The 138,807-nt window shown below is 37.9% G+C and overlaps 3 protein-coding genes and 2 long non-coding RNA genes across 8 annotated transcripts; 2 read left to right on the top strand and 3 right to left on the bottom strand.

The window, feature by feature from the left end:
* Positions 1-7,722: 7,722 nt before the first annotated feature.
* LOC103028569 (fucosyltransferase 7 (alpha (1,3) fucosyltransferase)) lies at positions 7,723-14,010 on the bottom strand. The gene is made up of 2 exons (XM_007230832.4): positions 13,851-14,010; positions 7,723-9,768 (listed from the first exon to the last, which is right to left on the bottom strand). The coding sequence occupies exon 2, from the start codon at positions 9,764-9,766 to the stop codon at positions 8,711-8,713; it is 1,056 nt and encodes a 351-aa protein (XP_007230894.3). The 5' UTR covers positions 9,767-9,768; positions 13,851-14,010; the 3' UTR covers positions 7,723-8,710.
* Positions 14,011-26,325: 12,315 nt separating this feature from the next.
* On the top strand, positions 26,326-36,835 carry clic3 (chloride intracellular channel 3). Of its 2 annotated transcripts, none has more exons than XM_007230833.4 (6): positions 26,326-26,685; positions 27,602-27,711; positions 29,081-29,206; positions 31,664-31,770; positions 31,865-32,040; positions 34,009-36,835. In XM_007230833.4, exons 1-6 carry the CDS (start codon positions 26,650-26,652, stop codon positions 34,171-34,173), a joined length of 720 nt encoding a protein of 239 aa, XP_007230895.2. In that variant the 5' UTR covers positions 26,326-26,649; the 3' UTR covers positions 34,174-36,835. The 2 variants fall into 2 exon arrangements, with proteins under 2 accessions (XP_007230895.2, XP_049322506.1); XM_049466549.1 differs by lacking the exon at positions 26,326-26,685 and adding an exon at positions 27,048-27,153.
* A 2,736-nt stretch (positions 36,836-39,571) lies between these two features.
* On the top strand, positions 39,572-107,349 carry pnpla7a (patatin-like phospholipase domain containing 7a). 3 transcript variants are annotated; one of them, XM_049466403.1, is made up of 36 exons: positions 39,572-39,690; positions 44,139-44,182; positions 45,329-45,400; positions 46,698-46,785; positions 50,278-50,357; positions 51,649-51,737; positions 53,184-53,324; positions 53,535-53,694; positions 55,619-55,699; positions 55,821-55,949; positions 57,434-57,514; positions 59,078-59,216; positions 59,303-59,389; positions 60,278-60,354; positions 60,455-60,607; positions 61,435-61,512; positions 63,398-63,603; positions 64,681-64,812; positions 66,598-66,721; positions 73,238-73,351; positions 73,478-73,544; positions 74,719-74,868; positions 76,150-76,213; positions 78,329-78,497; positions 83,949-84,131; positions 85,949-86,067; positions 89,862-90,018; positions 91,274-91,390; positions 91,480-91,549; positions 93,864-93,980; positions 97,618-97,766; positions 97,856-98,008; positions 99,632-99,748; positions 99,862-99,946; positions 100,284-100,399; positions 102,691-107,349. In XM_049466403.1, exons 2-36 carry the CDS (start codon positions 44,141-44,143, stop codon positions 102,811-102,813), a joined length of 4,029 nt encoding a protein of 1,342 aa, XP_049322360.1. In that variant the 5' UTR covers positions 39,572-39,690; positions 44,139-44,140; the 3' UTR covers positions 102,814-107,349. The 3 variants fall into 3 exon arrangements, with proteins under 3 accessions (XP_049322360.1, XP_022532207.2, XP_022532205.2); XM_022676486.2 differs by having other exon boundaries at positions 50,275-50,357; XM_022676484.2 differs by lacking the exon at positions 39,572-39,690 and adding an exon at positions 41,862-41,983 and having other exon boundaries at positions 50,275-50,357.
* Positions 107,350-108,307: 958 nt separating this feature from the next.
* LOC125782509 (uncharacterized) lies at positions 108,308-112,361 on the bottom strand. Its single transcript, XR_007425217.1, has 4 exons — positions 112,332-112,361; positions 111,936-112,004; positions 111,572-111,646; positions 108,308-108,548 (listed from the first exon to the last, which is right to left on the bottom strand). It is a non-coding gene; the product is annotated as an uncharacterized LOC125782509 (long non-coding RNA).
* Positions 112,362-113,677: 1,316 nt separating this feature from the next.
* LOC125782510 (uncharacterized) lies at positions 113,678-115,836 on the bottom strand. Its single transcript, XR_007425218.1, has 6 exons — positions 115,097-115,836; positions 114,951-114,995; positions 114,324-114,442; positions 114,142-114,218; positions 113,964-114,042; positions 113,678-113,742 (listed from the first exon to the last, which is right to left on the bottom strand). It is a non-coding gene; the product is annotated as an uncharacterized LOC125782510 (long non-coding RNA).
* Between the last annotated feature and the right edge of the window lie 22,971 nt (positions 115,837-138,807).

Raw genomic sequence — 138,807 nt, 5'->3', positions numbered from 1 at the left:
TGTTAATTGTTGTCTGCAATTTGTCCTTTAATTACACCAATCCCCGCATAAAAAATCTGAAGAAAAAAAGACAATCTTAGTTTTACCAGGATTGTTATTACAGTGGCATTTTAACGACAAGGATATGAGTACTAAAATATAGCAGTGCTTTATTTAGAGAAATACAGAAATAAACAGAAGTTATATACAAACCTACATAAATATATGTACAGATAAAATATAAAAAAGAAAAAAAATTGATTACAATAGAGGAATAATAATGAAAATAATCCAAAGAAGAACACACATACTTTATTTATAATTTCAGGTCCTATATTAATTATTTTTACTTAATTTAGTTAATAATATATTGTTTTTTTTAATACTAATTTCTTTTTTATTCTGCTTTTATTAATTACTATATTTTTTATTTTTGGTCATTCTGGTTCTCCATATATTAGGTCTAGCATACAGCCGTCCTTTTCTGCAATTGCAAAGGATTTCCTGCTGGTATTAAAAATCTAAAAATGTAATCCATTTGACTGAGGTTTTTTCGACCGAGGCAGAAACAAATATAACCCTTAAATGCTCGCTCTGTTTTAACCTTTAGCAGAAGAGGAAACAGGTGGCAGCGGTTATTATAAGAGTGGTGGAAGAAGAGGCGTGAATGATGTAAAAAAAAAAAAAAAAAAAAAAAAAAAAAAGCTTCCTTTTAAACGTTCTTTGTAAAACTTTTTTTTTTTTTTTTTTATTATATGTTTTTATGGGACATTATATTAAGTCACAGTGCAAATAATAACAAAAACAATGATAACATCCGTTTTCTTCTACACAACATTTTCACATTTTCACACACACCTCCCCCCCCCCTCCCCCTATGTTGGTCTAAGACAATACAAAAAAAAAAAAAAAAAAAGATAAGCAGCGTTTTTAGACTAAACAATGAAATACAATATAAAACATACAAATGTGAATAAAAACTATATAATATTTAAAATAACAATTATATTAATGAAAGAAAAAGTAACAATGAATATAGTAGGCACACAATGTGATCGAATAGATTTATATAAAAAGTAATAATAATAATAATAGTAAAATAGATAGAGACTCTCAAGAATCAGTCAGTTTATAGACAGATGTGGTAATTGGTCAAAATAATGAAGAAGAGGTCGCCAAGTTCGGTAAAATTTGTGAGTTGAACCTTTTAGGGTAAATTTGATTTTTTCCAATTTCAGAAAGGACATTAAATCAGATAACCACATGAGGTCTGAAGGTGGCAATGGAGACTTCCAGTGTAACAGTAAACGTCTCCGAGCTATTAAAGATGAAAAAGACAAAACATTTAATTTATAGTTAGATAAGTCTAAGTAATTTAGTGGGACGCCAAATAGGGCTATTGAAGGGCAGGGGTCTATGCAAACGTCCAAAGATTCAGACATCACTTTAAAAAAACTGGACCAATAATTTTGAAGTTTTGAGCAAGACCAGAACATGTGAGTAAGGTCAGCTAATGCCACTGAACATCTGTCACACTTAGGATCCATTCCTGGGGTATACTTAGATAATCTTGTTTTACATAAATGCATTCTGTGCAAAACTTTGAACTGTATAAAATTAAGATAAGCACAAGACGAAAGATAATTAACTTCGTATACAGCTTTTTCCCACCAAGCATCCTGAAACGTTTTTCCCAGCTCCCTTTCCCATGCAGATCTAACTCTGGTTGTGGGACAATCCCCCTGCAGTAGTAAATGTTTGTATAACCTGGAGATAATACCTGTAAAATTATACGAATTTTTTAAGACATCATCCAATAAATCTTGAGGAGGCAAATAAGGGAATGTTGGGCAATATTTTTTGACAAAGCTACGAACCTGAAAGTATCGAAACAAATGATTACGGGGCAAACCAAATTTGACAGATAATTGTTCAAAGCTGGCAAACTCCCCCCCAAAAAACATATCTTTAAACTGAGAGATGCCTAATCTATTCCAAAGGTTAAAGACAGAGTCAATTCTAGAAGGGATAAACAGATGATTATTAAGTAAAGGACCATATAAAGACATATTACTGAGTTTAAAATGTTGTCGGAATTGTGTCCAAATTTTGACTGTGGAGACAACCACTGGGTTTGATGAATATTGTGTAACTGCTATCGGAAGATGTGAGCATATAAGAGCTGAAAGGGATGTGCTTTGACTGCAATATGCTTCCATTTCGCACCAATCTTGTTCCGGTTTATGAATCCAAAATAAAACCTTTTGTATATTTGCCACCCAGTAATAATATTTTAAGTTAAAAAGGCCCAATCCTCCATTAAGTCGAGGTGCCTTAAGTACACTTGTTTTAACCTTAGGAGTTTTGCCTGCCCAGATAAAGGACAGTATTATCTTGTCCACCATGGTAAAAAAGGCCTTTGTTAAAAAAATAGGGAGGCACTGAAAAAGAAATAGAAATCTGGGTAATACATTCATATTAACAGACTGAATTCGACCCGCAACAGAGAGTGGGAGCTGAGACCATCTTTGTAAATCTGCCTTAATTTGATCTACTAGCTTATCAAAATTATTCTTACGAAGTGCTAACAGAGAGTGACTGATATTTATTCCTAGATACCTAAAGCTTCCAGGAGATAGGTGGAAGGGTAGCGCTCCCTGTTGGATGTTTTTAGCGGCAGAGTTGAGTGGAAAGCACTCACTTTTGTTGAGGTTAAGTCTGTAACCTGAAAAAGAACCAAATTTGTTTAAAATCTCTAATAAATGATCAGAAGAGCCCACAGGATCTGTGATATATAATAGAAGATCATCAGCGTACAAGGAGACTCTGTGCTCAGCCCCCGCCCGAACTACTCCTCGCAAATTCCTTGACGATTTTAAAGCTATAGAGAGAGGTTCAATAACCAATGCAAATAAAAGGGGTGAAAGAGGGCAACCTTGGCGCGTTCCTCGTGAAAGAGGAAAATATTCTGAATAGCAGCTATTAGTATGTACTCTAGCCTGAGGGGCCTTATACAAAAGACGAATCCAGGAAACAAAATTTCCACCAAAACCAAATTTCTCTAAAGTTGCGAATAAATAATTCCACTCAACTCTGTCGAAAGCTTTCTCAGCATCCAATGAAATCACCACTTCTGGAAGTAAAGAGGAAGACTGGGAAAGTACAATATTAAGCAGACGGCGTATATTAGAGAATAACTGACGTCCCCTAATAAAACCGGTTTGATCCTCAGCTATTATAGATGGCATGACCGATTCAAGACGCTTACTAAGTATTTTAGCTAAAATTTTAACGTCGACATTCAAAAGGGAAATTGGACGGTAACTCCCACACTCCGACGGGTCTTTGTCTTTCTTTAAAATAAGAGAAATCGATGCTTGCGTTAGTGTAGGAGGGAGAGTTCCGGTTAAAAAAGACGCGTTAAACATTTCAAGAAGAAGGGGGGCTAATTGTTTCACAAATTTTTGGTAAAATTCAATACTGAAACCATCTGGCCCAGGTGCTTTGCCTTTAGACATTGAATTAATACTTTCTACTATTTCTTCAATTGTTAATGGCAACTCAAGATTTGCTAACACATCCTGTTCAATTTTTGGAATTTCTAATGTTCCCAGGAACTTCTCCATTTCAATCAATTCTGGGGTTGTTCGGAAGTATAAAGTTTGCGATAATAAGCTACGAACGCATCATTTATTTCTAAAGGACAAGTTGTAAGCTGACCTGACTGTATGAGAATTTGTGGAATCAGCCTTGAGGCTGCCTGACGTTTAAGTTGATTAGCAAGAAGACGGCCTGCTTTATCTCCGTGTTCATAAAAAGTAGTTTTTGAGCGTAGTATATTATGCTCAGCTTTGTTAGTTGTAAGTAGATCAAACTGAGATTGAACTTTAATCCTTTCCTTACGAAGTTCTGGGGTATCTTGAACTGCCCGTTTCTTGTCAATATCTTGCATTTCATTAACTAATTCTTGCTGCGAGTTTATACGCTGTTTATTATGAAAAGTACTGTAAGAAATTATATTTCCTCTAAGAACTGCTTTAAGTGTTTCCCAGAGCAAAGATGGGGTAACTGAGTTAGATTGGTTTGTTTGCAGAAAGTCGTTAATGGATGTAGTAATAGATTCACAAAATTTTTTATCTGAAAGAAGTAATGTATTAAATTTCCATGTCCGATTATTTAGCCGTTTTACAGGGAAAGAGAGATCGAGAGATAGGGGTGAATGGTCTGAGATAACTATGGCGGAATACTCTGAGGCCTTTACGCTAGATAGCAATACTTTATCTAAGAAAAAATAATCAATTCTTGAAAACACTTGATGGACATGAGAGAAATAAGAGTAAATTTTAGAGCTTGGGTTAAAGAAACGCCATGGATCCACACAACCACAGTCGCTCATAAACGATTTGACTATTTTGGCCATTTTAGAGAGATTAATAGAAATGGGGTTAGACCGATCGAGATATGGACTCATAGTACAATTTAAATCACCTCCAAAAATAAGGTGATGGGTATCCAAATTAGGAATGGAAGACAGAAGTTTAGTCATAAACTGAGCATCATCCCAGTTTGGGGCATATACATTAACCAATATAACAGGTATTTGAGAAAGTTTTCCCAGGACAATTATGTAACGTCCCCCTTTGTCTGATATTGTTTTTTCCAATAAAAAATTTATTTTTTTAGAAATTAAAATCGCAGTACCCCTAGATTTTGAGTCGAAAGACGAGTGGAACACCTGTCCTATCCATGGTTTACGAAGTCTAATATGATCTTTTAAACACAGATGCGTTTCTTGAAGGAATGCTATGTCTGTCCTTAACATCTTCAGATGTTGGAAAACTCTAGATCGTTTCACTGGGCCATTTAAGCCTCGAACATTCCATGTGACTAATCTAACAGAGAGCTCTGTAGTTCCAGTATTACTGTAGTTTCCTGACATGTACCATCATATGATCAATGGAACTTTAAATAGTACACCACCGTTTTCTTGTACGTTTGTTATGTGCCTTTTGTAATTACAAAAATAAATAAATTCCACGCAGACCAACTTACATAAACATCCCCAAAATAACACACGATGAAAACGGCAGAACAATATACAAAGCAGCATTAGAAGCTGCACCAAAAGAAGAAAAAACAAACAAACAAACAAACAAACAAAAACAAAAACCTATGCTCGTCCTTCCGAAGAAGCGTGCCGCAGGTCCCAACGAAATGTGCTTCCGATACAACTAAACTACCTTAACTAACTAACTGGGACGAGCTCCTATAAAAGGTTACGAAACTGCTATTGTCCGAGTCTGAAAAAAAGTCACAACTTCAGTCATCAGATTCAGAACTACTTATACTTTGTTCCTGTTTTGTTTACACCAGGAGCTCCAAAGCATCATGTCGATTTAAACACTGATCAGTCATGTCTGCTTAGCCTGCTGTAGATAGAAAGCTTCAGCCTCAGCTGGCGTTTCAAAGAAGCTGTGCTTACCACCAAGGGTGATCCGAAGGCGAGCGGGGTAGAGTAATGCAAAAGCTACACCATCCTTGTACATTTTAGCCTTGATCCCCTTGAAAGCTGCACGCCTCCGAGCCAGACTGGAGCTCATATCAGGAAAAAACAAAATCTTCTTGCCCTGATACATGGTGCTTGGATGCTCTCTCGCCCAGCGGAGAGCGCGCTCCTTCTCTTGGAATCGGTGAAAACGGACAATCACAGCCCGAGGTCGCTCTCCTTGCGCCGGCTTAGCGACCAATGCTCGGTGCGCTCTGTCCAGCTCCGGTGGTTGTGGGAAGATCTCCTCTCCCATAATCTCAACAAGTAGCTGAGAGATGAAAGTAGATGGTGACTGACCTTCGGATCCTTCAGGCAAGCCGATAATTCTCAGGTTCTGACGTCTGGAGCGGTTCTCGAGGTCGTCTACCTTGGAAGTCAGTGTGACATTCTCTTTCAGTAGCTCCGTTAGCTTCGACTCCATACTTGCTAGCTCGTCACTGTGTTCAGAAAGTGTGCTCTCTATGACAGAGAATTTCTGACTGTGAGATTCCACTGCAGCCCTAATAGAGTCCAATGACACTTGAATAGTGCTTAGAGAGTTTTCCAACGACCTCTCCATTGAAGCGGTGAGGTCCACAGTCAGGCTACTGCGGTGTTTCTCCAGCTCAGCGACCAGGGTTGCAATAGTAATAGGAGCGTTAGCGTCCGCCATGCTAGTCGAGGTTGTTTTAGCTGTCGCTGCTGCTGTGGACGTCGGAGGGTTGAAAGTTTCTCCCTTTCCCTGCCTGGTTTGCCGTGACATTTGTACCAAATTATGGTCTGAGTTCAGGAGAACCGCTGACGGTCAAATAAAAATTGATCAGACTCGGTAAAACAGCGTTTTAAAATAAATCAAACGGAGCAGATCCTCAAACGAACTTCCCCCTACATTGCCTAAACCGGAAGTCCGTTCTTTGTAAAACTTAACCCAGAATAAGAACGATCACAGCCAGCGCTGCATATTGTGAGCTAATGCTAATATTAATGCTTGTGTTCTGTGTTGAGACAGATGTTTTTGTGTGGTTGAGTTTAGAACAGTGATCTGTGTAGAAGTGTAAATGCTGAATTCTCCGGGGAGTTCTCGGAGGTGTGCAGGAACAGAAGAGAAACCGCGGCTCGCGCTCTGTGGTTTCAGTTGCCGCAGAAATTTCGCTTGAGTTTTTTTCCCGGTCCTGTTCTGGCCAAGCTGTGACATGCTGAACAGAGTGTCCGAACCTGCTCCTGATTCACTGCCTCCTTTATTACATTGCGTGGATGAGGCGTGGGCGATTAGGCCTAGGTATAAATTACAGGGCGTGTAAATATACCCAGGGCTTGCACCAGTTGTGCCTACGTTCCTTTTTAAGTTTGTGTGTAAAGTCTCTACTAATACATCAGTCACATCTGTTTCAAACTTCTTATTTAAACTTATATAAAGTGTAAGGTTTTTTTTCTTATTTTATGAGTAATGATGTTAATTAGTCTCATTTAGAATTTTACCTTGTTTTAAGTTAAGGTGTAGTAACTTAAATGTGTTTAACAATACAAAATACTCTGTGAATAATTTGATAGCTCTTATCTGGGGTGCTGTTAACTTTCCGGATTGACTGGCCTTTATTTCTTGAAGTATTTTGTTTCTTTACTTATTTAAGTAGTTCTTGCCATAATGTGGATTAGAACATTACTCAAACAGAGCTACTCACTGTATACCAACTCTACCTCTTCACATCACAACTCAGGCATCCTAGTCTAAAGCTCAGCTACTGACGCAGAAAGCAAGTGTCTAATCTATTTTGTCTTAAATATTTGATTGATTGATTGATTGATTCTTTCATTGCCACACAACAGTGTTGGTAGTAATTGTGTTTGGTGCAACAAGATGTTCATCAACTCTGTTGTAAACACTACACAGACATACATTATACTACATACAGCTCTGAACAAAAATAAGAGACCACTTAATGATGATGTTTTTCCTTGATTTTACCAAATTGAAAACCTCTGGAATATAATCAAGAGGAAGATGGATGGTCACTAGCCATCAAACCAAACTGAACTGCTTGAATCTTTGCACCAGGAGTGGCATAAAGTTATTTAAAAGCAGTGTGTAAGACTGGTGGAGGAGAACATGCCAAGATGCATGAAAACTGTGAATAAAAAATAGGGTTATTTCAACTAGTATTGATTTCTTAAAACTTTATGAATATGAACTTGTTTTCTTTTCATTATTTTCTTTTTTGTTATTTCAGTCATTTCTCATTTTCTTCAAATAAATGCTCTAAATGACAATATTTGCATTTGAAATAAAAAAAAGATCTATAGTTTATAGAATAAAACAACAATGTTCATTTTAATCAAACATATTCCTATAATTAGCGAAAACAGATAAACTGATTCAGAAACTGAAGTGGTCTCGTAATTTTTTCCAGAGCTGTTTACGGTCAACATTATTCAATACAGTACATTTATTTACAAAACATTTAGTACAAGAAATTCTTAAAAGGAGGATTTCATCTGAGCATAGTTGAAGGGTTATATGGACAACAGTGATATACATCACTCAGAAGAATTTAGTAATCTTAGAGGGGGAAAACTCTTCTTGAAGTGAGTAGTATGTGTTTACAATAATCCAAAGATTAATTCCTTCAGCTTCCCTAATAAAGTAAGCTAAAAAAGATGATGCGCTGGATGTTAGGATCTTTAATTATTCTATTTGCTTGCTTAAGGATGTGCTGAATTTAAGTAGATTCAAATGAAGAAAGAGGTGGTCCAATTATCTTTGTAGCCTTGTTGAAAATATCCTGTAATTTATTAGTGTCTGGGTATCTGTATTTTTTTACAATACTGTGATTGATGATTAGATAACACTCTCAATAGTGAACAAATTGAATTTAACCAGTATTTTCTTACTGTGTAAACTTATTTAACTTGTTCCTCTTGGTTCACATTTGCTTTTGAACACTCTGGTTGGTAATACTGCCTTTTCTGACATACTCCTGGAACACATGTGAATCATACTGTAGATCGAGGAATGTGAATTCCTTCCTACAACTTTGGAAATGGAAAATCCCAGGAATCTGACACCAAGTCGATAATTCATGTCATCTTTCCACAAGATAACCCATACCATCCTCTGAGGCAACACTTCATTATACGTTTACCTACTGATATCCCATGACTGTTGGCACCTCAGAATTACACATAGTAAAAACCTTGCAGGTCAGGTCAGCCACGTGCCCATGCAGTCAGGTTATGGTATATCTTGTATGGAAGTGTGTTATAGACTGGGCAGATGTTGCAGAGCCTTTCTCTCCAGTCAGAAAACAGTTTAACAGTGCTGTTGCGATGCCAGGCGAAGTAGGACTGATATCGCTTTTCATCTTTAGCTAAGTCTGTAAGGAATCTGCCGAGTGCTTCTGGGGACTCAAAGTCATCCACGTGGATGAAGGAATGGTGTGGTGCCACCATCTCATAGTGTGTACGCGGAGGCCCCATAACCACTGGCACTGCGCCAGCCTGGAAGGAATTTCTCCACAGTTTTTCAGTGACATAGTGCGGAGACTCTGTGTTCTCAAAGGCCAGATAGAAATAGCAGCGGGAAATTGTGGGTAGCAGAGCATTCTTGTCCAGTGGCCTTTTCACTGCATTGCCGTAAACCTGCACAGGGATGGTGTTTTTCAGACGCTGGTACACTGCGGTCCTTTTGTGCCGTTTCTTGAAGTTACTGACCACCCAGCAGGCCAGGTGGGTCTTATTCCTTGGCACGGTGAAGATGCCAGGCTCTGCCTCACTTCGCATCAGCTTCCCGTACGGCACTGTGATGTCTGCGTCTGGCCGATATGACATGGTCAAGTTGAAGATGCCTGCGTATGGATCCAAGTTACCATTGTTTGTTGGGGCCTCCAGAGACAGCCAGAGCCACCGCTGAGCGCCTGAGCGAGGGAGATGAAGCGGCAGCTTCTGCCGTTTGGCCTTCAAATCATGGTGATGGAAGACCACAATATCAGCGGTGGAATAGAGCGAGCGATTATCCGCTAGGTGGCAGCCTGGGATACCATACATTTCCCAACATGGGTCCCCCGCTAAGCTGTATGGAGTGCGGAAAGGCCAGTACCACAGCAGAATAGTGATGTTTGCTGGCCTGTTTCTGCCACCAGGAGGAATCCTGGACAAGCTCACGAAGAGGCAGGTGACGACAAGTAGAACCAAAAGCAGGGGACTTAATTTTTTGATCCATCGTAACTTTAGCTTTGGGATGAACCTCCCAGGACCAGATCTCATCTCTGTGGAGAAAAAGTTAAATTAGAAATGGGTGTTAGCTTGGTTTTCCTCAAACAACTTTGCCAAGTCATTTTGTTTACAGTAGTGCCCTCCCCCCAGCAGCAGTTTTGTGGTTTCATCAGTGTCATTGTGACATTCACATCCTATGATAATGTGCTGGGTGTGACTACCAGAGCTGAGTTCATCAGAAGAGTTAGTATAACACACTTTAATCATTGCATAAGTTCCTTTATTTATCTCTGTTCTAGGAAAATATACTGTGTCTATTTTCTGTGTCTAGAATGTGAGAAAAACTATGCTGGCTTCAGGCTGGATACAGAGACAGGAGAGCAGCAAGTCATGTCTGAATGGAAGCTGAGTTTTCATTTAACATTCTTTTTTATTGGGCAAGAATGCTAACAGCTAATCTAGCAGTGAGCTGTCCATATCTCTGCAATGTCAGGATGCCACAGAGACCCTCATCACTACAGAACAGCCTTCTAAGAGAGATAGTGTGGGAAGCATGGCATCAAGTCAGTATTTCTTGAATATTAGACACAGGGCCCTATTTTAGCAATCTAAAGGTGTACCGTGAAGAGCACAGCTTGATTTAGGGCTTAGTGGTGTGTCTTTGGTATCATGAGGATGCAACAAATTATCCATGTGTGGCTGCAAATGCACAAAGGGCTAAGATAGAAAAACACACCCATAGGCATAGATATATTCCTAAACACAGATGCTATTTAAACAGTGCAGGTGCAAGCCGTAAAAATACAATGTTGGTGGGGTGTAAGATTGCAATGAGCATCGCAACGCATCTTGCACAGGGTGTAAAATAGAGCCCACAGCCTTATAGGGGTGATTCTCTGAATCAGTTGCCCGGTTTAATTTTCAATGAAAGAAAACCACAAAATTCATTACTCATCATTTAAAAGCACTAAGGCCCCTATCTTACATCTTGCACAAGATGCATTGTGATATTTTACCCTGCCAATAGTCTATTTTCACACCTTCTGCCTGTATTGCAAGGCCACACAAAGTGTACTTTTCCCGTTTTTACGATAGCAAAGACACACTCCCTAAATTAAGCTGCACAGTGCACATTTGACACCTTCACTATAGATCCCTAAAATAGGACTATAAATTATTTTTATTATGACAATCAGAAAAATATATTAGCCTAATAATAATGTTAATACATAATTTTGGATAAAATATGAGGAATTAATTTTACATGTAAATAGATCCATACTGTATTGAAATGTGTTGTTGGTATTTTCGACCTGTCATGTTGACGGTGTTATTTGATTGTTGATGATAAGAGGAAATATGAGGTAAATATGTATGAATAATTTACAGGACAATCCAAAAGATATATATAAAAGTTTTTATGTTAATGCATATCTCATCTACAGAAAAAGTTCCCATCATCTGCTTGACAGTCACATTGTAAATATTTCCAAATAAAAAATTCTACAAGGAATAAGTGATGATAAACAATCTCATTATACAGATTCTACAAGAAGTTACATGAATCTTTTTACATCATAATCATACAGTGGCCAAACTTTAAATATTTGTTTAATAAATAATATATTTCAATTATTTTAAATAAATAATATTAAGAAAATATGATCCAAAAGGCCCCCATTCTCAGAGAATCCCCCTCATAACCTCAGTGGTCTCACTGTTGTGTGTACTGTGTCCATCAATGCTGTCCTTAGAAACATTAGCAATGTTTTAAAAACGTTCCAGGAAGGTTAGCCTTAAAGTTACAGAAATAATGTTTCAGAAATGTCCAAAAAATGTGTGACATAATAATGGTTTGCATCACAACATTATTAGAACTCTTCTTACATAATGTTTCCAGCTACACAAATGTCAAATTTCTAAAACTAAAAATTAAAAAATTGACAAAATTGACATTTCACAAAACTTTAACCAATAATGTGAAATAAAATCTAAGTTTTCATTCAGAAAACATAACAGAATAAACATAACAACAACCTTTACTGTAATGTTTTACTAACCAAAAATGTGTTAGCAATGATGGCTAATCAGAGTATTTTTGTCTGTGTTATGAAGTTAAAGTAAATGTGCTAAGGTGAGGGAGGATTTTCTTATCTGTCTCTGGGTGAGGATGTAGCTGCAGGAGTGAGGGCAGGAATTTGAGTATCTATAACTGACATAACAGCAGGTTATGAACCGGTCAAAACTAAATAGGAGAACATACAGAACCCTAAGAAAGTGGGATTTAACTGCTGGATTTTAAATATGTTTAAATATGTTTTTTCGCTATTTATGACGGAAGAGGGTGATGGAGATGTTGTGATACAGGAAATGATAACACACTTCCTGGCAAGAATGAGAAATGAGTCCCTCACTCTGTAAACTGAACATTTTCTGACAGTCTGGAACATTGTGCTATTGTACTGTGTGCTATTAGCCGCTGGAACTGATCCAGTAGCAGCCTGTTACTGTTGAGCTTTGCCCCTCTTACACTCTTAAATATAAAGGGTCTTCACATGCTGCCAAAGAGAGCTATGTGAGTAATAGAGTTGTGTTATTGTGATTATCCCTCAAGGTGTAAATGTTCTAAAGGTTCAGCTAAAAGTTCTTCAGATTTAGATCTCCTTTACAAAAAAATAATGTTTTTTTATGGTACGAATACTGGTTATTCTATGGCATCACTCAAATAAATCAATGTGAAGCAGATGCCATTATGAATGGAAGTATATTTAAAAGCAATAAAAATGCTAAAATATATTTTCCATTAAAAAGTGATTTAGAGATCATTAAACTTAAAATTCTATTTAAAGTGTACATAAGTGTAGTTTGCCTGCAGTAGCACTGCATTAGAAGACTACACAATCTGTGCATCAATACACAAAGTAGTACATTTATAACATAATTCATACTCATAAGAAAAATACCTTATTTAATTTTGCAGAATTAGCACGAAAAGCACTTAAAAACCGTAATGTATTTAAGTGCACTTTTGTTTAAAGAGGGTGTACATTGATTACAGGGAATAACAGCAGATAAAGATCACAGAGATTAAGAAAATGACAAATTTAACAAAAACACAACTTTTGTACTATATACTTTATACACATGTATACAGTAAATGACTGGCATGAGTGATATCTATGAATACTGCTCTCAGGTAATGCTACACCTACTCTACTCTTTAGCTTTAATTACATGTACACTTTAAATCCACAATTTATGTGAAAAGTTAATCTCCGTACATTATTCAACTACACTGATGTAGGTAAAGATTGTGGCCTCATATACATCCAAATGGGATCTTTGAGTTAAATCAACTTATAATAACTGAGTTTAATCTGTTGCCATTGGCAGGTTCTTTTTTTTGGGCTTTTGGCAGAATCTACGAGAATAAAGGGCGTGTCTTCCGTTTTCTGGCCCTCATTGTCAGTGTGTAGTTATTTCCCCTCAGGCTACCGTAGGTAACCTTGTAGATGTTATATTATGATTAGCTGCCTGGTCTCTGTGTTGTAGGCTGTAAGAGCAAGCCTCATGTTCTGAGCTGCTGACTGTGTGTTGGCTGTGTGCTCTATACGGTTCACTCTATAGCATTTTCTTTGTCCAATTTTCTCATTTAAATCCATATTTTATTTAAATTAAACAAAACAAAAACACTAAATACAAAATCTATTTTTGTATTTACCTGAATTCAAAGAATTAGAATTATTGTGCAAAGTAGTTTTTTATGTAAATTCAATTAACTTTAAAATTTAATTTAACTTACAATTTAGGCATTATGTAATTCTAATTAACTCAGGTTTTCAGTAAACATTACCTTAAAGAACTGAGGCAACCTATTTATCCAGGCTTATTTAACCAGTGTAATGATGATAGTGTCAATCAACAATTACTATTTTACAGTGATTTGCTTGTAGTGCAAAACTCTGTAGTTACATGTAAAACACAAACTGGCACTGTTGGCACAAGCTGGCATTTACAGAGAGCAGAGCTCCAGCTGAAGCGGTGAGGGATCTGAGCGAGCTGAGATTATAATAAAGCTTCCTGTGCAGATACAGCTTAAAGCTTAGAGGTTGAAGCAGACAGTGAGAGGACTTACCTTTGAGAAAGAGAGAGAGAGCAGGGTCTGTGTGATGATGGGTGTGTGTGTGTGTGAGAGAGACACCGTGTGTGTGAGGGTGTGTGTGTGGATGCCATATGAAGGGCAGTATCTTGCCAGGAACAAGGTGGAGGGGTTGAGCTGTATGTATTGAGACAGACAAATGAGGAGTTTCCTGTTGTCACTCCATCTCTCTCTCTCTCTCTCTCTCTCTCTCTCTCTTGTTGTCTTTCCTTCTGTCTCTCGCTCTCTTGCACTCTCTCCCCCCTCTCTTCTTCACTCATTTCTCTTTTTGTCATTCTCACTCACATGTCCACACTCAGCCTGAAATGTTCCCTTTAAAGGCAGCCAAACCCATCATATATGAGATCACAGAGTGAAGTCCTCCTAAGGCAAAAGTGTTATATTTTTACTGTCAAAACTATTTATTTTGATGATGAAATGTATGATGAATGTCTGATAAAATGTTAAACAAGTCCTCAAATTCTATGCTGAGATGAAACAAATCTAGTAGTTAGTTGTGGTCACTCTGTGGAGAATGCTGTGCTCAAAGCAGTGGATTGTGGCTAAGTCGCATGGTTTAAAACGAAACAGCTTGGTTTCTATGTGTGTGTGTGTGTGTGTGTGTGTTTAGTGTCAGCAGAGCCTGGTTTGCAACACCTCCTTCCGTGCTGCAGTTCAGAGCAGTGTGTGAGGTTTGTGGTGAGTAAGATGAGCATGGTGTGTGTGCACAAATAGGGTTGTGTGTGCAGAGTAGCCTAGATGTATAGATCTCCATAGACATGCTGGTAGAATAATATTGGGAATGTATGATACATTTACTAGTGTGTGATTTAAACAAGTGCAAATATTCCTCTATCCCATAAACACACTGAGCACTCAATACTGGGTGTGGCTTCCTTTTCTTCTTTCCTCAAGATATTGGAAACATTTACTGGAGAGCCACATAAGGAGACAGACAGACAGATAGATCTAAAAGCTTGCTTCTTCTCAACATTCACTCCCTTAAAACAACCTGCATGACCTCAGACTTGAGCTAAAAATCTAACAAATCTAATAAATAAATATAATTTGTGTACTGTGAGATTGTTTCAGTGCACTAAAAAATCTACATGAGGTGTGAATGACCCCACCCATCCCTCACACAGACTCACTGCTCTCGCCTGGCAGAAGATACCAGAGCCTCCATCACTGGCAAAGAAACTAATATGAAAAACAGATCTGCAAAATCTGCATAAGTCTAATATATGGAAGGAGTTAGTAAAGAGTTCATGTTAACTTCGATGTAATCAGCTGGCCTTTAGAATCCATGTTTCTTGTTACATGGGTAATTCTTATCTTTATTATATATTGTGTGGAGATACCTGTTCAGTGTCTGAAGTTTCTGGTTAGTTTGCTCCAGCTAACAGCACAACGAATAGCAACAATGACAATATACTGCATTAAAAATGGCTTTTGTATAACATCTAGATACACAATTCTTACATACCAGGAGGGTTTGGGTTAGCTTATGTTTATATTAACTGTTTGTCAGGAAGCTCTCTGAAACGTAAATTACCAAAACTGCTCCTACACCCCTGGCCTCCACTACCAGACTCTGCAACAGATTCCTCCCCCACACCATCAGACTCTTCAACACACAGAGACTGACGTAACCTCCCCTTACCACACACACACACACACACTTAACAAACAGTGACTGAAATGATCTCTATCTGCATCAGAAATATTAACTGCTATTGTATTCTTCTAAATACCCTATATTCTCTACCTCAGTAACTGCTTTGTTGTAATGGCGTATTCCTATATATGCTACCATGTTATGTATTTCTGCAGATTATCTTCAGCACACACATTCAGACTGTAGAGTGTCTATACTCACTGTCCCACCTGCTTAACTGTCTAATCTGTCCTGCATTTATTGTATTTATTGTAGTGTTCTAATTTTGTGTTGCACGATTTGTTGCACGTTTGCCTTTTATACTATGCTGTCTATACGATACTTTTTGTTCCATGTTGCACCGTGTTGTTTTGGAGGAACGTAGTTTCACTCTATTGTGTACTCGTATTCTGATAGAATGACAATAAAAGCCTCTTGACGACTTAATAAATCTGGATCAACATTTTTAAACACCACTACAAAAGGGTAGAACCCCAAAATCATATATAGTGAATAGGGCACAGTTTTAAATACAGCATCAGTTTTGTGCTCACAACAGGAAACTGGGGTTATATTTAGCTGTAAACCTTTAGCCTTAAATCTTTTTTTTTTTCATTTAAAGATGTGAAAGTTTTATATTAGCTCCAGCTCAGTACATGACGTTACTTTACAACACCTGTGGTAAATGTGTCTACAGTTATGCCCTGGCACTAGTTTTGTTTTGAGTGTATCTGTGGGTGCAGCTCTTCCAATGCCCAACGGCTCTACTGAAGGGTGTTCTCTTCTCTTCCTGATGTTTCAGTTTGGTCCAAACTAAAATAGCAGTAGGGACCAAAGGACCAAAAATTGATACAGACAAAAGAGATGGTCTTTGTCCAGATCCACTGAATCATGATCCGGTTCAGTTCTTCTGCACTGCAAAAACACTTTTCTATCTTTCTATCTTATGAAGCAAACAGAAACTGCAATCCTTTTTCTACAACAAGTCCTCCTTTTCATTTCAGGGGCTCAAAAGTAATTGAACAAATGAACTGTTCCATGAATAAAATGTTCATTATTAATACTTTGTTGAGAATCTTTTGCAGGCATTGACTGCGTGAAGTCTGAACCCATGGACAGCAACAAACACTGTGTTTCCTCCATTATAATTCTTTACCAGCCCTTTACTGCAGCTGGCTTCAGTTGTTGCTGGTTTGTTGGTCTTTCTACCTTTAGTGAGTAAAACGCTGCTCGATTAGGGTTTAGATCTGGTGATTGACTTGATCTTAGTTTCACCCTAGGTTCATCTAGTGGTGAATCCTCTATATATGCTCTAATGAAGTATTCTCTGTATTGTAGACTGAGATACTGATTCACCTCTTCCCTGCAGAGTGTTCTTCACTTGGGTGGATGTTGTGAAGGATTTTAATTCACTGTGGAATTAATTAATGCAATCATCTTCCACTGTTTTGTTCTGTGGATGTCCAGGGCTCCAGTTCCCGAGTTCATCACTGCACTCTTATTTTACCAGAATGTACCAAACTTATGATTTGGCCACTCCTAACATTTCTGTCCTTTCCATCTTTCTGATGGATTTCTTCTTTTTTCAGGCTAATGATGCTCAGTGTCTCTTCCATTGAGATCTACTTTCTTCCCTGCATGTTATGGGTTCACAGCAAAAGCTTCCAAATGCAAATACCACACCAGGAATAAATTCTAGACCTTTTACCTGCTTAACTGGTGATGGATTAATGAGGGAAAGGCCCATGGAGCCCATGAAATGTTACTGTCCAAATATTTATGGACCTAACTGTAAACAGAAATGTGTAAAACTCAAGTAATTCACATCTATTACAGGCTCAATATAACAAATGTGCCATGTTTTTTTTTTTATATATACACTACCGTTCAAAAGTTTGGGGTCACATTGAAACGTCCTTATTTTTGAAGGAAAAGCACTGTACTTTTCAATGAAGATAACTTTAAACTAGTCCTAACTGTAAACAAATACACTCTGTACATTGCTAATGTGGTAAATGACTATTCTTGCTGCAAATGTCTGGTTTTGGTGCAATATCTACATAGGTGTATAGAGGCCCATTTCCAGCAACTATCACTCCAGTGTTCTAATGGTACAATGTGTTAGCTCATTGGCTCAGAAGGCTAATTGATGATTAGAAAACCCTTGTGCAATCATGTTCACACAACTGAAAACAGTCTAGCTCATTACAGAAGCTACAAAACTGACCTTCCTTTGAGCAGATTGAGTTTCTGGAGCATCACATTTGTGGGGTCAATGGACTCCTTGCACTCACGGCTCTGACGCATTTCCGTTTTCAAATAATGCGGCTCGGACGTTTCCGGTTGTATTGTTTACATTGGCCTGTATAGGCAAAACGTACATTTTTTACTAGCGAGAGGTCAAAATGAGTATCCAGCGTGAAGTTTTCAAGCCGTTTTCAGCACTGTTGTGTTCCTTTTTGCACGGCGTCTGCTAAGTTTTAAGGAAGCTTTAAGCTAATAAATCTAATAAACAGTGGCTAATGAACATTAGTCGGCACCACTTCGGTACCATTTCGCCATATTAAAGGTCTGTAGCAAACATTTCATACCAGACTACCTGGTTAAACCAGAAACGTCAGAAGCTTGGAGACGACTGGCAAAGCATGCAGTGCCACTGCTTTTTAAATGGAATAATTAACGTTACAGCACCCAGGCTCCATGTATTTGGGAGAGGAGATCAGCGTACTTGCCTGAATGATCCACCAGCTAGCATTTTTATTATTATTATTATTATAGCGAGATATTATTATTATTGTTGTTGTTATTATTATAATAGCTAATTATTATTATTATTATTATTAATATTATTAAAATATTATAGCTAGCATTTGTATTCTTATTTTTTACTAATATAGCTAGCGTTTTTATTATTAGTATAGCTTGATATTATTATTATTATTATTATTATAGCTAGAATTATTATTATTATTATTATTATAGCTATATATTATTATAAATTGTACTATTTTTATTATTATTATTATTATTATTATTATTATTATTATTATTATAGCCAGCATTTGTCTAATTATTTTTATAAGGATTATTATAGTTTGCGTTATTATTATTACTAGCATTTTATTAGACTTCCATTTGATAACAGGAGAAACTATCAATAATGCACCTAGCAAGCTAGTTAGCTATACTAGCTAATGCTGAGCTATGTGGGCTAACGTAAAATATAAGAAAAAAAACTTTGTAGTGTGTAGGTATGATATAGTTTATAGGCATATAGTTTAAAGCCTTTCTCTAGTTTTCTAGTGGTAGACTTTACTGGTCTCCTTGACGTTGAGGTTAATTTTTAGAAGCTCTTGTAAACACCAGCTGAAAATACTGCCATAACGAGTGTATTGGAAAAGCCAAACAGGAAACGCTGGAGCAGCACTGATGAGAATGCGGAAGTAATTGTGCAAAGAGCGCATTAAACGCTCAAAATGGCCAGAAAAAGAGAACTTTCATCTGAAACTCGACAGTCTATTCTTGTTTCCTACAACGGTGTGTACTACTCCCTTCAGAGGACAGCACAAACAGGCTCTAACCAGAGTAGAAAAAGAAGTGGGAGGCGCGTTGCACAACTAAGCAAGAAGATAAGTACATTAGAGTCTCTAGTTTGAGAAACAGACGCCTCACAGGTCCCCAACTGGCATCTTCATTAAATAGTACCCGCAAAACACCAGTGTCAACATCTACAGTGAAGAGGCGACTGCGGGATTTTGGGCTTCAGTGCAGAGTGGCAAAGAAAAAGCCATATCTGAGACTGGCTAATAAAAGAAAAAGATTAAGATGGGCAAAAGAACACAGACATTGGACAGAGGAAGACTGGAAAAAAGTGTTGTGGACGGATGAATCCAAGTTTGAGGTGTTTGGATCACAAAGAAGAACATTTGTGAGACGCAGAACAAATGAAAAGATGCTGGAAGAATGCCTGACGCCATCTGTTAAGCATGGTGGAGGTAATGTGATGGTCTGGGGTTGCTTTGGTGCTGGTAAGGTGGGAGATTTGTACAGGGTAAAAGGGATTCTGAATAAGGAAGGCTATCACTCCATTTTGCAACGCCATGCCATACCCAGTGGACAGCGCCTGATCGGAGCCAATTTCGTCCTACAACAGGACAATGACCCTAAACACACCTCCAAACTGTGCAAGAACTATTTACAGCAGAAGCAGGCAGCTGGTATTCTATTGGTAATGGAGTGGCCAGCGCAGTCACCAGATCTGAACCCCATTGAGCTGTTGTGGGAGCAGCTTGACCGTATGGTACGCCAGAAGTGCCCATCCTACCAAACCAACTTGTGGGAGCTGCTTCTAGAAGCGTGGGGTGCAATTTCTCCAGCTTACCTCAACAAATTAACAGCTAGAATGCCAAAGGTGTGCAATGCTATAATTGCTGCAAATGGAGGATTCTTTGATGAAAGCAAAGTTTGATGTAAAAACAATGTTATTTCAAATACAAATCATTATTTCTAACCTTGTCAATGTCTTGACTCTATTTTCTATTCATTTCACAACGTATGGTGGTGAATAAGTGTGACTTTCATGGAAAACACAAAATTGTTTGAGTGACCCCAAACTTTTGAACGGTAGTGTATATAATTTTATTTCTAATTTTTTCCCATTTTCTCCCCAATTTACACAGCCAATTACCCAACCCACTCACTAGGACTCCCCCCTATCACTAGTAATGCCCCAACACACCAGGAGGGTGAAGACTAACACATGCTTCCTCTGATACATGTGAAGTCAGCCACCGCTTCTTTTCGAGCTGCTGCTGATGCAGCATTGCCAAGCAGCCCGCGCTTGGAGGAAAGAGCAGTAGCTGAGTTACGGCACATCAGCTCACAGACGCCCTGCGCTGTGGACATCACCCTTTAGTGATGTGGGGAGAGAGCGCCATCTACCCACCCGGAGGAGACAGGGCCAAATTTGCTCCCTCTGAGCACTGGCAGTTTAATGGCAAAGCTGCATGAGCGGGAGTTCAAACCTGCAACCTCCCGCTCATAGTGGCAGCGCTTTAGACCGCTGGACCACTCGGCGCCCCATATGTGCCATTTTAAGGTGGAAGGGAAAATGTGGTCAATTCTTAGCTCAGATTAGTTGTTCCACAATAAACTCATATATTTATGCAGTGAACAAAATGTATAACCCTGAAGTTATTTTTTTTATTTTTTTTTATGCTAATTTAATTTTAAAACTCATGACCAATCTAGATTTTTCGGTGGCCCTATGCCTTTAATATAGTTGGAATCAGGCCTAAATTTTTCATGTTTGTTTGTGTTTTTGTGGGAATAAGTAGTGCCATATTAGCTGGTGTAATGGATTTATTGTTAATGTACTGTAGACTTTACAGTCAGCAAGAAAGACACTGTGAGGATTGTAAGACTTCCGTTCACTGAAGCACATACCTGCAAAAAATGATTAGCGTACACAATAAATAACTCAATTACATTATACTCTAATTTACAACTAGACAATATGACTGAATCAATTATTAACACGTTACAGGTTTTCAATTCAATATTGTATAAGTTTAACAACTGACAATATTTCCACCACATTTCAGTGTTGAATGCTGATCACGTGTCAGCTGGGTTATTATTGTGAGATTAAAGTTTTAGTACAGCAATGTATGGACTGATCTACCTCATTTGTATGAAGCAATTATAAGATTACTGTGTCACTCTGTCACACCTGACACTGAAAGCGCTCCTATCTTTCCCACACCCAGCTCTGCTTGCGATCTCTAGTCTCTGGACTACATTGCCCAGAATGCTCTACACACTGGCATCACTGCTCTACACTCCGATCACATGACACTGCCCACGGCACCTCCAGGAAGTAAATCATCTGAATTCTAATCGACTGTGTTAGGATCTATTAAAGGAGCTCAGTTCTACCTGTGCTTTACTGAGTATTGATGGTTTATCTATGTACAACATGTTTTCCCATTGCCTGGTATGTTTTCTCCTTGTTGCTGCTGTTTACTGGTATTGATTTTGCTTTGTCTGACCACCCTTTTGTTTGATACTTTATTTAATAAAGTATACTTTGATTTGCATTTGTGCATGTCTAAGACCTGCTCAATCATAACATATACTCCTGATATATAGTTCTCCAGATAGCAGCAATTCTAACTCTGAGGCTTATTGATTTACACCAGGGGTGTCCAAATGGCCCGCTGGCCATTTGTGGCCCGTTTTCTTTTTTGGAGCGGCCCGCGAGGTATTTTAGAAATAGAATGAAAGTTGGCCCGCTGTTCAGCAGGTTTTTATAATGTGAGATTCAAAGTTTGAACGCTAGGTGTCAGAAACGAGCCAAAGAGTCTAAAAGCGGCAAGAATTAAGTTTTAGCGCATAAAAACGGGCCAAAGAGTCTAAAAGCGGAGAGAGTGTGCAATTTTAGCGCAGAAAATGAAATGAGGGGGAAATGAGTCTAAAAGTTGCCGTAATTAAGGAGTTTAATATTAAGAGACATCATAAAATTAAACAATAATTTGAAAAATCTTAGTTTACACAACACTGTCAAATATAGATAAAGATAGTAAGTCAAGTAAAATGGTGTGTAAATGAAAGTCATCAGGAAAATGTATTATTTAAAATGGTATATTTAATTATTTGATTTATTACAGAGTCGCTGGCCCGTGAATTTAAATATATTTCTCCTTCTGGCCCCCAACAAAAAAAGTTTGGACACCCCTGATTGACACCTTCCTGCCCTGTACATGTTTATCTCTTCTGTATTCTTTCTTGGGATTTCTTGTGCATCAGCTTCAGAAGAGGCTCCCTTCTAGGATGATGACCATGTAGACCAAGTTAATGCAGTGTGTGTCATATGGTCCCACTTCTTCTACCTCTGCAGCAATGCTGGCAGCACTTGTGCATTTTTTTTTAAAGCCAACCTCTGGATGTTATGCTGATACATGGACTCAACTTTTGGGGCAACCCTTGGGTCAAGGCCTATTCGGAATAGCCACTGTGCTGTAACTCAGTATCAGGGTGTTTTTAAATCTACTTATAGCCTAGGCCATCTTTATGCCTGCGCAACAAATTATTCCTCACATCCTCAGAGAGTTCTTTGCCATGAAGTGCCATGTTGAATATCCAGTGGCCAGTATGAGAGGATTATACCCAAAACACCAAATTTAACGCCACTTGAGACACATGACACCAGGGAGAGACAATAACAGAACTGGGCACAGTTTGGACGTGTTCATTGTGAGGTGTACTCACTTATGTTGCAGCTATTTAGATATTAATAGCTGTGTTGAGTTATTTTCTAAAGACAGTAAATGTCTTCATACCCTATTCATGTTCATCTCTCTTTCTTTGATTAGTGTACAGATCTGATCCTGAGAATCTCACACTGCTGCACCTTGAAGGTCATCTTTTCACGTTTCAGCATCAAAGGCAGTCTAGTGCCTTAAGCAATGGCCAATTATGTCATTTGTTTTCTCTGTTCTGTTCTTTATTATTAGAAAACTTGTAATCCCACCAATTGTCTCATTAACATGAGAACATGAACTAAATCACCCCATGCCCTGAACTGTTTTAAAAAAACTACTGATAAAGCTAGAGTCTTATTATAGACCTTATCCTGAAATAAATCATTCAAGATTTGGATGTCAATATTAGGGAAATAGGTAGGAGTAAAAAATAATATAAATATCATGCTGATACAGTAATATGAATTTGAATTTTCTTTATAAGTCATTGGTTTAAATAAATCTTTAAATAGAATTAGACAGGTGCATAAACTTGGGCACCCCAATAGAAAAAATACTTCAATATTTAGAAGATCCTCCTTTTGTAGAAAAAACAGCCTCTAAACTCTTCCTAAAGCTTCCAATGAGAATCTGGCTTCTGGTTGAAGGTATTTTTGACCATTCTTCTTTACCAAACTCCAGTTCAGTAATATCCAGTATCCCGTATCCAGCCCCGACGCAACTTTCTCACTGATTCCTGAACATTGTTCTCAAGAATCTGCTGATATTGACTGGAATCCATGCGACCCTCAACTTTAACAAGATTCTCAGTACCTGCACTGAACACACAGCCCCACAGCATAATGAACCACTACCACATTTTACTGTGGGGAGCAGTAAAGTGTTTATCTTGGAATGCTGTGTTCTTTTTCTGCCATGCATATCACCCTCCAAATAACTCAATTATACTTTCATCAGTCCACAGCAACTTATTCCAAAATGAAGCTGGCTGGTTGAGATGTGCTTTAGCATACCTGAAGCGACTCTGTTTGTGGCACAGAAAAGGCTTCTTCTGCATTACTCTCTCATACAGCCTCTCCTTGTGTAAAGTGCGCTGAATAGCTGAACAATGCACAGTGACGCCATCTGCAGCAAGATGATGTTGTAGGTCTTTGGAGGTGCTCTGTGGGTTGACTATGACTGTTCTCACCATTCTTCTCCTCTGCCACTTCAGGGGCCTCATGTACTAAGACTTGCATGGACTTCCTACTTAAAATGTTCCGTACGCTCAGACCTGAAAAGTTCCGTACGCACAAAAAAATCCGGACTCCTCCCTCAATTACGCAGAGTATAATGTTATAATAATAATAATAATAATAATAATAATAATAATAATAATAATAATGAATAATTATTATTTTTATTATTATTATTAATATTATATACGCGTAGCGTAAAAACTTATAATTACCCATGTTTTAAATTGTATTATTCTAAGATGGACAATAAATGCTTTCATTTAAATGCTTTAAATGAGTTGCTTACCAAGAAGCAACATGTCACGCACGTTTTCTTATCCTCCTATGCTCTTGGAAATCTAAAACGGTTATTAAGCCAGTCATCATCATGGGCCAAAAAAATATAATGGTCACGGAAAATGAGCTCTCAATGAATGCGGCCATTAGCAATATTTTCCAATAATGCCAACACTGCCACCTCCAACAACTCCAGAGCAAACTTTTATGCATGTTTATATGATCTAGGCTAAGTGTAAACACGTTGAATGATTATTTCTGTAAGCCAATTAAATTGTCTGATTAATTTACTTTATTTTACTCAAGAATACTTACTACAATGTGTGCATAAAGGATAACTTAATAGTTGTAATTTCAATGTATTGCCTCTAAGTGTCGCCAAATGACAAAACACATTACATACGTACAAAAAACATATGTATGCCCGAAATGAAAGTGCCGTGGGGAAACGCACTTTCTCACGTTCAAGTCAAATTTAGCACATCTGACCATGAGCGTGAAATATGGCGTACGCTATGTTTTTGTGCGTACGCACCTTTAGTACATGAGGCCCCAGGTCTTTACTAGAACTGTGGCTGTGGTTCTTCCATTTCCTCACTATGTTCCTCATAGTGGAAACTGACAGCTGAAATCTCTGAGATAGCTTTTTGCAATAACCCAAAACAAAGAATAATGGTGGTTAGAGAATGCTGGGAGCAAAGTATCATCAGTAAGTGGAGCTTTGAAAAAGAATTTACTGTGGCAAGTGAATTTAAATACAATATTTTTATATTGTGATTTTAACACTGTGAATTTTTGTACACAGTGCAAATTTTCACCAGGGCTGCGAGTGTAAAGTATCACTTTACACCTGTCTTGTTTTTCTTTTCTTCCTCTTTTATTCTTTTTCTTTTTTTATTTCTGGCTTTCTGATGTATAAGCTTGGGTTGCATGGATTCCAGTCAGTATCAGCAGATTCTTGAGAACAATGTTTAAGAATCAGTGAACAAGTTGCGCCAGGGCTGGATACTTCAACAAGACAAAGACCTTAAACTCTACTGAGGCAAATGAGGCCTGAAGTTCTTTAAATGTTGTTCTGGATTCTTTTGTGACCTCTTGGATGGGTTGCCATTACCTTTTGGAATAATTGGCCGGTCACTACAGGGAAGGTTCACCAGTGGTCCGCTACAGTATTAAAACTTTAGAAATGAGCTTGTAACCTTTTCTAGACTGATAGATGTCAGTAACTTTGTTGTCTCATCTTTTTTTCAGATTCTGGGACAATATGTTGCTTTTTAAGATCTTTTATCTGCTTCATGTTGCAAGTCAGGTTCTATTTAAGTGATTTCTTGATCCTACAGGTCTGGCAGAAATCAGGCCTGGTTGTGGTTAGTAGTGAAGTCGAACTCAGCTTTCCAAAAAGTGTGATTAATCACCATTTATGGGGGGGCAAACAGTTTTTCACAAAGGGTTAGATTGATTTGAATATATTTTTTTCCCTTAAAAAATACATTTATTATTTCAAACGTGCTTTTTATTTTACTCTGGTTACATTTATCTGATATTAAAGCTTGTTAAATAATCTGAACCACCAAAATAATAATATACTAAACAAAATAAAATGAACACTATCTATAGTTGAAAACATAATAAATTATCTTTTGAGAGTTGTTCCACCCGTGGAGTAAAATGAGTTAAATCTGATGAGAGTTATTTTATTATTTGTACAATGTAGCGAGTGGAACCATATGCTACCCAAAAAGTGTTCAATTAAATTATTTAAAAGTTAATTTAACAGTGTAAATTTGACTGTGTATAGATTAAAATGTATGATGTAGGAAATGCGGTATGCTGGAAGGATTAAGAGGAGCAGTGCTGGTGTGGTGTAAGGAGACACAATAGGCCATGTGTCATGTGGTGTTGGTGTGTGGATTCTGGAGACAGCTGGGAGTGAAACAGCAGGAGTGCTGATAAGTCTTAAAGCATGTCAGTGACTTCAGCGAGAGAAATGGCGGGACAGGTAGGACAGGTCTGTCCAGTGGGCAGGTATTCTGAGAGCTCAAGGCTGCTTGGGGTGTGGTGAGAGGCAGGGAGCTGAGGAACACGGACAGAAACAGCCGAGAAAGAGAAAAGGAGTGGAAGAAGAGTTGAACTGGGTGTTAACTTAACAAAATCGTATTTACTCTTTGGAATAAGACGAGCTGCTTTAGGATTTGGGATACCCTGTTTGATTCGAACCACAGTAATTGGACAGACCTGGAAATCTACACCTGTTAGACTTGTTAGACGTGTTAGAAGTGATGTAAACACTGCATCTGGGTCAGCAAGTAAAGGAGCTCGAGTTCTGACGGGTAAAAAATACCAGATAACAGAGGAACTGTGAGATGGCCGAGGCACCGAAGGTTGAGCTCTTTATCAAGGTAAGAGCCGGCTAACAGAAAACTGTATGAGAATGTTTAGAATCGTCTTGAAAATGTTCCAATAAGTTTATCCTGTAACATTACAGAAAACATTCTGTGACACAATAATGGTTTGTACCCCAATGTTAGTAGAATGTCTCTCACACAACATTCCAGCTATAAACATGTCTTAAATACTAAATAAAAGAATAAAAGCACTCTAGGAACATCTAGTAAACTTTCTTTTACTAGATGATTGAACATTCTAAGAATGGTATTTGTAACATTCAGAAATGTGTATGTGTTGTGAGTCTAAACACTTTATTAATTCCTTTAAAAATGCTATTTATTTGCATATATGATGCAGGTGAGTGCCTGAAAGAAAGGTTAAAGGCTGGCCTGGTTTGGAGACTCTGGTAAACATGCATGCAGTTCCTGGCGTACCTGAGTGATAGAATCAAGCTGATAATCTGTGCAGCACTATAGATTGTGAGTCATGTTACTAAAAAAACGAACAAAAAAAAAACTACAGACTGAAAAAGCAGTCTGACACTGGTCACACCCATTTACTGAGAAAACTGACTCGATTGCAATGGAATTAAAGGGAATGATCACTGGAAAATTCAGTGACATCAACAATCCCAAATAGTGGTCAACTGGTGGAGGAATGCTTGGCATTCAGCCAAAACATGCTTTGGCTGATTGCCTGTGGTACTGTGAGGGACAATGTGTGCCTGAGAGTTAAGGGTGGGACAAAATATTAATATTGTGATATATTGTATCATTTTGATTAGCAATACATTATCAATGTGTGGCATCAAATATGAATATTTATATTGACACATATGCGCTCCCTAAAACGTATTAAAGTTACTGCTTCATTAATACACATGGTGGTTATCTTGGATAATTGAGTGTGTGTTGTTTTCCCCCACAGGCAAGTGATGATGGTGAAGGAGTTGGAAACTGTCCATTCTGTCAGCGGCTCTTCATGATTCTCTGGCTGAAGGGGGTTAATTTCACCCTCACTACTGTTGACATGAAGAGGTAATGGAGAGGGGATAGAGACAGGAATTACTGATTAACATTAGGGCTTTGTAATATTGGAAGAAACTGACATGTAGCAAATGTAGCAAACTAGCGCTAAAAAAATCATTCATTTTGGCTGTTTAAGCTCTTCAGATACAGTAAATAACCTAAAATGGTACAAAATCTAGTGACTCTGAGTGGTACAAAAGTTAACTGAGTAAACTGCCAGAGCTTTAAATAAAGAAAAATAAACAATACACACACCATAAAGCGGGATAGAACACAACAGGGTCAAACAAAAAGCATGACAGAGAACAAGGGAACACATGGGGTATTTCTACACAGGCACAGACAAGTGACACGTGGAGAAGTAACTAGGTGGGAACATGACAAAAACACACGGCCATGTGCAGTGGAGCGGATGTGGAGGAAAACAAAAAACAGGCTGTAGAAACAGAAACTAAGGACAGGGACAAGAAGGACACAGAAATTAAGAAAAAAAAGACACACAAGGCTAAGGTGTGACACTTAAAAGGGGTGGGCGATATGGCCATAAAATAATATCACGATATTTAATGGTATTTTCGCAATAGCGATACTCTTGGTGATATGACAAAACACTTTTTAAAATACAATTTCAAAAACACACTATACACTGCAAGAAAAAAATATATATATTTTTTTATTATTACATACAATATAATACTGCACACCCCTAAGTGAGATATTAAAAAATACAATAATTTTATCAGATTTCTAACAGAAGTCAATGATCCAGAATGTCATGATACTAATAATAATGCACTCCAAATATCTCCATATATCCAGAATTAAAGTAAAATAAATTAAACTGGACAGATATAATCTGTCTCTAGTAGATATATAATGGGAAATGGGATGGGTGATACGGCACGATATTTTAGGGTATAAGATCGTTCACAATATTTAAAACTTTTGACGATATTATCGTGTCCAATACGATATCGCACACCCATAACACTTAACAATGGACTAGTTTTCATTTTCAGCATTGAGGAGGAGAATTAGAAGTGTGACAGGTGAATTGCAGTAATAAAGTCATTGCTTGTTTGGGTCTTTTAACACTGCTACTGGACTACTTAACAATAGCAGTGTTCTAAAACATCTGACGGTAGTGTATATTGTCTTTTTACTTTGTAATATTTCAAAATACAGAATATTTGTACGAGATTGAACATGAGCACAGTGTGATCAGTATGCTGAAACAGTATTTTGTTTGTGCAGCCCAAATTACCAGAGAACAACTAATTAACTGCGGGTTAAAAAATGGTCCTAAAATGTAGCATTAGCATATACAGTTCTATCATGGCCTTACTCTTGGTGGATGTGGTTGTATTTGTGTCTGTAGAGCTCCAGAGGTTCTGAAGGACCTGGCTCCAGGTTCTCAACCGCCTTTTCTCATCTATAATGGAGAGGTACGCACTGACACCAACAAGATCGAGGAGTTTCTGGAGGAGACACTGGCGCCCCCACAGTGAGTGCCAGTCTGAACTACTTAAGGAATGTGTTGTAGTGTATGTTAAGGGTATAAGCATCTTTGCAATGCCAAAAGGCAGTTTTATCCACTTATACAAGACCAGCCTTCCATCTATTTGAAGGGTGAGAGACCATCTCAACAACATGTTTTATTTCACTGATAAAATCTGACATAATTAGTTTGTAGCGTTTGGCTCCATAATGCACAAAAACATGATGTTTTAGCTTAGAATGGCTACTGCACTTGCGCAGATCTCCACATCAAGGTGGGGCTTTACTATTAGCATGCTATCTCTCCTTTACTCTCAACCAATCAGCAGCTAGACGATTGGGTCATTTTGTTGACAGGTGGGACTTTATCCTTGAACGGAAGCTGGGTTCAGCATTATGATAATTTCCAGACATAATTCCACCAGTGGTTGTTCTCCTCATTAATCATAATGTCTCTTGTATCACACAACTGTGTTTATGTTTCTTGTAAAAAAAAAAAATACTGACACTGATTATACACTGCACAAAATCAACCAATGAGTGAACTTTTTTACACTCAGAGTACATTGAGAGTGACTGAGCTACATCAGAAAATAAAAAAGAGGAATGTATATTATATAAAATAAGTAGAGGTGGAAAAAGTACAGAAAAATTGTAATTAAGTAAAAATTTGACTTTACTAAAATTCCACTCAAGTAAAAGTAGAAGTACCCATCTAAAAATCTACTCGAGTAAAAGTAAAACAATGTACTAAATTTAAAATTTACTTTGAGTAAAAGTTACATAGTTTTAATTATTTGATATAAATAAGTACAACAAATCATAAATTAAATTGTTTTTAATGAACTATTATTACACATAATAATTTGGAACTTTCAGGCAGTATTTGTTCAGACCAGCCCATAAAACATTTTTAAGAACAAGTGGCATAGGTTTCTATGATCCATTTTTTTTCTTTACTGTTAAAAAGTTATGGTCATATATGTGACCATAAACCGTATTTTTATAGTTTCGCAGGTCATTGCTATGCCTTAACTGCTATTTATATGTTTTTTTTTTTAATTCAAGCAGATTGTTTAATGATAAAAATACTTACCACCACATGCTTTTTCAGGTTTGATGTGGAAGTTTTGAAAGCTGACAGCTCTGTCCGGCGGGGCACATTTTGCATTGCATGCGAGCAAAGAAAAATCTGACATTACATGTTTTGTAGGAGGCATGCACTGGCCCTTCACCTCCTAGTGTTGGGAGCATCACAAGTGATGAGGGGAGTCCTCGTGAGTGGGAGGGTTAAATTGCTGAGCTAAATTGGATCAGAAATTTACAAAAATCTAAGTAATGACAAAAGCAAACAGTAAACAGTAAAAAATATATAATAATAAAAAAATGGCTAAAAATAATAAATAAATAAATAGTAAAACAACTAAAACATGAAATCACCTAGAGAAATGATTAAAATATTGAGACTGTTGTAGGAATATTATAAAGTTATGGTCATTCATTGTAGAATTTTTTATTTTTATATTGTAAAATAGTAGCTCATCTAGAAGCATTCATAATTTTCTGTGAATAATAAATAACAGTTTATTTAGATCAGGAGTTCTCAAATGTTTGCAACATTAAAACATTCCACAGCTCACACGAACATTTATTCAAACATTTAAAATTTACATGAATCAGTGTATTTTAGCATTTTTGGTGTATTGGCTCTATCATATGTGTTATCTTACTGTAGTTTATTGATTAAAGATATCCAGGCTGAGTGTGTTTCCTGGTGAAATTATCGTGATATACATTCTGTTAATATATTTTTTCAGTGATAACTGTTAATGTTATTTTTCAAGTTTAATTATTTATAATGAGAATTATGAGAAATAACTAGTCTAAAGTTGTATTCTCTTAAAAACCTTAAAAAAATAATCAAGTACTCAGTACTGAGTACACCTCACAATGAATATGTCCAATTGTTACTTTCCCTCTCTGGTGTCATGTGACTTGTTAGAGTTACAAGGTCTCAGGAGTGAATGGCGTCAAGGGTGTTACATTTGGTGTTTTGGGTACAATTTTCTCATACTGGCCTCTGGATATTCAAGAACTCTCTGTGAGAAAGAGAATCTTTGCTCTACATAAAGATGGCCAGGGTTTTAGGGGATTATCAACAGAGGGTTAAGGCAGTGCTAGATAATAATGGTAGTCACACAAAATGTTAACACTGTGGGCACAATTTGAACGTGTCCATTGTAAGGTGTACCCACATCTATGTTATTTAGATATTAATGTGTGTGTTGAGTTCTTTTCAGAGGAAAGTAAATCTATGCTGCTATATAAGCTCTACACTGACCTACTCTAGTTTTGGTCCAGATTCCAGATTTTATTTTTTATATAATATTTGCATGAATGTGAGAAGTGTACTCACTTTTGTTGTTGTAAAAGAGTTTTACATGGAACACATTTGCCATTACAGATATCCTAAACTGTGCTGCCGCTACAAGGAGTCTAACCGAGCTGGAGACGACATTTTCCACAAGTTCTCTGCTTACATCAAGAACCCCAACCCTGGACTCAATGACAGTGAGAACCAAGTGCACTGTTTACCACATGATTTCACAAATATGTCCCATGCCTCTCTGTGCCAACATGCCAATATATACTGTACATATTTCAGTGCTGGAAAAGAAATTCCTGAGGAGCCTGATGAAGCTGGATCAGTATCTGCTCACCCCTCTGCCCTGCGAGCTGGACAAGAACCCTGACGCCAGCCAGTCCAGCCGGCAGTACCTGGACGGAGACTCCCTCACACTGGCTGACTGTAACCTTCTACCCAAACTGCACATCGTCAAGGTTTCTAGAACTTTCTGTCTGTCTATTTCCCTTACTCCTCCCTCTATTCAATAGCACATGGTGCAACATCACTTTAGCATTAGTACATTACTTTAAAGTACTAATACTTTATATTCTTTTACTCTCTCTTTTTTTAAATACCGTATTTCTTTGGACCAGATTAAAAGGCGCACAGGATTATGAAGAGCATTATCAAAGAATATTTTCTGGTCTATTTTTATACATTATATATTTATAGATTATAAGGCTAAATTTCCTTCAGGATCAATAAAGTATCTATCTATCTTAAGGGTGCCTACATTAAAGTGAGGAAGGGTGTCGCTATGTTTCCTTCTAATGCTGGGGGAAGCGCCTAACGAAACAAAATTGCAATTCTTAAAAAAAATTAAAAAATAAAGCAAGAGCTGGTGAGTTTTCAGTGAATTTTCTCCAGCATTAAGGCTGGGTGTAGCAGCATTAACGTCAGCCGCTAATCGCAGCACTAGTGGGATGTAAATGCCGCCTGATCTGGTGCCGAGTGTTCTGGTAACCCAGGACGCTATCACATAGTGGTTTGTCCCTCGTAGCTTGATTAAACATGGCTAATACGCAGACAGGCTACAGTCCAATATACTTGCCTCTGAACCGTGAAACAGCTAGTGCTGTGGTTAGCGACTAATGCTAATGCTGCTGCACCCAGCCTTAATGATGCAGAAACCTCAGAGAAAACTCCCCCATTATAATGCTGTACTTTAGCGGAGTGGCTCCTTAAAACCTGACTAGTGGAATTCATATATAAGGCGCACCGGATTACAAAGCACACTGTCGAGAAAATTTAAGGATTTCAGGTGTGCCATGTAGTCTGAAAAAAGGGTACTTTTCACTTAATTGTGTACACAATATCTATATGGAGTCATGAATAGTGCCTTGCTAAATGATTTAACTGTGCTGAAAAAACAGTAATTTTAGTCTGGATTACTAATTCACCTAAAATATTCATATGTATACATGATATTGCAGAAAAGAATTTGCTCACTCATCCAATTCATTGAACTCAGGTGTTCCAATCACTTTTGTGGCAACCGGCATATAAAACCAAGCACTTCGGCATGGAGACTGCCTCTACAAACATTAGTAAAAGAATGGGTTTTTCTCAAGAGCTCAGTGAACTCCAGCGTGGTACTGTGATGCAGAACCTGTGCAACAAGTCCAGCCATGAATTTCCTCACTACTAAATAATCCACAGCCAACTGTCAGTGATATAACACAGTGGAAGAGACTGGGAACGACAGCAATTCTGAGTATAAAATAACAGAGGAGGGTCAGCAGATGCTGAGGAGCATAGTGCATAGTTCACCAACTTTCTGCAGAGTCACTACAGAATCACTACATTCCTCCAAACTTCACGTAGCTCCAGATTAGCTCAAAAATAGCGTTTACATCGCCTAAGGCAATGCAGGCGAGCAGATACTTTTGGCAATATAGTGTATATAGCCTGCAACCTTCTTCCCAAACTGCAAATCATCCCTGGACCCTTATCTAACTATAAAATCCGAATGACCAAGTATAACCACCACTGTACAGCAAACACTTTCCTAATCTAATACTGATTAATTTAGATTCAAATGATACAAAAATAAAGCTTCTAAGAAGAAACGTTTGATTAATCATAATTAACTGAAATTAAAATTTTAATCAGTTGACTCCATTAAATGTAATACAACATATGCTTATTGGATAACAAAATTAACAGTTCTTACAACAGTAAAAGAATTGTTGAATGGTTAAGTTGTCTAGTCATTTGTCATTTATTAAGAGATTATTAAGCATTATAATTATCACAACATTTTGATACTCAAGAATAGGACTGTTCATTAAAAGTTAATAAACAAAACAGTAAAACAATAAATAAAATGTAAAATATATTCACTTGTTTTGTCTGGGATGAGTAGGTTAAAAGATCTAATGCACCGTTTACTCTCTCCTCAGGTTGTTTGTCGGAAATATCGTGATTTTGTGATTCCTGAAGCGCTCGTGGGTCTGACGAGGTACCTGGAGAAAGCCTACCAGCAGGACGAGTTCCGCTACACCTGTCCCAACGACGCCGAGATCCTGCTGGCCTACCACTCTGTGGCAAAATACCTCAACAAGTAGAACGAGCTCAGGAACAGGAGGGGATGGGTGGGGTTTGGGAATGGATTGGTTCTTAGAAAGCCCAAAGGCAACAGTAATGTATACATAATAATCTACTACATTAGGGTGAGCTGTTCTTCTGGATTGTGAAGGTGGTGGCTGTTCTGTTGTTTCTACAGATGGGACACTCTGTACATTGTCTGCTTGTTGCTGCTTGTTATGGTTTGTATTATTACTCACTCACACTGCCATTTGTTTTGTAACTTGTAATGATGTATGATATTCTATTAGTATCTTTCTCTCTTCATTTTTACTTCCTTGCATGTACATTGCCTGTGGAATCAGAAATAGTGCCATTTATGTATAAACAGTTCTGTCCAAAAGTATTGGACCAAATTCTTTATTTTTGCTGTAGACTGAAGACATTTCTTTTTAATATTAAAAGACAAATTTGGAATTTAGGTTTTGCCTGTGCAGACTGTGCATTTATAGTTAAATGAGTAACAACATGAAAAACAAAGAATGTTTTATAAGTGAAAAAACAACCAATCATGAAGCTGAGAGAAGAAGAGAAATCTATCAGAGCCATTGCACAAATACTGCCCATGGCCAGTAGAACTGTTCGGAATATCTTAAAGAAGAAAGTCATTACTGGTGTACTAAGTAACAGATGTCAAACAGGTAGACCAAAGGAAACCACAGCAGTTAATGACAGAATCATTATGAGTGTGGTAAAGATAGACCCTAGAGTGAAGGTATCACATTATTAGTAAGAAGAAAAGGAAGGCCAGGCTGGAATTTGTCAAGAAAGACAAAGACATGCATACAGACTGATTATAGACTGATAAGATAAAAATGAATCTTGTGATACCAATGTAGTGGAAAAGCTAGAGAAATGGAAAGCTTGGAGAAAAAAAGGATCTGATCATGATCTCAAACATGATCAGATCTCAGATCTCAAACACAACACATCCACATGAAACACAGTGTAGGTAATGTCATGGCTTGGGCTTGCATGGCTTTTTTTGGGAACACATTATGTAATTAGAAGTCTACAGGAACATTTTTCTACAAGGAACCCTTCCAACTACTCAGGAGTTCATTAGCAGCAAGACGTGGAAGGTTTAGACTTGCCTAACCAATCTCCAGAATTAAACCCTATAGAGGATGCGTTTTACCTGATAAAGAGGAGACTGAAGGGAGTAACCCCCTAAAAAAACTGAAAGAAGCTGTAGTGAATGGCTGGAAAAGCATTTGCAATTAAATATTAAGTCTTATTCATTTTAATCTATTTTAGGTTTGTCTGTTTTAATACTTTTGTGTGGGGTGGGTTCAGACAAAAGGTGATATTTTCAGAAATGTGTATCAAATCCAGATGTGAATGCAAACCTGATATGCTGATCTTTTGATGTATTTTTTTTATGTCCAAACAAAAAAAAAAGAAAGAAAAGTTTTCAGTCCACAGCAAAAAAATAACAGGATTATCCTTACTGTTCCAATACTTATAATATATTTTCATGACTATTTACATTGTAGATTCTCACTGAAGGCATCAAAGCTATGAATGAACACATGTGGAGTTATGTACAAAGTAAAGGCAAAGGGGCCAACAAGTGTTAAACACCTCTGGGAACTCCTTTATTATTGTTGGAAAACCATTTCAGGTGGCCACATCTTGAAGCTCATTGAGAGAATAATGCCAAGAGTGTGCAAAGCAGTAATCAGAGCAAAGGGCGGCTATTTTAAAGAAACTAGAATATAAAACATGTTTTAGTTATTTCCCCTTTTTTTGTTAAGTACATAACTCCACATGTGTTCATTCATAGTTTTGATGCCTTCAGTGAGAATCTACAATGTAAATAGTCATGAAAATAAAGACACTTGTGTCCAAACATTTGGCCTGTACTATATATTGTTGTATGTGTGTATATATATATGTTGGTGTGCAGTAAACTAAAAAAGCACTCAGTAAAACTAATCTGTGAGAGAGTAACTTGTAATCTACCCCAGTGGTTTTAAACTGTGGATCATGGGCAGTGGGTTTCATCAGGGGGGCAGGTGGGCTTTAAGGAAGCCGCATCGCTGTACATTTTGTTTTTTTCCACTAAAGCAAACCTCAGAAAGTGTTTAAGATCAGAAAGGGGAACCCCTCAGTAAGGCAGAGTTAAAAAGTGCTCAGGCAAGCACTGTCACATGAGTCACAAGTTCATCTAGTGTGACTTCGTGACTGTTGTGACTGATGTGTGTGTCTTTCTACACCAGTAAAACTTTTACTGATAATAATGGTAATCAGATACAGCAGATACAAAAAGAACATTGTGAAATATTATTGTCTGATTGTTGTGTTTATTGGGTTCATTCTTTTAGAAGTGAATAGAGAACAAATACATTTTGTAATTTTAAAATATAAAACAATTTTAAAATAATTTAGTGTTGGCTGTATACAGTGTACTGAGTTGAAGTTGACAAACATTATATATATTATATATTATATTTACAGGTGTACCATGCAATGGGAGGATGTTGGAAGCCCTGATTTAGACAGAGTGAATTTGAGGGTTGGATATTTTAATATGGCACTGTGTGTAAAATTTACAATGTTACAACAAAATGTAAAGTGAAAATGTATGAAGTAAACAAGATAACCAATTTGAACTATTAAAAACTACTATTTGACAATGAAGTGGGGTTGTTTTAATTATTTTAATTTAATTTATAAAAGTAATGCACCAATGCACCAAGAGGGAGTTGTTGGAATAGAGTGAATCTTTATGTGGGTGAATGTAATAATGTGTATGTATGTCATGATGGGGTACAGAATACAGACACTCACGGAACCATTTTATTAAAAACCCACAGGGTACAAAACAAAACAGTAGCAGCAGGTAGTGAACACTGTTAAACAGAAACCAGGAGGGAGAGACCATTACCGGATAGAGAGGCAGTCCAATGGTCGTACACGAGGCAGGCAGTATCAGAGAAGATCCAAAATCAGAAACAATACACAGTCCAGAGTTCATACACGAAGCAGGCAGTATCAGAGAAGATCCAAAAACGTAAACGATAAGCAGTCCAGGTAATACACAATAATCCACAGAGTTGGCAAGGCAAAAATCAGAGTCGAGAAAACTAAAGCAAGGTCATACACAAGAAAACTATAACAGAGATAAACGCTTTGTAATGTGGGCGAAACCAGGCAATACGTGGCGTGTGTGTGTGAGCAGACCTTAAATAGTACAGGTAATCAGTATTCAGGACTTCCTGGGCAGGTGAGGTGTCACGTGATCAGCAGAGTGTGTGATGTCAGTGTGTGGTGCATTCTGGGTGTTGTAGTTGATAGACTGAGAACCTCCGTTGGAGCTAAGTGTGGAAGGACAGGGAGCGCCTACAACACCAGACGTGACAATGTAATTTGAATATTGGAGTGAAAGGGTAAGTTTATTGGGGGAAACTGTAACAACTGCTATTATGACTTAAATTCAAGATTGCAGTGCCTGGAGATCTACCTGAAGGTACTGTGTGTATAAACAGTGTTTTTAATTATAAATAATCACCTGTGCACTTCTGTGCAAGTTCTCAGTGACATTATGTTAAAAAAAAATTAAGCACGGCCATGACTTATTAAGGTGTGGAAACGAGATCCTAATGCGTGGCCACAACTTATTAAGGTGTGGGAACGAGATATTTAAGGCATGTGAATGACATATTTAAGTTGTGGACATGGCAACGAGATAATTAAGTCATAGCCAGAGCATAATAAAGCTTGCTTTTCTGTAAATGAATGCCCATGAAGAATCTGAATATTACAACAAAGCTCCAATCCAAAGAAAATTTAATAGAAAATTTAATTGAAATGGTTTCTTTCTTTTTTTTTTTTTGTCTTGGAATGAATTATGGTGATATTTTGGAGTGTCTTGCAGTGAGACATGGCATACTTAAAAAGGGTTCATACCACACGATTTTAGCACAGTTTTTCAGTTGCTGACACTTTTTCATTGATCACCGACAAAAACTCTGCTTAAAGGCAAACCGGGGATCACTTGGAGCCCGCAAAGTCGAGTAGTTTGAACTACTAAAAAACGCTCCCCGAGCTGTCACCTACAGCTCGCTGACCAGTCACAGATGCCTGGCAAATATTTGGCATGTTAAATATCTGATCCAGTCAGCAACTGGGAGTCAGGAGCATCGGCTACTTATGCCAATGGAATTACGTAGAAAGAGAGAACCATGGTGGAGCTAAAAGCTAAAACTTTAAATTAAAAATAATATTTAACTACTAGTTCTGAGTATTTCTTTACTTTTAGAAATGAGTTTAAAATTAATTTATTTTACAAAAAAAAGCACAGAAAGCGTTTGTCTACAGAAAACTGTTTTTACACTGTAAAGTACTGTTACTGTGAGCTGATTGGTTGGCAAGCTGATCCAGCTAGAGATACAGCTAGAGCATGTTTAAAAGGCTTATAACTGGAGTTTAAAAAGATAAAAAACTAAATCTGTGGTGCTGAAACATTTGATATGATTCTGTGCTGAGGTCATACATACATATTTCATTATAAGATGATCAGAAGTGTATAAACTGTTTTTAGTTAGTTGCTTCAAATGAATCTATTCATGTTGGACTCTTTGCCAGTGCATAGTCTCCTCTACAGAGATTCTCTGCATGACATTGCTATTTCTCGTGTGTTTAATTCTGGCATGTTCTAGTGATAAATTTGTTTTTGGAGAGCAGCCAGGTAATTTGGCATTTTTCCACAGTGAAAATATCTTGTAATTGCCGATCAGTTGTCTGTGATTACAGCACAACCAGTCATGTAGTCTGAACAGCACAAGCCTGATTACTCAACAAGTCATGTAGTGAGACGCTGGCATTAGGCAGTCATATTGTGCACAACCCCTGAGAGCTGCTTGCTTTGTTAGCTGTGAAATAAGAGGACCATATGGCCACGCCTTAATGACTATGATTTAATTAACTCGTTCCCATGCCTTATTAAGTCGTGGCCACGCCTTAATTATCTCATTCCCAAACATTAGGATCTCATTCCCATCCTTTAAAAAGTTGTGGCCACGCCCTAGAATCGTATTCCCACGCCTTAATAAGTCATGGCCACGCATTATTTTTTTTAAACATGAAGTCACTTTAGAGCTCCTTATGATTCACTACAATCCAAGTCCATTTCACACCGAAATTCTCCTTAAAATAACTTAATTTTCTGCTGGCTTTGCTTTTGTCTGATCTGTAAATCACAACCTCTGTAAGGTAGAACAGGCAGATCTGCAGGCTGGTGGATCCGCATGAGTGCTAGATCAGCTAGATCTGCTGAGCGGAAAGCCAGTGAATATGACATTTCCGTCAACAGTAGTAGAACCAGTAGAACGTAAGCAGTTTAAAAACAACGGTCCTGATTGGCTCGTCGTAGATGAACCAGCCAATCGGGTTTGAGCACAGTGCGAGCTCGGCGCTGGGAGGAGGAGTTGGGGAGAGAAGTTTGTGATGGAGTTAGCTGTGAGTTCTGCGGTATAAACTCAGGAGCGCGGCAGGTGAGCGGCTGTTCTGGGTTTATGGGGTTTAGTTTGGTTGTTTTGTATTTGAATAAATATGGAGGCGCTCTTTAGCGTCACTGTTTCACTCTGAGCTGCTGCCTGTGTTCTGTAGCTACACTCTGTTTAGCGAGCGAGCTAAAGCTGCCACTGGCTGGTTAACGTTAGATTAACACATTTAAACACATATAAACCTTAACCCTTCGATACTTCGCTAAAGTAAGTGGGTTAAAATGAGCCGGCGAGGTTATTTTCCTACAATATCTTCATAATTAAAAGTTATTTTGATGTCACAGTACAAGTATTTAAGAAACATGTTATTTATATGATGCCTCAAATTTTAACTGACAATTTATTATAATCAACTGTGACTCTCAGGATTTTAAAACCTTATTAACGTTATATGTTTTTGGAACACATAGACTATATCATAAGTATCACCCCTAAAGTAGACTGTTGTACTCAGATCATATGTGTAAGAATGATCTTTTTCCACAATTTAATTCATAACTACTCTGTGAAAGAGTAGCTATATCTAATAATCATGTATCAACAAATGAACAAAATTTGGACACACCTTCTTATTTAATGTTTTATGTTTTTTCTCTACATTGTAAATCAATACTTAAGTCATCCAGGCAATGAAGGAACACATAAGAAATCTTGTAGTAACCAGAGGTGGAAAGTAATGAATTACATTTACTGTAATTGAGTAGATTTTATGAGTAATTTGTCATTTTTAAAGTAGTTTTTAAAACAGGTAATTTTACTTTTACTCAAGTACATTTTGACACAAGTAATTTACTTTGCTACATCGGAAAACTCCCAATTATTGAGTAAAAAATTAAATGCTGGGAAAAAAACAATTGTGTCACCTACATGACCATAACTTTTTAATAGTAAAGAAAAAAATGGATCATAGAAACCTATGTCATTTGTTCTTGAAAATGTTTTATGGGGTGGTCCAAATTTTTATTGAAAATACTGCCTGAAAGGTCCAAATTATTATGTGGAATAACAGTTAATTAAAAACAATTTAATTTATGATTTGTTTTTACTTTTTTTACATCAAATAATTAAAAGTAACTATGTAACTTTTACTCAAAGTACATTTTAAATTGAGTACTTTTTACTTTTACTCGAGTAGATTTTTATATGGGTACCTTGTACTTTTACTTGAGTAGTATTTTAGCAAAGTAAAGGTACTTTTACTTAGTTACAATTTTTCAGTACTTTTTCCACCACTGGTAGTAACTTAAAAAGTGTTAAACAAACCAAAATACTCTGTAAAACATTTAGCTGCTCTTATTTGGGGCGCGGTTAATATGGGGTTTCTGAGGCTGGTAACTCTGATTAACTTTTAGTCTTTCATTTTTTATGCTCTTTGAGACTGCATTTAAGGATACTTTCTGAGTTCTCGTAATGTTTTGCACTGATTTTCATTTCTTTTTTCTTTTTTTTCTTCACTTCAGTTGAGTAGTTTTAACCATAATGTGGATTAGAACATTACTAAAATAGGGTTATTCACTGTATACCAACTCTGCCTCTTCACTACTTTACAACTGATGCTCTCAAACACATTAAGAGACAAGAAATTCATGTAATTAATTAAAAAATATGTACAGCTGTTAACTGAAAACCATTCCATGTGACTCCACCTCATAAAGCTGACTGAGAAAATGACAAGTGACCCCTGATACTTTTCATGATATTCCTTTATAAACATTGGTTGTTCAGATCAGTTCAATTAAATATATCATATAGCAGACGAACACAGTGCTATTTTAGAAGTGAAATTAAGTTACATCATTATTTAGTAGATCCTTCTTTTGCAGAAATATATATATATATATATATATATATATATATATATATATATATATATATATATATATATATATATATATATATATATATATATAGCTTCCAATGAGAGTCTGGCTTCTGGTTGAAGGTATTTTGGACCATTCTCCTCTCTCTACAGGGCAATGTTGAAGCTTTGTCAGAGTGATCCTTGGGCATTTGGTCACCTCCTTGACTATAAGTCCCTTCTACCCCAATCGCTCAGATTGGCCGTGTGGCAAGCTCTAGGAAGAATCCTTGTGCTTCCAGACTTCCTATGTTTACGAATGATTTGAGGTTTCTGAATGGGAGCTTTAACCCTGAAGAATCTGTTTTGTACCATTTTCCAGATCTGTGCCTTGTTACAATCCAGTCTCAGAGGCCTACAGTTTCTTCAAACCAGTTCTTGGCTGGGTTTGTGCTCTGACATGTATTGTCAACTGTAGGACAGGTGTGTGTCTTTTCAAATAATGCCCAATCAACTGGATTTGCAAAACAACTGAAGGAGCTACATTTTGAGTGTCATGGCAAAGCTGTCTATGTATTTACATTTTTAAAAATTTTATTAAATGTTTTTCACTTTGTCATTATAGAGGATTTTATTTTAGAATAAGGCTGTTACATAACAATGGGGAAAAAGTGAAGTGCTATGAAAATGTTCTGAATGCACTTCCATGCCGTTGCATGAATGTTATTAAAATAATATATTGCCAATATATTATCTCCAGTCAGGAACACTTTTAATTAAAAATAACAAAATCTTAAGGACTGCAAATTATAAGCTTAACTAATAAGCTTACTGATTCTTTTTGCCAATTTCCAGTTTAAGACTGTGTAGAAGCTTAGAGAAAATCACTTAGCAGTTACTATATTGATGGGCTGTTTGCCCAGTAATAAGATAACTGCTCGTTTGACTTCGAAAGAAAATGTTTTTTTTTCCAGATTTTTTTCTCCCAATTTGGCTATACAATTATCCCTACCCTTTGTGCATCCCTATCGACAGTGGCGCCTGCAACAAGCACGCGCCTCTTTTGACCCGTGTGAAGTCAGTCCCCCCTTTTTTCAAGCTGCTGCTGATGCATCATTGTCTGAGCGGCTAGCGCGCTCGGAGGAAAGCACAGCGACTTAGTTCCGATACATCCGCTCACAGACGCCTCGTGCTGCCCGGCACCATCTTTAATGATGGGGAAGGAGCGCCATCTACCCACCCGGAGGGAGCAAGGCAGAGCTACATGTACAGGATTCAAACCTGCCACCTCCCGTTCATAGTGGCAGCGCATTAGACCGCTAGACCACTCAGGATTACAGTTTTGTTTGTTTAGCTTACCTTTACAGGTCTCGTCACCCAGCGGGCATTAGGAACAGTTTAATGTTGTTTACCATAGAATGCCTCACAGCTGTATTAGCTAGGCTAGTTAGCTAGCTTGGCTAGATTATAAAGATGGGTGATATGGAAAAAATATTATATCAATCTTATTGAAAGATATTTCCACGATACACAGTGTTTTATTGCATTTTGTTAACATACAGACAAAATGCATCAGCAATGTCAGATTCTTAAAAACTCCTATTTAAACACTTTCATGCAAGATTTCAGTGATTTGTATGCTTGAGCTGCACATCAACCTTTTTAAAGAGATTATTTACACTCTCTGTAATAAAATGTGCAGTTGGCTCAGTGTGGTTTTAACACGGATAATTTTTGACATGGCTAAAAAAGTAAAATTTCATACCATACCATCAATACCATAAAAAATCAATCACACAAATAGGAGGCATGTGCTGATCTTCAGCCTCCTGGTGTTGGGGCATTACTAGTAATGGTGGAGCCCTAATATGTGGGTTGGTTAATTGGCCTTGCAAATTGTGGAGAAAATGGGATAAAAAGTAGAAAAAAAAGATTAAATCACAATAGGATAAAATATTGTCATATTGCCCATCTTTAAAATATAACTAGTTACAGAGTAGGGTTTTAATGGTACCACAGGGTTACATTATAGATACTGTATTTCATCATTTTTGTTGTTTAATACAGCCTGAAACTTTATTAAGCAAATTTTCACAGTATGTTACAATTTTCATTCCCTGATATGCCTCGCAACAGTATACCAATGCAACCCTAAAGTTATACAAATAACATTTTGGGACATCTCAATTGTAAAAACCTGTTCTTTTAATTTAAAAACCAGTGCTTAATTTTTACAACCCATTTGTTTAATTTAATTATTCATCTGCTAACTATCTGTTCCCTTATATAAAAAATTATTCCCATCAAAGTAAAAATTTTTTTTAATTAAGCACATTAAGATTAAAATATTAAAATTAAGAAGAATAAAATATATAAATGTAATATATAAAATATATATAATGTAAATTTAAATTATTTATTTAATTGCAGGAACATTAAAATCTGTAAAATAATGCAGTAATATCACAGAAATAGAATGAAAGTATGTAATGGAAATTATATGTTGTTCCTATGTTGTTTCCTAAAAGCCTTTTATTTTTCTGTTTAACTGCCATGGATGTTTGCATTGTATTGTTCTTGTATTTGTAACCATAATTTTAAGATATAAGGATTAACACTCCACCCCTTCTGTGTCTAGAAATGGGTGAACCAGATCCAGAAGAGGAACAATGTACATATCCGGTAAGTGCCTTACTTTTTAATAAGCAGATTTCTCATGTGTGTATATGCTGAAAAGTGAAGCATTTACAATATCAGATTTGAGAATTTTTCATCTTTTAGTGAGATTGGTTTGACTTAAGACAACACAGTCCAATTCATATTTTAGTCTACATTACCCATAATGCATAGCGTTCTTTTATTGTGCAGACATAGTAGGGCTGGATTATATGGCAAAAATATATTTCAAGATGTATTTCTTAATTCTGGACGATATTATACAGTTCCAATATCAAGATGAACACTATAAAAGGCACCACCTTGGTGAATATAATCCCACCTTGATAGAACTAGGTGATTTGGTTAAAATATTATATTGTCCACATTTGAAGACATTTTCATGATACACAGTATTTATCCTATTTTGACACAAAGACAAAATGCATCAGTAGTGGCAGATTCTGCTATTCAAATATTTATAGCACATTTTGCTGCATTATCCAATTCAACAGAATTTTAACACTCTCTGTAATGAAATGTACGGTTGTGTCTGTGTTCTTTAAGTACTGATGATATCCTTAATATTCTTATTGTTGATATGATAAGAAAATGTATCACTATGCAATATTTATATATATTCCAGCTCTAATCTACAGTGTATATTACTGCTTTTAACAAATGTAAGAAAGTGGCCTTGTGAGAGCATTGCTGTGTCTCTCCTGCAGACAGGAAGGAACAGGCTGAGTAAGCAGTGGCTCTTTCAAACATAGCTGGTTATTTTTATTTGCCTTCAAAGAGATTTTGAAACTTGTTTTTTTTTTTCAGTTTTTGAGATCTAAAGGCTTTATGTTATGTAATCCAAATTCCCATGTTTTATATAAAAATAGATATTTTTTAACTATGGAAACATTGTTACAAAATGTTACTTCAATAGAAACAGTCTGCATATGAAAACAAATGGAAGGCAATTTGGAAAAATAGAGAAGTTATTGCATTGCAGCCGTCACAGAGTCTCGGAAGGGAGCGGTTTGATTTCAGATTTCAGAGTTCTCAGCCTGGACTCAGAAATGGAACCCAGAACAGGGCATCCAATCAGCACAGACTTCATTTACATAGATCAGCCTCAAATGCACAATTATAAACTGTGTCTATTGATGTGTTTTGCCCCAGATTTCCCTGTCGGGGAGTCTCATCGGTGCCGGCCTGCAGCAGTTTGTGGAAGAACGGATGCAAAGCACCATGGTACTGAATTTCACTGACCACAGCCGTTCTGCTTTTTACTCAGATCTGTTTTTGGGTTTAGTTTTTGGGCTCAGTTAATCCTAAAATAATCAATCAGTGGCTCAAAAGATCCAGAAGAACATTCACATCCACTGCACACACCTCATGCATTTTGAAAAATTAAATGTTGTTTTATCAGATTTAGATTTAGATAATGTGATAATATGGTGTACCTAATGCTGCAATGATATAAATACAATAATAACATTGATCTACCCACATGGGGTACCACAGCAACCTCTTGGCAACATTCTAGCAACCAACCGCAGCAACTTAAACATTAAACAAAAACACTGCAGCCACCTACCAAGACCGCTCCACCTGCATTGCAACCAAGTAGCAACACCATAGCAACCACCAATCATATACAGTCATATGAAAAAGTTTGGGAACCCCTATTAATCTTAATCATTTTTAGTTCTAAATATTTGGGTGTTTGCAACAGCCATTTCAGTTTGATATATCTAATAACTGATGGACACAGTAATATTTCAGGATTGAAATGAGGTTTATTGTATGAACGGAAAATGTGCAATATGCATTAAACCACAATTTGACCAGTGCAAAAGTATGGCCACTCTTATCATTTTATTGATTTGAATACTCCTAACTACTTTTTACGGACTTACTGAAGCACAAAATTGGTTTGGTAACCTCATTGAGCTTTGAACTTCATAGCCAGGTGTATCCAATCATGAGCCCATGATGCCACTCTTCAGAGGAGATTCAAATAGAAGAACAACTTGCAATTGGTCACCTTAAATACCTTTTCTCATGATTGGATACACCTGGCTATGAAGTTCAAAGCTCAATGAAAGTAAAAAAAAAGTAAAAAAAAAAAAAAAAGTTAGTAGTATTCAAATCAATAAAATGATAAGGGTGCCCATACTTTTGCACCGGTCAAATTTTGGTTTAATGCATATTGCACATTTTCTGTTAGTACAATAAACCTCATTTCAATCCTGAAATATTACTGTGTCCATCAGTTATTAGATATATCAAACTGAAATGGCTGTTGCAAACACAAAAATATTTAGAACAAAAAATTATTAAGATAAATAGGCATGCCCAAACTTTTTCATATGACTGTACTGTTGTATAGCATGTCCTTTAATCTTGGTTAAATATAGAACGCTTTTGCTAATGCATGTTTATCAATCCCAGAAAAATGTAATACACAATAATTATTATCTTATTGTTGTGTAGTGGAATCTAGATGTAGATATTAATATTTCTGATTCCTGCTTTTGTGTTGCAGTTGACTGGAATGTTAATTGGGGCTGTGGTGGCAGTCTGCCTAATAGGCATCGCTGTGCTCTTCCTCTACCGCAGATACAAACTAGCAAGTAAGTTCCTGCTCCAGATTAATGCCTTTTTTACTCTTTGTCTGTGGGTCTGCTAGTCGTTATTACAGCAAGTATTTGTACCCCTTTGAACTTTGCCCCCTTACAATCACAAACTCAAATTTATTTTATTGAGATTTTAAGTGATAGACTAACACAAAGTAGCACATCATTGTGAAGGAGAGCAATAATGATACATGGTTTAAAAATTTTAATCAAATAAAAATCTAAAAAGTGTAATGTGCAACAGGATTTACCCCCCTTTACTCTGAAATACACTACATAAAATCCAGTGCAATCAACTGCCTTTAAAAGTCACTTAATTAGTTTTTGCAGCTGTGTGTAATTTAGTCTCAGTATAAATACAACTGTTCTGTGAAGGCCTCAATGGATTGTCAGAGAACACAAGTCAACAGACAGCATCATAAAGGCCAAGGAACTCACCAGACACGTCAGAGATAAAGTTGTGGAGAACTTTAAGCATCCCAAGGAGCACTGTTAATGAAATGAAAGAAGTATTCTACTGCAAACTGCAAACCTATCAAGACATGGCTGTCCATCCAAACGGACAGATCATCAAAGGAGAGCACTGATCAGAATAGCAGAGAAGGAACCCAAAATCACCCAGGAGTAGCTGCAGAAATCCACAGCTCAGGTGGGAGAATCTGTCCACAGGACAACTGTAAATCGTGCACTCCATCAATCTGGCCTGTATGGACAAGTGGCAAGACGAAAACCATTGTTAAAAAAAAAGACATAAGAAGTGTCGTTTGTAGTTGGCCACAAGCCACGTAGAGGCCGGAGCAAACATGTTGAAGAAGAAAACCTGTTGAAGGCTGCAAAAGACTTGAGATTGATAAGGAGATTCACCTTCCAGCAAGACAATGACCCCAAACATACAGCCAGAGCTACAGTGGAATGGTTATATCAAAGAATATGCATGTGTTAGAATGGACCAGTAAAAGTCCTGACCTAAATCCTATTGAGCTTCTGTGGCAAGACATGAAATATTGCTGTTCATAGATGCTCTTCATCCAACCTGACTGAGTTTGAGCTATTTTGCTAAGAAGAATGGGCAACATTCTCAAAACAAAAGTCTCTAGAAGCACAAAGCTGGTAGAGACATAGCAAAAAATGACTTCACTAAGTATTGATATAGAGGGGGCTGAATACTTTTGCATGTCACACTTTTTTAAGATTTTTATTTGATTAAAGATTTGAAAACCATGTATCATTTTTTCTATTTCAAAATTATGGTATTATTTTAATATATTATTCCCTTTCATTTATATTTTCTGTTAAATGTTTGACGCATAAATCATCTTGTAGTTTTCAAGATATCTTTACAGTTATTCCAGATAATGTTTGGTTTGGTTGTTTGATTTGTTGGCTTGTATACAGCTGTTTAATCAGGTGGCTGCAGATATTTTTTCAGTAACACACTGCCACGCACATGAGGTACCAGAGCAACCACTTGGCAACATTCTAGCAACACCAGCTGTCCAGCAACCATTAACCAACAATAGTGCAACCACCTAGAAACTCTGTACCACCTGTCGTCCAATCATGTAGTAACACCATAGCAACCACCAGTCATACACTATAATAAAGTATGTAATATCATACCATACCATGTATTCAACCCCAGTTCCAGTGAAGTTGGGATGTTGTGTAAAACATAAATAAAATCAGAATATGATAATTTGCAAATTATTTTCTACCTATATTCAATTGAATACACTACAAAGACAAGATATGAAAGGTTCAAACTGATAAACTTTATAGTTTTTTGCAAACATTCTCTTATTGTATATTTGATGCAGCACACGTTCCAAAGAAGTTGGGACAGGGGCATGTTTACCACTGTGTTACATCACCTTTCCTTTTAACAACACTCAATTGGGAAGCGAGGGCACAAATATGAAGTTTCCCAACTTCACTGAAATTGGGTTTATAGTTTAGTTTAGTTTAGTTTAGTTTAGAGCAGTGTTTCTCAACCAGGGTGCCGCGGCACCCTGGGGTGCCGTCTGGCTTCATCGGGGGTGCCGTCAAAATATTGCGCCTCACGTGCATATTTCCTTTCCAGAGTCAGCTCGAGTCGGGGTGTGTCCCAATTCACAGGCAGCATACTCTGAAGGATGCGACCCACAGAGGCGGTGTATTACTGCGCAGCTGTGACGCAATCTGTCTTCGAATACAGCCTCTGAAGGATGCAGCCCCTAAATTGGGACACACTGTAAAGTTTTTGTCCCCCCACGCGATGCACGCGCTATTTTATTTCATATTCCGCCAGCAACACCCCTCGTTCTCACCTGAAGTACTGCGCCAGCACCCCCCCAGCCCCCCCACCTCCCCCCCCCCCCCGGCCGTAAACTGGGGTGCCTTGACATCTCGCATATATTTAAAGGGTGCCGTGATAGAAAAAAGGTTGAGAAACGCTGGTTTAGAGTACAGTACAGGCCAAAAGTTTGGACAAACCTTCTCTTTTTCAATGCGTTTTCTTTATTTTCATGACTATTTACATTGTACATTCTCACTGAAGGCATCAAAACTATGAATGAACACATGTTGAGTTTTGTATTTAACAAAAAAAGGTGAAATAACTAAAAAAAAACATGTTTTATATTCTAGTTTCTTCAAAATAGCCACCCTTTGCTCTGATTACTGCTTTGCACACTCTTGGCATCATTCTCTCAATGGGCTTCAAGAGGTGGTCACCTAAAATGGTTTTTCAACAGCCTTGAAGGAAGGAGTTCCCAGAGGTGTTTAATAAGGGTGTGAATCTCTTAGTTTGCAACATAGTGACAGTGCCACAATAATGAATAATTTCTAGCATGTTTACCTAATCCTAAAATCATTTCTAAAAGGAAGACATTATTAAAACAGGAAAACACTCATCAATGTAACACAGCCACAAGGTCAAGAGTTAAACGTTAGATAGGCTATAATTATAATTAACTTATTTTATAATTATAAAATAAATATAAATATAAAGCTCCGCGCGACAGTAGCTTCACCCAAAAAAAACAAAAAAACAAATTGAAAATGAGAATCGGGATTCGAGCTTGAATCGATTTTTTTTCTGCACCACTAGTGTTTAGCACTTGTTGCTCCTTTGCCTTCACTCTGTGCTCCAGCTCACCCCAAACCATCTGGATTGGGTTCAGGTCCGGTGACTGTGGAGGTCAGCTCATTTTTTATTAAGAACATAAAACTCCACATGTGTTCATTCATAGTTTTGATGCCTTCAGTGAGAATCTACAATGTAAAGAGTCATGAAAATAAAGAGAACGCATTGAATGAGAAGGTGTGTCCAAACTTTTGGCCTGTACTTTACATGTCCTTTTAGGCTTTGTTAAATGTAGACCTGTTTTACTGCTACATAATGGTTGAATATCAAATATATCAAATATAAATAAATTCAGTAAGTAATACTGAGAAATGAAGCTATCATTTTACACTATATTTATTTGATCATATATTTGTACTCAGCAGGTCAGCAGGCAGGAACTCCTCGGTATCGCTTCAGGAAGAGGGACAAGGTTCTGTTCTATGGCAGAAAGATCATGAGGAAGGTAAATCCCCTTTTAGTTTAGTTTAGTTTAGTCATGTTTATTTCGGTTGAAAACACATATACATACACATAAACAGAAATGTTTTCTGTTAATAAGCATATCAACAACACAAATATGAACCGAAAAGGTATAGGCTGAAGCTTTGGCTTATTTTTGCCTATCCTTTTTACATTATCTCACATTCTATATTCCATTATTTTGCAAATCAAAAACACAAAATGAGTCAAAAAAAAAAAAAAAAAAAAAAGCCACACATTCCATATTTAATCACTGTTCATGTTTATAGGAGTTTACTACTTTTCTCTTGTAAGTTTTTTTAAATTTGCTGAGTGAACTACACATTTTCAATTCATTGTTAAAACCATTCCACAAAGTGACCCCCCTGACTGATACACATCTATTTTTTATATTTGTTCTTGCTCTTATTTTTTTAAACATACTTGTTGCTCTCAGCTCATACTTATTCTCTCTCAATTCAAATAGCTTCTGAATACAGTCAGGAAGCGAATTGTTTTGCACTCTATACATTATCTGTGCAATGTAATACATTATCTGTGCAATGTCATATTAGTCATATTGTGATTTCACAATTTACACTTTCACAATTATTTTACTCAGCTGTTTTTATCTGTATTTACTCTACTGAAAAAAGAAAACACTAGAACATTTTTGTTCAGTTTCACTGTGTTTGTTTTTTTTTTTGGCCACAAGATGGCAGCATTTATTGCCTCTTGTGATTGTTTTCCGTCTGTGTGCTGTAATTTAGTCTCTCTCATAGAGATGTAACAATAACTGTTTGTCATTTTAAGACTATTGATTATAAATAAAAAAATAATAATACTTACACCATTCATAAAAAAACATTTACCCTTATTCAGATATATTCGAAATAAGCAAAATTTAGCTCTCTCCCTCTATATATACATTTATTATAGTGTTATGCATATTAATACTAAAATCACTTTCAAGTTACTACATGAGGACTGTAATGTTCATTTACAATGTAGGGGAAAATAAATACATAGAATATAAAGGTGTTTCCAAACTTTTGACTGGTACTGTGTATAAGAATTGTTAACAAACCCAATTGGTAATATAACTCCAGTACATTGTTTTTTTTTTTACAAAATCAGCATATTGGGCCATTCAAATAAATAGAAAAATCTACCATAAACAAAATTGTCAACGCTGATCATTGAATCAGGTCCAAATATTCTACAATAAGTCAAAAAACGTAATTTCTGTTACAGTTTGAACTCAACAGTTTAACCTTCTTAAATATCTCTTTCAGGTCCAGACCCTGTCCTCCACCCCATCCTCCACTTCAGTGTCCAAACAGCGCCCTCGGAAGAGACCTAAAGTTCTGAGCATAGCGCGCAGGTTTCTGTTCACACACCCAAACTGTACTGTATTTACTTCTAATACAACCTAAAATCAGAAAATGCTGGGACAATTTGGAATAGGCAAATTTAGAAAAACTAAGAAATGTAAATAGTTATGTAATTTTAAAGTGGTACAAAAGCATTATCCGAAAAAGTTGTAAAGGAGTGAAGATAGACAGAGACTAATCAGTATTCCAGACCTTTTTTCTTTGAAGAAATGTAAGCTGTGTGCTCTGGGCCACAGACAAACAGACCATTCAGACTGTTATATGATTAACAAGTCCAAAACCAATGCTATTAACTAATGAAGAAATGTGCATTGAGATCTTACAGCAACATGTGCTGCTTTCATGTCATTTTTCCAGAGATTTTGACAGTTTTTTCAACAAGACACAAATTACAAAGACATGATGTGGAATAAGAGAGTACAGATACTGTACAGCCTGCCTGAAGCCCTGACCTTTCCCAGTAGAGGATGTGTGGAGAATTTTGAAACGAAAATGTCAGGACAACCCTGTTGTTGAAATAAAATGGAACAAAATAGCACATAAAAACTTAATTGCTTGGTGTCATTTGTGTCAAACCTTTTTTACGCAACAACTGTGATGACGCTAAATGCCTCTTTATTTAGATAACTTTCATAAGACAGAGGTGAAATGTACTGTCACCACTGTAAAGTGAAAGAAAAAACTGAAATGTGATGAGGAGCCACTAAATATATTCTTAAAAGTGTTGCCAATTAATAATTAAATAATTAAATGTGTGCACCACATTTGGCACCAGGGCTGGACTTGAAATAACTTTGCGTCATACTGTTTGGAATCAGATAAAAAAAAGCATTTTCTGATTTGAGGTTGTATATTTTTACTGGAGTCTCACATGCTGAGAGTGGGACAAAATATTGATATATATATATATATATATATATATATATATATATATATATATATATATATATATATATATATTGTTTTTGTTTGTGATACTTTATCACGCTTGTGGCATCAAATATGGTAAATTTTATTGAAACATGCACTCTAAACTTCAATTAGACTCCACAATTTACTCCACATGGTGGCGCTATAATCAAATGAATAGGGTTAACCTGCATTAAAGAATATTGGTTGTGAAATTCTGTGAAACTATGTGAATCCAATAAATCTATAATTCCTGGAATTTTCCTATTTAGGAGTATTTTATCCTCTTCAGTAACACAGATGCTGTGAAATATCATAGAGAAGTGTCCTGCGATATATTGAGTATGACAGGTTCACAGTATTGTGATCATTTTTATCTTGGGGAACGTAACCCTATTCTGCTATTAGTGACTGCTTTACTAAAAGCTGTATCTCTCCTCTGTGTGCAGTAAATGGAGTGTTGTTCTGGCTGGAATTGTGTCTCTAAACATGAGACGTAAGAGGTTCTATTTGGTGTGTTTTTGCAGGATCTTGCGGATCAGGAAGGAGCCGCCAACCCTGCAGCCCAAAGAGCCGCCCCCGTCTCTCCTGGAGGCAGATCTCACTGAGTTTGATGTGCAGAACTCTCACTTACCCTCTGAAGTGCTTTACATGCTGAAGAACGTAAGGTTAGTACTTCTGATGAAAGCGTGTGCAGCAGGTGTGTAAATGTGTTTTATCATGATGATCTTGGGTGTGGAACACTTTTAAAAGGAAATGATCACAATTAAACCCGCAGATTTCCTGTAAACCTCATGATTGCCGCCCAGTAAATGGTGCTATGAAGTGCTGTTATAACTGTGTGTGTGTGTGTGTGTGTGTGTGTGTGATCGTGTCAGGGTGCTAGGACACTTTGAGAAGCCGCTGTTCTTGGAGCTTTGTCGCCACATGGTGTTTATTGAGCTGCAGGAGGGCGAGGGGCTGTTCAGGCCGGGAGATGATGATGACAGCATTTACGTGGTCCAGGACGGGAGACTGGAGCTGTGTATTCATGAAAATGTGAGAACCAGCAGCGGGGAGCACTTTATGCACCTCCACAAAACAAGCCAATCTATTTTACACTACATGCCCAAATTCAGCAACTTTATGTAGCACAAATTGCTGACGTAGATGCAAATGTGCACATGCAGCTTGTGTAGTCCCTGTAGAAAAGTATGGATTTGTGCTGGAACAAAGCATTGCTGAACAGTAGAAACAAAACCAGGATAAACTCCCTTAAATTGTATAGTACCTTTGATTATTTAAGAAAAACTAAATGAGTAATACTTTTTTTGTACTTAAATGTTAAATTTTTCTAACATTTGAGAAGTGACTCAAATTCTTCTCCCACTCTTACTCTACAAAGCCACAGTTTTTTTTTCTCCTGTGCGCCCCCTACAGGCGGGGTTTATATATTTATTATAAGGTGCACTATCAATGATCGTCTACTTTTTGGTCTATTTTCATACATAAGTCACACTGGATTATAAGCACATTTTAAGAGACACTATAAGGAAGTTCTAATTCAGCAGGTCTCACCACTGGGGGGTGGTGGTGGTGGGATACAAAACTGTAATAAAAAAAGGACTTTAAAGTAAAACGAGTGCTGGATATAAATATGCACAGATTTATCTCCTTAAACTGTTCATTTGTGTGAGTAAAGTGCTTCCATTTATTTACAGTAAGCTTAGATTCACGAATTTGGAGGATTAGCATTAGCGGCTAACCACTATCGACAGCTCTACGCATTGGAACCCTGAGTGTTCCTGTAAGCCAAGGAGATATTAGCTAGCGGTTCATCCCACGTACCTTGTTTTAACCCCTAGCCGTGTTTAGCAGCAGGCTACAGGCTGATAATACTCACCTCTGAGCAAAGAAAGAGCTAGCGTGGTTAGCGGGTAATGCTAGTGCTGCTCCAGCAGTCCTAGACGGGTTTAGCAGCAGGATACAGGCTGATAATACTCACTTCTGAGCAAAAAGAAAGTTAGTGTGGTTAGCGGGTAAAGCTAATTTTGCTTCAGCAGTGCTAACTAGCGTTAGCAGCAGGCTACAGGGTGATAATACTCACCTCTGGTTAGCGGGTAATTCTACTGTTGCCCCAGCAGTGCTAGCCGGGGTCAGCAGCAGGATACAGGCTGATAATACTCACCTCTAAACAAAGAAAAAGCTATTGCGGTTAGCATGTAATGCTAATGCAGCTTCAGCAGTGCTAGCTAGGGTTAGGAGCAGGCTACAGGCTGATGATACTCACTTCTGAATGGGAAATGGTGGTCAGCGGCTAATGCTAATGCTGTTCCAGTCTCGGTACTGGAGAACTAAACTGAAACTCCTGTATAACTCTGTACTTCAGTGGAATGGCTTTACTGCTCCTTAATACCTGACTGATAGAATTTATACAAAAGTTTAAAAGGCATACTGGTGATTTTTTGGAAAATTATAGGATTTTAAATGTGCCTTATAGTGTGAAAAATACTGTAACTTAGGGGTTAGAGCCGGAAGGCAACATAGACACGGAGGCACCCACAAACACTGATCATCTCAGTTTACCAAAATTCCCTATGTTCATGAACCCCTGGATCTGCAGCCTTATCTAAAGAGAAAATTATTAATTACCAAAAGATAAACTAAACAAGTAAGTTTTCAGCCTAAATGAGTCCCAAACATTTTCTGGAAGGTTATTTCAGAGGTGGGGGGCTTTATAAGAGAAGGCTGTTTCTGTTTGAATTTTGGAACCAATAGGAAGCCAGCATCCTGTGATCTAATTAATTGTGACGGTTTATATTATATTGCATGCTTGCTATATAATGTTGGTTTAAAACCTCAGTAATTTGTGTGCATTTGAACATTCAACCAAAACAATTGTAGCTTGCTTGTACACACACATTAATATATCCATGGACAGTTTGTGTTTGAATGATGTGTGTGTCTGTGTGTGTCCTCTCAGGACGGTACAGAGCCTGTGGTGAAGGATGTGCTACCCGGAGACAGTGTTCACAGCCTGCTCAGCATTCTAGACACTATAACCGTGAGTTTCACTATCTCAATCCCTCACTCCTCCATCTAGTTCCAATGCACACAGCTTAATCTTAATCCTTTTTTTCTCTTCTTTTTTTAAAATTCTTCTCCTTCACTTCCTTCCTCCCCAGGGTTATCCGGCCCCCTATAAGACAGTGTCTGCTCGCGCAGCAATGCGCTCCACTATCCTGCGCCTGCCTGCCTCAGCCTTCCAGTCGGTGTTTGAAAAATACCCAGAGACGTTAGTGAGGGTTATACAGGTACAGGAATGAGCCTCGCTCACACAGAGGCATGCTGAAGTGCATTACTGTCAAATCATTTTTGCTATGAAAAACCTTGTATCTTCAAAGTGGCAGCTTTACAGCAGAAAGAACAAATACCTTTTTTAAAGAAAATCGATGTAAAATGTAAAAACCCTGCTAAAAAAAATCCAGTTTAGGAATAGCATTTGCAGCTAATAGATTTCCAGTCTGTTTCAGTCTAGATCTACTGAACCATGACCTGGTTCATGGGCAGTAAAAAAACACTTTTCTTTCTTTTTTTTTTTCTTTTTTTTTTTCTTTATTTATAATTTTATTGAAACATTTTCCCATTTTCTCCCCAATTTATATAGCCAATTACCCATCCCACTCATAAGGACTCCCCTGATCACTAGTGATGCCCCAACACACCAGAAGGGTGAAGACTAACACATGCTACCTCCGATACATGTGAATTCAGCCACCATTTCTTTTCGAGCTGCTGCTGATGCAGCATCGCCGAGCAGCATCACAGCGTGCTTGGATGAAAGCGCAGCGACTCGGTTCTGATACATCAGCTCATAGACGCCCTGTGCTGCAGACATCACCCTAGGTGTGATGTGGGGAGAGAGTGGCAGTGGCAGTGCTTTAGACCACTGGACCACTCGGCGCCCTCCACTTTTCTAGACGAAAAAAAAAAAAACAGATATGATGAAATCCAACTCCCCTTAGTGTGCAGGTGACTAACACAACGGTATGGATGCAAACACTTCAACTGATGATTCCTGTATCTACTGTAACTGTAGATTAACCCTTATTCTTAAACAGCCATAAAAGCAGTCTGAGGGGAATAAGTTAAACTCATTCTTCTGAGTGACATGCATGCCTGTGAAAAGGAATAGGTTTCTGGCAGAATGGTAGAATTTGACCTAAAAACGCTGTTCACTAAACTGACAACTTTGTACAAACAAGCTAATGACGACAGGATGTAGTAAAGTTTTTTAGTCCGCTCACTAAACTGCAGTGTGAAACTAAAACTAACCGTACTAAACATACACAGTACAATGTAACAATGTAACACCCAGTTACATTGGTGCAAATTTCAGTTGAGAAAACACTGTTGCATTTGATTTTGGTCGTGCTGGTCAATTATCATGTTCAAATTAGTTTGTAGTGCCATCAAATCTAAACAAAAAACAAGCCCTCTACTGGCCAAGAACTAAGCTGGTTAACCAGATTTACCAGCTTCACCAATTTCATCTGGCCAGACTGTTTTTTTTAGCAGTGAAGGTTTTATTCCAAATCATTTCTATTGTTCTATTCATCAGAAATTTCCTAACACAATGTTAAAAAACTGTCATATTTATATTATATGAAGAGTAAAGGTAAAAATGGCAAACATGAAAAGGTTTTAGCATGACAGCAGTGAAATAGTTATTTAAATAATAGCAACTGATGCTTGTGTATATGGTGTCTAAATGCTGCGTGTTTGTGTGTGTGTTTAGATAATAATGGTGCGGTTGCAGAGAGTGACCTTCCTTGCTTTGCACAACTACCTGGGACTGACCACTGAACTCTTCAATTCTGTAAGAGCACAAACATACACACATACATACATACCATCATTTTATTTCTTTGGACTTGATAAAACACAGTGGATCAACACCAACAGATGACATGTCTCTCCAAACCATCACTGATCATCAGTAAATTTTACATTTCATTCGTAAATCAAGGGAGCAGAGTCTGGAGGAAGAGTGGAGAGACTCACTCGAGGTCTAGTGGGAAGTTTCCACCAATCAGTGATGGTTTGGAGAGACATGTCATCTGCTGGTGTTGATCCACTGTGTTTTATTATCAAGTCTAAAGTCAGTGCAGTTTTGTTTTCCCACAAAATCTTACAGCACTTCATGCTTCCCTCTGCTGACAGCTTTTATGAAGATGCAGATTTCATTTTCCAGCAGGACTTGGCACACTGCCCACACTGCCAAAAATACCAACTAGTTTTATATAATATTAAAATTTTGCGATACTGACTTTTGGGTTTTCATTGGTTGTAAGCCGTAATCATCAACAATATAAAAGATACAAAAGCTTAAAATTGATCCCTCTGTGTGTAATACATCTATATAATATGAGTTTCACATTTTGAACTGAATTCCTGAATAAAGTAACTTTTAAGTGAAATTGCAATTCTTAAAGATGCACCTATAGGCCAAATAGTTTTATTTTATTTAATCCCACTTTTATCTTAACATTTATCAGTACTTATCACACTCACACACAGTACATTCACATTGGTAATAGAAAGCACATGCACACTCACTGACATACTTACATTCTCCTTCAATCACAATATAATTTTATTTTATTTAAAGCACATACACACACACAAACACAGGACAGTCACACTGGTAAAAGAAAACACATGCACACAGCCACAGTTCTAGTCAAACACACTCGCACACACAGAGACTTGCATTCCCTTCCTTCCAATCACACTCATACACGTACGCACCCCTTCAAAGTTATTTCACGCTACGTTAACCCCAGCATCATAATCACTCCTGACTGTAAGGGCCATAAAGTGCAGTGAAAACGAACAAAACTGATCATGAGGCCTCGGTGCTCATTTAAAGGACACTGGCTTTACTGCCCTCTGGGCTGAGATGGCCTATCAGTCTTAGCCGTTCCTTTCTCCACCTTAGCTGTGACTCACATCATAGCCATCACTCTCCCCCTTATTCCAGGAAACCATTAAGAGCCTGCGGCAGTGGGGGAGCGTTCTGCTCGGAGGTGTGTTGTCCTCTGACGCCTGTTTGACTCCTGGCTGGTTTTGCTGTCCGTTCACCGGTGAACACTCTTTAGCCCCGTCAGCACGCCGAGGCAGGGTCATTTATTGTGAGTTAGCTCTGTTCCCGCTGTTGACAGCAGAGTATAAACCAAGATGAATTCTTACATATAGCACACTGCACTCGTGTGTATTGGTGAGGTCATTGTGGGCGTCCCTTACGGTAAACAGGGCTTGTGGTACACGGCGATAAAAGTTTATAGAAGTCCCAGTGACCCTCGACATGAGTAACTCCTTATTAAAGGAAATGAAGGGAGTGAAAGACCCGTCACTGCACGCGTGCTGTGTGTGTTTACAGGAGAGGCAGGCAGTACCTCTGACCGCGGTGAACAGCGTGATTGCTGAGGGGAGCCTCAGCCGTCTGCCTCGCAGGCCCCACTTTCACACACCAGACTTTGATGAGCAGAGCCAGGGGCCCACAGACTCTACAGACTCAGGTACACACAAGTTAAAAAGTCACACTAGACTATATATATGAAAAATACATATGAAAAAGATTTTAATATTTTTTATTTTTGGTCAGATGGAGGGAAAACCAGTTCTTCAGAGAATCTGTCCACAGCGTTCATCAGGAAACCTCGCTCAGTCTCCATGCCTGTGGACAGCACAGGTAACGCCCCCGAGTGTTGAAGAAAGCCTGATGATTTTTTAAAAATAAATTGTTGTGTTTAAATTTATTAATTTATTAATTAATTTATTAATTTACTTTGAGTAACACATTAAAAACACAAGGCTCAGTATTTATTCATTTAACTGAGAATTCCAATGTTAAGCGTTGCCATGTGGGTCAGCCAAACATCTTCCTGTCCCAGTTTTCTCCAGTTTTCAAGAGTCTATTAAAAGTGTGGGAAACTGTACTTACTTCTCTCTGGCTTCATCTATGATTTCTCTATAGAAAAGACTTATACTTTGAATAGTTACAGAGTTCTCAGTGTTTCTGTGTATTTGTCTAGTTATTTTAATTAAGAGTTTGAATGTGCTATTTGTAAGTGTGTAAATGCTCCACTACAGACAAATGCTTTGTAAATTACATTGTTTATAAGCCATTTCCAAAGTTTATTTCCATTGCTACTTACCAGCTGTAAGCTGTTAACTAATAAACTGTTTGCTAAACATATTTTATTAAACAATGCATGCTTTTTTTATAGGTTCAGTCACAATATGCTTTTAATATGTACTAATATTCTTTACTTGTTTGTAGTTTTATTTTGTAGAATGGATTTTGTACCGTTTCTGTTTTTTGACTGGACCTGAGGAGCTTAAACAACAAAAATAAAGGGGGAAAAATGGAGTGTTCTGAAATTTTTGTTCACTAGTGAATATAAGTATTTAGTATTATTCAGATTCTTGGATTTGATGTTAATTAAAGATATGTAGTCTCTTCTTTACTGTAGTTGTATTTTAAACCTAGTTCTTGAGTAACAGAATATAGCTGTTTGCTTTGGTCAGGCTTATTCTCTGTGTTTGTGAATTTTATTCTGAGTATTTGACTGAGCAGGAAATGACCTGAGCATGGCGTACGAGCGAGCCAGAGTGAACATGGAGGATCCACCATCCAGCCCAGTTCAGTACAAGGTACTGCTGCTGCCACATCCCTCTCGTATTCACACAGATAAAACAGAAGCTGTTTTTGCAGTGTTCTCTACTTTCTCCTGTCTTTTCTTTTTTTATTCAGTCTATTTTGAAGAAAACTGTGACCATGCAGCATACGCCATCTGCGGTATTCCACTACACAGACAGCAAGGGGCCTACAGATGTTCACCCCAGTAAAGTGGGTGCTATCTTCCAGGCAGCTAAGAAAGACCTTCTGGGGATCATCCAGCTGCAGGTATTTGATTGGCTGGGGAGTGAAGGGGTGAAAATGAGGGGTTGCTGGACACACAGTGTCATTGATTCAAAGCACCAAATACTATTGGTTTGCTAATTAGGCCCCCCTGTGGAAAGACTAAGGGCTTGTTTACATGTACCAACGAATGTAGAAAAGATTCTAAGCTTGTTTGGTCTGTGTGCATGCGTCTGTGTGTCCCTGTTTGTCCCTCTGTGTCCCTGTGTGCGTGCGTCTGTGTGTCCCTCTGTGTGTCCCTCTGTGCGCGTGCGTCTGTGTGTCCGTCTGTGTGTCCCTCTGTGTGCTTGCGTCTGTGTGTCCCTCTGTGTGCGTGCGTCTGTGTGTCCCTCTGTGTGTCCCTCTGTGTGTCCGTGCATCTGTGTGTCCCTCTGTGTCCGTGCATCTGTGTGTCCCTCTGTGTGTCCCTCTGTGTGTGCGTGTTCTTGTGTGTGCCTCTCCTTGTGTGTGTCTTTGTGTCCCTCTGTGTGTCCCTCTGTGTGTGCATGTTCTTGTGTGTGCGTCTCCTTGTGTGTGTCTTTGTGTGTGTGTCCCTCTGTGTGTGCGTGTTCTTGTGTGTGTCTCTGTGTGTCTCTGTGTGTCTCTGTGTGTCTCTGTGTGTCTCTGTCTGTGTGTGTCTGTGTTTTTCTGTGTCTGTGTTTTTCTGTGTCTCCTTGTCTGTGTCTCCTTGTCTGTGTCTCCTTCTGTGTCTTCTTATGTGTCTCACTGTGTCTCTCTGTGTCTGTGTGTGTGTGTCTCACTGTGTCTCACTGTGTCTTACTGCGTGTCTGTGTGTGTGTGTGTGTGTGTGTGTGTGTATGTGTTTGTTTTAGGACCCCAGTCTTCTAGAGGGCAGAGTGACTCTGCATCAGGTGAAGGCAGGCTCTGTTGTGGCGCGTCAAGGAGACCAGGTACAAGAGCTGTGCATCCTAATTACACAGTCTGATCTCTAAGGCTAGAGATTATTTTAGTTGTTATTTAAGTTATTTGTTAAATTTATGAATATAGCATAGTTAAACATAATTTGACCTGTTAAATATAAGTTAGTATTAATAAAAAATAAGTCTGTTCTGTGATTATTCACAATCAATTACACTTTTTCCTCTACTTCAAACTGAAGATTTTAATAACGGATATATACAGTGGGTGAACTAAGTATTGAACACGACTCTAATTTAAAAACAAATATTAATTCATTTCTAAAGCTGCTATTGACATTAAATTCTTACCAGATGTCGGTAACAACTCATCCAATCCACACATGCAAAGGAATTAAACCACAGGTATCCATAAATTACATTATGTGTAATGATGAAAAATGACACATTGGAAAAAGTGTTGAACACATGAAGAAAGAGAGGTGCAAAAAAGACATTTAAAATCAAGACACCAGCTGCAATATATCAGTAATTGTAAAGCAACCATGCAACTTAGTGCAAATTAATATCAGCTGGTATAACTGATGGCCTATAAAAAAACTTAAGCTCTCTTAAGATCTTCGCAACCTTATTAACATTATTTCACCATAAACCGGTCACGACCAGGTGCTCCCCACAAGTTTTCAGACAGAGGAGTGACAAGAATTATCAGAAAAGTTATCCACGAGCCCAGAAAAACTTGTGGATCACATGTAAAGTTTGCTTAACAATATTTAGACAAGCCTGTGAAATACTGGGACAGTATAGTCTGGTCAGATGAGACCAAAATTTTACTCTTTAGATGCCAAACACACAGCCAAGGAAACACTCAATTGGTTTCAGAGGAAAAATAAAGCTGCTACAACGGCCCAGCCAATCACCTGCCCTGAATCCAATTAAAAATCGTTGGAAGAAACTAAAGCTCAGAGTTTATAGAACCGAGCCGATAGATTTGTGTGGGAAAAAGGGCCAAATTCACAGCTGAACAATGCATGCGAAGTTTATCCATACAGGAGGTGTCTTGAATCTGTCATCATAAAGGCTTTTGTATGAGTATTAAATACATTTTTAGTAAGTGTGTTCAATATTTTTCCCTGTGTCGTTTCTCATTATTACACCTAACCTAATTTATGGACATCTATGGTTTGATCTTTTTTATTGCATGGGTGGATTGGATGGGTTGTTAACGACATCTGGTGAAGAATTTCATGTCAATAAAAATATATTTACGTAGAAAATTAGTGACATACTTATTTTACCCGCTGTATGTATGTGTATATATATATATATATATATTGTGGCGAGAGTAGGCGGGGGGAGCCGTGCGTCCGCCCCACGCAGCAACGCACAGTCCTACCTGTCTATAGGTATATAAAATCTGCAGAAACGGACCACTGAAAGACTATAAGTAATCTCTACAGACTCTAGATCCCCATTGGGCCGATTTATGTTCATTTAAGTTCTTTTGGATGTGGTCGAGGGTGTTTAAAGCTAAATAAAGGTACGTTTTGAGTTAATTTACTCCCAGTGTCTGTGTTCTCTGTGTACTTCATACTACCGGGTCACAGTATATATAGGCGTGTCCATTGTTATGTCCTTAGTATCTATTAGTCAGTTTTACTTAAAACATAAATTAAATTTCCAAATAATAGATAAGAGACAGATAATGGACATATGAGTCAGAAGCAGCGAGAGGCGGAGACTAAAGCAGTTTAGATTATTTACACAAAAATACAATTAACAGATACATTTTCCAGATTAATGTGCATTAACTCATTAACATTGATATCACTGCATTAAAATATGAAACTCACAATTTGTATATAAATTAGTATATGAATGTGATTTCATCAGTGTTTGTGTCTGTGCGGTTCTGCAGGAAGTGAGTGTGCAGTTTGTGATTTCGGGATTGCTGCATGTGTATCAGCGGATGATTGACCGTGAGGACGAGACGTGTTTATTTGTGACTCACCCAGGAGAGCTGGTGGGTCAGCTGGCCGTTCTCACGGGAGAGCCTCTTATTTTCAGTGTGCGTGCTCACCGTGACTGCACTTTCCTCTCCATCTCTAAAACACACTTCTACGAGTATGTACCACACACACACACACACACACACACACTTTATACTACTTTATTTGTTCCATTATACAATATACACTGCCTGGCCAAAAAAAGGTGGATGTCTCACTTCAGCCCCCTCTCCTCTTACCCTGATGATCCATCACTCTTTAACAGGGTAAAGCTGGACTCGCTAATAAGTGTTTTTCTTAAGGCTACACAGCTCTTTCACTATTAAAAGTTCTAGTATTGATTTTCTACCATTTGATTTCACCAAACGTTTAATTGATCACCAGTCAACGTCATTCAAGATTTTTTCAAGACCACATTCCTTCCTACTTTTTAATAATACGTTGAGGAGTTCCTAACCCGATTTTAGTAGTTTCAGTTTCAGTGGGAGGCTTTTACCGATTTGCTAAGTTAAATTCTGGTGGTGTCCTTTTGTGGGAAGGCAGTGTATGCATCTCAACAGGAAACAAAGTATTGCAAAAGACCATCCAACATGACATACAGTTCATTACTCAATAGGATTTTATAACATTTCTTCCTTTCCATATTTAAGGATAAAGAAAATAGTCCCTGTAAAATACATTACAACTCACCTGAAGACTGACAATAGATCAAATTTTACCTGCCACACGTTCACTGGAATTTTGTGATGCTGTATGCTTTTGATTCAAAGTGATCTGCTCAGCACTTCTAGTACTGCAAAAAAATATATATATATGACTTACTAAAGTTACTAAAGTGAGCACTATAAACAAATAAATACGGTAAACCTGCTTGGTTGTGCAACCTAGGTTGTGTATCCAGGTAATTCCTGGTAATTACAGTATCGTGATATCATCACTATCATGGATAATGTATTGTGGAAATATTATATTGTGAGGTGATCTGGAACATATAAATGCTATCAGGACTTAACCTGCTACACTAAATAGCTGAATATATTATGATTTTTTTTGTATATCTGTGTCAGCAGTGTGGTCAACATAATGTAGTTTTTTTTTTTTACATTTATAATTATGTGCTGTACAGACGACACTTTTGGTGTTTGTTCTGATTGATGTGTTTTGTGTGTGTGTGTGTGTGTGTGTGTGTCAGGATCATGCGTGCAGAGCCCACGGTGGTTCTGAACATTGCTCACTCTGTGGTGCGCAGGATGTCCCCGTTCGTCAGGCAGATCGACTTTGCTCTAGACTGGATGGCTGTGGAAGCTGGCCGAGCTGTATATAGGTACAACCAGATGTGACGCTAATGGATTTTATGGATTTTATGGAGTCAAGTCGCAAGTCATCAAAGTTTAACTCGAGTCAGACTCAAGTCCAAGTCATTTGACTCTAATCTGACTTGAGTTAAACTTTGATTATTTGCAACTTGACTTGAAAAAAATCCATAAAATCCATTGGCGACTTGACTTTGATTTTACCTTCACTGACTTGAAATTGGAAATTGGAATCAGACTTTAAGACCAAAAAGACTCGACAACCCTGTTTTTAATGTGATTAATGTGATTCCAAGTGTTAAATAACATTGAAGCACATAACCAGGTCACCTTGTATTGATTAGCTGGTGCTGCATCACTGTAAATGCAGCCGCGCTCTGTGCTGCTCCATTCCTAGAGAGCTCTATCTGAAGCTGTTGTATTTAGGCTGTTTAAACTCCAGAACAGAACAGACCATTGAAAAGATGTGGGTTTGTGTACTTTTCTAGAACAAATTGATGAAGTACAGGTTATGAATTTGTTTTGACATATGTTACATGATGATTTTAAAGTTAAAATATTTACAAAAGTTATGTGACTTCTTCATCACTATAATAGAAATATGAATGAGCCTTTTCATGTATTTCACCCCATTCAATTATTTGGCTCATTATTTAAAACAGGGTCTGCACCCTTTTTAGGATAAGCTGTGAGCTTTAATTTGCACAGAGGAAAATGTGACCGTGTAATATCGTTTTGGTTAAAATTTATTGTAATGATTAAAAATCCTGCCTGGCACACAGACCACAGAACTAATCTAACCTCATATATAGTAAGTTCATTTTGATTTGCTAAATCCAATCTTTACAAAGGTAAATTAATGTAAGTTTTAAATATTCATCATCAACTTTCGGGTCACGGAGGAGCAAGAGCCAATCCCGGCAGGCATTGGCTCATAGTCTTAAGCAAGGTCTTAAACAAGTCAATAAATGTAACATCATTTCAATTTTAACACTAATAAACTAGTTGATCTGCGATGAATTGGCGGAGGCTAGATGCACCCAGGACAAGCTGCCAATCCATCGCAGATCAACTAGTTTATTAGTGTTAAACAAGTCAATAAATGTAACATCATTTAAATTTTTAAGACTTTGCTAAAGACTTGAGTGTCAAGACTTGAGACTTATTTGTTGCCTGTAACTTGGTGACTTGTGTTTATCTCTTCTTATCTCCCCAGTCTTCATCTGCTCTCTTCCTTTCTCTATTGCTGTCTTTTTGTTCCTCTCAGCTATGCATGGGATATATAGCCCTAAAATAATATCACAATATTTCAGGGTATTTTTTTGATAACTTTATTCTTGGCGATATGACAAAACATTGATTTTAAATAATAAATAAATAATAGTTTCAATAAAACAATACTGCAACAAATATATTATTAAAGTTTATTTGGCAATATTATTGCATATGATATGATATAGCTCACCCCTAACTGAGATTTTCAGTTGTTTGTAACAGAACCAATCAAATATACATACTGAACAGATATAATCTGTTTCTAGTAGATATTTAATGGGAAATGAGAACAGTGTGAATTTACCTTTTGCTACAAACAGCAACAAAAAGCTAAATATCATAATTTATTTTTCATATTATGTAATAATATAATGTTTCTGGATATGTTTGCGATAATGCTATAAAAAAACCAATCAATCAAAACCAATGACCCAAAATATTACTCAGATCAAATAAAGCCTGTTAGGAAAAATATAATTTAAGCTGATTTCAAAAGTGTATGTATATATTTCTTCTTTCAGGCAGGGTGATAAGTCTGACTGTACGTTCATAGTTCTCAGCGGACGCTTGCGTTCAGTGATTCTGAAGGAGGACGGGAAGAAAGAACTGACTGGAGAGTACGGGAGAGGAGACCTCATTGGAGTGGTAAGCATTATTTATATTACTCAGGGGGTTAAAGAAGATTTTTTTTGTTGATTATTGTCACCTAAGAATATTTCATACAGATCTGGTAGTGCAATATTTAATATTTAGCTATTAACTTTATTACTAAGTTTAGAAAAAGCAGATCCCTTCAACTAATTAAATCAAAAAACAGTTCCTGAAACATATGTTTTCCAGGTATTTTCAGTACTTCCTTAATACACTATACTTACAAGTTCGCCGAGTGGTCCAGCGGTCTAATGCGCTGCCACTATGAGCGGGAGGTCTCAGGTTCGAACATGCAGCTTTGCCATCAGCTGCCGGTGCTTAGAGGGAGCAAAATTGGCTCTGCTCCCTCTGGGGTGGGTAGATGGCGCTCTCTCCCCATCACACTTAAGGTGGCACTGGGCGGCACGAGGCGTCTGTGAGCGGATGAATCGGAACCTGGCCACTGTGCTTTCCTCCGAGCGCGCTGTGCTTTCCTCCGAGCGCGCTAGCTGCTCAGGCAATGATTCATCAGCAGCAGCTCGAAAAAAGGGGTGATTGACTTCACACGTGTCGGAGGAGGTGTGTGCTCGTCCGCATCCTCCGAAGGTCACGGGCGTCACCGGTGATGGGGACGCAGAAAGGGATGGGACAATTGGATATCCAAATTGGGAGAAAAATGGGGAAAAATCAGAAATAAAATTATTAAAACAACAACAAAAAAATACCCTATACTTACAAAATTATTAGCTCACCTGTCTTTGCACACATATGAACTTAGGTCATATCCCAATCTTAATTCATAGGGTTTAATAGAATGCTGGCCTACTCATTGATGAGGTCTTGCAAATACTGTTAGCCTGTGCAGGGCATGATACATTAACAGGAGAATTTTCTAGTCTACAGTGGTGCTTAAAAGTTGAACCTTTTATGATTTTCTATATTTCTGCATAAATATGACCTAAAACATCATCGTAAAAGTAGATAAAGAGAAACCGGTCGAACAATTGAGACAGAAATATTGTACTTGGTCATTTATTTATTAAAATTATGTAAAACTCTAGGATTAGCAGTTAAGTTAAAGGTGAAATTAGAGTCAAGTGTTGTCAATCAATGGGGTTACAATCAAGTGTGAATAGACAGAGCTTGTTTTATTTAAAGAACAGGGATCTATAAAAGTCTGTTAATGGCACAGAAAAAAATATATTCAATTCATAATGTTAGAAAGGAGAAAACACCATTTCAGCATAAGAACCTTTCCCCTTCTGTGAAACATGATGGTGGAAGTATCATAGTTTGGGCCTGTTTTGCTGCATCTGAGCCAGGACGGATCGCCTTTATTAATGGTAGCATGAATCCTGAATTATATAAAAAATTTCATGACATTTCGGGACATCTGTCCATGAACTGAATTTGGGTCATGCAGCAAGACAATGACCCTATGCACAGAAGCTGCTCTACCAAAGAATGGCTGAAGAAGTTATTGTTTTAGAATGGCCAATCAAAGTCCTTAACCAGCCAAATGTTGCAGAAGGACCTGAAGTGAACAGTTTATTTGAGGAAACCCACCAACATCCTAGAGTTAAAACTCTACCAAGGAATAGGCTGAAATTCTTCCAGGCCAGTGTGCAGGACTGATTTACAGTTACCAGAACCGGTCAGTTGCAGTCATTACTGCAAAGGGGATCATAACATGTACTGATAGCAAAGGTTCACATGCTTTTGACATTAAAAAATATGTAATATTAGATCATTTTCTCAGCAAACAAATGTAGACTATTTTTTGTCTCATTTGTTTAACTGGTTTCTCTTTATCTACTTTTAGGATGGTATTTTAGGTCATATTTATGCAAAAATATATACAATTCTAAAAGACTCACAGACTTTCAAGCATCAATATGTGCAGAATTGACTGGAAGCCAGTGCAGTACTAATAGACCTGGGCTGATATGGTCAGAGTCTATCTAGTTTAATAAGGATCCTGGCTGCAGCATTTTAAACTAGTTAAAGTTTCTGCTGGATCTTCCTGACAGAAGCAGATTACAGCAGTATATTCATGGCATAATGTAGACATGTACTGCATTTTAAGCAACACTAGTAAGGAAGTTAATCTACACCGAATTCTCTTGTGAAAACTGTTTATTTGGGTCAGTAAAGTGCTTCCGTTTATTTACAGTTAGCTAAGATTTTACAATATTTTCAACAGCGTGCCCATTTTTTCTAACAGCAGAGCTAGCCACGGTTAGCAGTGCTTAGCGCTAGTAAATGCTGGCTGACAGTGCTACAATGAGAAGTGTTCCGGTAAGCCAGGGCACTATCAGGTAGTGGTTTGTCCCATGTAGCTTGTTTTAACATGGTAAACACTAGGAATGCAACTGTAAAGTGTTGCCACAGTTCAGTTTGTATCGCGATTCTTGGGCCACTGTATCGGTTCGGTTTTGATATATAAATATTAGAGCTTAGATTCTCTGCCCGAACCCGACCTGTCCCGAGATTTCCCACCACATTCCTCTGGCCGGGTCGGGCTCCAGAAAATCGTCTGTGACATAAGCATCTGTTTAATGCGTGGTCCGTTGCGTACATTCTTGTTTTTAGCGCTTGCGCTAGCCGCAAAATAACGACAGAAAACACTAAGGAAGCTGCAGAATGGGATTAGAATATGAGCATGTGGGAGATAAAAGCACATATTCTGTAGTGAAACAGGAGATACACTACACACCTATAAGTCCAGCTGTGAGAACCTTGACCTGTGAGTAGCTCATACACCAGAACACCCCATGAGGGAGAATGAACTGATAAATCTCTCTCTCTCTCTCTCTCTCTCTCTCTCTCTCTCTCTCACTTATAGTTGATAATTTTGGTGAAAATTAGTGAAACCTGTAAAGTTTATTGAGTTTTTGAGTTTGTTTATGTGTTTCTCAGATTGATCTCATCTGATGTGTAAGAAACTAATAAAAACTAGCAAATCCACTCTAAAAACGATTAAAATTATTATAATTAACAGTAACCGAATTAGAGGAGAAAATTAAATTAAATTATAAAGAAACATTCAGAACTATTATAACCTTAAATAACAAATTAAACTGTTTAAAAAAATTCACCAATTAGAATGTTATAATCACGCAGCTCTGGGCGCACATGTGAGCTTCTCCACTTGTCCGCGGTTGAGTTGCAGCGCTGTGTTTAGCTGTTCTTACACATTTTTATTAAATAATAGGTGAAGAAAGAAAGAAAGATTTGTTCGTTCTGTTTCGTTGCGCGCACCGAATACCGCGGTCTATCTGGGTGTATCGAACCGAACAGGCTGAACCGAACAGTTCGATAAAATACGAGAACCGTTGCATCCCTAGTAAACCCACAGACTACAGTCCGATATACTCACCTCGGAGCTGCAAAAGAGCTAGCGTTGCGGTTAGCGGCGAATGCTAATACTGCTCCAGTCTCGTGCTGGAGAACTAAACTGAAAATCCTGTATAACTCTGTACTTCAGCTGAGTGTCTTTACTGCTCATTAATACCTGACTGATAAAATTCATACATGAGATTACACTGGATTTAAATGCTTTAAAAAAGGATTTTTAGTGCGTTTTACAACAGTCCGAAAAATCTGGCACACATTTTTCTTTGTCATGCAAGGAAAATATCAAGACAAGAAAGTAGTGAACATTGTTCAGTGAATCTGAATAAACACACTGAAAGCTAAAGTTTCTTATGGCTCTTCCTTTCCTCGACTGCGGCCTCAGACTGAGTGAATCATGTGTGTGGGCGAGGGGCAGGTGTACCGTGCAGGGGTTAGCATTAGCCTAGCTGTATTTATCAGGTGATTGTGGGTCTGTGGCCTCAGGAGAAGAGCTGGAGGTGTTAGGTAACTCTCTCCTGGGTGATTCCCCCGGATAGCTATTAATACCAACCGCACTGTGATTGGCTCGTATCTTGTGCGTCTCTGTGGTGATGCCCATGCTTCTAAGAATACCTGTCCATGCCGATGCCATGGTTACGCGTGGTGAAGGCTGGCGTAAATGCTTTGTCTGGGGGAACAGTGTCATAGCCTCCTAATGTGCAGCTCCAAATTTAGTTACTCTTCTCTCGACGTCACGGCCATCTCTCTAAAGGTCAGGGTCCTAACTGTGCCGGATTCAGCTTTAATGAGAGCTATTTGGAGAATCCTGGGATTATTTTCAGTGGCAGTGGTTCTGTACACATGTCCTACTTTCCTAAAGAAAAATAACTTTTATTTTTAGAGCAAAGCAGAAAAATAGGTGATGGAGAGTGAACAGAACTATGAGTAAAACATTAAAATAAACTTAAGTCAACAGTTTACTGCCATCAGGAAATTATTATAGTATACAGTCCTTCTATTTCTTTGTTAATGAAAGATGGTTAGTCAGTCATCCATAAAAATAATTGTCCACTAATGCAATCTTATGGAACACTATAGTACCTTTTCAATCTCTCAACTGATTTTGAAAATGTGAAAGACCCGACAAGTAATAATGTGATTCATCACAATACAGCACATTTTATATTTAATACATATAGCACATAGCAAAATGACTCACAACATACACTGCAAGTGGGATGGCTGATCAATAACATGTATAATAACCTAAATTCTTTTTTTTTTCTCCTTCTTTAATAATGTAAAAGTTATGTACACATACAGTACCAGTGAACGTTTGGTCACCCATTTCTCATTCAACATGTTTTTTTTTTTTTTTTTTTTTTTTTTTTTTTTTTTTTTTTTTACATTTTACATTTTTACATTTAATACTGAAGCAATATTAATAAAACTAAGCACAAGAATAATGCATATAGCAATTTTTTACATGTAACAAATAAAACACGTACAAGGAAAAGAAGGTGAGGAGTAACGTACAATAAAATCAGATATTCAATAAAACTATATTAACAGCAATAAGCTTCTCTTAAGAGATGAGTTTAAAGTAAAGATTTATGAAGATTTATTGTGCAGATGGAGAAACACTTGATCTGTCGATAGATACAGTAATATTACCAACAGACTCAATAGTAGATAGCGGTTTAAGGAGATCAGAGTGGATAGACTATCCGAATTAGTGCAAATATAAATCTGGGAGCTATACCAGAATATGTTTTACACTTAAGATTCTTCTAAGTAGCATATTTATCTTTGAGGACTGATCTATTTTTTCTGTGTCTTTATGAGGGAGAGTCTTCTGGAATAGTTTTCTCAGCATCTTGAAGGAGTTCCTGGAGGTGCTGAACAATAAGTGCTGCTTTTCACACCTTCACGCTGTGAAGCTCCAGCTCATCCCAAATCTCAGTTCATCAGGTTTAGATCAGGGGAATAATGCGGAGGATGAACACTTTTTTTAATGTTTTCTACATAATTCCATGTGTGTCCTTTAGTTGTTTTCATGTCTTTTAATATTAATTTACAATGTAAAAAATAAATTAAATAAAGAAAAACACTGAATGAGGTGGTGTGTCCAAACATTGGACTGGGACAGTACATTAAGAAAAAAGGAACGTCACAAGGAGATTTTTAGCGTTGGCTGTGTTAATGGTGACCATCTTTTAAAAATGGGGAGGTTTGTGGCTTCAGCAGGAAATCATGATCAATTATACACTATATTTGAAAGAGTATCGGCTCGACTGTGATGTGTTTGGTGATATGAGCCCAGCCATGGAAAGCCATTCCATGAATCTCTCTCCACTCTACTGTTCTTGAGCTAATCTAAAGCTACATGAAGTTTGAAGATCTGTAATTCGTGCCTCATGCTCCTCAGCATCCGGTGACCCCGCTCTGTTATTTTACACTGACAGAGCACAGAGTAGCTGTCATTCCCAGTCTCTTCCACTGTGTTATAATATCACTGACAGTTGGCTGTGGAATATTTAATAGTGAGTAAATTTCACGACTGGACTTGTTGCACAGGTGCTGCATCCTATCACGAGGCCACGCTAGAGTTCACTGAGCTCCTGTGAGGGACCCATTCTTTCACTAATGTGTAGACATTGTAGTCTGCATGACTAGCTACTGCTTTTATACACCTGTGGCCGTGGAAGTGATTGAAATCGCATTAATCTCAGTAAATAATAAATAAATAAATCACATTAAACTTATAATAATACATATTCAAATGTTAGGTGTATGTGTGTGTGTGAGAGAGAGAGAGATAGCGTGATGGAGAGGGGGGTGCAAAGAATATATATTTTAATATAAATTAAAAGTTATCTACCTTCTGAACTAAATACGACAGGACAAATAGGTAAAATAATTTCAACTAAATATGTTAACATTGACAACACTAGTACTAGCACTAGTATATATATATATATATATATATAATTGTGTATATAAAAAGTGTGTATAAAATTGTAAACGTCTATAAACGTGTGAAATGTACTTATTGATTTTGTAATGATTTTCGTTATAAAGGTATTTTAGTTTTATTTTAAATGATTATTTTCAGGATTTACTTTTTTCCCTTTATTACAGCTGAGAGAAAGTAACAGCAGCAGCTGAAGATGCTCTTTGTGTCTGTTTGAACAGGTGGAGGCGCTAACCCATCAGAACAGAGCCACTACCGTACATGCCGTACGAGACTCAGAACTCGCCAAGCTGCCGGAGGGAGCACTCAGCTCCATCAAGAGGAAATTCCCTCAGGTCACTGATTCACTACAGACTTCTGCTGGGACCTGATCTCATTTAACACTCCTCATTCTTCACTTTCACACTTCATGTTCATCCATGCTCTTTCCTTGTGTTTTTCTCTTACTGTGATGTGTGTAGGTGGTCACACGGCTCATTCATCTGCTTGGGCAGAAGATCCTTCAACAAGTTAATGGGCCTCTGACAGGTGTGTAAGTGCAAGGGCGAATGCGAGTGCTAGGTCCTTAGGGATGCACATTATATTGCTTTAGCATCATCACAATTGGTACACGTGCAATAATCATATCACAAGAGGATACACATAATGTTTGATAACTTAGCTTGATTACTAAAGACAGTTTGGACTATTTTTATTTTCTATGACATATCCACTACATTTATTTCATTCCAATTTTCAGTACAATGTTAATCATTATTAATATAATGACATGTTGAATCATTGATGTATGGTGAAATCTGTAAAAAAAAATCAAGAAAAAGCTATTACAAAACTACCATTTAAAAATATTTATTAAACACTTACCAACACAGCACAATATGACTTAACCATTAAGAACGTCATTATATATAAATTTATATACACTGATAATCAGTAAATGTTGCATTTCATTTGTAAATGAAGGGATCAGAGCATGAAGGAAGAGTGGAGAGACTCACAGTCCAAACAGCTTGAGGTCTAGTGTGAAGTTTCCACAATCAGTGATGGTTTAAAGAGTCATGTCATCTGCTGGTGTTGATCCGCTGTGTTTTATCAAGTCCAAAAATGAACACTCCATTGAAAAACTAAAGATCACATTTGGGCTGCATGATGTTAAAACAGCGATTTTTTTTTTTTTTTTAACCATTTTTTTTCCAGAAGTCAGTGACTCAGTATGTCACACAAATATATTATTAATATGTTCCACATATTCACTAATAGAGTAAAATAAACAATATCAGGCAGATAAGAACAGTGTGTCCTGCGATGTGATTGTTGCACTTGTGCACATTAAGATGATGCTGCTAAAGCCATATATTGTGTAGGTCTGGATCAAAGGTTTTTAAATATGTTGGAAAAAATAAATGTAATCAATCCTAATGCAGCATTTACTTTGAATTAACTGATGCAGATTGGGGGAAAACGCTGCTTAATCTTGGAGAAATTGCTTTAATGAAAAAACTATTTCATGCTCAATTGTTTTTAAGCTGTTTCTGAGTTTGTGTGTCTGTTAATTTGTATTTTATTTATTTATTTACTTGTTTGTTTATTTATTTAGATTTTGATTATGCTTTCTCTGAGCCAGAACTAATTCCTTGAGTGTGGAAAACTTATTTGGTTAATGAGTGATGCTAATTGTGATTCTGCTGTGTTTTTTTTCCAGCTCGCAGTCTGGCTCTGCACACTCCCGGCAGTAAGTGGGATGCTGGGAATCCAGCCTCTAACCTGTCCACCGTGGCTGTGCTGCCTGTGTCTGAGGAGGTCCCTCTGACTGCGTTCACGCTGGAGCTGCAGCACGCTCTCATAGCGATCGGTAACTGCAGGCCTCTTCATTTACACTCACACAGACAGGGTTAAGTGTCGGAGAATCTGATCAGGGTTTAGTGTTGGGTGTCACGTTGCATTTGGGCCCCAGGCCTGGGCTTGCATCAGTTTTGACTATGTTCCTTCCTAACCTGCCTTGTTTGGCCCACAGTTTGGGTCTGAACCAAACTAAGAGGCATATAAAAAGGGGGGTGAACCATGGTCCAGACCAAAGCACCAGAGTTTGGTCCCACCTAAAGAGATATTCGCAGTCCCAGTCTACTGAACCATTTTTTCAGTTCATCTGCAGAGTAAAAAACACTTTTCTAGATGGTTCAGACCAATGGATAGACTTTCAGACCAATTGCCGGAACCTGAAACAGTCTTTAAACAAACCAGCGGATAAATATTATTATTAATCTCTTTGGATTAGGTCTGTCACGATAACAAACTTTTCAGGACGATATATTATCCCTGAAATTTTTGCGATAAACAATAATTTTGTCATTTTTAAAGGGCACAATAGAAAATGCCTTTTTCCAGCTTCTGGGCTCCCAAAGGAACTGTGCCACAGTAATAAAATACTAGCATAATAATAATATTATACCATTTTACAGTTAAACTAACTTTATATTAATTAGAGCAGATATTGGGCTTCCAATATAAAAAATATTTTAGTATGCTAAATAAAAAAGTACAACCACCCTGGGACTCTGTGGGTTCTGAGAAAACTGCACTAAATATTAAACAGACCTTAATAAAAAAAATAATAAAGTAAAAACAAATAGATTAAAGTAACATTTACATTAATTCAACTTTTTTCAACTCTGGACACAAAGGCAATTGCAGGTTAATTTTTCTGATTATATATGTTTATGCTGTATAGCTCAAAAACACAAGTGACCATATAATCAAAGACAGTTTTGCACAGTTATTTCCAGTTACAGATAAATTTGCTCTTATTTACCTTTTAAAAAACAATAAAATGTCTGATTAAAGATTTGATTACTGTTGTTCTGCTGTTTTCCTTGGGTTTTGAGGCTGTAATTTTACTTCTTTAAAAATATCAAAAATCAAGGAAATCCTACCTATTGGGGCTTTAAAGGAACTCAGAAGTGGGGAGTTGCTCATCTGAGAATGTGAGCAGGGGGATTCTAGAATCTGAGTTTTACTATTATGTATACAGAAGTGTTCATTTCTTCTTTCATTTCAAATGTGGCAGTGCAAAGAGAAAATCATACTATTTACATGAGACTTGCATCTGTAATAATGTTCTTTATTCATCCTTCAGGTCCCACACTCCTCCTGAACAGTGACATCATCAAACAGCGCTTGGGCTCTGCAGCACTGGACAGGTGTGTTTGTGGCGTGATGCAGCATAGTGTTGATGTTGATGCAGAATGTTTAATGCATGCATATTGATTTCTGCAATGCAAATGAGTAAAAACTATGAGCCAAGACTCAAAACAGGAAGTTCCCAGACCTGCCTTTACACATAAAAGAGGTGGTTTGGTGAAGAAGATGAAAGAGCTTGTGTTGAGTGATATGTAAATACATCATGAACCACTTCCGCAGTCATTCCTCTGAGATTCAGTGCACTCTAAATGATCTCTCTCTTTTCTTTTCTCTTTAGTTGTTATATTATTACTATTGAAGCTGGTTTATTTAAATGTCTCTTGAGGGTTTTTTCACTTTTTGTTTTTGCTGTATTATCAACAGTGATCTTCAGTGTCATCAGGGCACGACATTTACAATCTAAGTGTGGTACTTTCAAAATCAAAGACCTCCATCAGGATTTAACATGCATTCTCTGACTGAGCTTCTTTATTCGCTTTTTCTTTTTATTTTCTTTTTCACTTTTCAACAGTTTGAAATATATTTTCAAAATACACAAACGTTATGATGTTTGTTGCTCTGCGATTTTAATATTTATTTATATAATATTTTATATAATATTAATTATATTTAGCAGTAGGGGTAAGTAATATGGCCCTAAAATTATATCACAATATTTTAGGTTACGTTTGCAAAATAAATGTTAATATTTTATTCAATATGACTGTTTTAAACATTCAGTAGAATGTTTCAGTAGAAACAAAAAAATCTGTAAATATTTAGTGCTGCATATAAACTAAAAATATAAACATATATACAAAAGAAATGACATAAGTATTTTTTAAATAAAGATTTAAAAATACTTATGTTATTTCTTTTGTATATATGTTACTGGCTTGAAGTATTGAGTAGAGCAGATATAACCTTTCTCTGGTAGATAGAGGTGCGTGAAAATGTATTTGCCCCCCTATAGATTTCTTTGGTTTTTCTTTAGTATCAGACAAAGATAACCTTAGTAAATATAAAAAGTAATTTTTAATGATAATCGAAATATTCAAGGAAAAAATATCCAAACCAATCTAGCCCTGAGTGAAAATGTATTTGTACGCCAGGTGTAACAGGAGACACCTTTTTGTTCGGTCAGTCCAAAATATAGTTACCATCAGGATGTGTTTTGGAAAGTATGAGATGGGCTGTTGTGTTATTTTTGATCAGCAGTGTGTTTTGCCTTGGAATTCTCCCATGGAGACCATTTCCCCCCAGTCTCTTTCTTATTATTGAATCATCAACACTGACCCTTACTGAAGTAAGTGAGATCTGCAGTTCATTAAATGTTGTTCTGGGTTCTTTTGTGACCTCCTGGATGAGTTGTTCATGCCCTTTTGGAGAAACTTCGGTCAGCTGGCTCCTCCTGGGAAGGTTCACAAGTGTCCCATGTTTCCCCTATTTGTGAATAATAGTGAATCACTGTGGTCTGCTGGTATCTTAAAGCTTTAGAAATTACTTTAATATTTTTCAGACTGACGGTTGTCAATGACTTTGCTGTGTTTAAATTTTGGTATAATGTGTTGCTTTTTGAGATCTTTTAGCTGCTTCATGTTGTCAGACAGGTTCTATTTAAGTGTTTTCTTGATTCTACAGGTGTGGCAATAATCCGGCCTGGTTGTGGTTAGTAGTAAAATTGAACTCAGATTTCCAAAAAGTGTGATTAATTAAAGTGGGCCCACACTTTTACATAAAGACTAGATTGGTTTGGATAGTTTTTTCCCTTGTTAAATGAAATCTTCATTTAAAAAGTGCTTTTTATGTTTACGCAGGTTATCTTTGTCTGATATTTAAAAAAATTCGATTATCTGAAAAATGTAAATATGAAAAAAATGCAAAAACAAAATCATGTAAGGGGACAAATACTTTTTGAAACCACTGTATATAGTGAAGAATGAGAACAGGGTGAATTTTTTATTTATTTTCTTTCATTGTGTATAAATCATGTTGTATCATGATGTGTCTGATTTAATTTGCCTCACGTGATTGTTATTGTGCAGGAGTGCAGAGAAGAAGTGATTGATGATAATGTGAAGCCCTAGTGTGAGTGTTTATAAGGTGTTAATTTAATCTGTTCTTTATTCCTCCAGTGTGCACGAGTACAGGCTGTCGAGTTGGCTCGGCCAGCAGGAGGATATTCACCGTATTGTTTTATACCAGACCGACGGCACCCTCACCCCCTGGACGCAGCGCTGTATTCGCCAGGCTGACTGCATCATCATTGTTGGACTTGGGGAGCAGGACCCAGCGGTGGGCGAGGTAATCCAGTAATCATCCTGTAATCATACACAGGGCAGTATGGTGCTGGCTAGATGTGGGAATCACAGCACGTCCCTTGATACAATATTATCTTGAAATGTTTCCCATAATTACAATGATATCATGATACCGTGATCTTGTAATATTTGATATATCACTAGATGATTTTCCACGATACGTCACTGCATCTCTGTTACTGAAGAGGATAAAATACTCCTCAAAACCAACCAATATTCTTCACCACAGATTAATGCTGGGCGATTATGGCCTAAAAAAAATAATCTTTTCTTTTTTTTTTTCCCCCACAAAAAAAAAAAATCTGATTTTTGATTACAATCAATGTCCCCCACCCCCACCCCCACCCCCCCCCCCTCAAAAAATACAGAAGACAAAGAAATGGTTCAAAACTAGGTTTACCTGTAAAAAAAACAATTATATTATACAATATATATATAATAATATAATTATATATAATTATATATTTTATAACATCCACTGAGTTACTCACACACTGATGGACACTGGATTAAACTTCAGAACGTGGGTCTGTGACTGAAAATTGAGAAATAACCCACTAAACGAGTCACAAAAGAAACTTTGAAGAAGAGATTATTATTGTTTTCCACAATGTATCACGGATCCTCACTGGAGAGCAATGATGCTGCAGTTTTTAGAAACGGTAAAATTTATTTCTATCTAAATATATGCTTTATCCCACCGAGAGTGCTGGAACAGTGCTGGAGCTTTTTTTCCGGTACGAGCTCAGGCTTCATCTGCACGCGCTGGTCTGTGGGAGGCGCTGTTAACCAAGTTTAGATGGATAAACACTTCAGACATGAGAAGCGTTTTCAGATATTTTAGATTAAAAAGATAAAATCTCTGTATGTAAAGATGTAAAATCATGATTACTCCATTTTGAAATTGCATTAAAACTGTAATTCGAATTAACTGATTTAATCGTGAAAATCTCCCAGAACTACTGCAGATTTACCCTGTGCATTTGATTAATGCACCACGTGGAGTAATGAAGCAGTAAATTTAGTATGTCTTATTAGGGGGTGCTATTCTTAAGGCGTTTAGAGTGTATGTTTAAAAAAAAAAAATCATATTTGAGGCCACATATTTATAGTATGCGATACAGTCGAAACGATACAATCACAATATCGATATATTGTCCCACCCATAGTGGGGGCCCATTTAGGGATTATATTAAAGTTAGTAATAGTGTTTGGGTTTAATTCAGATTTAGTATTACTGGAAAGACATTATAATATTAAGCTGAATTGTGCTAGTAATAAGCTTTTGTATTTCATGCAGCTACGTTTCTTAAGAATGAATTCATCTACTATAAGTTTCCTCTATTGCTGACACATTTGCTTTGCAAATGAACGCACATAGTTTGTCTGTTGCTTGTAGAATAGTGCTACTAGTAGAACAGGAGTTTCTGGAGCAGAAAACCAAACTTGAACCTATTACCCCATGCCTGATGCTACAAGTGGGTTAGAGGGTTATAAAGCCCCTCTTTGCAGTGATGGTGCCCCATTTAATATGTTTGAGATGTGTTGAGTATCAGAAGAAACAATGTATATGCAGGTGTCTCTGTTATTTTGTCCATATGTTGTGTGGTTAAAAGTGATAGATAATACTTCCTGGCCAAAAAAAGGAAACAGTTGCATTTTTTTTTTTACCAAGATCTTGTAATGATGATGGAGATTTGTAACACTGCGCAAAGTTTTCTCCAGTACATCCCAAACATTCTCAATGAGGTTAAGGTCTGGACTCTGTGATGGCCAATCCATGTGTGAAAATGATGATCTCATGCTCCCTAAACCCTATACACTCTTTCACTATTTGGGCCCCATGAATCCTGACATTGTAATCTTGGAATAATTAGGGACGAAAAAACGCAGTAGTCAGCTGACTTGGAGCATATACTGTTGCTGAACCTAGACCTGACCAACTGCAGTAACCTTATGTCCTCAGAGCACTGCCCACCACAGGCATCACTTCAGCCGACTTTCTTCTTACGCTAATGCTCCATCACTCTGGAACAGGGTAAATCTGGACCAGAGACTGTAAAAAAAGATAGATGCCTTTCCCAGAGTGTCTCCGTTCCCATTCATTCAATGAAAATGAAGCCAAAATCTTCCGCCTTGTTGGCGATCCTGAAACCCGAGTCTGTGCAGTAGAGACCAGAAGAGGGAGAAAGACTGTGGAGAGACAGCCTACTCATTTGAATAACTCAGCACCTGAGGGCTGCCTCGCGGTCACAGGCTGCAGAGCGGAGCGGAGCTGACGGTCTGTTATTGGTTCCGCCCATAACCAGCACTTTTACAATAACCACATCTTTTGTGAATAGAGCTGAATAACGTTTTTAAAAACAAATTCTGTGGGCATATAAAAATTTGACAATATAAGCAGAGGTTACACTAGCTGTTGTATTTAAATAATGGAGGTAGAATTGCAGTATATTAGAAAAAACGTGATTGAAAGTTGTCTGTTTTGCCATTAAAACCTATGAGGATGGGTGGGGTTACACAGCTTTCTGCAACCAAACAGCAGGGGTTGCCCGACCTGTGGTGGCTTCACTTTTAAGAGACGATGTGAGTGTGGAAATGCTCTTACTTTCACTATTAAAACATATCCCTGAGATCTAGTGTTGATTTTCTACTATTTGTTTTGACCAAACGTTAGGAGATCGCTGGTCACAATCATTTAAGATTTTTTTCTGACCACATTTTTCCTCAAAGATAATGTTTCCCCATTGTTCTTCCACTTTTTAATAATGTATTGGGCAGTTCTAAACCTGATTTTAGTACTTTCAGCAGAAATTTCCTTAGATGTTTTCTCAGCTTGAAGCATGCCAGTAATTTGACCTTTCTGAAACGGTTTACATCTTTTCCACAACCACAGGATGCGTCTTTTCACATGATTGTTTAACAAATGAGAAACTACACATCAGTAAGAGTTAAATAACTTGTTGCCAGTTATGCCAACATAATCATCCATGCAGTAATTATCCAATTTGAGGCTCTTTCCTATTTGCTTAGTTAAATCCAGGTGGGGATCTTTTTTGGCCAGGTAGTGTATGACACATAACATAATATAATTCTTGTGCTCCAAGCTGAATTGGGGTTGTCAGTGTGTTGTAAAAGACAGATTTTCATCAATCCAAATCATCAAATATTTGTTTTTATTTGGTACACTGTAACAAATAAACAAATCACATGACTAAAACACACATTACTCTCCAGAGCACACAGATCCAGCGCCTCTGTCATGGCAGTGTTCTGCAGCAGGGTTTATTCCAGGTACCCAGGTTTTGGCAGCCCGTGTCTGTTTGAAGTGGGATTAGAGGTGTGTGTGGAACAGCAGCTCCACAGATGATGTGTTTGCTTGTTGGGTTTAACTGACTGGAGGGGTAAAGCCGAGCTGTGTGTCTGTGTAAGAGCTGAAGTTGAAACACGGTGAAATGGGCCTGTCGTGGTGGAGGTAATTTTGTCTCTGGAAGAACGATTTGGAGAGGTGGATCCAGTGTTCTCAGAACAGAGGTACAGGCAGACGTGTGGAGCAAGTCAGTATCTGTTTACCAATATAGAGTACGCAGACTTTAGACTAGCGTACTTGCCAGGAGTGTCCTTCTGCATATTTAATACAGCTAGCTTTAAACTTTACTTGACCCTCAGCGCTGGAACAATCTCCATATTTACACACAGATGAACCTGTTATACACAAAATGAGTTGATACATTACAGACAGCAGGAAATTGAAAATGTATGGCTCAAGATAGGACTGTTCTCATGGAACTGTAACATGAGATCTGATGACCCAATCACCCAGATTAGCTAGAGAGGCATTCTAGCTGGCTGTTGTAAGTCTAAACACCTACATTCTCATCTCAAAATAGTAAAAAGTACAAATATTTAAAGATGTTTAACTTGTGTGTGAGCTTTCTCCTCCACTGTTGCGTGATACTGGTACAAAACTCCTGATCCATACTTGATAATACAAAAGGAGTAAGAACACAATGAGTCATTTGCAAGAACACAAGTACAGACAAGAAAGCAGATTAAGAAATAGCTAATTCTAGATTTGGACATTTATCTGGTTCAAATCAGTTGATGAGTTTGTTTACATGGAGCGTGTCTTCCTTTATTTGGTCTAGTTTCACACAGGCATGAACCTAAATGCACCAAAATGCACACCAATAAACCACATGAGCAGGCTGTGTCTTCTGATAGGTCAGAGCTAAAAGTAAATATAGAGAGAAGATTCTGTGTTCCAGTACACATAGTAAACCGCATCACGCGGCTGTGAGCAGTGAAGCAGTTTGTTCATAGTTGTGGTAATTAGAGTTATCTGGCTAGTATATCAGTTTAAACTGTGCCTTATCAGCAGTTTAGCTCAAATAAATGGACTATATTTAATAGCTGGCTCGGATTGAGACTGGATCACGTTCTCACCACAATCGAGCTGCACTAAAGTTACAAACGGACCAGGGTTTGTTTTAACCGGACCAAATAGTGCTGGTATGAAAACACCCTTAATGACCTTTGGAAATGAGCCAACTTTTGCTTTGTGTATGCTGTTGCGTAGGCCACAATCCTCTATGTAGTTTAAAATTATAAACACTCATCTTCAGTAAAATAGTTGCACCCAGGAGGAATCAACCAACAGGAATCAAATTTAGTGGATAGTTGTGTTAGACTGTCGTGTTGTATCAAAGGATCATCTTCAGTGACGAGTCCTGCTTTTGTCATTTTGTGGGGTGCAATTTCGTACAGTGCTTCAGTGCACTCTTCCAACAGGACAGTGCTCATCCACATGCTGCTGCCATACTCAAGAGCTTTCAATGGAGACATAGAATCTACTACCATGATCAGCTGCATAACCAGACCTATCTCTGATTGAAAAAGTGTGGGATGCTATTGGATGCTCTATAAACACTCTACCCCTACTACACAATCTACAGGAACTGTGCGAGAATATTGGGGCTGTTTGGGGTAAATTATCACAGGACTCCATTAGGAACCTCTCTATGCTGAGACGTCTCGCATGCTGCAGCGTTACACATGCTGGACACAATACTTTTTAAATTCCCCATATAAGTCTAATTTTGGTAACATTTATCTTATTTCTTAATATCATTGCAATCCCAAACATCCCACACTTTATTCTGGGTACAACTATTTGTGTAGCCACAAATATTGTGTATTTTAAAATCAGTTGCTCGAAGTTAGGTTTGGCCTGGCTCATTTGCTCAAACTCACACAATTAACTCCAATTAAACTCAATCGAACCCAATTAGCAGGTTTAGTAGATGTGTGAACCAGTGTGCAGTGGAGGTTTTCCACCCCTGCCCTCAGCCCTGAAGGCAGCCCTGCTGATCAGTGTTAAAAGCTGTCATTTAAAAGCCGTCAGAATAACACCTGATATTTTCTCTCTGATAAGCTGGAGCGGATGCTGGAGGGTAGTGCAGTGAGGGCTCAGAAGCAGCTGGTGTTGCTACACCGTGAGGATGGTCCTCCACCCACAGGAACGGCCGAGTGGCTCAACATGCGCAGCTGGCTCTCCAGACACCTGCACCTGTCCTGCCCCCGCAGGGTCTTCTCCAAGAGGAGCCTTCCCAAACTGGTAACATTCACACATATCAGCTTATTTATTTTACATTGACTTCCATTGGATGTTTAGGTGTAGAGATACTCTATGTCCGTATGTTTGTGGATTCTCCATTTAGTACAACACAAACATCCTGTCTAGTCCATGTAGTGAAATATTTCTAATTTTGGCTCCATGCCTAATTCCAGGCATGGGCTATAGAGGGTTATAAAGCCCCCAGTAAGCATTATGCTGTGGAACTGTGTTCTCTGGAATTATGGAGTTCCATCCAATACTTTTGGGATTAATTGGGGAGTTGAGGATGAATGAGGTGGCATTACACACAATAAATGTCGAAACATAAGTAAAGATGAATATTATGTTATAAATATACATACAGACAATGCCACAGAAGACAATATATTAATGCAGATACAGATGTATTGTGGAGCAGTCCATCAGCATGTCATCTTACTGAACAATAACACACTTTCTAAATTATTTAACTTCCTCTTCCTGTGTCATGGCATCAGAACCTTTATGCTAGCTGCATATATCCAACACCTGGTGGAAAACTAATACAACAGGTTTTCAACAGGTACTACAACAGGATAAACCCTTTTTTTAATACTTGTGATTTCAGAATAAATGATAAATGAGCAGGTGTCCCAACAATTCTGATCAAATAGTGTGCATGGTTTTGTTCTGATAGCAGTGATATGTTCAATATAATACTTTTTTTCCAACCCTAACCCCAAATATAACACTAGACTTAACCTCTATAAGGCTTTTTAGAAACTAGGAGCACATCTTTGGTGGTTCTCTTATTTTCATTCTCATTCCACAATCATATATATTTGTTTCTCACAAAAGTGAGTACACATCTCACATTTTTGTAAATATTTTATTATATCTTTTAATGGGTCAACACTGAAGATTTGACACTTGACTATGATACAATGTAATGTAGTCAGTGTACAGCTTGTATAACAGTGTACATTTACTGTGCCCTTAAAACAACTCAACACACAGCCACTAATGTCTAAACTGCTGGCAACTAAAGTGAGTACACCTCAAATTGAAAATGGTCAAATTGTGCCCAATTATCCATTTAACATCTAAATCATTACTGTTACAATGTATCAGGTATGAATGTGGTGGAGCAAGGCTGTTGAATTTGGTGTTTTGGGTACAGTTCTCTCACACATGGCAAGAAAACTCTCTGAGGATGTAAGAAACAGAATTGTTGCTCTCCACAAAGATGGCCCAGGCCGTGGGTTCCTAACCATTTGCAACTCATTACCCTCTTATTCCACCAAATACAGAAAAATAGTCAACTTCGTCATTTCCTTTTCCTGTACTGTGAGGAACTGAATTTCAACATGTACTGTGACATTCTGATGTAGAGCATGATCCCTGACTTTCAGGGACTTGGTCGCATAATAATGACCCCAAACACACCTGCAAAGTGACAGAAGAAGCTGAATTTAAGTGTCATATCTTCATTGTTTTCTCATGGTTATAGGCTGTTAACACATGCAGCACATACAGATCGTTACTGTGGAATTGTGTGGTTTAAAGAGACGGGCTTCAACTCCTCCCAGACTTTCTCAGCTCTGTCAGTGGTTAGAAATAGATGAGGAGAGTTTGGTTATTTAGGCATTTCTAGTCTATGCCAGGATTCAGTTTCCCGGAGTCTTTTCAGCAGTAGGCGTGTTGGGAACATCACTTATAAAAAGATTCATACAGCATCCCAAAACTCCAGCCAGCTCTCAAATTCACTGTTGAATTATTAACAGCATGCAGAAGATTATTACCCATCAGTCACTGTGCTCTGTGCTCCTTCTTTACAGAGAGAGATGTACCAGCGGGTGTTCCAGAAGCCTGCAGACCGCCACTCAGACTTTTCCCGGCTGGCACGAGTCTTGACTGGAAACGCCATTGCTCTGGTGCTGGGAGGAGGAGGGGCCAGGTACCCACCCCTTTCAAAAATACTAATTTGAACAACTTAAGCCGATGTGACCGTATCAGACGTGTCTGTGTCAGTACTTAGGATCAGTGATATTGTTGATTTAATAGGGGGATTAATCTGCAGTGCAGTTCAGTATAAATCTCCATAGAAAAACATTATGAACAGTCTGGAGCCAGATGTGCGTGAAGAGGCCTAAGTGCACCAGAGAAGTCAAATTGAGGTCTGGAAACTATAAATTCTCTTCAGGATTTTGTTTGAGGGTCAAATAGGGGGAACTGGTGTGGGTCTACTAATGCCCGGATCAGACTACACGATTTTAGTCAGATTTTGAGCGAATGTGCATGTAATGTCCATTTGGGTCACCCAAAAAATGAGCCCACAGTCGCTTTTCCACTTTTTTTTTTGTTTTTTGAGCACAAAAACGCTTCCATCACGTAAAGTGCTCCTGTAGCCATGATTGTCAGATTCTATGCTTCTCCCCTGCGATGACCTATGAACTGATTGGTCGGTGACTTACGTGTAGTGTTGCCAGTCCTCCGAGAACGACGCAAAATGAAAATAACTGCTTAATCTGACATTGAACAGTGAACATTGTGAGGGACAAAAAAAGTCATGTAGTCTGAGCTTGGCATAAATAAGTTGCCTCTGGTTTTTCCTGTGCATATTCTGGTTGCAAATTTGACAAAATGGAAAATAATTTGTGTTGGTTTAATTTTTTTTTTTAGAACTGAAGAGGATGAAACCATACCTTCCTTGTTTTATACAGTCATTGTTTAAAATATCTCAAAAGTAATTACTCACCTTACATATAAATATAACTTTAAAAATATAAAATATCTTTTCGATGGACATGAATATGGAAAGGGAACATTGGATATAACTTTGGAGTGATGGTTGCCTCCCAAAAAAAAAGCTTGGTTGACTAGTGTGATAGTGTGATGGCACACTGAACTGTGCCATGGCCTGCATGAGGAGGTTGGCTAGAGCACTGTTCACTTGGACTCGAGCACGGTACGTATGCCCAACCATAGATCATGACAAAAGCATACAGCAACAGCTAGAAACAACACATTAAACAGCTGATGTATTCTGTCAAATTATTGAATAGCATCTAGCTAGTGGATACCAAAGATCTATTGAACAATGTCGTGACAAGCTGAAGAAACTGCGCCTGCAGTATCTAAAGGTGTGGGATGTGCTCTGTAAATCTCATCAGCTCATCAGATGAAAAGTATAAATCCCCGTGGTATGATGCCATCGATAAAATAATCAGGCTTAAACCAAGTAGCCAACCTAATGTTTTGGAATCTGGAAGACTGTCTGTCCCATCAGACAGCTTTATGTACGGATGCTCGGGCACGGATTGTTTAAACGTAGTGTGAGTGCAGGCCAGCAGGGGAGTGGGGAGGGGGCAGAACCGTATTCTAGCACGATTATGAATTATGAAGTCCAAATTGTTCCCAATTGTCATGTGACTTGTTAGTGTTGCAATGAAAAACATATTCCGGTTTGTTTAACACTTTTTTATTTTAATTCCACATGTGTTCCTTTATAGCTTTAGTGTCATTGAAATCCAATCAGAACAGTGGCATAGTGTGAAAGTGCTATGTAACAATCAGTGAACACAAAATGAACACAAAATATCATTTACCGTTGTTGCTAAAAATGAGTGTAGCATTAGTGTCCTCAAAGGACTCTTATATAAAAGTAGCATTAAATAAAAAAAAACTCCTCTACACTATACTATGGTCTTTATTCATTGTTACAATGTTTTCAGGCAAAAATATTACAGTAGAATTGATATTTACTCCTGTTGGTAATTTCCCTGCCTCTGTTAATGTAAAAATGGCTTTAATGTACTTTTCTCTTTTTTAAGTTGCACTACTGTCTTCTCGTTCCATGTTTTGTCAATTATTCTAATTTTTCAGTTCAGTTGAAGTTCTGTATCTAACTCTTTCTCTAGCTGTTTTTCTTCCCCTTCTTTTTCTGTCTTACTCTTTTCCTCCATCTAGTTTTTCCCTTTCCCTCTTTAACCTGCAGCTCTGATGATCTCTTTGTTTGTCTATCCTGTCTCTCTTTGCGTTGTGCAGAAGGTGTTTAAAGGTTGGTTTGCTATTCTTTTCCTCCTCTCCCTTGAGAGCATGTTAGTTATAGATTTATGCAGTGTAAATATTATTCCTCCCCTGCTCTGAGGCTTTAACAAAGAATTCCAAAGATAGATCAATACACTGTGTCTGAACCTTCGTACTAGGGTCAAGGAGATGCACAGATGATCAGAAAGCAGTTTCGACAATTTATAACTCTCTTTTCAACAGTGTGTCATGATATATTTCTTAATTTTGGATGATTTGACGAAATCCTGATATCAATATAAACAGTATAAAGTCATCGTCTGTGCTGTACATCATCACTCACTGGCACTACCAGGATACTGAAATCTACAGTGTTCTGCTCTTTGTGTTCAGCTTGAATGCACTAAACTGACAGGAGCGCTATTTAATAAACATCAGTCAGTAACAGAAACTGTAAATACTGAATACCTCTTAACGAGCGCAGCACAATTCTTTGTAGTTTTATGTAGCTTTATGTGCCTAGTAACAACAGCTACAATTTATTTTAGACCGTCACGTGGCAGAGGATATTTTTAGGAGATTATAGGCTGCTCAAATATATCTTAACCCCTTTACAGGCCATGGAAGGTGTACAGGCTACAAGTGTAGGTGATACAAATCCTTTTTCTCTGCGGTAAAATAGGTTATTTACATTCTGAAAACTTTGAGGGCTTTAAAATCTCCTACAGGTTACTTGGAGAAGCTGCCTGTTTTCTCTCTACTCTATTTAATAATTCCAGATCAGTACCAGGAATAAACCCACATTCTTCAGTTTTGAAAATAGACATACAAACTAGACAACCTTAATAAAACGAAGGTTTAGTGGACATTAACTGTCCACTGGAAAGTGGCAATTTTATGATTGTTATTCATTATATTTTTAAAGTTGCAGATTTACTTACATTTTTTTTTCCATTACAATAAAAAATTGGAGTAATGTTTATTATCAAACATGAAACCTTTTAATGTAATGCCTAAATAGAAATCTTCAAGATTTAAGTGTGTAATATCAGGCAGAATATTGACAAAAATGCTGGCCTGTTAAGAAGTTAAAGGTTAACCACACTCTTAAGAGTTTTTATCATTATTGCGATCTGGCTTAAGGACTTTTATTATGAATACCTCAATAGTGGATTAGCTGCTATGGCTAATTAGTGATGTTCACTGTCTTTCCGAGTTGTATTACTTGCTGTTTTTAATAACAGATGGATGTATTTGCGTTGGTCAGATTAGATTTTTTTTTTTTTTATATTGTATGTGAATAATGGCTGTAGTTTGCTTAAGTCCTTAAATACTAACCTTTCAATACCGGCATGAATGTGACAGAATGATGTTTCTGTACTGAGTAGATAGAGTAAGTTCTGCTGTTTGGTATGATGTGTATTATATCACATTATATATGTGTGTTACTTTAGTCTTTAGGTATTAATGTCAGAACACTGGCATGTAGTTAATGGGTTAATGTGGCCCTCTCACAGATTCTAAATGATTTTGATATATCAAAAATGTGTCCAGATATCGAATTATCGTCCAGCTCTAATTTCCACTCAGTCCTGTGCTTTCTATTCAGACTTGCTTGTTGATAATGGATAGTCTTTGATGGCCGAGGTTTCTGACATGCTAAGACTCTGCATCTTCATTGACTCCATGCTGCACTTCTCATCTTCATCTCCTCTATCTCAGGGGCTGCTCTCAGGTGGGAATCCTCCGAGCGCTCACCGAGTCTGGGATCCCTGTGGATCTGGTGGGCGGAACCTCCATCGGCTCCATGATGGCGGCTCTGTACGCTGAGGACCGCAGCTACAGCCGGATGAGGATTAGAGCCAGGGAGTGGGCCATGGTCAGTCACTGCTTTATTTCACATTTTCACTAGTTGTCTTAAATTAATTAAAAATGACTGATCATTTGAAAGTTTGGTGTAATTAAGATTCCACTCTTTATTTTATATTAAATGTATTAATGTTATTGCTTTAATAGACCTCCATACCAAGCAGTTTAGGCAAATAAATAACTTGACAAGGTTTAAGGATATAAATGGGTTACTTTAAAATTATAAATTTAACAACACACCTTCTTATTTAATGTTTTATTTTTTTCTACATTGTAAATGAATACTAAAGTCACCCAGGATATAGAGGAACACATAAGGAATCATGTAGTGACTTAAAAGTGTTAAACAAACCAAAATACTCTGTAAAGCATTTAGATGCTCTTATCTGGAGAGCTGTTAACTTGTGGTTTCTGAGGCTGGTAAATCTGATGAACTTATACTGTCCAACAGAGGGAACTCTTTCTGTTCCTTTCCAGGAGCGGTCCTGATGAGAGCCAGTTTCATCATAATGTTTGATGGTCTTTGCAACTGCACATAAGGATACTTTCAAAGTTCCTGATTTTTTTCAGCTTGATTGTGTCCTTCATTTCTCAAAGTCATTTTTTATTTACTTAGTTGAGTAGTAGTTATCGTGTTATGGGATATTACGTTACTCAGATAGAGCTTCACAACTGATGCTCTCAAACACATTAAGAGGGCAAGAAGTGCAAGTAATTAACTTTTTCAGCACAGCTGTTAACTGAAAGCCTGAATTCCTGGTGACTCTACCTCATAAAGCTGACTGAGAAAATCCAGCCAAGACGTGCAAAACTGTCATCTAAACAAGATGTGCTACTTTGAAGAATCTAAAATATAAAACCTATTCTGTTTTTTTTTTATTAAATAATTCCAAATTTTTTTCTTCATAGTTTGGATGACTTTAGTATTGATCTACAATGCAAAAAGGTTTTAAATAATGAAAAAAACTAAATTTAAGGTGTAAACTTTTGACTGGTAATACATATCATATGTAGGTTGCTCCTGTTTTAGAGTGTAAGAAAGAGTCACTTCTCTAAAAATTGACCTCATCACCAAGAGACCTGAGGTTTGATCCTCAGTGATGGCACAGTCTTCAGTTGTTTGCTGATTTGTTTTTTCTGCTAATTAAGTATTTAAGTCTCTCCAGACTTCCTGTTAAATATAAATTGTGTATGACTGTGGTACTCCAGTAACAGGACTGACCCAGTACCCAGGCAGCTCAAACCCTTTCTTTTTTACTCTTCAGGAAATGACGTCAGTGTTTAAAAAGATTCTGGATCTGACCTACCCCATCACGTCCATGTTCTCTGGAGCAGCATTCAATTCTGGCATCAATGGCGTCTTCCAGAACAAGCAAATTGAGGTAGGAGACGAGTTTACCACTCACAGGTAAAGGGTAGAGATACATGATTAATAGTGATTTACCAATTTGCCTTGTTTCTTTCTCTGTAGGATCTCTGGATCCCTTACTTTAACATCACCACTGACATCACTGCTTCCACCATGAGGGTGCACACGGACGGTTAGCTGACTTTCTTGGCTTATTTGTTGCTTTTATAAAGACAGAGCGTGCCGCCTCATTGGGGGGAAAATTTCTGCTAAATTTGAATAGTGGGAAATTGTAACTTGCTTTTTCTTTAAACAGCTTTAACATAAAATGTCAGCACTAGTTTGTCTTACTGCTTTTCTGTCCGACAAAAGAAAAACATATAAACTAAAACTAGATACAGTCATATAATAAAAAAGGTTGGGCACCCCTATGAATAAATATTTGGGTGTTTGAAACAGCCATTTCAGTTTGATATATCTAATAACTGATGGACACAGTAATATTTCAGGGTGGAAATGAGGTTTATTGTACTAAAATGTGCAATATGAATTAAACCAAAATTTGACCTTTGGCTTTTGCATACCTCAGGCGACTCTGTTTGTGGCGTGCTTGCAGAAATGGCTTCTTTCGCATCACTCCTCCATACAGCTTCTCTTTGTGCAAAGTGCGCTGTATTGTTGACCGATGCACAGTGACACCATCTGCAGCAAGATGATGCTGCAGCTCTTTGGATGTGGTCTGTGGATTGTCCTTGACTGTTCTCACCATTCTTCTTCTCTGCCTTTCTGATATTTTTCTTGGCCTGCCACTTCTGGGCTTAACAAGAACTGTCCCTGTGGTCTTCCATTTCCTTACGATGTTCCTCACAGTGGAAACTGACAGGTTAAATCTCTGAGACAACTTTTTGTATCCTTCCCCTGAACAACTATGTTGAACAATCTTTGTTTTTAGATCATTGATGCCACTCTTCAGAGGAGAATCAAATAGGAGAACAACTTGCAATTGGCCACCTTAAATACCTTTTCTCATGATTGGATACACCTGGCTATGAAGTTCAAAGCTCAATGAGGTTACCAAACTAACTGTGTGCTTCAGTAAGTCAGTAAAAAGTAGTTAGGAGTATTCAAATCAATAAAATGATAAGAGTGCCCATACTTTTGCACCGGTCAAATTTTGGTTTAATGCATATTGCACATTTTCTGTTAGTACAATAAACCTCATTTCAATCCTGGAATATTACTGTGTCCATCAGTTATAAGATATATCAAACTGAAATGGCTGTTGCAAACACCCAAATATTTAGAACTAAAAATGATTAAGATTAATAGGGGTGCCCAAACTTTTTGACTGTATGACTGTATGACTGGACTCCTTCTGTGTTCATTTTGTATCCCAATTTGTGGAAAAATAACATAGAGTTAAGAGTCTATGTTCTGTCTCAGTCTGAAAGAATATTGTATGTTAGTAGCCTGAGGGGGCTTTCAGACCTGCCCTGTTTGTTCTGGATTTTGGGACCTTTCAGATTTCTGTCTGACCAAAAGATTGAAACACTTGCGGACTTCCAGACTAATTACAGGAACTTGATACAGTCTTTAAACAAACCAGAAGAAAAAAGACCAGGTGTTGTACTGAAATCAGTCTTCCCTTGGTGTGCAGGAGCATCACGCATCAGTATGGAAACAAACCCATATTATTTTTAAACTGAAATAAAAAGATGAGTCGGATTCTGACAGAGAGCTAAAATTCAGTACAACACCTGGCAAAGCAACTTAAACCCGAACTCATAACTAACATTCTACAAACCAATGAAGTATAGAGAGACTCCGCCCACATAGCAGATGATGACAGGATGCAGTACATGTCCATGTAGTGTGACTGATTTAACTTTAAATTTAACTTAAGTCTGTAGCTGTGTCCAGCTTCGATGGGAGGGGTTAAAAAGCCTGATGGTTCTGGGGATAAAGGATCTCCTCAGTCTGTTGGATGAGCAGTTCTGTAAGAGCAGTCTGATTCTGAACACACTCCTCTGCTTGGTGATGATGGTGTGCAGTGGGTAACCAATCAAACTGCTTTCTATAATGGACAATGATAAAAAAAAAATCCTCTCTGCAACTGCAACCACTGCAGCTTCTGCAGATGTTCTATCATTCTATAGTGGCCAACATCTCTTCTCCTCATGCTGCCGCCCTCCACAGCAGACCACAGTGTAGAAGAAAATGCTGGCCACTATAGAATGATAGAACATCTGCAGAAGTTTTTTACAGATGTTAAAGAACCACATTCTCCTCGAGAAATACAGCCAGCTCTGTCTCTTCTTATACAGGGTGTCAGTGTTCATATTGATCAGTTTAAATTCCGTGATGAAAGTGTACGGATGAAGATGACTTGTTTTCCCCCCACAATGTGGGTGTGGCTTAAATTCTCTCTGTCTCTGTTTCAGCATATGCTTCATGTCGGGTCAGTAAGTAAATTTGATATGATTTTTTTCCTTCTTTGCCTCCCTCAGGCTCTCTGTGGAGGTATGTGCGTGCCAGCATGTCTCTATCTGGTTACCTTCCTCCTCTTTGTGACCCCAAAGATGGACACCTTATCATGGATGGAGGCTACATCAATAACCTGCCAGGTCTGAACTATTTCAGATTGGGTAAAATGGATGAATGTACTTTATAATAGTGGTACATTTAATTAAGAGCACTTGTAAGAAAATGTCTTAACTAATTATTAAGTCTCTTTAGTTACAGTTTTTCTCAATTGGTTTGGCTCATTTCTTGAAACTGAGATGACATTCCTATAACTAAAAGGTAAATTGGCCAAACAGACTTACAGTTCTTCGCAACACTTCAGATAACCAGCAAAATGTCATATTTCTCCCAAAACATTAATTCTTGCTTCAAAATGAAGTCCCTCTCCCATATAAATAGTCAGTACCATAAAAATGGCACAGATCCTTCTCAATTGCTTTGGCACATTTTCATTCATTTCGCCCTCCTGTCAAAATAAACTGGACGGTGCAGCAAAACTACATGGATCCTCATCACATGCTCATATCGCTCCAAAAACAGTTTACCCATGTGTTAAAACTAATTTCCTTTCTCACACAAATCATCAGTGCCCCCAAAATGCATTGTCCCTTTGGCATTGTGTAAGTACTGCAAGTCAAAATGCTTAGATGTTTTGTCTTTATGGCAGAGGTCTACCTAAAGGAATACAATTTTCTCACCACACACACTGCACTCATTCTGCTGAGGAAATTTTAACTATTTTTATTTACAAGTACATCTTTACACATTACTGTAGGTAGGAAAGAAAAAAAATACAAAGGAAAATGTATCAAATACAGTTTTTCTCAGTCGATTTGGTTCATTTCTCACATCATGATTTACATTGGCATCACAACAAGTGCATTTCTCAAAACAGTTCATGCAAACAGCAAAAATACCTGCAAAAGCACGAAACTCACTCAGAATTCTTTGTTTTTGCTTTAAAAGCAAAGTTTTATTTCAATCAACTGTCAATCAACTTGTCAGTGCCACCAGAATGCCTAGTCTGTGTGTCACTGCCTATGAACAACAGTGTACAGTGTAAGTATATTGTGATAGAAATAAGATGATAATATGATTCAAGTCAAATCAGTTAATTGATTAATTACACACAAAATGCAAACTTACACAAAACAACTCTTTTGAGAATTTCAATTCTGATCTGAGAAATGTACCAAACCAATTGAGAAAACTGTATACTATGAATACAAAATACAAGAACCTGCAAAAACAAAACAAAATACATTACAGTATGTAAAAAACAGTCAAGCATCACAAATGCAGTACAGTAACATTCTGACTACTCTGTGTCACTCCCCTCTCTCTCCTGGTCATCTTCCTGGCCATCCAACTGCTGCAGTCTGTTTGGCCATAAATTCTCATCAACATCACATCTGATGTGTTCTTTAGCAATGCACCGTGGGAAGAATGCCTGAGCCATCCTCTACACTGATCGCCTGTTATATCATCACAGGATTAGCATCAAATACTAGCACCAGGCCAAGCTGTATATATACAGCAATGCCAGTATTCAAAATCATAGACAACACCTGTCAGGTAACACACTGATGGATTGGTCACCTGTAAAGAGGGACACTCCTCCTCGCCCAAACCTGCTTTCACCTGTAACCTACTCACCTGATTGTCATGAATTTATGAAATGTTCCAAAATATGTGTTCTGTATTGTATTTCAATTTCTTAACTCATTTTGACAATTGAGCAGACTATTCTGCAGATGATGACTTATACGATGAAATTGTGCTGACATGTTTTGGAGAGAACAACCATTACACTGAGAACCAACCAATTGGGATAGACCAACAAGATTTGTTTTTGGAAAATGTACTAAATGTAGGATGATTGTGTTAAGTGTAGGCTACTTGTACATAACCATTTGCAAAGATGTACTAAGTGCTTGAGACATGTACAAAGCATTTGAAATGTGATGAAAGCAATGAGAAATGCCATTCTGTTATGAGGAACCGCAAGTTAGTTTGGGAATTTGTCCATGTTATTTTGAGAATTTCATCTCAGTTTCAAGAAATGAGCCAAACCAATTGAGAAAAACTGTAAGATATTATTAATCATTACAGTTTTTTAAACTCAATTCATTTAAAATTGTAATAATTAACAGTTTTCTTGCGGATTAAAATTTATTCATGGATAATATTGTTTAGCTAGTGACAGTCTGTTTTATTTTGTTTCTAAACTAAAAGCAGAAGCATTTCTGAGTGGAGAAGGGACAAAATATTGTGTTTAATGGTACCAGTGTGCTAGGACGACCATCCCTGCTAAGCCTAATATATTCATTCTAAAAACTGGGGTGTCTGCTCGCTTTTTGCGAAAATGTTCTGGCCACGTCACATGCATGTCTTTATTTACTTAAGTCACATGTACAGCCTCTGAAAGAGGATCTTTCAGAGCGGCTGGTGGAGCAATGGAGACTTCAGAAGGGGAAGTTCAGAGCTCAGTAGCTCATTCTTTTACACTGACAAAACTGACAACCATATATAATACTCTTATATCCTCTGAAGATGTTTCCCTCAGCAGTTTCTCACTGAGTGCACTCTCTCTCTCTCTCTCTCTGATTGAACATAACCTAGAAACTGATTCATCTGCATTGAAAGTTTAAAATGATTCTCCCGCATGCTTGATGCAATTACCCATTCTCACCAGAGAGGGACCTAAATCCCCCAAATCCCAAAACTTACAAACATCAGCTTTTATAATCAGTCAAGACATTACTTTACCATTTAACAATGTTTATCACTGTTAAAAGTACTGTTCTTTGTGACACTTCTTGTAAAGTGAATTTTTCTTTCTCTCTTTGACACTTTGGTAGTTGTCCTTTACATTGAGATGCCAAAAGTCATGGGATAGCTGTAGGGAAAATTGATCATAAAGTGTTACCATAGGGAGTGGCTTGGAAAAGCCCACACCTGTATAAGTGGTGAGGAGGTGTGTAAAAGAGGTTGAACACTGGCCAGCGTGCTCAGGGCAAGGCGAAACAAACGATGGCAGTTGGAGTGAAGCGTGGAAGTGGGTGTAAATGGACAGGGCTTTCCTGTGGGTGTTTAACATTCCTCCTTCCACATTGTTCCGTGTGTACTGGAACTACACAATAGAAGGCTAATATTACCACCCACAGTGGACAGTGCAGTGGATGGTAATGATCGTGACTGTCTGTATGAAGACATTAACGACTCTGAAAGAAATCACATCCATTTTCAATGCAGGAGACCCACATACCATTCTGCAAATCAGATTAATTTGCATAAAGTTGACCTTGGCTTAACTTTTCATTGCGTTGCATCCCCCAGACTCATGATGCACCACTCTGCTGCGTCTGAAATGAAATTGATTGGTATAATTCGCTGTCTGTTGATGCATCGGAGCAGTGTAAATGCAGCGTAAATCATCCATTGACTTCCACTGAAATTTTAGAAATATTAAATCCTCAAATATTAAAGGTCTTTGTTTCTTTTTTATGACGTCATGTTGGAAATGCAAATTAATTCATTTCTAATAGAAGCTTTGTAAGTAATTGCATGATGACATTGCAGGTTATCGGAATACGTCACTCACTTTGTACTTTATATTATAAGTTTTAGAGTTTTAAGGTTTAGAGTCTTTATTTAATTTGAGCCCATGAAAGATGTCCTCCTTGTAAGTCTGCCCTTGCCGTTATGTAACTCATTGATTTTTCCTCTGTCTCTCAGCGGATGTGGCGAGGTCTATGGGAGCTAAGGTCGTGATAGCCATTGATGTGGGCAGCCAAGACGAGACCAATCTCACTAACTATGGAGATGCCCTGTCCGGATGGTGGCTGCTATGGAAACGCCTCAACCCCCTGGCAGAGAAAGTCAAAGTAAGGGGATCTGCGTTCTGGCCACGCGTTAAATAAAAATGAAGTCACTTCACAGGCCTTGTGCTCATAAGAGGTTTCTGCGTGTTTAGGTGTTGAACATGGCTGAGATTCAGACGCGGCTGGCCTACGTGTGCTGCGTGAGGCAGCTGGAGTCCGTTAAGAACAGTGATTACTGTGAATACATTCGACCTCCGATCAACAGATACCGCACTCTGGAGTTCGGCAAGTTTGACGAGATTGCTGTGAGTGGCTTTCAGTCTGACTCTTATTATTTTCTCATTCCCACCTCCACACAAGCACACAAACACCCACACCCACACCCACGCACACACACACACACACACACACACACACACAGACACACTTTCTGTTTCATCTTACATTACCTATTTTACCTCCCTGCACTGGATATGGTACACTTATAATGTTACCTTAAACTGAACCAAGGGGTGTAAACATGCATTAATGCCCCATGATTTACTCCACAGTATTCATTTTGTGTTGTTATAATCAGAGACAGCTTTAAGTCCTTTGACCATCCCCACCCCCATTTCGCACCATGCAAGTAGAATAAAACTTAAAAGAAATTAAGAAATTAACCTAATTTGTGCAACCGTAGCACTTAGAACAAGCGTCATGCAAGACTCTCCTATCCAACTTATACATACAGTACCAGTAAAAATATTGAACCTTCATTATAAATCCCATCCACATTCAATGCAGGAGACCCCGTACACACATCCCACAGGTCAAGCCAGTGTTCTTAGTTTTCATGAGACATGGCAAAAGTCATGGGATACTATGCTAGGCATGTGGAATTTTGCGTTTAGTATTAAATAATGCACATTATATATATATAATACCAACAGAATCAACTTTCACTCATATCCTATAGAATTGCATTCAAATCAGCTTGTTGAGGAGAGAGTGAACAAGGGTGTGAAACCCACAACCCTGTCATTAATAACCCTGTGCTCTTACCCCTCTGTGCTCTTACCCCTCTGTGCTCTTACCCCTCTGTGCTCTTACCCCTCTGTGCTCTTACCCCGGATGCCTCTTTGTTAAGAAACTGAGATCTTGTAATCCAACTCAGTCATAAATTATGCTATTTATATATTAACCTCTTAACATGCCTTGTCTCGTATACAGGCTACAAGTGTAGGTGATACAGAACCCTCTTTTCTGCAGTAAAATAATTTATTTACATTCTGAAAATTTGAGGGTTTGAAATTTCTTACAGGACAGTTGGAGAATTTGCCGGTTTTCTCTCTACTCCACTTAATAATTCCAGATCAGAATTAACCTAAATTTGCAGATTTGAAATTTGATGTAAAAACATAACAAAACTAAAGGTTTAGAGGACATAAACTGTTTTAAATGAAAAAAGAACCAATTTTATGATTTGATTAATTGTATTTTGACATTTTTTATATTTTCTATTATAATTACAATTGAGCTTTTCAGTAATGTTCCTTATTAATCTTGAATAAAACATCTTAAAGTGGTGTAATGTCAGGCAGACAACTGAAAAATTCCTGGCCTGTTAAGGGGTTAAACTGCTCACCAACACACGCTGCTGAGAGTCCTGACTGATAATAATCTGAATAAATACTGAATGACTTAATACTGAAGTTGAGTTTAGCGTTTTTAATCAGTGTTTTATTTTAATTTAGTTTTTAACTGAACCAGAGTGAACACAGGGCTGAATGGTGGGTCACTCTGGTTTAGTTTAAACAGTTTAATCCAGAGGGAGTATAAACTCTGAAGAAACTTGTTGAAAAGAAACGTTACATCTCCAACAGCAGCATATGTTTGTATTAGAGCCTATTCTGTGTAGTTTATGAACTTTAACTCTGTATTTGTAGGAGGTGGGCTACCAGCATGGGAAGACTGTGTTTGACGTGTGGAGCAGGAGCGGAGTGATAGAGAAGATGCTGAAGGACAGACGACAGGAGGAGTTTCACAACACCCACAGCAACAACGTGAGCTCACTGCCAGAGTCGCACTGTTTCAGAGCGAGCAGCTGTTTGCGCTGCTTCAGAGGCTGAGTAAGAGTTTGGCTCCTGACTCTCTGTTTTTATTTTTCGTCTTATAGATGGTGACTTGTCCAAACGCCTCCTTCACTGATCTGGCAGAGATAGTGTCTCGCATCGAACCTGTCAAACAGGCTCTTGTAGATGGTGAGTAGGAGAGGAAGATTAAGAGACGCTGGAGGAAGTGGAGCGTCCAAGTACCCGGATATTTATATGTGCTCTGCTGGGGGTTTTGGCAGCTGGTTTTAGGGATTTTGGCTGGTCTCTCCTGGGGTACTAAAAAGCTCAACAAATTGATCTCCTCTGAGTGGAGGAAGTAATTTATAAAATGTGATTTGTGTACAAAACCCAATCATTAAACTAACATCATTAGTCTAATGGTTTGGCTCTCTTCTTGTTTATGTTATCCTCTCTTTCCCTCACCCTTCCTCCCTCCTTCTCTCTTTATCTTTCTCTGTCTCTCTTCTCTTCTTCTTCCTCTCAGACGAGTCAGACTATCACACAGATTATGAGGAGGAGCTGGTGGAGAGTGCACTGTCAGACATGGAGCTGCCAGCACACTGCAGTGAACATACAGAGGAGGAGCTTACTGCTGATACTGTGAGTTCCTCCCACTGATGTTAAAGGTCTCATTCCATTGTTTTTAGTATGCGGTGCGAGCTGTTTTTTGTGAAAAAGTTGCTCCGGTGATACAGTATAGCACTGCTTTAGTCTGGTGGAGGGGTGGGCAGAGAAGAACGATAGGAGTTCAGCTCTTGCTCATGAATATTTATACATACAAAGTGGCTAACAGCACTGCAACGCAGTAAGTCTAGATGCCTCTGATCTATAGTCAACTTTACAGCTCTAAGTTTGTACACACTGCATGCGTGCTGTGCCCAAAAACGCTTGAAGAGGTGGGCCAGTGCACGTTTCAGCGTATTGTGCTAACTAGCATTAGCAAAGTAACTAGTGTAAACAGAGCTCTTGCATTGATTTCATGATTAAATAATAAAACACTGGAATTATGGAAAGCTCTAAATTAGTGCTGGGTGGTATACCACGGGGGGAACTTGAAACAGTATGTATTTCTCTCATACCGCCATACCGCTAGATGGCGCTGCGGGGCGCAGTGCAGAACAGAACCGCCAAAGAAAAAAGTCAAACACTGGTCTAGCTCCGTCCTGCAGAGAAATCAGAACCTCCTGTTTCTACTGTATGAGTGTTTTAATCCCAGTAAAATAGAGCAGTAACTACAGCCCTTTTAAATATATTAATACTGTAACTTAAAGGATAATTTAAATGTATTTTTTTTACTGGAGAAAGAAGGTAATAGTAGCTGATTTAAATACTGTAATGCCTCTAATGGCTTCAGGAATAACATATAGTAAATTTATATTAAACTTGTATCGAACTTGTGAAATAGAGCTTTTGAGAGCTTTGAAAACTTAAACATATTATATATCCATTTATATTTCTTATGGAACTATTCAAAATATTTTTTATATTTTGTGTTAAAGTTGTTGGTGTATATTCTTTAGAAGTCTTATTTTTGAATATATTGTGTATTTTTGTGGGACAAAGTAAACCCAATACTAATCAAAGCCTTAATTTAAGATCTTAGTGTTTTAAATTTTATATACAGTCGTATAAAAATGTTTGGGCACCCCTATTAATCTTAATCATTTTTATTTGTAAATATTTGGGTGTTTGCAACAGCCATTTAAGTTTGATATATCTAATAACTGATGGACACAGTAATATTTCAGGATTGAAATGAGGTTTATTGTACTAACAGAAGATGTTCAATTTGCATTAAACCAAAATTTGACCGGTGCAAAAGTATGGGAACCCTTATCATTTTATTGATTTGAATACTCCTAACTACTTTTTACTGACTTACTGAAGCACAAAATTGGTTTGGTTATGGGAGAGTGATGCAAAAGAAGCCATTTCTGCAAGCACGTCACAAACAGAGTCGCCGAGGTGTGCTTTTGCATAGTGAGAATACAGTATATATTTTGCATAATAAGAAATGGCTTCTTTCGCATCACTCCTCCATACAGCTTCTCTTTGTGCAAAGTGCGCTGTATTGTTGACCGATGCACAGTGACACCATCTGCAGCAAGATGATGCTGCAGCTCTTTGGAGGTTGTCTGTGGATTGTCCTTGACTGTTCTCACCATTCTTCTTCTCTGCCTTTCTGATATTTTTCTTGGCCTGCCACTTCTGGGCTTAACAAGAACTGTCCCTGTGGTCTTCCATTTCATTACTATGTTCCTCACAGTGGAAACTGACAGGTTAAATCTCTGAGACAACTTTTTGTATCCTTCCCCTGAACAACTATGTTGAACAATCTTTGTTTTTAGATCATTTGAGAGTTGTTTTGATGAGCCCATGATGCCACTCTTCAGAGGAAATTCAAATAGGAGAACAACTTGCAATTGGTCACCTTAAATACCTTTTCTCATGATTGGATACACCTGGCTATGAAGTTCAAAGCTCAATGAGGTTACCAAACCAATTTTGTGCTTCAGTAAGTCAGTGAAAAGTAGTTAGGAGTATTCAAATCAATAAAATGATAAGGGTGCCCATACTTTTGCACCGGTCAAATTTTGGTTTAATGCATATTGCACATTTTCTGTTAGTACAATAAACCTCATTTCAATCCTGGAATATTATTAGATATATCAAACTGAAATGGCTGTTGCAAACACCCAAATATTTACAACTAAAATGATTAAGATTAATAGGGGTGCCCAAACTTTTTCATATGACTGTATATAAAAGAGCATATAGAGTATCAAAGAGCAGCACAGAGGAAGTGCAGCACAGTTGTATTAAACGGAGTGTTTCATTCAGAAGTTCTTAAATTGTTTTCCTAAATTAGTAAAAATGCTCTTCGTTTTCAGGATGAAGAACCTGAGAGAGCCCTAAAGCAGCGTCTGCTCCTCAACCCAGAAACTGTGGGGACTGCATCCTCTCCTACCTCAAGCCCTGAAGACTCCTCTACAGCACGAGCCAGAAAAGACTGAGGACATCAAAACCACAGGCCTGACTCTGACCTCTGACCCCTCACTGTGCCTGAATGACCATCCACTGAAGTGGGACCAACACTGACATTATGAAAAAGCAGCAAAGTCTTCTATACACAAATAGCTTTCCTACCCACTGTGTCCCAGTCTGTCTCACTGTCCTCGTCCTTGGTGGAGACATTTGGAAATAATTGGGATGTGGAAAGTCTGCTGGCAGTCAGAGGATGCGGAGGTGTTGCAGTTCTATTTAGGAACATGTGACTTGCTTCATCTAAACTCCTGAGCATTCACTTGTGTAAATACAGTCTGTTATGGAAACACTGTGTTAGTACACACACATTAAGAACATTTCTGCAGACGTCCATACTGTTACTGTACAAACGTCAGATCTACAGATTCTGATCAGGTCATGTTCCTCTCAAAGCACTAATGAAAGATCTAATGGGGGAGACAGAAGTGACTTAGACAATCTGCTATATGTGTAGCTCTACACTTCCTAGAGATACATCACTCTGGTACTATATATATATATATATATATATATATATATATATATATATATATATAGTACCAGTCAAAAGTTTGGATGCACCTTCTAATTCATTTTTTTTCTCTTTTGGCCTTTTTCCTACATTGTAAATGAATACTGAACTCATCCAGACTATGAAGGAACACATAAGGAATCATGTAGTAAAATTAAAAGTGTTAAACAAACCAAAATACTCTGTGAAGCAGTTAGGTGGCTTTTATCTGGTAACTTTGATTAACTTATCCTGTACAACAGAAGTAACTCTTGCTCTTTCTTTCCTGGGAACGGTCCTGATGAGAGCCAGTTTCATCTTAATAAATACAAAATTACTTTAAGAAATAAAGGTCAATTAAGTTGAGTAGTTCCTGCCATAGTAATAATTAGAACATGACTCAAATAGGGCTATTCACTGTATACCTTTAACTCTACCTCTTTACAACTTTACAACTGATGTTCTCAAACACATTAAGAGTATATAAAAAAATATAAAACCTATTCTGTTTTGTTTAACACTTTTTTGTTTACTAAATAATTTCATATGTATATTTTTATACATTTGATGACTTATTAGTATTCATCTACAATGCAGAAATTAAAAAATGGTGTGTCCAAATCTTTGGCTTGTACTGCATGTGTATCAAAGTGATATCCTACAGAAAGTAGCTGCTGCTTTACAGCCATATCTTTATTTAAATACTCAGCAGTAAATGCTCAAATGACACAAATCAAAGGTTTAGTTTAGCTCTGGTGATCATATTTTTCCCATCTGGTACATTTAGGGAAGAATCCAGAAAGAAAAATGAGGGGCACCTAGAGTTCCTGCTGCTTTTATCCATTAATGCTTTGACTCGCCTTAATTGCAGATGTTATCGGGTCTCATTTTTTAAATGTAGAATTGAAATCTGATACATATCTAACTTGTGGCAAGGCTGATGTTTTAGATAATAGAGCTCATCAATATTTAGGGTTGAGATCTCTGTTCAAACTAAATTTAAAGACTTATAAAAGAAATGACCAAACTTGACCAGAGGAGGATTTGGCTGCAGTGTCAAAGAAAAATGTGTAAAAACTTTTAAGAAACAATGGAAACCAAGAATGTTGGTGTGGCCAACAGCTTGAATACATCGAACTTATCAGTGTTAGTCCTATCTGTTTGGAACTATTTATTAAGAAAAAAGACTTATTAGTAAGAAAAGCAGATTCAGACCACTTTACCTACTGTATGAGCGTAGCCTACAATCATATATATAGCCTACGATCAAGTTTTGATAAGAAGTGTGATATTAAACTGAGCTGAGCAGTAGCATGCTGGATACCTATGGTTATGTGAAGGAGCTGAGAATGATTTTACATTTACCTCTACTACAAATACTACACTACATGGACAAATACATTTCGGGACACCTACAGTAGCATATATAGCAGCCCATTCTAAATCAGTAGGCATTAAGAAACTCATCAACCATGCTTTAATGAACTGTGCTTTGTGTAGGGCACAGTCATGCTGAAATAGAAATTAACCTTCCCCAGACCCAAATATATATTTTTATATATAAGTCAGAGGCATACAATTATACAAAAAATGTTTTGGTACAGTCATTGAGATTTCCATTAAGTGGAACCAAAACTGAAAAACAACCCCATAGCATTATCCCTCCTCAGCCAAACTTTACAGCTGCTACAATTTAGATACAGTAGTGTGATTCATCAGTCCACAGAACACATTTCCACTGTTCCAGATGCATTGTATTGTACTTGATAATGTAAGACTTAGCCATAGAAACCTTTCCAACATTTTGTGCTCATGTTCTTGCCAGAGGACATTTAAAACTCTTTGGTTTCTGAGCTAGCAGAGTGATAGCGGCTTTTGAGCTCTATGCTCCCCCGCTCTTTAACTGAACCTAGTTGGGACAAAATGAGAAATTTCAACAACTAACATGTTGCAGTGGTGGTATCCTATTCTAGTACCATGCTGGAGTTCAGTAATTATTAAGCTCCGCCCATTTTTACACTAATGTTTAATATAGGCAGACCGCATGGCTAGGTGCTTGATTTTATCCACCTATGACAATAGGACTGCATGAAACAACACCTAAATTCAGTACTGTTTAATTGTTTAATTAATTACTGAAAGTGTGTCCCAATACTTTTGTCCATCTAGTGTATGTGCATACACGCATAGTAACAAAACCTGTTCTCATTAAAAGCAAGCCTATCAATGCAACATTTCTTTTTTTATATACATATATCTGTTATTTGTTTGTTTGAGTGAGCCTTGTGTGACCCACAGTGCCTTTACCTGTGCAGCCCTTAACCTCTAATAACACTAGACTAATAATACAATGACTCCTACCAATTACACTAACAATCTAATGCAAACTAATACACTATTAAATACAATACAATATATTATTAAATACACTATTGAGTATAGAGTATGTAGTTGGGTAAATAGTCTATCTTGATTATCCTGATTGGTTGTTTTAATATATGTTTAATCTGCTCTGACATAACCGTACTGACAGAAGCCTGGATTTGGGGACAGTTGTGTGAATTACTGATGCAATTCTTAATTTGTGTTTCTGAAGTCAATGTTACAGAATGTGTACAAATAAAGTTATGCAATCTTTTTTTTTTCTTTACCAAAGTCCAAAAAATGTTAATGTACATAGACCTCTGAAAGCATGTACGCTGTGTAGTCAGCAGGATGCCCATACTAGAAACTCTAGTTTAATTCTGTGTATGAGCTGTGTCTGTTTCTGTATAGAAAATGAATGGGTTTTTTTGGGACTGAAGTAAACAAAACTGTTTCAGTGTTACTGAAATGTCACCAGATCCTCTGAATTACAAGTTTGTTAACAAATTAAAGTATGAATATTGCTACACCCATGCATCAGACAGAATAACACTAAAATGAGTTAAAATGATATTGCACAGAACCTGATTTTTTATATATATATTTGTAGTTTAAGATATTTTGTAGATATTTCCAGCTTCAACATGTCTGTTCAGAGGCCAGCAGTGCATTTAGTTTTATTTTAAAAAGCCACATAGCAATAGAAGCTGTATCTCAATTCACAGGGTATCTCACAATACAATATTATTGTAATACAATGATTCTGTGATACCCAGTATATCAAAAGACAATTATCTACGATACTGCACCACATCTGTGTTACTGAAGAGGATAAAATAATCCTAAATTAGTAAATACCAGGAGTTTTGGATATTCTTCATCGCAGATTTACTGTATTTATTGACTAGCGACACCACGTGATCTAATTGGGTGTTGAGTCTTAGAGAGTTTACATTTACATTTCGTGCCATCTGGTTGACACGCTTATGCTGAGCGACTGATAGGTTATTCCTATTACAGATTTGGGTCAACATAGTGTTAGGAATCTTGCCCAAGGACTCTTATTGAACCCCAGTCTCCTCATAATGTGCACCACACCACTGCACCACTCCAACCATCAACGTCACACCAACCACATTAGAGCTATGTTTTAGGGCTATGTTTTAGTAAAACAGCCATATTTGATGCCACGTATCAATACTGAAACAATAACGAAAGAAAAATACAATATATTGTGATAGCAATATTTTGTCCAACACCTAATAAAAACTTGAATTTAGAACCTCTGTATTGTAGTTTTTATTAGTAGAAATCTTAACTTTAGATAATACCTGTAACCCTGTTTATACCTGGCAACAAAAATGGGTTGCCATATATTGGAACTCATCAGTGATCTTGTGCTTTAGAGGATCTTGTTACATTTGTTAGAAGCACAGAAAGTTGCATTTATTCAGCTGACTACAGTATGATGGCATGACTTCAGAGGTCTATCCTCCTCTATAGAGGCCTATATGAAGGTAGATCGTAATTTGGATATTTGAATCTCACAAAATGCAGTATAATAACCTGGGTTTGTACTGCTAGGGAATGAACAATCTTGGCAATGTGTATGGGAGACACTAACTATTAATAAAATGTACTGTCTGTTGTATTCAGTTGCTCAGTGTAAGGTGATATACTGTTAAATTTTATTCCTGGCATCATTCCTTAAATGAAAGCCTTTGGGGTTGTGATGTGTGTCTCATTTTTATTAAGAATAATTCTGTGGATGCTGCAATATGTGAAAGACTTCCTTCCAGCACAGGCCTTATTCTGTGTACAGGAAGATGGAGGACCCCTGTTTGCCTGACCTGCCATAATAACATAAGCCAGGAGCCGCGTGAGCCCAGCGCTAATTATGGAGATGAATGTCTGGGTTGTGCTGAAAGTCAGTGGGTGAGCTGCCTAATGGAAACTATACAGGCTTCAATCACTGTCTGCTGCTCACGCTGCTACTTAGGCTCAACAGAACTGCTTATGCACACTGCTATAGTTCAGATTTACTCTCTCAGATGCTGAAAGGCAGGCCACTCATCTAATGAAATGTGTGGCTGCTATGGCCACAATGAATATTTCATTATGATTATATGTAAGTGGGGCTGGTTGTAATGTCTTTAGATGTGTGCTTTCTCCACACTGAATGTGACTATGAGGTAAGAAAACTACAGTGGATCAATACCTGTAAAATGGTCTGAGTGCACAGTTCCATTTGTTTCCATTTGATTGGTTTGTTTTTGTATTCAGAAACTTTATATGCAGTCATGACTGAAAGTGTTGGCACTGTTAAAGTTTCTCCCAGACAATTATTGCAATTTCACATTTTGTTATACACATTTATACAAATGTATATAGCTTTACGCAAAACTTAAAAATGGCCTGTACCAAATTATTGGCACACTTTCAAAATTGTCTGTAAATAACAAATGATGTTCGTTTAAATTCATATGTGGTAGGTAACAGGTGTAGGCAACATAAAAATCACACCTGAAACCAGATAAAAAAGAGCGAAGTTAAATCATTGTATTGTGTGTTTATTTCACATTAAGCATAGAAACAGAAAGAGGGGCAAATAACTGTTCAAGGACTTTATTTATGGAGAATTATCAACAATCTTACAGTTACAAGTCCATCTTTAAAGATCTTGATGCTCCTTTCCCACATTGCACCACATAATCAAGAAGTTTCCAACCCATAGCACTGTAGTTAACCTCCCTGAACTTGAGCAGAAAACTTGATGGAAGGTTCCAGTGCAGGATAGTCCAGATGGTGAATAAGCAGCTCCAGTCAAGTTCCAGGGAAACTCAAGCTGTCCTGCAGGCACAAGGTCAGTGTTGGGCACGTTACTTTGAAAAAGTCATTAGTAAAAGTTACTCGTTACTTCTCCAAAAAAGTAACTGAGTTACTAACAGAGTTACTCCACTATAAAAGTAACTCGTTACCAGTAAAAGTAACTATTGCGTTACTTTTATTATTCGCCACACAACCAAAGAAAATGACTAAAACTTATAATACTGAAAAAAAAACGGGTGAAAAAACGGAAAAACGCGTCTGGGGATGAAATTAAACAAACCAAGCCACACTCAAAGGAAATATGTATATATAAACAAAACAAAAGAATTGACAAAAACAACAATCTAATGACCGTTAAAATGGTATTAATATAACAGCTGGATCAAACAGCTTTACCAAAAGAGAAAGAAGCAGGACCACAAAAAGAGAGAGAGAGAGAGAGAGAGAGAGAAAGCGAGAAAGCGCTGCAATTAAAAAAAATGCTAGTGGCAGTGATGCACGGAGACAGACACCGATTCTCCTTATGAACATTTTCATCACCTGGTAAGAAACCCACAATTGCAGCAATTGAGCAAATGTCTACAATGAGCAGTTTCAAAGAACGTATAGTGATTTTTAGCTTTTAGTGTGAAAAAAGTATTTATTTGAATATCTCACAAAAAAAAGTAAAATGAACTGAACTTTGAACTAGTTCAGAATTAAAATTGTGAACTTTGAACGTGAACTGTTCACTTTGAGCATGTATGAACTGAACTTGAACTAGTTCAGAAAAGCTGTGAACTGACACAACACTGCACACAGCAATCACTGAATTGATTAGAGCACGCAAATCGTCACAATTGTGCCTCAACTCATCACGCCAAACCATGTAAACCTACAGGCACAGCAGCCAGAAGCTCAAGTTCACCGGAGAGAGGAGGGGTTATCCAGGGCCAGAGCCGTAGAAAGAGTGAGCCCATGATGCCACTCTTCAGAGGAGATTCAAATAGGAGAACAACTTGCAATTGACCACCTTAAATACCTTTTCTCATGATTGGATAAACCTGGCTAGCTCAAGCTAAACCTGGCCTAAGCTCAATGAGGTTACCAAACCAATTTTGTGCTTCAGTAAGTCAGTAAAAAGTAGTTAGTAGTATTCAAATCAATAAAATGATAAGGGTGCCCATACTTTTGCACCGGTCAAATTTTGGTTTAATGCATATTGCACATTTTCTGTTAGTACAATAAACCTCATTTCAATCCTGAAATATTACTGTGTCCATCAGTTATTAGATATATCAAACTGAAATGGCTGTTGTAAACACCCAAATATTTAGAACTAAAAATGATTAAGATTAATAGGGGTGCCCAAACTTTTTCATATCTTTTGGCTGGTTAAATGGTACAAATATGTACTTATTGCTGTTAGGAATGACCTTGTACTTCAAAGGGAACAAATCTGACCCTGTAAAGACCAATATTGTACCATTGAGGGTACAATTATGAAGAGTTTACCTCTGAGTTACTCATATCGTACCTCTGTTTTTTAGAGTGTACCTATCTGCCCTCCCCCTTTCTATCTACCTATCTGCCCTCCCCCTCTCTATCTACCTATCTGCCCTCCCCCTCTCTATCTACCTATCTACCCCTCTTTCAATCTATCCTGCTTCTTTCTATTTATCTATCCTCCCCTCTCTACCTATCTACCCTCCCCTTTCCATCTACCTATATGCCCTCCCCCTTTCTATTTACCAATCTGCCCTCACCCCTATCTACATATCTACCCCTCTTTCAATCTATCCTCCCTCTTTCTATTTATCTATCCGCAACATTGCTATCTACCTATCTGCCCCCCCTCTCTGTGTACCTATCTGCCCTCCCCCTCTCTATCTACCCCTATTTTAATCTAACCTCCCTCTTTCTATGTATCTATCCTCCCCCTACCTATCTGCCCTGCCCCTCTCTCTCTATCTACCCATCTGCCCTCCCCCTCTCTATATACCCATCTACCCTCCTACTTTCTATTTACCCATCTGCCCTCCCCTTCTCTATCTACCTATCTACCATCCCCCTCTCTATTGATCTTTCCTCCCCCTTTCTATTGATTTATTGATCTGCCATCCCCCTTTCTATTGATCTTTCCACCCCCTTTCTATTGATTTATTGATCTGCTCTTCCCCTTTCTATTGATCTGCCCTCCCCCCCGTTTCTATTGATCTGCCCTTCCCCTTTCTATTGATCTGTCCTCCCCTTTCTATTGATCTATAGATCTGCCCTCCACCTTTCTATTGATCAGTCCTCCCCCTTTCTATTGATCTATAGATCTGCCCTCCACCTTTCTATTGATCTGTCCTCCCCTTTCTATTGATCTATAGATCTGCCCTCCACCTTTCTATTGATCTGTCCTCCCCTTTCTATTGATCTATAGATCTGCCCTCCACCTTTCTATTGATCAGTCCTCCCCCTTTCTATTGATCTATAGATCTGCCCTCCACCTTTCTATTGATCTGTCCTCCCCTTTCTATTGATCTATAGATCTGCCCTCCACCTTTCTATTGATCTGTCCTCCCCTTTCTATTGATCTATAGATCTGCCCTCCACCTTTCTATTGATCAGTCCTCCCCCTTTCTATTGATCTGCCTCCCCCTTTCTATTGATTTGATTTATTGATCTGCCCTCCCCCTTTCTATTGATTTATTGATCTGCCCCCCTTCTATTTATCTGCCCTCCCCTTTTTATTGATCTATTGATCTGCCCTCCCCCTTTTAATTGATCTCTCCTCCCCCTTTCTATTGATGTCCTCCCCCTTTCTATTAATCTGTCCCCCCTTTCTATTGATTTGATGATCTGTCCTCCCCCTTTCTATTTTCTTTTATTTTTTATTTAAACCTTTATTTTACCAGGCAAATCATTAAGAACAACTTTCTATTTACAATGGCAGCCTGATCTGCCCTCCCCCTTTCTGTTGATCTGCCCTCCCCCTTTCTATTGATCTGTCCTCCCCCTTTATATTGATCTGTCCATTTATCTATCTATCCTCTCAATTTTTTGTTATATCTATTTACCCTGTAAGGACAGCAGGAAAGTAAGGTAGAGGCTGTGCTCCTCCAGAGTCTCAGGCAGCGCTGTAGCCATCCTCTCTGCAGGGAAACATCAATACAGAATAAAATAAGACCTGGTGTAAAACCCTCTGATATACATCCCATACACATGCAATAGAACAGTAGACATACAAGACATACAATAGAGTTGCTATAATATCCCGTTAATACGCCTACAATATTAAAAAATGTCTTTCTAATGTCTTGTTGTACTTACAAATATACACGTGTTTTATGGTTTTGTGCTGAACATTTGACTTTAAGACCCCTGTTTTTTTAAAGAGTGAACTGGTTTTGTTTGCTGCTTTAGGTAAAACTAAACTCTGACCTCGTTTTTGGGAGCTGTTTCTATGCTCTCCACCATGACCTCCACGCTGCTCTCCAGATCCCCCTCAGCCTATAAGAGACAGAGTCAAAAAAATAGAGGGGTTTGCCAAAGAACTGTAGACCTATAACTGTTTGAAGACAAAGTGAAATAAAAAACACCTTACTAATAATTTAACTGCAAAAAATTGTTAAAGTTTAATACATAAAAAAAGTGAAACAGAATAAAATGGTGTTTAAAACCTCTTCTTAAGAATTGCTGTATTGTTATATCACTAAATAAAATGTATTATTACTCAATGAGATACAGTAATGGGTCAGACATGGAAAATATCTAAACAAGCTGATACTGCAGGAACTTCTTCTATAGCTGACAGCAAGATTAATTCCCAACTCTTACCTGTGCAACTGGCACTGGCTCAGACTCAGGATCCGCCTCTGCATCCAGCACCAGGACATCGATACCTGACCTGAAACGAGAGAAAATTGAGGTCTTAATGTTGGTGGCGAGGTGTTGAGAAATAATGTGCGTGTTAATGAAGGGCGATAGTGCAGTGACTTACTGGCTGGAAGGTGGTGGTAAGGGACGCTACCTCTGCTTCCTCCCACTGTCCAAAAATAGATAAAACAAGATAAGATAAGATAATTGCTTATGAATCCAACAGTGGGAAAATTGCATTCCTAAGCAGAAGGACGTAACAATATAAGACAATTACAGACTGACCTGTGTTATAGGAGGTTGCTCCAGGAAATCCTCCTCTCCAATGTCGTCCTCCAAGTCAGCCACAGCCTAGAAGAAGGGGAAGAGGTGAAAAACTGAATGGGTTTCCTAAAACCTTTAGATCAGGGATGGGCAACTGGCGAATAGATCAAAAACAATTTCATAATTTCATAATTCAAAAAAAAAAAACAAAAAAAAAAACGTAATTCTACTTTTGACCACTAGAGGGCGCTGCCAAACAACCAAACCACAGCTCTCTCATTAGCTTCAATAAATGTTGGGCCTCTGTGGGCTAGTTTTCTGCTATTATTGAATGAGCTATTTGCAATCAGCTTTTAAATCTTTTTTGTTCTTTGTTATAAATGAGTTCAAATGCCTTTTGCACTTTTATAAGCAAATGTTTTGTCCTTGTTGCTTATGAAGGACTTGTTATAATGAACTTATTTTACACAGAGGAACTACTGTATTTGCAATCAGTTTTTTAAGCAAACTTTTTGTTCTTTGATATGAAGGACTTCCTTTTTGCACTTTTTTTAAGCAAACGGTTTGTCTTTTGCCGTATTAAAATGCATTAATATGCAGAAAATAGTTGTTGATAAATGTTGGTGCTGTAAACATACAGATATAAATTCATATAAAATTTGTTCTTATTGAAAATCATTTGTAGCATTTTTCATATTCAATTATTTGAAGTGCGAGGTCATGTGGCCCTCCAATGGTCATGCTGAAAAAAATGTGGCCCTCTCCATCATGGAAGTTGCCCATCCCTGCTTTAGATATTCAATCGTTTGAAGATAGTAGAGAGATAGAGAGGATATAGAACTAATTGCAAACTCTTACCTGTGGAGCTGGACCTGGGATAATCCTAGGCACTGGTCCAGTGGTGTCGAGCCTGTAAGAGGGATCCGCCTCTGCCACCAGCATCGGGCCATCTGACCTGAAATGAGAAAAAACAGAGGTCCTACTGTTGGTGGTGAGGTGTTTAAGAGACTATTTGAGTGTTGATGGTGGGTGAAAGTGCAGTGTCTTACTGGCTGAAAGTCTCCGGGGGGTAGGTGGTGGTGAGGGACGGGATCCGGGCTTCCTCACACTGTCCAAAAACAGATAAAGATAATTGCTTATGAGGGAAGTTAACAGTATTACAGTAGTAAAGGGATAGCGAGACAGATAGCGAGAAGCAGAAAGCTGAATACTTAAGTGTATAGTGTGTATGTGTGTGTAAGGGAATTCTGTATGTGTGTGCTAAAAACTTTAAATCTCCAATCGTTGGAAGATGGTAGAGAGGATACAGAATAAACCAGAAACTCTTACCTGTGCAACTGTACCAGTAGTGTCCAGCCTGTTCCAGGGTTCTGCCTCCGCAATCGCCACCAGAGTCTTGCAGCCATACCTGAAAGAGTAAATGGGAGCGGTCAGGGTAAATCAGAATCAGAAAGAGGGAATGGGAGGTGTCAGGTTGGTACAGGGGCAGGTAAGGAGGCTGTGATACCTTGCAGGTGTGGTTGAAAGCAATGGAGACTCTGGGTGGGAGGTGGGCAGGAGTCCCTCCAGCTGACCTTCTATCCACTGTTAACAATACAATTTCATGTTAATAGAGATTCAGTGAAAGCAGAGCTGTACGTATTAATGATGTTGCTAAAACAGAGATGTATGACAGTGATACTTGATTACACTTTAATTGTTTATTGTGCTTTTCTCAGCATTTTAATGTGGGCCCTCCGCTTCATCTCGAGAGACCCGGGCTGACACGGCGGGGGCTCCTCCCAGGCGGCTGGCTCTTCACCCTGCCACTGCAGACAATCGTATGTCAGTAAGCTCATCACTGCCTCGATTTTTTATTAATATTACCAAATTTCATATTGTCTATATAATATTTACCTAAAACTAAAACCACATTTTTATTAATCTCTCCTTGTGATCAAATAAAGGGTCATCAAAAACATATGCACATATTTTTAAGAGTAATTTCCTTCCCTTCAAATCTAAATCCAAAAAGAACAGGAAAATACACAAAACAAATAAGTGTTAAATATTTTCACTAGCTCCTTTACAATATATGCTGGCTATCTAACCAGATCTTAGCTAAACTAGGTTAGTAAATTGCACACAGTGCACAGTGGATACTCAAGAGAACCCTCTTCAGAAATGAGCGTTGACTCAAAAAACCCAGTCTAAAGCTGGTTTAGTTAAATGTTGTGTATAACGTTATATCAGTAAATCTGAGGTTTTATAATAAGCGCTCTGAGCGGGTCTGAGAGTTAGTAGCTGCAGGTGTAACAGTTAGTGATAGAGACTCACCACAGACACAGGACCAGTCCTGAAAGAAAAGTCTCCTGACTGCACCTGAAAAACAAAACAAAGCCCTGATTTAAACTCCTTGCTCTGGGGGAGTGTTACTGAGGGTGAATTTGGTGTAAAATGTGAGAAGTTTCCAGTTTACTCACCACTGTTGGAAGAGTTCTGCTCCTCCACTGGGGATCCATACCTGATCGGTATGGGGGTGAGCTCCCTCAGCGGCTACAGTAAAATGAAAAACAAAAATACAATTAATTAGCAAAAAGTGAAAAACAGTAAGGATAATACAATTATACAGTAATTAAAAGATAATACAGATATTAAAACAGTGAATATAAAACAGTAAAATGGTGTTTAAGAGTTGTAGAGTGTCCTTCCGTCGAAGAGTCGCCGCTGCTGCTGCCACTCACGAGCTCAGAAGAGTTCGAATAAAAACACAAATGGAATCTAAAGCATGAAGATAATTTCATAACTTTCATAAACTAGGCATATTTCGCCCTAAATGTTTATTTTCTGAAAGGAGATACGGCTAAATAGGCTAGATAACTGAAAAGATTTAAAATGGCATATTGGGTGTCTATATTGAACCTATAAGTATTCATAAACACAGCCAGATATTAAATATGATATTTTTCTGGCCCGCCGGCGGGCCAGGGCGTGTTAAGAGGTTAACCCCCTTTTTACACCTCTATACTGTATTTCATATATGGCCTTAGGAGCAACAGGCATGTTGAGAGTAAAATACACCCTAGCTTGATCGTCAGAATTGCAAAGTGAGTGACTGAATGTTATTGTCACTTAACCTACATTTCTTAAAAATCATCTAAAATCCAGACTTTGGAGTTATCGCAATAATAACAGTAATAATCCGGTGTTACATGTAACGTTACAATATACTATTGGGCAAAGCCGAGCCCGGCACTTTTAACGCAGGGGAGTTGTAAAGAAATAGAAGCCCTGCACTCAGTAACTTACCAATTTTGGGCCTTTTTTTTGAACAAGTCACCAATGTTTTGGGACAATGTTACCGCCGATTTCTTCCGTTTTCGCTCCTTGTCTTCTTTTTTACCCATTTTCTCAAGTAACTTTCCCCTGATTCTTATTCTTTCCACAAGCTAAGATCAGAAATGGGGGAATTACCGCCACCTACTGGATTGGTGTAAAACAGTCTGAACAAAATGTGTAAAGAGAAACATTAACAAATTTTCTTACTCGTCACTACTCTGGGGGCAGGCGGGGGGTGGTCGAACGAACCCTTCGATCCCCCCTGGCTACGGGCCTGTAAAGGACATGCTTTTTTTCTTCCTGCTTTTTTTTATTTAAACCTTTATTTTATTTTAGCACAACAAATTAATCTACTTTTGAAAAATAAATGGAAATTCTGAAAAAGTGGATTTTTAATTTGTTTGTTTTTTTAGCCGTCTAGCTCTATTCACCCCATTCATTTTGGACTGACTCGCGGGCTCCCTCTAGCGGTTATCAGTGTTTTTCTTATATAAAGGGGAGACAGAAATTGGGTAAGGAAAAGTTTTTTTTATATAAAAATATAATATAATATTACTATGATATAAATTATTATTATTTTTAAATATTTTATTTCCTGCTGTCCTGAAAATCCGCCCCTGGAGCTCCATTTTTTGAGAATGTGAAAACAAAGCAAACATATGTACACACACACACACACATAATATATAAAAATACACAATACAATATACAATACAAATACACAATACACATATAAAAATATATAATATAAATATATTTTTTTTCTGTGAAAGTTCAGTAGAACCAGAGCCGGTATAGATAGAGCTAGACGGCTAAAAGAAAAATCCATTTAATTTTCAAAAGTAGATTAATTTGTTAAATTAAAAATGCTAAAAATAAAAGAAAAGTTAAAAAAGAAATCTAAAAATAAAATAATAAAATAAAAAGCAGGAAAAAAAAACACTTCATTGCATTACTTGCCCCATAAAAAAATTAACAAAAGAAAATAAATGATGTAATTACTATTATTATTAGAAAAATAACAAACGAAAATAAACCCAAAATGTTGACAAAAATATAATCTAACGAATAAAAAAAAAATAAGAAACGAAACACTCCACAAGACCAAAGAAAATGACTAAGACTTGTAGTACTGAAAAAAAACGGAAAAAAATAGCATCTGGGGATAAAAATTAAACAAACCAAACCACACTCAAAGGAAAAATGTAGATATATGCAGAACAATGGACAAAAACAACAATCCATTAAAACTCATTTAAAACAATCACAGGCTTTCTGCGCATAATAATAAAAGTTTCGGTTAGTTTCAGTTTCAAATCATGAAAACAGCTCACCAAAACCTCAACTTATCCTTTATATTTGACAATATTTGATTAACTTACAGGTCCTTACTTATTTTTATTTGACTGAACTGAGTTTTATAATATTTAAAGCCTCGCGGTGAATTCAGCTCTGTGCGGTGAAAGAGAGAGAGAGAGAATGAGGGAGAGAGAGAGAGAGGCACAGCGCATTTTGCCTGATTTCTCTTGATTAATTATCAGTTCATTTGTTGGCTTTAGTGAATTTAATAACATGAATTTAACTACACTTGTCTGACCTTATTTATTAAAACGTTTTTTTAGAAGAGAGATGTTATTCTGTGCAATGCCGCGCGCTGCGCCAAGCACCACTTTGCGTGCCTGCAACGTTTAAGAGCACTGGATGAGATTTTAATTAATGAATTAATGTATTTAATATTTTAATAAATTTGCCCTGGTGATAAGAAACGAATTCTAACATATAGCTTTATATTTCTGTGTATTTTAAATGTTTTAAGTTTTATATAATTGACAGGCAGCACCAGACGCCGACAATGTGCTTTATTTTTCAGATATAAAAGTAAAATTCAGTTAAATAATAGCAAAGTTAAATAAAATAAATTTATTTTTAGTCAAAGTTCTTTTCTCTTTTAATTTTCCATTTCAAAAACTCAAGCTTTTGAGTGAGAATAAGCATCTGTTGAAATTCTTAAACAGCAAAATGCCTGTCTGCTATATTTTAAGTTACAGTTAGTCTGTGTACTAAACATAAATATAAATCCTTATAACAGACAGAAATAAATATAACTAATAATAATTTATAGTTACTGTGCAGATTTTTAAGTATATTTTATTTTTATAGTTGATTGCTGAAGGCTCTGGGTGAGCTTTATTTTTCTGTGGTATAGAAGGAGGATCAATCGCGCAAAGCTTTTTTCAAGATAGAAACACGCCAGAAATTTACCTGAACACACATCATTTCCAGACCACCTGTCACATATTAGCCTGTGTCTGTCCTGTGTTTTTCCCTCTTTTGGTTTTCTGTGCTCCTGCCCTGTTTTCCTGTCTTGTGTTTCCAGCCATGTGCTTTTTTGAGCACATAGCATTGTTTTGTTATTGTTCTGTCTCCGCCCTAGCCCCGCCCTAGCCCTGCCCAAGCCATTAGTGTTGTCACCTTGTGTCTCATTTGTAACTCCGCCCCTCATTACTTCCACAGGTGTCCCTAGTGTGTGCCTGTGTATAAATACCTCATGTGATCCATTGTTCCCTGTCACGCTTTTTGTTTGACTGTGTCCTGTTAATCTTTCCAGATCATGTTTTAATGTTTTGTTTAGCCTCAGACCTGTTGTGTTTTTGTCTTCAGTTTTCCAGGTTTGATTTATGTAGTTAGTTTCTTTGTTATTTTGGCCTGTTTGTTTCAGTCTTTTAGTTTACCTTCTGGTGTATAGTGTTTGTTTCAGTAACCTTTTTCTTTATAGTTCTTCCTTAGTGTTTTGTTAGTTTATTTTGTAAATATGGAGAATAAACCTGACTTGCGCTTACATCCTGCCTCTTCCATGTTACACCACCACGCCCATCAGCATTAATATATTCCAAAAGTCCAACTCTATTTTAAGGACACATGCAAGGCGTAAAAATAGGGGGGGTGGGGTGGGGTACATCAGTGTAAGCCAGGAATGTACAAAATTCAGAATTTTAGAACTTAATTCAATTCAAAGAATTAAATGTTTGCCTAAATGTTTGGACAATCATTTTGAGGACTTGGATAAAGCAAGCTATTTTGGGAATTAAGTGCTGTCTCTTTTCCACAGTTTGAAAGCTATTACTATTTAAATATTTGATTTACACAGTATGCTTTAGTGTTAATTTGTGGTCCATATAATAAAAAACCTGGGATTTGAATTTAATGGCAATTCTGCTTTCTGATTGGGTCAGCAGTGGGTCATTCTGAATTTTGTAAAACCCTGAAATCATTGAGAACTATTGGTTGATATTTAAATAAAGTGAAACACTATGGCAGGAGACCCAGGAGAACCCCACTGCTGCACAGAGACATAAACAAGCTAGAATGCAGTTTGCCAAAATGTATGCAAGTAAGCCAAAATTCTTCTGAGATAATGTCTTGAAAACAGTTGAGGCCAAGATAGAGCTTTTTGGTAAAGCACATTCTATTGAATTACAATGAAAATGGAATGAGGCCTACAAAGAAAAGAACACAGTTGGACTACGGTGCTGCTACTATGATCAGGAGGTTGCTGGTTTGAATCCCCCTCATGCAGCTTGCCGTTGATTGACCATGCTCTCTCTGGGTGAGTAGATTGTGTTTTCTGTGTGCAAGGCTTCATGAAATCTGTCAATTACCAAAGGGTTGCAGTGTAAAGCCCAGTGACACAAAGCTGGGTTTGCATCATTTCCAGCAGAACAGTGACCCCAAACAAACTTCAAACTTAAAAACACCAAGGGATGGGTGGAAACAAAGTACTGGACTTAAATATGAGACCTGGTTTGCAAAAGAAGAGTGGTTCAAAATTCCAGTGAGAGGTTTAAGAAGCTTGCTGATGATTATGTTGAGGGGGCCAAACTGTGTCTGACCCAGTTTTGTGTGAAATTATATAGGTTTTGTCTTTTCTTCTGTTTTTGTGTTTTATCCAATACATACAAAGGAAATAAACACGTGTATAACAAACTATGTGTAATTACAATTGCAATTCTGGAAGAATTTCAGGGGTGTATGTAATGTTTAGTACTTGATAGGGCTGGTTTTTATCACTGTTTTACAAAATCAATAGAAAAGTAGTGTCTTCTGTAGCACGAATGCCATATTTTTCCACACTAAAAACCTTTCACTTTCCCTGGAATGTTTAAGTGCTGACATCACAAGTCAGTGTTAAATTCTGTGAATTGTGACATTATTCCCAATAATTTTTTATCACATAGTTTTCTGTCCAAAGCACACTCAATAGTGTTTAAAGGTGCCCTAGGATGAGAAACTGCTTTTAACTCAGCATAGTGGAATAATGAGAGGTCAAGTCAAACAGTGAACCTTAAACATGGTTGTGTCCTCCTTAAAGAAAGTACACAGCAAAAATCAAGTGTTGAATTAACTCCCACAAAGTTTATTTTTCTAGGGTTTATATAGCTGTACACTCTTTGGTGTTAAATCAACACTTTCAAAATAGTGCCTTAGTTCCATTTTACTCACAGTAATGTTCGTTTAACTCCTTAAATTGTTAAGCTATCACTGAAAAAGATTAAACATGAATAGAACAGAAAATTTATTTAATGTTAGAAGATTAGTGAACCAATATGGCTAACAGTAGTGCTTTATACTGGATAAAACACCCCTGGTTCCTCTTTGCCAGTGTATTTTCAATTTGCATGCTAAATTGAATCTGGCACAGTGTAACTGCATTGTAGTTCTCAGTGCATTGCTAGTACTTTGTCACACTTTACAGTGCAGAAAACAATAACTTGCTCTTATAGCCTAAAAAACAACCATTCTATAAGTTATAACTGAATACCCAAGGGAAGATAGCTTTTGTGAGCAAGACTGCACACTGCACTTGGACTTTAATTTAATCTCTGTAAAGTGGGGCAGTATATTTGTTTATTTTGGGTTAACGCTGAAATATTAAACTCTTTCAAATAACTTAACTAAAAACTGAACCTCATTTAAATCCCAATGAGTTACAAATACACTGAGAGTAAAAATGAACTCTCAACTGTTCATCTCTGAAATTTCAACTCTCCACAATTTATAGTGGGGGCATAATAACCAAAAAAACTTTTTTACATAAAGCCTACCAACTATGGAAAGTCTTTCTGTGCTAAAATGTGATGGAAAATGAGCGGAGCTGTCATTGAAACGAATGGGCAGAGCTGCACATAATACTGCAACCAGCCAACAGAGGTGTTCAACATGGCGTCTGTTTATGAATAATGTCCGTTTACTTGGTGATTATGTGTTAAGCAGAGGAAATTGAATAGTACTATGGTGTTAGTGGGAATAGCTACACCAAATTTATAATGTAATGTAATTCTTATGAATGTTCATTTCTAGGTTAGGATAAGATAAGCTTTTTGTATCCTTCCCCTAAACCATGATGTTGAACAATCTTTGTTTTCAGGTCATTTGAAAGTTGTTTTGAGGCCGTACATAGTGGCACTTAAAAACAGAGATTCACTCGGAGAAACATTTTCATAAAGAAAAGAATCTATTAGTGTTTTATTTCATTCTTAAAGAGTTTAAAATCACTAGGTGGGGGGATTAAATGGTGAGCTACTGCACTATAAACTGCTTGATGCTGCTTTAAAAGTTTACTAAACTCTCTGATTTAGACTATACCCTCAGGTCAAATTTGAAAAATGATCTTTAAAAAATGGCAGGGGTAGATTAGGAGGGGCACTGGGTGATGAATGGGTTTAGGGGCAGGCAGGAGGGCGAGCTGAGTTGGCTGAGCTTCTGTGGGATACAGCTTACAGGTTTCTGATCAGGCAGCTTTACCAAAAAAAGAGTCTGGTCTGCTGGCTCAAACTGCGGCGACCTGGTGAGGGTCAGAATAGTACGGAGGAACAATAGTAATTTATTTAATTCTGGTCTTGTTTCATCCATTTTGAGATTAACAAGCTGAGAGTAAGCCGAGGAGTGCTGTTAGTCCATACAAAAACACTAACTCAACCGCTGTAGCCAGGGCGGATTTTACCACCACGCAATTGCTTGGGCCCCCCGGTATCAGGGGGCCCCCCTGCTGTCCAAAAGGTTGGCAAAAAAAAAATAATAAAAAAAATGAAACATTATTGCTTTTTTGTTTGACACCGTACATGCAAGCTAAGCTAGGCGAGGTAGACTAAGGTAACTTCGGCACAACCATGAAACGGTCTAAAAAAGAAAGAAAATTAAGGAAAAGAAGTCCAGCACAGAAAGCTTGACAAAGCTCACCAATTTTTTCTCACGAGCTGATCTCCGTAGCTGTTTGCATGGTGTCAGTGATGTGGAACGTGCCGATCTCCGGGGTTGTTTGCCTGCCGTAGTTTTAGTTTCATTATTGACCTAATCAAGTTGGATACTCTACAGATAGGTGATACATTTAGAATCATAAAACTTATTTTGCTTTAATTGAATCTCTTTCTGCTGTTACCAAACACAATTCTGGTTGTGTTCACATAAACATAATACCATCTCTTGCAGTGTGACAAGAAGCACATCAATAATTTTGAGTGAATTTGACATCCATTAACTGCTCAATGAAATGAATAGGGTAAACATGCGGTGAAGAACATTGGTATTTAAATTGTGTGAAACTGACAACAATTAATCCATAATTCCTGCTATTTACTTACTTAGAAGTATTTTTTTTCTCAGTAGCATAGTCACTGTGAAGTGTGGAGAATAGTTTTGTGATATATTGATTTACACTGAATCGTAGTTTTGAGATATCACCGTTATTATTAATTTGCCACAGCTGAAAGGTGCTGAAAAAAATTGTAAAATAGGCCTTGAAAATGCTTGAAAAGTGCTTGAATTGTACATTGTAAAAGGTGTATGAACCCTGAATATTGCATTTTGCTAAACAAAAGAATCCATTTTATCAGGACCCCCAGAAAAAACAATTGCTTAGGGCCCCAGAACTTCCAAATCCGCCCCTGGCTGTAGCCTGAACTAGTTACACCTAAACTAGCTGGACTTATTTGGCGTTCACTAGCATTTCCAGCATCATACACTGGATTTAAGCACTACCAGTTTAAATTCAGGACAGAGATGTAAGTCTGTATTGTACTATATTGTGTTTAAGGGTCAGGCTGGGTCATATACTACATTACCAGTGCAGTGATCCTGGGTTTACTGCAGAGACACTGCAGACGCTAACTGTAACTGTAGACTGTAACAGGTATTGTTACAGTTTAACTGCAGACTGTTCAGGCTAGCTTGCAAATTAATTTAAAAAAAGTGAAAGAGTAAACAGTAAATCCACCTCTCTGTCTAGCTAGCTAACTGACAAAGTTTAGCTAAGCTATTTAGCTAGTGTTAGCTAGTGTTAGCTAATGCTAACTGTGTGCCTCTGATAGCAGTGAGATGCAGATGGATGGACTTCAGTAGGGGGAAGTGTTATTGATTAACTGTTACTTGTCCAGGTATGGATGTACACAGTAACATCATCCTCTACGGTGGCTGAGAAAGCCCAACGCAGTGCAAATTGAAAAGCGCTGCAAAAGCACAAAACACATCCATCAAAATTACAACACAGGCGCAGCAAATAGAAAAACGCGCTGCAAATAGAAAAACGCGCTGCAAATACAACCACAACACAACGGAAATGAGTCACAACACAACGGAATTTTCCCAGGGGACCTTAAAAGATGCTGTAACAGCTAAGCTGCGTCTTCAGTAACGTCTCGGACTTCACTATGTGTACAAAGGACAATTAGTGGCAAACAAGGCGTTTTGTGAAGCAGAACTTTTAATAATATGCACACAACCGTGGTAATCACAGGTAATAAACATAACTTACTTTTCAGAAGCTTGTTTGCCACTTATTGTCCTTTGTATACAGCTGGTACAGCATCTTTTAAGGTCCCCCGGGAAAATTCCGTTGTGTTGTGACTCCCTTCCGTTGTGTTGTGGTTGTATTTGCAGCGCGTTTTTCTTTTTGCAGCGCGTTTTTCTATTTGCTGCGCCTGTGTTGTAATTTTGATGGATGTGTTTTGTGCTTTTGCAGCGCTTTTCAATTTGCACTGCGCTGGGCTTTCTCGGCCACCGTAATCCTCTCCTATAGCACAGTTGAACCTGAGAGGGCGCTGCAGAGGTGGAAATTACTGCAATAAAAGCAATTTTGTAAGGTTAGGACATGCTTATAAAAATGTTCAGCAGGACTAGTATGTTTTCTTACATCAAAGGAACCCATTTCACCTATTAATGAAAAAATATAATGTTTAGTGACTCTTTAACAAAAACAAACTCATTACACACATCAAACTGTAATTACCAGTTAGTAAGAGTCAGTAACTCAACAACATTAGAACAATAAATACAACAATAACTGCAGCACAACGCTTCAGAGAGAATTTAACAAATATGTCTAATATATATGAATTTAGCATATAATACCATATGAAATTAAATCCTATAGGTATTTAAAATATTTGCATATATAGACATTTGTTATAAACTTATATACTTATATACACATACTGTATATCAAAAGGATGTGCGTATGTAATAATAATATTTTAGCTTATAAATGTTTGTGGAAACACCACTCATGATATAGGGGTATATATATATCATATGTAATTACATTTCTTTAGCATGTTTAGACATAGTGTATAGCTTCATTAAGAGAACTCTGTTGGCTGTTATTTTGGAAGGTGACCTGTCTTGTGGCGGCTGGCTGGATGCTGTGCTGCTCTCCCGGTGTGTGTAAGTGCTGATGGCCCCTCAGGGCTGTGCATCTGTGTGTCTGTACTGTCATCAGCAGCACATGGAGAGATGGCAGTTGGACTGGCGTAGTGGTGACACTGTGGCAGTTTAGGACTTGGGATTGTGACAGGGCCGGAGGTTGACAGTAAGTGAGCCTCCCAGCTGGACTGGACTGATCAATTGGTCCTCTATTGGCCTCCTGTGCTTCCTGTAAAAATAAGGAAAGTAGGATGTGTGTGTAACCTTTACACCGCAAAAAAAATACTATACTGACAATGCTATTATTTGACACATTAATGAAAATAAATGTAAAATTATGCTACACTGTAAAAGTTAAAATCACTTTTTTCGTAAATAACATTAGTGAACTTTACTTATTTCATAATATCCAAACAATTTAATGGAAATAATTTTAGTAAAGTTCTAATTTTGTATTAAAGACTTCTATAAATAAATTAACTTACGGAAACAACACCCTTTCAAAAGCTTACTATATATAATGTAGCACCAAGAAAATGTAACAGACCTCTATGTGTTCTAACTGTAACAGACTATCAGACCTCACACCATCTCCCATAATTCACCTGCACCCACTATCAGACCTCACTACAACTCCCATAATTCACCTGCACCCACTATCAGACCACACTCCAACTCCCATAATTCACTTGCACCCACTATCAGACCTCACACCATCTCCCATGATTCACCTGCACCCACTATCAGACCTCACTACAACTCCCATAATTCACCTGCACCCACTATCAGACCTCACTACAACTCCCATAATTCACCTGCACCCACTATCAGACCTCACACCATCTCCCATAATTCACCTGCACCCACTATCAGACCTCACTACAACTCCCATAATTCACCTGCACCCACTATCAGACCACACTCCAACTCCCATAATTCATCTGCACCCACTATCAGACCTCACTACAAATCCCATAATTCACCTGCACCCACTATCAGACCACACTCCAACTCCCATAATTCATCTGCACCCACTATCAGACCTCACTACAAATCCCATAATTCACCTGCACCCACTATCAGACCACACTCCAACTCCCATAATTCACCTGCACCCACTATCAGACCTCACTACAACTCCCATAATTCACCTGATCCCACTATCAGACCCTCACTACAACTCCCATAGTTCACATGCACCCACTATCTGCACTCACTCAAACTCCCATAATTCACCTGCACCCACTATCAGACCTCACTCCAACTCCCATAATTCACCTGCACCCACTATCAGACCTCACTCCATCTCCCATAATTCACCTGCATCCACTATCAGACCTCACTACAACTCCCATAATTCACCTGCACCCAGTATCAGACCTCACTCCAATTCCCATAATTCACCTGCACCCACCATCAGACCTCACTACAACTCCCATAATTCACCTGCACCCACTATCAGCACTCACTACAACTCCCATAATTCACCTGCACCCACTATCAGACCTCACTCCAATTCCCATAATTCACCTGCACCCACCATCAGACCTCACTACAACTCCCATAATTCACCTGCACCCACTATCAGACCTCACTCCAATTCCCATAATTCACCTGCACCCACCAGCAGACCTCACTACAACTCCCATAATTCACCTGATCCCACTATCAGACCCTCACTACAACTCCCATAATTCACATGCACCCACTATCTGCACTCACTCAAACTCCCAGAATTCACCTGCACCCACTATCAGACCTTACTCCAACTCCCATAATTCACCTGCACCCACTATCAGCCCTCACTCCATCTCCCATAATTCACCTGCATCCACTATCAGACCTCACTACAACTCCCATAATTCACCTGCACCCAGTATCAGACCTCACTCCAATTCCCATAATTCACCTGCACCCACCATCAGACCTCACTACAACTCCCATAATTCACCTGCACCCAGTATCGGACCTCACTCCAATTCCCATAATTCACCTGCACCCACCATCAGACCTCACTACAACTCCCATAATTCACCTGCACCCACTATCAGCACTCACTACAACTCCCATAATTCACCTGCACCCACTATCAGACCTCACTACAACTCCCATAATTCACCTGCACCCACTATCAGCACTCACTACAACTCCCATAATTCACCTGCACCCAGTATCGGACCTCACTCCAATTCCCATAATTCACCTGCACCCACCATCAGACCTCACTACAACTCCCATAATTCACCTGCACCCACTATCAGCACTCACTACAACTCCCATAATTCACCTGCACCCACTATCAGACCTTACTCCAACTCCCATAATTCACCTGCACCCACTATCAGCCCTCACTCCATCTCCCATAATTCACCTGCATCCACTATCAGACCTCACTACAACTCCCATAATTCACCTGCACCCACTATCAGACCTCACTCCAACTCCCATAATTCACCTGCACCCACTATCAGACCTCACTCCAATTCCCATAATTCACCTGCACCCACTATCAGACCCTCACTACAAATCCCATAATTCACCTGCACCCACTATCAGACCTCACTACAACTCCCATAATTCACCTGCACCCACCAGCAGACCTCACTACAACTCCCATAATTCACCTGATCCCACTATCAGACCCTCACTACAACTCCCATAATTCACATGCACCCACTATCTGCACTCACTCAAACTCCCAGAATTCACCTGCACCCACTATCAGACCTTACTCCAACTCCCATAATTCACCTGCACCCACTATCAGCCCTCACTCCATCTCCCATAATTCACCTGCATCCACTATCAGACCTCACTACAACTCCCATAATTCACCTGCACCCAGTATCAGACCTCACTCCAATTCCCATAATTCACCTGCACCCACCATCAGACCTCACTACAACTCCCATAATTCACCTGCACCCAGTATCGGACCTCACTCCAATTCCCATAATTCACCTGCACCCACCATCAGACCTCACTACAACTCCCATAATTCACCTGCACCCACTATCAGCACTCACTACAACTCCCATAATTCACCTGCACCCACTATCAGACCTCACTACAACTCCCATAATTCACCTGCACCCACTATCAGCACTCACTACAACTCCCATAATTCACCTGCACCCAGTATCGGACCTCACTCCAATTCCCATAATTCACCTGCACCCACCATCAGACCTCACTACAACTCCCATAATTCACCTGCACCCACTATCAGCACTCACTACAACTCCCATAATTCACCTGCACCCACTATCAGACCTTACTCCAACTCCCATAATTCTCCTGCACCCACTATCAGCCCTCACTCCATCTCCCATAATTCACCTGCATCCACTATCAGACCTCACTACAACTCCCATAATTCACCTGCACCCACTATCAGACCTCACTCCAACTCCCATAATTCACCTGCACCCACTATCAGACCTCACTACAACTCCCATAATTCACCTGCACCCACTATCAGCACTCACTACAACTCCCATAATTCACCTGCACCCACTATCAGACCTTACTCCAACTCCCATAATTCACCTGCACCCACTATCAGCCCTCACTCCATCTCCCATAATTCACCTGCACCCACTATCAGACCTCACTCCAATTCCCATAATTCACCTGCACCCACTATCAGACCCTCACTACAAATCCCATAATTCACCTGCACCCACTATCAGACCTCACTACAACTCCCATAATTCACCTGCACCCACTATCAGACCTCACTACAACTCCCATAATTCACCTGCACCCACTATCAGACCTCACTCCAATTCCCATAATTCACCTGCACCCACCATCAGACCCTCACTCCATCTCCCATAATTCACCTGCACCCACAATCAGACCCTCACTTAAACTCCCATAATTCACCTGCACCCACTATCAGCACTCACTACAACTCCCATAATTCACCTGCACCCACTATCAGACCTTACTCCAACTCCCATAATTCACCTGCACCCACTATCAGCCCTCACTCCATCTCCCATAATTCACCTGCATCCACTATCAGACCTCACTACAACTCCCATAATTCACCTGCACCCACTATCAGACCTCACTCCAACTCCCATAATTCACCTGCACCCACTATCAGACCTCACTACAACTCCCATAATTCACCTGCACCCACTATCAGCACTCACTACAACTCCCATAATTCACCTGCACCCACTATCAGACCTTACTCCAACTCCCATAATTCACCTGCACCCACTATCAGCCCTCACTCCATCTCCCATAATTCACCTGCACCCACTATCAGACCTCACTCCAATTCCCATAATTCACCTGCACCCACTATCAGACCCTCACTACAAATCCCATAATTCACCTGCACCCACTATCAGACCTCACTACAACTCCCATAATTCACCTGCACCCACTATCAGACCTCACTACAACTCCCATAATTCACCTGCACCCACTATCAGACCTCACTCCAATTCCCATAATTCACCTGCACCCACCATCAGACCCTCACTCCATCTCCCATAATTCACCTGCACCCACAATCAGACCCTCACTTAAACTCCCATAATTCACCTGCACCCACTATCAGCACTCACATAATCTACCTGGCCTTGCCATGAGTGTTATTTTCAGCATTCTAACACACTCACAAGATAACACCTTATAACTTATACAAGGGTGTCGGCATTCCCAAACCATCCCCAAAGGTAACATTTCCTGATCAGTTTGAATATGGCTGTCCCATGAGTTTTGGAATGTCCACGTTTAATGTTGGCAAATCATTTTATTAAAAGAAAAAAAGCAGTAAAAGGATATTCCAGTGGGCATGTTTTACTTACTGAGATAAGGTTTCTCTATTTAAATAAATAAATTAATAATTAGAAATATGTTGAATGCAATTTTATTCATTTTTTTCTTGTCTATAAACTGATGCAATTCTAAAATAGATAAAGATTATGTATTTGCTGCAGGTTTTCCTTTAGGAACACCAGAACAAGAGGAACATAAACCACAGGAATGGTTCCAGCCTGTGCTGCACTGTAAGTGATTTACTGCTCCGCTGCACCTGTACCCGCTCACCAGTGAGGTCATCGCCGCCGTATCCATCACAGTAGAGCCTTCAGTCTGCTGGCACTTTAGTTTCCGGCTCATTGTTTGATCCAGTACTCAGAAACGCTTATTAGTGAATGTGACGTGTTTTGTAATTGCAGCCTCCTTTATGCATGATATGAACGACCTGAATGAATACGGGTTTGCTGAAGCTCATGTTTTAAGTCAGGTTGGGAATTTATATGGTTTGAAGGTGGAAGTCTGATCATGCTTATGTGTAGATATAAGACTTTGTGTTTTGATTGCCTTTTACACTCCTAAATCAATCTCACTCATAATCACTTATAATATTTAAATCACCTGCCTAATATTGTGTAGTTTCTGTCACATGTGGTGCAGTAGCTTAGTTGTAACACATTCATCTCTCATTGCTGGGGTCCTGGGTTCAAGTCCTTGTCTGAGTTTCCATGTTCTCCTGTGTGGGTTTCCTCTTAGTGCTCTTAGAATAACCTTAGTGCTTGTTGGATCATTACCAGTTAAGAGGACGCTTTATGTGATTGGCTGCCACTTCTCTCTGGTCTGTGTTGGTTGAGTGCTGAGTGTACATGATTGAATGTAGAATGTGAGTGTAAAGGTGTCTAGACAGGCACTATAAAAGTATAATTTCTTCATTATCACCATCATGCTGCAAAATGAGCTCTGATATTAAAAACAAAACAGTTTATTGTAATTTATTCTAAATTTACTCTAGCCCGTTTGCAGTAAAAGAAAGTGTGAACATATTTATATGTGATTAATCATCTGGCTAAACTACTGTCTCGACATTTGTATTTTTTTATTTGGAGGAGCACTGTAGATAATAAAATATGGCCATTAAAGCAGATTGTATTTATCCCAGTGTGAGTTCACTGTGTGAGTTCACTCTCAGTTTAAACAGCAGAGCACTTATGAATGGGCTCTGGGGGAGGAGCAGGGCACGCCTGATTAAGTTCTTAAAAGCTCCATCAAAGGCTAAACAATCCCTTTGATAATGTACAAATGAATGTGTATGTTTGTTTGTTTGTGTGTGTGTGTGTGTGTGTGTGTGTGTGTGGATGTGTGTGTGTGTGTGTTATTAAATGAAACAATGTCTGATGCAGCTTTTTTGTACCATTACTTTACCCATTCCAGTTCCTCTCTATTAATAGAACTATTTCTGACTAGAGTAAATTGCCTCTAATGAGTAAAACATAAGGTTGTCATAATAACAGGATTAAGCTCCATTATAAAAATAATTTGTCCTGCAATCATTTGATAATTAAATTCTCATAAATGCCTGTTTTATACTAATAAACTGATCCTCATACATTCTGTGTTTTTACATCCACAGAAGAGATCAGATAACAAGTTCAGATCTTAACACTGTTGAAAGTTGTTGGCATCAATTGTCCCCTGAAAATCAGAAATATTCTCCCCACCAGCAAAGAATCAAACATCTAAGACTTTAAAATAACATTTGTCACCACCATTCACTGTTCTAGAACATTCTCTCCATAACTGACACTGTTATAGAACTTCCATGAACTTCCAACAGCTATGTTCTTGCTGGAGTGTGGGGGATGAGAGGATCAGGGAGACTTTATTGTCATTCACATCACATGTGGTACATGAGGTGGAACGAAACTGTATTCTCACGGTCCAGTTTCAACCAATAGAGCAATTGTTAAAATAAGATAATTATAAAAATAAATAAAATAAATTACAATAAGTATAAAAAATAAATATCAAAGCAAACTAAAAGTGAGTGTGCTGGGTGAGTTAGATCCTTCCTGATGCAGGTGGCCTGTCACGTCTGGTGCTGTAGGCGCTCCTGTTTCTCCCACACACAGCTCTAACCGAGGTTTTCAGTTAAACAACTACACTACCCAGAACGCACCACCCGCTGACATCACACACACACCTGATCAGGTGACACCACACCTGCTTCCTGCAGGAAGCCCGAATACTGATTACCTGCAGTATAAAAGGACATTCCACGCACACACCTGTGTCGAGTATTGTTTGGTTTATCCACTTTACAGATTTTCTGTGTTTGACCTGGACTGTTTATCGTTTCTGCATTTTGGATTATCTTTAATGCTGGCTTTCTCATGTATGAACTCTGGACTGTCTCACGTTTATGGTATGGTTTTAACTTTTTGTTGTTGTTGTTTCTTCAAGTTGTCTTCAAGATTGTCAGCAATAAATTGTCGCTGAATCATCAGTAAAGACTCACACTGTTTTTTTATGGGAATGCTACAGAAACTCATGTATATATTTGGCAGTATTTCATCAGTAATAAAGAGGGAATTGTGCATGACTTTACTTTAGGGTCCACAAACATGATATATTACTCATGAAGTATCAGTAATAAATGCTTAACATATAATGCATTTACAGTCATTTTCAGTCATGTTTATATAACTTATTAATTATTACAAATACACTGGGGAAAATAACATAATACACTCACATATAAAAACAAGTTAATGGATGTGCTATTTTACCTTTTACCAATGTAACAGCCTCAGATGTCTTGTTGCTTTTATAAATAAACATGACATAACAATAAAACAATAAAGAGTATTAAACTCTCCTGCCAACTAATCTTCTTGAAATAAGCAGTAAGTCATCTACAGGGATGTATGTACAGTAGTAATAGAAGTGGCAGCATTCTGGAAAAGATGACAGGATGGACATACATGTGTCTGTGTTGTATACTCAAAAATATAAGTGTATTTTGTATGTATGGTTTTAAATGTTATCATTCTTTAAAATATGAAAGGATGGAACTAAAAAAAACAAACCATGTGCATTAAGAAGGCAGATGTTTTACAGAATTATATGAGGAAGGGAATGTGTGATGTCAAATGGAAACCACATGCTTAATTAACATATTAATTACTGGTATATTCATATAGTGTACAAACCCTTCATTACCCTCATATTCATTCATTCATACACACATTAGTTAATGGTGAGGAATTTAACCTTGCAGTTATTAATGTGTTTGTTCCTGCTTAATTCATCCTTACTTACTGATGAGTTCATCCTTAATGAATCCCTTAATTAATGTCATGACTTGTACCCTTATTATAAAGTGTTACCGAACTTTTAATAATTTTTATGTACATCCAGTAACTGTTGAAAATTTGTTAATTTTTAAGTAGTGCTCTAAGAACGTGTCAATTGGGACAGAGCCCACAGTCACTACTTACACAACTGATATACAGGGGGTGGACAATGAAACTGAAACACCTGGTTTGAGACCACAATAATTTATTGTGGTGATGGACAGTTCTGGTGGAAACAGGAGAGTTGAGGTGCACATTGAATTCTGCCATGATTTGGGCAGCCGTGGTTTTACGTTTTTTGGATACAATCCGGGTTAGCACCCGAACATCCCTTTCAGACAGCTTCCTCTTACAGCGTCCACAGTTAATCCTGTTGGATGTGGTTGGTCCTTATTGGTGGTATGCTGACATTACTCTGGATACCGTGGCTCTTGATACATCACAAAGACTTGCTGTTTTGGTCACAGATGCGCCAGCAAGACATGCACCAACAATTTGTCCTCTTTTGAACTTTGGTATGTCACCCATAATGTTGTGTGCATTGCAATATTCTGAGCAAAACTGTGCTCTTACCCTGCTAATTGAACCTTCACACTCTGCCCTTACTGGTGCAATGTGCAATTAATGAAGATTGACCACCAGGCTGCTCCAATTTAGCCATGAATCCTCCCACACTAAAATGACAGGTGTTTCAGTCTTATTGTCCAACCCCTGTAGCAAGCAAACGCTAATTTACACTGGATTACCTTTACCTTGTTTAGCTCTTCTTTATTCTTCCTTGTTGTCACCTTTTTACTACACTTGCACTTTGCACTTTTGGACAATTGGATGAAATTGCTCATTAAAAAAGAAATGGTATTTTTTACCATCCATGTTGGCCGTGCTGATTGTAGGATGGGGGAGAAGTTACATCCGATATAAATGGTTAATCAATAAGCATTTCAATATTAGAATATTTGAATTAGGCCTTTTTGTCTTTGCAAAGCTGTTTATATACAGAGTGGCCCACCCTGGACCCAATCAAGCTACAAGATATATAAAATCCACATGAGCTGGATTATAATGTGCAAACAATAAAACATTGCAAACGTATGCATTCACTAATCAGTTTACAGAGTAATGCTTGTCATCACTTGCCACTCTGTGTCAATCTGACAATCCGTGTGAGCTTCACGCTTTGGCAGGGATGGGCCTCACAGTTATCCCTCTTCAGAGTTTGGAAATTGGACTGATGTAACCATTTCACACATTCACTCTCATATAGTCCTGACTGTTCCTGTCTGAAAGTCTGGACCAAACAAGTCAGGTGCGAAAGCAGCCTAAGTGAGATTCTATTCCGTAAGGAGTGAAAGCTTTTAGTTGGGCGAGAACGTCACAGTGAATAATGGTTCATGACAGGAGGTAAAAAGTAAAAAATCGGTATTTAAGTAACAGATTCAGCGTTAATAAAAAAGACAGGTGTGAATGGAAAGCGATTGTTGTGGGAGAGTGTGAATATGTATGTTAAGGACTAATGTGAATGTGTGGGAGAATATTCTAGAGCAGTGCATGATAATCTATACAAAGTTTAACAGTGTATATGGTGGGAAAAACATTCTGGAACTGTGTGTATTGAAGAGGATAATTCACACAGTTCACACTGTTCTAGAATGTTCTCTTCAGACTATTCTATAATATTCTCCCCACAGTTCACACTGTACTAGAATACTCTCCCCACAGCTCCTATTGTTCTAGAATGTTTTCTCCACAATTCCCAGTTTTTACAGGTACATTTTGGGAAAAAAATGTTTTAGAATATTCTTTGTGGAGGAAGCATTCCTGAACAGTGTGAATGATGAGGATAATTCATTTTTCATTTGTCTTTATAATGCCATATGTACTCCTACATGCACCCATACACACACACACACACACACACACACACACACACACACACACACACACACACACACACAGTAAACACATTTCGGTCTGTTCATTATATTCACTGAAATGGAACAATACTCCCAAAGCAGGTAAGTGGGTCACTGTTTTGCTGGAGTCAGGCCCTCCTCTGGCTCTCTTTCCCTCTCTCTCTCTCTCTCTCTCTCACACACACACACACACACACACACAATTTTGATACAGTGGCGTACACACTGGTATACAGGTCCCGTGTGTATTCTGCAGCTGAATTGAAGCCATAAGACAGCATGCCGTGTACGTGTTCGAGTGTGGTTATTGCCAGTAGCAGCAGATGGAGTATTATGGGATTAATCTGACGGTGTTTGCTGGTGTTAAGGTTCTCTGTGTTATTGTCCTCAGTGCACCTCATTTCTGTCAGAGCTGCTTCTGGTCTGTTCTGTTAAAATGGGGTAAATAACCCTGTTTAATTAGACTCTGCTCTGAGCTCTGAGCTCTTTTTTTAACTAAAGTCGTTTTCAGAACAGACACAAATAACAAAACAGGACGACATGTTCCTGTTTCTTCCCTACATTTACTGTCTGAACTGAAGAGACAGCTAAACAGGCCTGATTTAACGTTGAATAGAAAGAATAGAGATTTGATCAGTGCTTTAACTCCTTCTCTCTGTATTAACAGATGAAGGCATGGTCACCCACATTATTTTTACAGGAACAGGCTTAGAAACGGTTTTCATCAAATGGTGGACCTGAACTGAATGTGATTAATGTGTTTTCTTGACACAACATGTCATTGTTGATTAAGACCTGGGGTGAGTTTCCCGAAATTGATCAATCTTAGCGAATAACGAACGAACGAAGAAGTTCTGCGAGTGTTTCCCAAAGAGCTTTGCAAAGCAAAAATTAACAAACAAGTTCAAAGAACGTCTTTGTTGACTTCTCCCCCAAAACAGAGCACTTAATCAAACCTCAATCATAAATTCAACACAGCAAAATATAGAGTAATTTTAAAAATTACACCCAAATAAATGTAAAAATGTGTTAAAATCAATATCATTATACATATTCTGAAATTCAAATAACAAATGGATGTACATAGGCATTGATAAAATACTCGTAAAGACACATATGACTAAATAAAAAAAGAAAATATAAAGCACATTGATCTATAATTTTGTAATTTTATGCCAGCGCTGCATAATTATAATACCATTATATTTTTGTTTTGTTTCACAGGTTATCTTTACTATATTTCATAGGTTACAATAGTATTATAATCAATATTACATTACATTTCATTTGGACAAAAGTGTCTGCCAAATGTAATGTAATGTAATGTAATGTTATATTGATTATATTACAATTGTAACCTATGAAATATAACAAAGGTCATGATTTAATCTATACCTGTATTGTGATTATTGCACAATAGCTTTATATACAATAATAAATAGCATTATAAAACACAGGCCTACATTATAGACCTTTTTCTTGAAAGCGGTGGAAATTCGGGTTGGGCTCGGACAGATGATCTAAACTCTACATATGAAGCCTAGTGTTAGTTACTCACTGCTGCATTTTCTTCATTTGCATTAATGCTGTTTTTCTGTGTTAATATACTGGCTATATCTGCTTGTGACTGTGCTTCGCCAAACCAATCAATTATACAGCTTGACCTAAACATGTTTTATTTAGCAAATAAATTAACTTATCATCTTATTAATTAACTTTGCATCTTAAATTACATTTGCTTAAATATTTTTATATTTAAAATAATTATAATATATTTTTTTATAGTTAAAATACTTATCAAAATAGAATGTCTATCTAATGTTATTTAAAAGAGTAGTGATGTTACATTTTAAGGTACAGTACAGTATCTGCCTTAGAGCTCACATTTTTAGAGCTGAAAGAGCTGAAATTAGGTTAAAAAAATTCTTGGACAATCGGGGGATTTTTTTATTTTATTTTTTGCAACAAGAGTGAAAGCTAAGCAAGTCGCTGATGCCTGCTTTTTTGACAGTTTCTGGAAACGTCCTGATGATTGATAAACATGCAATTGAACAAAAAGGCTGAGCAGTAGCAAAACAGCTGCTAAATGACCTGGCAACCCCCATACAGAAATGTATTTTTGTGTATTCGTCAAAATACACTGACAGTTCTCCTCCAATGTTGTGTGTACCGGGATATGATACAGAAGCTATTACCACGCACAGTGGGCAGCGCAGTGTGAGTGGTGGGGAGCACATTCTAGAACAGTGTTTCTAACATCATTACAAAAAACGTCAGCTGACCCCCTGACTCTGATTGATGTCACTCTAAGACTGTGGTTGGTCATTCTGCCTCAGTTTGTGCCCTTTGGCTCCTTTTGCCAATCCAGGTTATCAGAATGTTCCAGATTAGTGGCCTGCATGTTGTTGATATCTCAGGCTGAGGTTGTGTGTTTCCCTGGTGTTTGGCCCTGGCTGTGGAGAGGCAGCGCTGGGGGTGAACTCTCACTGAGAGGATTTACTGCTGGCCTTCGTTTTAAAGTTCCGCTTGTGTCTTTCCAACATGGGCTCTGTGAGATCTGTGCTGCATTCTGATGAGACGGTGTGTGTCTCAGAACAGCATCACTAACAAACAACACGGTAAATGTGCATGCTGCTAAATTTAGGTGGGTGCAGTCTTGACATAACATGTTTTTGCAGTGATTCCTGATTCGTGAAAGTCCATGCAGCTGCAGCGTGAGGAGCAAGGTGCTAAAACCACTTGTGGGGTTGTGTTTTATATTTCAAATCGATGCAAATTTATTTGTAATTTTACAAATGATATTGTCACAGAGCAGCTTTGCAGAAAAAAGTATAAGCAGAGAGTCTCTAGAGAGAAAATCCACTTTAGGAGCTAGTTAATGGGATAGCCCATAGACTGTATATAGCTGGACAGAGCATCGTCTCTCAAAAGTGAAGCCACCACAGGTCGGGCGCCCCCTGCTGTTTGGTTGCAGAAAGCTGTGTAACTCCACCCATTCCCATAGGTTTCAATGGCAAAACAGACAACTTTCAATCACGTTTTTTTCTAATATACTGTAATTCTACCTCCATTATTTTATATCCCCACAGAATTCGTTTTTTAAAACGTTATTCAGCTCTATTCAAAAAGGTGTGGTTATGGTAAAAGGGCTGGTTATGGGCGGGACCAATAACAGACCGTCAGCTCCGCTCCGCCCTGCTCTGCAGTCTGTGACCGTGAGGCAGCCCTCGGGGGCGGGGTTATTCAAATGAGTAGGAGCTCTCCACAGTCTTTCTCCCTCCTCTGGTCTCTACTGCGCAGAATCAGGTGTCAGGATCGCCAACATGGCGGAAGATTTTGGCTTCATTTTCATTGAATGAATGGGAACGGGGTCCATCTTTTTTTACAGTCTCTGGGATAGCCTATCAGCATAGGGTATGGTTTGTGTGGATGACTAGCTGGTCTTGAACTGGATTTTTTAGCATAAAGAATACCCTTTTAGAATCTCTTCTGGGTTTGTTAGACCACCAGATGGCGCTCCCAAGTGAGTCCAAATGAATGGGATTAAATGAAGCAACTGAGCAAAAGAGTTTCTTAATGTTTAATATTGTTATACTAAAAATATTCTCTTATTAAAATATTTTTCTCAACACAAAAAAATAGCAAATGTTTCAATACTGCAAACATAATTTCTTAAAGCTTTTAAGCACCACTTATAAACCTTTTAAACATTTCAAATGTGCCAACCAGACAGCGCACAGTATCAGTAATACTAATGGCACTATTAGGAAAAATAATAAACTATAAAAAATGGAGATGAAGTCATTTACTTAGAGAAAAGTAAAGAGTCACAATTAGTTCTAGCTGGATTTATGGAGAATAAAGTATATAAACATATTATCAGTGTGAGAATGTGATTTACAACTTAGATCTGACTGTAACAGCATAAGATAAGGAGAGAAGGTAACATAGATACGCATCTAATTTTTAAAGCTTTACCATTCACCATATTTTATTCACATTTTTTCACACAGTTTTTGTGCTGGATGAGAACAGCCCACACAACCCACCATGATTCTAGCCAACGTACGCTTTCTGGACAATAAATTCTCTGGACAATGATTTCTCGGGGCTAGG

Source organism: Astyanax mexicanus, chromosome 17 (assembly GCF_023375975.1).
Source record: "Astyanax mexicanus isolate ESR-SI-001 chromosome 17, AstMex3_surface, whole genome shotgun sequence".
NCBI lineage: Eukaryota > Metazoa > Chordata > Actinopteri > Characiformes > Acestrorhamphidae > Astyanax > Astyanax mexicanus.
The sequence above is the reverse complement of the archived record's forward strand: the minus strand, read 5'-3'. Positions and strand labels throughout refer to the sequence as shown.

Bases quoted from the DNA above. Each gene is read 5' to 3' on its own strand.
- pnpla7a (XM_022676486.2), top strand. From the start codon at position 44,141: ATGGGTGAACCAGATCCAGAAGAGGAACAATGTACATATCCG. The intron at 61,513-63,397 runs GTACAAGAGCTG...GCGGTTCTGCAG, and splicing joins TGGCGCGTCAAGGAGACCAG to GAAGTGAGTGTGCAGTTTGT. The intron at 91,550-93,863 runs GTTAGCTGACTT...TGCCTCCCTCAG, and splicing joins CATGAGGGTGCACACGGACG to GCTCTCTGTGGAGGTATGTG.
- clic3 (XM_007230833.4), top strand. From the start codon at position 26,650: ATGGCCGAGGCACCGAAGGTTGAGCTCTTTATCAAG. The intron at 26,686-27,601 runs GTAAGAGCCGGC...TTTCCCCCACAG, and splicing joins AGGTTGAGCTCTTTATCAAG to GCAAGTGATGATGGTGAAGG. The intron at 27,712-29,080 runs GTAATGGAGAGG...TTGTGTCTGTAG, and splicing joins ACTACTGTTGACATGAAGAG to AGCTCCAGAGGTTCTGAAGG.
- LOC103028569 (XM_007230832.4), bottom strand. From the start codon at position 9,766: ATGAGATCTGGTCCTGGGAGGTTCATCCCAAAGCTAAAGTTACGATGG.